This window comes from the organism of the source record quoted next, unplaced genomic scaffold (assembly GCF_019419815.1).
Source record: "Pyrus x bretschneideri cultivar Hongxiangsu unplaced genomic scaffold, Pyrus_bretschneideri_v1 Contig9, whole genome shotgun sequence".
In the NCBI taxonomy this organism is placed as follows: domain Eukaryota; kingdom Viridiplantae; phylum Streptophyta; class Magnoliopsida; order Rosales; family Rosaceae; genus Pyrus; species Pyrus x bretschneideri.
The window spans coordinates 1,896,899-2,039,345 of record NW_025999831.1 but is presented as its reverse complement, the minus strand read 5'-3'; the positions used below and the strand labels follow the sequence as shown (position 1 = coordinate 2,039,345).

At 36.6% G+C, this 142,447-nt stretch overlaps 16 protein-coding genes and 1 pseudogene across 20 annotated transcripts in view; 8 read left to right on the top strand and 9 right to left on the bottom strand.

Moving 5' to 3' along the window:
• LOC103962108 (IAA-amino acid hydrolase ILR1) overlaps nucleotides 1-3,166 on the top strand; it is a 3,175-nt gene extending 9 nt beyond the window's left edge. The window contains exons 1-6 of one of the 2 annotated variants that reach the window (XM_048576599.1): nucleotides 1-130; nucleotides 309-625; nucleotides 1,720-1,845; nucleotides 1,928-2,242; nucleotides 2,369-2,497; nucleotides 2,579-3,166. The exon at nucleotides 1-130 is cut by the window's left edge and continues 9 nt beyond it. In XM_048576599.1, the coding sequence (XP_048432556.1) occupies nucleotides 419-625; nucleotides 1,720-1,845; nucleotides 1,928-2,242; nucleotides 2,369-2,497; nucleotides 2,579-2,956 (1,155 nt within the window). In that variant the 5' untranslated portion in view covers nucleotides 1-130; nucleotides 309-418 and the 3' untranslated portion in view covers nucleotides 2,957-3,166. Of the gene's footprint in view, nucleotides 131-153; nucleotides 626-1,719; nucleotides 1,846-1,927; nucleotides 2,243-2,368; nucleotides 2,498-2,578 lie in introns of those variants that run through there. The other variant, XM_009374777.3, reaches the window with a different exon arrangement.
• A 2,134-nt stretch (nucleotides 3,167-5,300) lies between these two features.
• LOC103941197 lies at nucleotides 5,301-6,424 on the top strand. Its single transcript, XM_009351394.3, has 2 exons — nucleotides 5,301-5,573; nucleotides 5,983-6,424. Exon 1 carries the CDS (start codon nucleotides 5,346-5,348, stop codon nucleotides 5,535-5,537), a length of 192 nt encoding a protein of 63 aa, XP_009349669.2. The 5' UTR covers nucleotides 5,301-5,345; the 3' UTR covers nucleotides 5,538-5,573; nucleotides 5,983-6,424.
• Nucleotides 6,425-7,143: 719 nt separating this feature from the next.
• Nucleotides 7,144-10,153, bottom strand: LOC103962102. Its single transcript, XM_009374772.2, has 3 exons — nucleotides 9,573-10,153; nucleotides 9,082-9,207; nucleotides 7,144-8,896 (listed from the first exon to the last, which is right to left on the bottom strand). Exons 1-3 carry the CDS (start codon nucleotides 10,053-10,055, stop codon nucleotides 7,469-7,471), a joined length of 2,037 nt encoding a protein of 678 aa, XP_009373047.2. The 5' UTR covers nucleotides 10,056-10,153; the 3' UTR covers nucleotides 7,144-7,468.
• An 18,902-nt stretch (nucleotides 10,154-29,055) lies between these two features.
• LOC108865959 lies at nucleotides 29,056-29,388 on the bottom strand. The gene has a single exon (XM_018643771.2). It carries the CDS (start codon nucleotides 29,386-29,388, stop codon nucleotides 29,056-29,058), a length of 333 nt encoding a protein of 110 aa, XP_018499287.2.
• A 5,118-nt stretch (nucleotides 29,389-34,506) lies between these two features.
• On the top strand, nucleotides 34,507-39,002 carry LOC103941179 (B3 domain-containing protein At2g36080-like). The gene is made up of 3 exons (XM_009351377.3): nucleotides 34,507-35,570; nucleotides 35,974-36,203; nucleotides 38,191-39,002. The coding sequence occupies exons 1-3, from the start codon at nucleotides 34,727-34,729 to the stop codon at nucleotides 38,242-38,244; spliced, it is 1,128 nt and encodes a 375-aa protein (XP_009349652.2). The 5' UTR covers nucleotides 34,507-34,726; the 3' UTR covers nucleotides 38,245-39,002.
• Nucleotides 39,003-46,418: 7,416 nt separating this feature from the next.
• LOC103940990 (protein trichome birefringence-like 8) lies at nucleotides 46,419-48,201 on the top strand. Its single transcript, XM_009351174.3, has 3 exons — nucleotides 46,419-46,889; nucleotides 47,253-47,642; nucleotides 47,855-48,201. The coding sequence occupies exons 1-3, from the start codon at nucleotides 46,498-46,500 to the stop codon at nucleotides 48,021-48,023; spliced, it is 951 nt and encodes a 316-aa protein (XP_009349449.2). The 5' UTR covers nucleotides 46,419-46,497; the 3' UTR covers nucleotides 48,024-48,201.
• Nucleotides 48,202-48,282: 81 nt separating this feature from the next.
• LOC103962100 lies at nucleotides 48,283-57,071 on the bottom strand. Its single transcript, XM_009374768.3, is given in 20 exon segments — nucleotides 48,283-48,480; nucleotides 48,561-48,727; nucleotides 48,819-48,878; nucleotides 49,288-49,419; nucleotides 49,421-49,459; nucleotides 49,858-49,983; nucleotides 50,139-50,288; nucleotides 50,974-51,061; nucleotides 51,177-51,256; nucleotides 51,806-51,997; nucleotides 52,486-52,582; nucleotides 52,811-52,855; nucleotides 52,964-53,184; nucleotides 53,267-53,339; nucleotides 53,429-53,547; nucleotides 53,876-54,269; nucleotides 54,363-54,527; nucleotides 55,172-55,263; nucleotides 55,764-56,258; nucleotides 56,880-57,071. Coding segments are annotated over 18 exon segments (2,469 nt in total). The 5' UTR covers nucleotides 56,046-56,258; nucleotides 56,880-57,071; the 3' UTR covers nucleotides 48,283-48,480; nucleotides 48,561-48,613.
• A 19,135-nt stretch (nucleotides 57,072-76,206) lies between these two features.
• On the top strand, nucleotides 76,207-77,535 carry LOC103941151 (probable F-box protein At2g36090). Its single transcript, XM_009351346.3, has one exon. It carries the CDS (start codon nucleotides 76,289-76,291, stop codon nucleotides 77,345-77,347), a length of 1,059 nt encoding a protein of 352 aa, XP_009349621.2. The 5' UTR covers nucleotides 76,207-76,288; the 3' UTR covers nucleotides 77,348-77,535.
• A 2,055-nt stretch (nucleotides 77,536-79,590) lies between these two features.
• LOC103962098 (small RNA-binding protein 11, chloroplastic) lies at nucleotides 79,591-81,651 on the bottom strand. The gene is made up of 4 exons (XM_009374766.3): nucleotides 81,401-81,651; nucleotides 80,317-80,385; nucleotides 80,115-80,221; nucleotides 79,591-80,027 (listed from the first exon to the last, which is right to left on the bottom strand). The coding sequence occupies exons 1-4, from the start codon at nucleotides 81,519-81,521 to the stop codon at nucleotides 79,920-79,922; spliced, it is 405 nt and encodes a 134-aa protein (XP_009373041.2). The 5' UTR covers nucleotides 81,522-81,651; the 3' UTR covers nucleotides 79,591-79,919.
• Nucleotides 81,652-82,497: 846 nt separating this feature from the next.
• Nucleotides 82,498-87,699, bottom strand: LOC103941127 (mRNA-decapping enzyme-like protein). Of its 2 annotated transcripts, none has more exons than XM_048576473.1 (8): nucleotides 87,380-87,699; nucleotides 87,207-87,247; nucleotides 87,021-87,070; nucleotides 85,993-86,137; nucleotides 85,465-85,521; nucleotides 84,964-85,084; nucleotides 83,409-83,891; nucleotides 82,498-82,818 (listed from the first exon to the last, which is right to left on the bottom strand). In XM_048576473.1, exons 1-8 carry the CDS (start codon nucleotides 87,536-87,538, stop codon nucleotides 82,813-82,815), a joined length of 1,062 nt encoding a protein of 353 aa, XP_048432430.1. In that variant the 5' UTR covers nucleotides 87,539-87,699; the 3' UTR covers nucleotides 82,498-82,812. The 2 variants fall into 2 exon arrangements, with proteins under 2 accessions (XP_048432430.1, XP_009349596.2); XM_009351321.3 differs by having other exon boundaries at nucleotides 82,498-82,983; nucleotides 87,380-87,697.
• Nucleotides 87,700-88,484: 785 nt separating this feature from the next.
• On the bottom strand, nucleotides 88,485-89,894 carry LOC103962096 (casparian strip membrane protein 1-like). Its single transcript, XM_009374764.2, has 3 exons — nucleotides 89,623-89,894; nucleotides 89,196-89,319; nucleotides 88,485-89,081 (listed from the first exon to the last, which is right to left on the bottom strand). The coding sequence occupies exons 1-3, from the start codon at nucleotides 89,892-89,894 to the stop codon at nucleotides 88,863-88,865; spliced, it is 615 nt and encodes a 204-aa protein (XP_009373039.2). The 3' UTR covers nucleotides 88,485-88,862.
• A 562-nt stretch (nucleotides 89,895-90,456) lies between these two features.
• On the bottom strand, nucleotides 90,457-94,666 carry LOC103962095 (mitochondrial fission protein ELM1). The gene is given in 10 exon segments (XM_048576380.1): nucleotides 90,457-90,844; nucleotides 90,958-91,066; nucleotides 91,186-91,281; nucleotides 91,359-91,542; nucleotides 91,836-91,962; nucleotides 92,059-92,208; nucleotides 92,828-92,924; nucleotides 93,130-93,199; nucleotides 94,135-94,237; nucleotides 94,407-94,666. Coding segments are annotated over 10 exon segments (1,185 nt in total). The 5' UTR covers nucleotides 94,551-94,666; the 3' UTR covers nucleotides 90,457-90,739.
• A 1,259-nt stretch (nucleotides 94,667-95,925) lies between these two features.
• Nucleotides 95,926-98,802, top strand: LOC103962094 (peptidyl-prolyl cis-trans isomerase CYP18-2). The gene is given in 7 exon segments (XM_009374760.3): nucleotides 95,926-95,959; nucleotides 95,962-96,011; nucleotides 96,141-96,236; nucleotides 96,359-96,420; nucleotides 96,545-96,678; nucleotides 97,222-97,306; nucleotides 98,489-98,802. Coding segments are annotated over 7 exon segments (492 nt in total). The 5' UTR covers nucleotides 95,926-95,940; the 3' UTR covers nucleotides 98,535-98,802.
• A 377-nt stretch (nucleotides 98,803-99,179) lies between these two features.
• Nucleotides 99,180-108,942, bottom strand: LOC103941061 (probable UDP-N-acetylglucosamine--peptide N-acetylglucosaminyltransferase SPINDLY). Its single transcript, XM_009351244.3, is given in 19 exon segments — nucleotides 99,180-100,020; nucleotides 100,023-100,046; nucleotides 100,430-100,557; nucleotides 101,082-101,299; nucleotides 101,460-101,595; nucleotides 101,717-101,811; nucleotides 102,227-102,421; nucleotides 102,875-103,073; nucleotides 103,405-103,469; nucleotides 104,570-104,664; nucleotides 104,822-104,903; nucleotides 104,989-105,057; nucleotides 105,155-105,274; nucleotides 105,377-105,505; nucleotides 106,518-106,593; nucleotides 107,103-107,278; nucleotides 107,373-107,534; nucleotides 107,681-108,135; nucleotides 108,608-108,942. Coding segments are annotated over 18 exon segments (2,751 nt in total). The 5' UTR covers nucleotides 108,092-108,135; nucleotides 108,608-108,942; the 3' UTR covers nucleotides 99,180-99,649.
• A 7,629-nt stretch (nucleotides 108,943-116,571) lies between these two features.
• On the top strand, nucleotides 116,572-121,164 carry LOC103962093 (WD repeat-containing protein LWD2). 3 transcript variants are annotated; one of them, XM_009374758.3, is made up of 3 exons: nucleotides 116,572-116,723; nucleotides 119,272-119,903; nucleotides 120,480-121,164. In XM_009374758.3, the coding sequence occupies exons 2-3, from the start codon at nucleotides 119,308-119,310 to the stop codon at nucleotides 120,892-120,894; spliced, it is 1,011 nt and encodes a 336-aa protein (XP_009373033.2). In that variant the 5' UTR covers nucleotides 116,572-116,723; nucleotides 119,272-119,307; the 3' UTR covers nucleotides 120,895-121,164. The 3 variants fall into 3 exon arrangements, with proteins under 3 accessions (XP_009373033.2, XP_048432651.1, XP_048432650.1); XM_048576694.1 differs by lacking the exon at nucleotides 116,572-116,723 and adding an exon at nucleotides 118,069-118,516; XM_048576693.1 differs by lacking the exon at nucleotides 116,572-116,723 and adding an exon at nucleotides 118,069-118,531.
• A 1,390-nt stretch (nucleotides 121,165-122,554) lies between these two features.
• Nucleotides 122,555-125,678, top strand: LOC103962091 (vacuolar protein sorting-associated protein 55 homolog). Its single transcript, XM_009374755.3, has 5 exons — nucleotides 122,555-122,736; nucleotides 123,486-123,537; nucleotides 124,404-124,443; nucleotides 124,532-124,616; nucleotides 125,264-125,678. Exons 2-5 carry the CDS (start codon nucleotides 123,505-123,507, stop codon nucleotides 125,445-125,447), a joined length of 342 nt encoding a protein of 113 aa, XP_009373030.1. The 5' UTR covers nucleotides 122,555-122,736; nucleotides 123,486-123,504; the 3' UTR covers nucleotides 125,448-125,678.
• Nucleotides 125,679-138,168: 12,490 nt separating this feature from the next.
• LOC103962118 lies at nucleotides 138,169-140,322 on the bottom strand (annotated as a pseudogene).
• Nucleotides 140,323-142,447: the final 2,125 nt, after the last annotated feature.

Genomic DNA, 142,447 nt, shown 5'->3' with positions numbered 1-142,447 from the left:
AATCACATTCGATCACTCGCTCTAAACCATCACTTCTAAATTGACACACCAATCACCACAAAACAAGATGCTCATACATTATTGGCTAAATCCAGCGACCAACTACTTCCTCAATCACGTGTCAATAAATGTAAGAGCTACCGGTTTGAACTTCTGAGAAATTTTTCAGTGTAGACGAAATATTAAGCTGTTTGTCTTTTGTAATAATTTGAAGATAATACATAACGTTCTTGCTCTTGGAATCTTTCAAGATAATTTTCCAATGGGGTTTTTCACTTTCTTCACCTCCTTCTTGCTACTGTCATCAGCTGCCGCAGTGTTTGATCAGCATTCTTGTGCTGCCGGAGGTGGACCGGAGCTCGAGTCACTGACTCAAGAGCTGCTGGCGTCGGCGAGGGAGCCTGAGTTTTTCGAATGGATGAGAGGGTTGAGGTGGAGGATCCACCAGTACCCGGAGCTGGGATTCCAGGAGCATAGGACGAGTGAACTCGTCAGGACCGAGCTCGACTCGCTGGGAGTTGGGTACAAGTGGCCTGTTGCCAAGACTGGGGTGGTGGCTTCTATTGGCTCTGGCTCTAAACCAGTCTTTGCTCTTCGAGCTGACATGGATGCCCTCCCTCTCCAGGTTCTCTCTCTATCTCTCTCTCTCTAGAAATTGGACCAGAACACTTTTTTAGCGTATATCGTTCAATTTTTCTTCAATAGTTCAGACTATTTCCAATTTTTCTTCAAAGTTCCACTTCTCTGCCTGTATTTTCAATTTCATCGAATTTAGTCCATGTATTTCCAGCAAGTGTATTTTCAAGTTCTACTTATGTGTAATTGCTTTTGTTAGAAGTGTTTTTATTATAAACATATTGAAATTCTATTAAAACTTCAAGAGGTACCTGAAAAGCATTTGGAGTGCTTCATGAAGAAAGCACCTAGCAGCCAGTGGCCTATCCAGAATTCTAACATCGGGTTGTCCTAATCAAGATACACTAGCGCTTGGCAGACAGTGGGTTGAGACCTAACGCCTATGCGCATAGACGAGGTCTAGGTAGAGGCTTAAGCGGATTTAAGTAAATTTATTATAAATTATATAGATAAGTGCATATTTGCACTAAAAAATTATACTTATTTAAAATATAACATAGAAAAACATCAGAACTATTGTTTTAGTATTTTAAAGAATTTGACGGTATGAGATGCAAGTTGTGATTACACGAGTTTGTAGTACTTTACAGAATATTTTAGAGATTGTATGAATTTATAGTGAATTTAAAAATAAAAAAAAATTGTGTATACCCCATCCCTTTATTAAATAAATGGCTGGTGAAACAACTTGGTTGGATAATAATGAAAAAATAAGAAAAAGGAAAATGGGTAGTTGTTCACGTGGGGAACGAAGGGAGAGTTTCTTCTTCGTTGGAACGAAGAACAGCTGAGTTATGGTCGTCTTCTCTATGCTCATCTTCGTTTGAAATTAGATATTTCTCATTGATTAAAAGCTTCTGTTGCACATCATTTTCACAACCATGATGATCTTCTCTCTTCCACCACATGTCTAGGCCGTTGGGTGGTCCTCGAAAGTCCTTATAGGTGCTTCTTTGGACTTGTGGGTGGTCCTGGAACCATCTTGGTCCATGCATCAATCCACCCCTACTGGCAGTTGTTTATGTAGAAAACGCTTCTATGACCCAAAATCACCTTTAAGTATTTTCGCCAAATGTTTTGAAGGAATTGGTAGATTGGGAATACAAGAGCAAAGTTGATGGAAAGATGCATGCTTGTGGTCATGATTCGCACGTCGCAATGCTACTTGGAGCAGCCAAGTTGCTTCAAAACAAAAAAGATTTGTTGAAGGTAGATAAATACACTGTGTTTAACAGCAAAAGCTACCAATCTACTACTTTGCAGGTTTTAATATTTCAACATGTTGTCGAAGGGAACCGTGAAACTAGTTTTCCAGCCTGGAGAGGAGGGTTACGCTGGAGCTTACCATATGTTAAAAGACGATGTTTTGAATGACATTGACGCCATCTTGAGCATACATGTTTTTCCATCAGTACCAACTGGTGCCATAGCTTCGAGGCCTGGGGCAGTACTTGCTGGCGTGGGGCTCTTTGAGGCTACAATACAAGGAAAAGGAGGGCATGGATCATCCCCTCATGAGGCCAGGGACCCAATTCCTGCAGCAGCCTCTATAACCATTGCACTCCAACAGATTGTGTCTCGAGAGACAGATCCACTTGAATCCAGAGTAATCTTAATCCCTTTTTCTTCTGTGAAAATCAATCAAAAGTTTCGTAAATGAAGTTGTACATTTCAGAATTATACTAGCAATTTAGAACAACAATTTTGATCCATTCATCTTTGTATCATGTAGGTGGTAACAGTAGGGTACATACAGGGAGGTCAAGCAGGAAATGTGATTCCCGACAGTGTGAAAGTCGGGGGAACTTATCGAAGCTTGACTTCTGAGGGTCTCTCATATCTGCAAGAAAGGATCAAAGAGGTGTACATATCGCCATCTTATCAAATATCATAAATGTCTATTCAATGTAAGTAGACTTGACTAAATATGTTGCACTTATAGATCATAGAGCAGCAAGCAGCCGTGTATCGATGTACGGCTGTGGTGGACTTCATGGAGGACAGACCACTGCCTCATCCGGCGATGAAGAATGACGATGCACTGTACGAACATGTGAAGAATGTCGGTGAGGTCCTTGTTGGGAAACCTAATGTTCATCTTATGCCGCTGACTATGGGTGCAGAGGATTTCAGCTTCTTCGCAGAGAAGACTGCTGCTGCAATCTTTTTTGTTGGGATAAAGAACGAGACTCTGAAATCGGACCAACACTTGCACTCTCCCTACTTTTTTATCGACGAGGAGGCTCTTCCAATAGGAGCAGCACTTCATGCAGCGTCTGCAATCTCATACTTCGATCGCCATGATGTCAACACTCAGTAGGAACATGGTTTACTCCGCAATTCTAGAAACAAGGAACACGAATGTAAAAATGTTTTAGAAAATAAATGCTGCACCTTTCAGCACTCATATCGCTTGGCAATTACCCTAATCAACTAAGCAGAGCATACTTAGAAAGCCATGTTGCTAATGACTGAGTATAAACATTGTACTATCTTCACTTCTTAAAACATACAGCTTTTGCTCTTGAAATTTCTCCAAGCACTCAGAAGTCAAATTTGAGTCTATGCTGGAATAACTGGCACCTGAATTTGGCGAAGAGGGAATCGTATACATGATATGGTTCACTTCCTAACAGCATCCAGACGACAGTACCTGAAAAAGATCACGGTCATAAGCGCGCATTTCAATCCCAAAGTGCTAACTCCATAGCGTCATAAGATCTCCAATGAGCCACATTTGTGTCGCCATTCTCTTACTCGAGGCGATGAGTTAGACTTTCAGCAAACAAAATGCCTACACATATTTGTTGAAAATAACTCAGACATTTCATCAAACACCTTACGCGCGCGCACAATCTCCCTACATTTTCCATACAAATCAGTCAAACTTGTTCCAACAAACGCATCCAATCAGCCCCACGCCTCACCGCCGACCATGTATTTCCCGGCCCCCCGGAACTTGCTGACGAGAGACGGGTACGTATACCCATCCGGAACGCCCTCCTCCCTCTTCTTCCGATCAGAGACAGGGTCGAGAAAAACGACGGTCGCTTATTCTCTAACAACTCTTGTTATTGGCCAAATTTACTTTTGAGATCTTTGATCCCTGTAGTTTGCACCAAATTTACCTTAGTCCATTTGTTTTTAGTTATGCTAATTTTGACCATATAGTTTACCAAACGTTTCAATTCAATGACATGTGTAACTTTCTATTCATTTTCTTGATGGTTATTATACAAAATGGTCATTGAGATTTGGATGATTAATAGAAATGGTGACTGAGATTGAAAATCAATAGAAATGGTCCCTGATATTGTCTACCATCCATGATTTTAGTGATTTCTTTAAAAAAACTTTGGGCAATTTTCAAAGATTCGTAACTCAATCGATCATTAACCAACTTCGACCCATAATATATTAAAATGAAGATAAGAAAGTGTAGAACAAGATTATACCTATTCGGAAGCCCAATGATTGCTGGAGATGGCCGGAAAATAGCCTGAAAGGTGACTGGTCCGTTGGAAAACTGGAAAACTAGCCGGAAACGTTCATAACTTCTTCAATACTCAACAAAATCGAGTGATTCAAAAACGAAAATCATACTTCTCGATGAGACGAAGAGAATGGTATCTTTCTTTACTGCTAGCTTGTCGTGGTTTGGCTGGAAAACTGCTTGAAAATGGTTAGCCACTTTCGAGCCGTTGTCCGACCAAACCACGACGAGTTAGCCTTCGAAAAAGGTACCATTCTCTTCGTCTCGTCAAAAAGTATTATTTTCGTTTTTGAATCACTTGATTTGGTTGAGTATTGAAGAAGTCATGAACGTTTAAAGTTTATCCAGTTTCTAGCGAGTTTTCCAATTTTCCCGCGGACCAGTCACTTTTCAGGCTATTTTCAGGCCATATCCGGCAACCATTGGGCTTCCAAATAGGTATAATCTTATTCCACACTTTCCTATCTTCATTTTAATATATTATGGTTCGAATTTGGTTAAGAAACGATTGAGTTACCAAGCTTTGAAAATTGCCCATAATCGTTTTTAATGGAATGACCAAAATCATTGATAGTGGACAATGTCAGAGACCATTTCTATTGATTTTCAATCTTAAGGATCATTTCTATTGATTATGTAAATCTCATGGACCATTTTGTATAATAACCCTTTTCTTAAAGACTCAATGACATGACATAATAAAAATGGCCTATTAGGAGGAAAAGAGGAGGCTAAGGCGGCGTATTAGGAGTAAAAATGGGATATTATCACTCATGGCCCCAAACGTATGTATAGAAACTCAAGTCTTTTAAAAGACGCAACTCTACGAAGAAAGTCCTCGGCTCGAGCATGTCGGAATGAGTTAGTGAAGAAAGAAATTTGAAATCCGTCGTTGTTCAATCAGGCACAGATAGTGAACAGAGTTATAATTGTGCTTGAGTTATATATGTGAAATTGAATTTATGAGCAATCATATGCAAAGAAAATGAACAGTAAATTACAAAGACTTCTCGTTGAAGTGAAACTAGAGTAAACCACAACGTCAAAATTATGACTCTGACAAAAATAACGGGTCAAAATTGACACAATTAAAATTAACATGGATAAAAGTGAAATTTGGAATGACCCACAAGGATCAACCCTGAAATTTAGCCTAACAGATATAAGTATAACGGCGCCGAAAACTAACAGACAAAGAGAGAGAGAGGGAGAGAGAATGGTGATGTGGTCGTACCCACCGACGCGGAAGCAGCTGGCCGTGACGGCGTTCTGTTTCGTAACGGGGGTGGCGCTCTTCGCCGTCGGAGCTCACCTATCGCTGGCAAACGTGGGCCCACAACAAGACCGGGTCAAGGCTCGAAGGGACTTCGTCAGAGACAGACTCAGAAAGCTTCTCGATGATGATTGAGATCAAACGGCTGCAGCTGCTTCTGTCTTTCTGTTGGTAAAGAATCAGATTAATAGGGTTTACAGTGCCTTTTATTTTTTAATTAACGGATTTTATTTTATGAAAACTAATTTGATTTTTAACCGGTAAAATAAAAGATAAAGTGAATAATATTATGATTGATTTTTTAATGTAAAAATGTGATTTTTTGTTAAAATGAATAGGAAACTTTTCGTTAAATTCCCTTTTATTTTCCCATTTGTAATTTTCATGGAATTGGAACACAAGTTGTTGAGTTTAATTGGTTTGATGCTTTGAAGAGGGCTAACACAAAAGCTGATATTTGCTGGTTTCTGACCATGAGATGACGATTGTATTAAATACACGTATAAGTATTTTGCGGATTTCTGATTATCAAAAGTAGAAAATTGCAGAATGCTGTAGCTATGTAATCTTTTTTGTGCAGATCAAGCCAGCCAACTAGGGGAAGGACTTGCTATCTTCACGCCCCAACCCGCAGTTTTGGTGGTTGCGGTTTTGGATATGGATTCAGATTGGGATTCAGCATTACCGCTACCACCAACATCCGAAGTGAATCTAATCTGATTTTGGAACCAATACTGCAACCATCAAAACCGCGGATTGGGGCGTGACACTTACATACATCTCCGAGATGACATTGTGATGTTGCAGAATAATGATACAGTGTTATGTGTTGTAATTTTTTTACATACCACTATATTATTAGATTGAGACTTCACATTGGCGTCTTGTCTATATTGTATGATTGATCAAACCAACGTTGGATTTGTTTGTGGAATCAGTCCGCCCCATTCAACCAGGGTAAAGCAAAAAGTTGTACTTATCCTATAATTTGGTTATAAATATTTGCTCCCAATTGTTGGCTAGTTTGAAGTGTTATTAAAATAGCTGAAAACTCTTTTAGTGAATATGTTTTTGGACGCAATCTTCAGTAAAAATACAAGTAAATCATGGAAAAATTTAGTGTTTCCTAAAAGCGTTCTCTTGAAGCACTTTCAATCATTTTAATTTTTAAATATACTTCCAAACGAGCCAGCACAATGGTCTTCCACCATTCCCAACTGCACATGCAGATAACCCTTCACCCATCTCCGTAAAATTCCCTCAAATTATTAGGAACCTCCTGCCTCCATATACGTAATTGAAAAGCTGTCCTCTAACCATGTCCATTAAATTTAGAAAACTTTAACGAAAAATCATATTTTTATATTAAAAAATCAATTCTGGTACTATTCATTTTACCTTTTATTTTGCTCTTATCATTAAAACTTAAAGCTTTCAGATCTTTTTCATTAATTTTCTTTTAAATTTAAATAAGCGCATAAAATAATATGTGCCAAAATTCTTTGACAAACTAAAAGTGACCTTGGACCATTAAATTTCTTTAGGGTTTATAATTACAGTCAAAAGTTCACTGAATTTGGAAAGATTATTCGGTGTTACCGGTTTTGTAAATTCAAATCGATACATAATTGTAAACGACAGTTGATTAGCGCAAAATTGTTCGTTCGCTACAACCGGAAGCACAATCTCCTTTCAAAACACAAAATCTTGCAAAATTACTGTCTAAAAAAAACACCGGAAATAAGGTAAATACAGATTACTATTAACATGAAGGAAAGAGAAACAGAAAAGAAAAAGAAGCTAATATATAATGTTTCTATATAACTGAGACATAAATCACATCTTTCTTTGAAAAATCTACAGAACAAGCTTCTTAAGCGAAAATGGCGTTGGTATAGCGCAGAATGAGCAGCGATTACTGCAACTTAGCAGCTCCTGGTGATCACAAGCCAAAAGCATCGATGGGCCAAAACGCTGCTTCTCATCATTCAAATCGCCTTCCTCAAAGCATGGCCTTCTACAGCGCTACCCTGCATTTGAGCATCGACCGTGGCAAACAAAAGGCTTCACCGTTTATACCTTCTGCCATTCTGGCCTTCATCTTTCACTTCCCCCAATCTTGACTTCGAACCACTGCCTTGCGCGCTGGGAGGCCTATCTTGAAATGTACCGGTAGGATCCCTTGAAGGCCATGGCTGCCCCCATTGCTGTGTGGGACTAGCGTGAACTATAGCATGTCCAAGCCTAGAACCAGACAACATTTGGTCCCGAATACCCCTTGATGATTTATGTCCTTGCATTTCGTTTGCACAACCTTTTCCTTGCCGTTGCCTTTGCCTCTCCAGTTCAGGAAACCTCTCCCAATCTATCCCGTCTCCTGAATTTTGGAGCCTTTCAGTTTGCATGCCCCATTCCACTCCATCTGATATACTTCTTTGCAAAGAAGTGCTTCTTCTCGGTGGCTTCCCAGAAGTACACTTGCTCCCTTTGATTTCTTCAACATAAGGTGCTGCCCACCTTGGATCACGAGTGGCTGCTGAAGTGTGATTCAAGTTGTAGCTTTCGCTGTTGTTGCCCATACTTAACTCTATGGAATGAAGATCACTTTCAGCAGAATCCTCTTCGCATTCTACTCCGTCTTCAACTTCTCCTTCATCCTCATCTCTTTCTTCATCCTGACAGGAACCAAGATGAGCTTTACTTAGATACGCAGAAATTTCTTCGTCATTCAGATGAGTAGAACTGCGTCCTTTTTCTTTGGTTGCCTTACTTCCCATGAAGGCTTCAAGTTGACTCCTCAACATATCAACGGCTGCATTCTTCTCTTCAAGAAGATGTTTTGCCTCTGAGAGTTTCACTTGAGCTCTCTCCTCACGCAACAAGTCAGCAAACAGCATCATCTCCCTTTCCTTCTCAACCTCATCACGAACTTTTGCGGATTCCCTCTTCATTTCCTCTGCTTCATCTTTATCTTCAGTCACATCCCGAGCTAATTCATCACATACTTGTTCCATGATCTCTCTTGTTCTCTTTTCACCTTCGAGTTCTTTTGCCGTATTAACAAGAGAGGCTTTTGTCTCCGCCAGTTCTTTCCTGAGTTTCTTGTTCATGCTTTCGAACCTCCCTCTCAGTCTCTTCTCTACCTCAAGTTCTCCTGCAACAGCCTCAATGGCAGCCTCGACAACTTTATGCTCCTTGCTTTTCCAAGCTGCCTTTTCTTCAGCAAAACACTTCATAAGGTAGTTGATCTCATTCTGGTCCGAGCGTTGTTCTTGGATCAGCTGATTGACCTGTAAACGAGCCCTCTCCAGCTCAGCATGTAACGCTGAGATAAGGGCCATGCTTGACGAAGGTCGATCTTCATTACCCCAAACACAGTTGATAATTTTCAGTAGCTCTTTAGATGTGGTCAAAGAATTACTAACATCTTTCAAACGTGTCTTGGCTCCAGCTGTAGAAGTATTAGGCGTCTGGGCGCGTGATCTAGTCTCAACCTGTATAACAAAAAATGAGAAGAAAAAAATACTATCGTCCACATTAATAAATCATACAGTTGAAATTCCAATAAACAATCATCTGACTTGAATTAACAAAAGTTAAAATCCACAGATGTGATTACTTCAAATGAGCAAGAGTGAGGCACACTCCTTCCTGATAATAAGGTGGATCACTGACTCACCTCCATTAAGCTACCATTGCCATGAGAATCCAACATTCCAGCATGATGGTCTGTGAGCCTGAGCCGCCTCTGCGAAATGGGCGACGCCCTTCTATGGAAACTACCGGTTCCAGACCGATCCATCCTCTACAAAACGAAAACACACAGCACGAAAAAATTGCAGTCAATCTCTCAACCGATATGCCTAACAGATGCTGACCAATATCAAAAATATCAGAAGGATCGAATGTACTATAAATTTAACAAAAAGTTTTCGAATGAGACATATAAACTCCAAATTTACCAAAACGTTACAATCAACTGGCTATCAAACAACAAGATCAAATTGCCGCAAGCATGACGAGAAAAAGACATGTATGCTGGGACGAAAAATCTCAAAAAAGCTACTTAAAAACTAAAACCTTAAATTAAAACCCAAGCTACATTTTCCATCAAATTCCCGCAAATTTTCTCAGCAACCAAACAGAACTAGAAGCATAGAGAAAACCCACCTCGGAAACGGGACTATGAGATGGATCGGAGAGATGGGGCGGCAGAGAACCGGAGTGCGCCGATCTCGCAATCCTCTCCCTCTCTCTGGCCTTACGATTACGCGCCTCCATCTTCCTCAGCCGCCTCTCGTCCGACCCCTCTTTCACTCTCGGAGACGGCATGTCGTTCATTTCCCAGAGCGTAGCGGCTAGCTTCCTCGCCGACACGGGCTGCTGCTGCTTAGACCTGGCGCCGCCGTTCTGGGAGTAGTTGGGTGAGTCCATGGCGCGCAATGCGGAAGCGGTGGGTGACCTGGAGCTCATGAGCTTCCAAGTGGGCACGGGCGTACTGGATCCGCCCCTCTTCCCAACCAGAATCGCCCGCTTGAATCTGTAGTTCTGGATGATCGACGATGACGACGACGCCGACGACGAACAACCCCGCTTCCGGATTTTTCCAGGGATCATCAGGTCCATCCCCAAATTGCTGTTCGGCCTCGGCATTCTCAAATTTTCAAAAAAAAATCAGAGCAAAAAGATGGAAACTTGGGAGATTTGGGTTCAGGGGATGGCGAAACCCACCGTTTTGTCCATACCGGAAACCCTAGAGAGAGAGAGGGAAGGAGGAGAGAGAGATTTTGATGGCGCCGACTGAGTGGAGGGTTGTAGATTTGAGGAGTGCAGAGTGTTAATCTTGTGCAGGGACTGTGTGCAAAGGGGAAAGGAGAGGAAGGAGGATGGCGGGAATGATTGCATGAGGTGGGGATTAGGTGAGACTAAAAGCGCGGCGAGCAGTTACTGGCGGCGGTGATTCGGCTGTTCTATGGGATTACTTGTCTTCACCAATCGTGTGGTTGTGATTTCTACTTGGGGATTTAGGGTGCTTCACGTGAAGGATTAAACAACTATTGTTTTCAAAATTTGAAGTTTATTAGCGAAAGAACAATGTGTGGTTATTCAAGAATAGGTATGATCTCTTATTTAAAAAATTTGGTGTTTGAATCACAAAGTTTTATTTTTATGATCAGGACTATTTATATTATGAATCACTTTATTAAGATCATTTCTGCGAAAATGAATTAAAACTAAGTTCGTTTAGTTGATATTGCAGCAAATACATAGACAGTTTGTAATACTTTTACCAATTATGTTCATCTATTTTTATAAAATTCAATGACTAAAATGACCTTAGTTTGACTTTATTTTTTGCAGATGCAATATTTATAGAGAGATTTATAATATGAATGGTTTTAATCATAAACACAAAGTTTTATGAATCGGCAACAAACAGTATTGAATATGAACTCTTACTCATTCTTTGTGTTCTTAGCGAAATTGAGCGTTTTTTTTTTTTTTTTTTTGAAGCTTTGGGTTCATCATGGAGAACACCTGTTTTTTCTTTCTCAAATCTCAATTGTTGAAATATGAAAAAAAAAAATACAACGTAATTTTATAAGGCTAAGTTTGTGAGAATATGAAGATTGTCAAACATTAAAAAGTAAAGAAATTCTATATGAACTTATAAGAGATTGGATTACTTTCTCTATTGGGACTCTAACTTTCATTTTAACGTTGTCTGAATAAAGTAGCCCGCTCATAGTGCATCTTTCTGGTCTAAAGCCACCATGATTGTATAATGAAAAATGATAAACACGCACCTATTAATAAAAAATAAAAAATAAAAAAAAAACTAAAGGAGAATGTGTTGTAGTAGCATGTATAGTTGGGTTATTGGTTGTTTGCAGGTGCTCACCATGTAGATTTGAGGTTCAAAAATAGTGAAGATCCAAAATGGCTTGAAGAAGTGAGGAAACAAGAGATCAAGATCATTGTAAAAATGGATCTCCCAATACTTACCATGACCTTTCTCAACTATCTTAATCATATCAACACACGTTCATACTCAATGAAAGTTCATGGTTTGCCTTAAAAATTGACGGCTGAAATCTAAAGGGGCGTCTCATTTTTCTTTAGACAATGACCCTTTTTTTTCTATGCCAGCGATAATGAAAAGGGAGAATTCGAACACAGAATCTTCAATGCAAGGGTAAACACTCTTAAGTATTTAAGTTATAAGCTCGTTACAAATAATGAATCTTGGGCATGGAAAATTTGAGCATATAAAGCGGTTAGGTTTGTAGAAAAAAGATTGATCCAAACCTAACAGGAACGAATATCAACAATTCCAACCAAATGAAGTTCGTAAGAAAATTCACATTACAAGGACGAACTAAAGCCTATCACTGTCAGCAAGCCCAAAACAATATTCAGATTCACAAATTGTGGAAACCTGTAAGTGGTAATTGTTCTGGATAGGTCTTTCTCTTCAATCCATTATTCAGGCCTTAAAACTCTTCTTCCTCTTCTTATTTTAGGCGTGTTTATCTAACCATAATTTGAATCAAACACACGGAATTGAATTCCGATTACGGAATATATCTTTGTTTACTAAACTTGGAGAGTAAAAGAAAAGGTGGGATCCACACAAAATTTGGGAATTCAATTCCAAAATTTGGACAATTTGGATTCCTTAGATTAACATGGTATTTGGATTCCTGATCGCTTAGGCAATCGGAATGACACTTTTGTTCTCTTTATGCCCTCACTTACTTTTTCTATTTTCAAGACTATCCTTTATAAACCCATTAATCCTAGTTTAATTATGCACAATTCCTTACTTTTTTTTTTATGTCCATGCTCATTCACATTATGCACAACTTCATGCATATGCCGAAGAGAAGAAACTATAACTTGAGCGAGAAAATTTAAATATTAAAGTAAATACTTAAATTTATAAATAAATTAATTAATTAAACAAAAGCATTTTAGTGTGTCTATGAAATTAAAAAACAATTTAATTTTTTTTACCATTATATATTATATCAAATTTTATTGAAAAAAGTATATAAAATATTTGATTTGGGACAAGGGCGTTTTAGTAATAATATTGGTTTATATTCCGATACTACTGAATTAATAAACAGTTTTATGAAATTAGTGTCATTTTTATTCTAATTCCAGAATATTTAAGTAAGCAGCTTCAACAAGAATCCGATTCTAATTTCTCTTCATTCCAACTCCTCTTCAATTTATTTCTTCCTATTTTCATTACGATTGCATAAACACGCTACTAGGTTAGAGTAGTAATATGGCCAGTATTCGAAGGATAAAAAATAAAAAGAAGAATTGTGGAAACCCAAAAGAGACAGAACATGTTGGAGACTTGGACCTAATGCAAAGGACAGGTCCAATAGTTTAATGGCATGTCTTGCTTGGGCCTAGGATCTACTATACTTTCTATGAAGCCTGCAGTCAACAAAGCCAGTGCCACAGCCCAAAAACCCATTCCATTATGTTAAATGACAGGTCCAAGTTCTAAAACTTCGGCAAGTGTACACAAACGCAGATTCAATGGCTTAAAAGCACTTGAAAGTACTTCTTCAAAGTCTTAACAACTCATAAGCGCTTTTAATGTGGTTTCTGGTGAAGCATAATCAGAAACGTTTCAAAAGGTTGTTGTCAAACGTAATCAGAAACATTTTTCAACGTAAAAAAACCCTTTATAGACACAAACGAGCCTCTCAATTATTTTGTTACCTGCCTAACAAAGGAGCTGGACGTTTAGGCCATTTCCAATCGGAAGGGCTAAACATAGTTCCGTCCTGAATTATAGCCCTACAAAAAATTATCTTTTAATGAACAATATCAAGTAATACTAATGTATCATCTCCAAACGAAATGAGCTAAACATAGCCTCTCTCAATAATTTATTACTTTTAAGTTTATACTTTAAATTTATTGGTAATTTAGTTAAACTACCATTGGATTTTTTCAAATATAGCAATTGAATTTGAATCAATTATTACAATTGAGGAGTTGAGCCCCAAAAAAGGGCTATGGGGGGGCTACATTTGGCAAGCCTAATGACCCTTTCACCAAATAATAACCTGGTAGGCTCCACAAAATTATAATCCAGCTATCATTTAGAGATGAGTTTTTTGACAAATCAAATCATTTTTTAGCTTTTAGACCTTTAGCCCTCTCCATTAGAGATGACCTTAGTGCAAGAAAATAGATGTAACATAAGGAGACAAAGGCAATGAGATGCATGTCAGATAAAGAACGTGCTTATACTAACTGTGGATAATGTGCTGATATCGATTGATGGGGTCCCAATTCGGCTCACTTTCTTCAGAAGTTAGGCAGGGAACGGAAGGGATCAAGGGGAAAGGTCGGTTCATTGTTCAAACTTCAAACTTTGGTGTTGTGGGTCTTCCATTTAAGACCATCTTGAAGGTGAAATCTTTCTTCTATGATGTGAAAGTCTTTTGATATAAACATCATTGGCCTACATTATTATATGCTAAGTATGATTAACTCCAAAACTGGTTGTGTTTATTTTTTATACAAACATTCTATGCAGTTTTGATGCATCAACTGTCACAAACAATTTACGAGTGTAACCTTTATTTCATGGTTTTTCTTGATTGTATTTATTAGGTTTTTGTCATCTCCTGGTAGTAGTGACTCACTATACCGCGGTGTATATAGAGGAACCCAGTAAGACCAACGTGATTACATGTCAATTTGTTATTAATTGATAACATTTTGTGACAATGACAAGTGCAACGCCCCTGTTCCATTTAAGACTTTTAGGAAGACAAAATGAAGAGCTGTTTCATGCCAATAAGTGATCGCAGTTCATTGGGCATGCGCGATGACATATTCCATCATTGAATTATTCAGATCAATGAGATGTGAGCTTAGTAGTGAGTCTAGTGACCAATGCAGCCTGTCAATGATTGAGTAACTTGTTATAAACTCTTACAAGCCCTACATGCTTCAATATATACCACAAATTAGTCTAACATCGACCAATCTCCCGCACATGTGAAAGGTTTAATACAAATTGTCTAGATGTTATTTTAAAAATTTCTGCCTAACACCGCCCAGGCCCCTCCTAGGCGCTAGGTAACTGGTCACTGTCCTGATTAGTCCCTAGGTTTTTGAAAATTAAGAACGAACGCTTAGACCTGCTTAGGCGTCCTCCTAGGTCCTATCTAGCCTGGCCAAATCTCACCTCACTTACACAAAAATAGATAACTTTCATTTTTGAATTATGTTATAATACTTTATAATCCATGTCATTTTATTTTATAATTTATGGATCCTAATGCAATTATGTATTTTTTTAAATATAAGTAGCACTTATTTGTACAATATACAATAAAGTTAAATAAATTTGTCTAGGACACTAAGCTCCAACCCACCACCCGACTAGCGTTTAGCGTCTTTATGAACCTTATTCTTACTTGTCATGCCCAGTTTTTGATGTAGAAACGGGAGGCCTACGATCTTGTTAACCCATAAGAGAATGCTACCTCTGAGGGGATCCCAAAACGAATCCACACACACGTAGTTTTTTATTATCTACACTATGAAAAAATGGGTGGACTTAGCCTCACAATGGGCTAGCAATAACGTGGTTCAAACTTGCGGCGAGAATCGAACCTAAGACTTCTCACTTATAAGTAAAGAAAAATATCACTAAACAGTATTACTAAGTGGCCGCACACGCGTAGTTATTGCTTAATTAAAAAGCATGCTAATTTACCGCTCAACATGAAGAGGACAACATTGTCTTCTTATATTCTCAACTTACACATGACGTTATCCTGTTGGCACTTGCCACAAACATGTAATTGAAATGTAAATAAGTTCCAACTTTATAGCATAACAATTATCAAAACAGTAGATACCTAACTCATGCACTGCAGTGTACGTAGTGTAACGCATGCTGCTGCTGCTGCAACATTGCAAAGATTTTGCAAGTGCCATAGTCCCTCTGAAAGGCAAGTTGACAGAGTCCCTTTCACAATCCATGTCCCATCTTCCTCAAATTCCTTGGCAATATTAGGGTCATGGCCTCTAGTTGTAGGGTTCTTTTCTTCCAGCTTCCCTCTGCAAAAACCTACAATATGGTTTACGGTCCCACCCCTATAACTGAAAACCCACTACGCCACCAGGTCGTCCACCACCATGTACTCCCACACTACAGTTAATTTTACGGTGCTGCAGTGTCGCATGCCACGTGTCAGAAACCCAACTGCGTCACCCATGTGCTTCTGATTTTCCATTTTTCATTCCTCTTTTTCCTCTATTTGCTCGAATTCACCACGATAAAGGGGGGAAGGTAAAAATTATTCAGATATGCAGAGACATGCAGTATGCACACCCGATTGGCCTTGTGGGTCCAACTGTTAGGGCCCACTTCGGAAAAGAAAACATTTGATCTCATGGGCCCTGGCCCTCGCATGCCGTTTCTGATAGGGGAAGGGGAAGGTGGAATTGGTTTCATGACCCTCCCGTTTAAGGGCAGACCAGAAAACCAGAGAGTTTGGAGACGTGGACTTATTCCATATAGTTTTGGATCATGCAGTTTTTTAATTTGTTGATTCCCCAAAGTTCGTGGCTGTGATTGAATTGGTGACACATTGATTTTGCTCCTGCTAATGACATATGCCTTGGCAAATTGCTACATTTTATCCATATATATATATATATATAAACAGCTGTTTAGCAGAGTTTTTGCTCGCGACTAAAAATGAGATGAGTACACGACTTAAGAGATTATGAATGTTATGGTACTCGATGCAGATTTTTATCGTCCCGTTTTTGGTACCGTAGATCGGATTACTGCTAAAAAACAAATCATTAATTTAGTTTTGTTGGCTTTGAGTTAGTTGGCTGCTTGGAAGTTGACTAATATATGAATATTTATGGTTGCATTTCTTTGAATGTTTTTTGTAACTCTAAAGTCTAAAGTGCCAGATGTTTGATCATGCATGCTTTGTTTGATTGCTGTATTTTTAGTAAGCTCACTAAAAGGGCACAGATAGACAGGGAGGGAGGGAGATGGGTGTGATGAGAGAAAACTTCGGTGTTTGGTTTCTCAGATTTTAAATGCTCCAAATTGCAGGCCAACTAATAATTTCTTGGGCAAATTTATTTTTTGTCTGATATGTCAGAACTTTTGCTAACTTTTTTCTCGGTAATTTCAATCCTTTAATGTTCTTCGATTCATTCGATCTAATGGCAAAAAATTAAGAAGAATTTACATAAGGTAAAAAGATAGTGGTTTTAGCTACATTTGCATTTGAAATTTTGAAGTGTCCTACAAATAGAAAATTAATTGTCTTGTTTTAAAAGATAGTGAATGAAGCAAATTTGAGTTTAATCAAGTTTATTAAAACAGTGTATTCGCAATTATACAACCACATTCCAAATGTTTGCAAATCTCACCGACTACAATTATTACGTTAAAAATTTCAGGCAAACCTAAAATTTTCGGAGATATATCATATATATGTTGCATTCTACTATCTCCTTATCCATAATATCAAATTAAACTCAAATCTCCTGGAGTTAATTCATCAAAGTTCAATAATATATATATATATATATATGTAACCATTGCTTATTATCAGTCGTCCCATTTAAAAATTGGAGTTTTAACAAAAAACTATATTTTTCCATTAAAAAGTCAAACCTAATACTATTCACGTTACATTTTATTTTATTTTTATAGTTAAAACTCAAAGTTTTCAAATCTTCTTAAAAAATATATGTATTGTACATTAATTGAGGTGGCATCACTAAGAAATTATTAGGTCTGAGAAATCGGCTCCATAAATTTGCAGGTGCGAACAGTTTCCAAAATGTGTGGTCCATTACAAGACATGTATCCTTCATGTGAGGACCAAGGTCCCCACTTTTCATAGACAGCTGAAATTGAAAAGAAAGTTATTTTAATTAATATGAATTCAAAAAGTGTGGGTGTATACAAAATAATGCTCATATAATACATAAATCTTGTAAAAAAATAAATAAATATATATATATTAATTTAATGCTTGTTTGGCATCTTATTTAAAAAATTTCGTCCATTTCGTAAAATATTTCTTAAGAATTTTTTTTAAAATAATTTTATTTAAGATTAAAAAACTTGTTTAGTGTGAGATTTGAAATTATTTTTAAGTCTTAAAATTTAAAATGCGCAAAGAGATCCAAAGAGAGGTTCAGAAGAGAGAAAAAGAAGAGAGAGGATCAGAGGAGAGAGAACGAAGAGAGAGGATCATAGGAGATGTAGAAAATGAGGAGAGAGAAAGAAAAGAGCGGAAGGGAGGAGAGGGAGAAAGAAGAAGAAAAAAAAAGATGGAAGAAAGATAAAAGAAAGGAATGAGTTTTAAGTTTAGAAACTCTAAAATTCATTTTTGTGCTTTTAGAGAATAGGCTATTTTAAATTAGTCTTGAGTTCAGTTTTTTAAAATAGTCCTACCAAACAAATTTTTAATGCCTAGAACTTAAAAAGTGTTTTTGAGTTTAAAAAGTTAGATTCAAGTAGAGTACCAAACAAGTCCTAAGTAATTTTTAGTTTTTTTATATAGATAATATTTTAAGAATAAACGTATTTAAATTACAGAAACAAAGTTTGAACTTGTACAGAAAAAAAAGAACATATTGTTTTAATCAACTTGACGGATAAAACTTCTTGTTCGTTAAATATGGGTTTCTTGGTCAAAATTGTATCTTGAAGTCTACAAAATAATTTGTGATGAAGTTAGGGGAAAAAACAAACATTCGTTTTATACTTTCGATCAATTTATCATATCAATTTACATCATGCATGCATGGTCGTGTATTGGGATTCAAATTATTCTTAAACGCAGCATGCTAATGTTGATAAGGTTGTTAATTAATTTTTTTTTAAATATTGGTTTTGTGACTCAGTCAAATAATTGAAAAGTGAATATTGTAGCTTTGAAAAAGACGGGAAATATCTGGAAGTTTGCCACCAACTTGGTAGATCCTAGAGGATCAGGATCCTCTCTTGATCTAAAGATGAGGATCCTCCTGACCAAGAAATATGGATCGTTAGATGAAAATTCAACGGCTACAAACAGGAAGGTCCTTTTAAAGTTATAATAATTATAACCGTTGAATTTTCATCTAACGGTCCACATTCCTTGATCAGGAGGATCTTCATCCTTAGATCAGGAGAGGATCCTGATCCGATCCCAGATGGTTTTCCGTTCCCATGCATGTTGCTTTATATTGGGTTAAGTATGATCATCATATGCCACATGTTGTAATTCCCAGAAAAGGAGGAGTGAAGAAGAAAAAATTATTGTCTATATTTCAATGTTTTGGCACACTAAAATTTTTTTCTTGTTCGAGGTCCGAGTGAAGCAAAAACCATTAGATTGTATATCATTAGTTCGTCCGAAAGCTCTCTAATCATGACTGAAAAATGTAAATAATTATGTATCTCTAGTGAAGCAAAAATCACATTCACATCTCTGAAAAATGTGAATGTAAACATGATGTTTATGTCTTCCCAATTCCATTGCAAATGTCTTTATTTGTATTTTTTTTGCAGTTTATTTGGATTTTAACTTTTATTTCATGTATTTTTTCCTTGAGTCGTTATAGTTTCGTTTAGTTTTCAGTTAGTTCAAAATTCTGATAATTTTTTTTTTTGTGAACGAACTTGAGCTTTCAAAATTTTCAATTTTAATCTTCATCCCATATTAGAGTTTAGGAAGTGTTTGATTCTAGGTTAAACAAATCAAATTAAAGATCTTCATGCATGTTTTTTGGTGCTTTGTCAACAAAACCCTAGAACATGAGCAAGTTAAACAAATCAAATGAGTTTTGTATATGATCTGAAACCTACTGTTACAAGCTTTGAACTTCCCATGATTATTTATGTCAAAATATAAAATTTATGAGTCAAAACTTAACGTGAAGTTCATATATTTTACATGGAAAACCAAAACTTGTAAGGAATTTTGCCTCGTTTAGCAGACAAAAGTGAAAACTCCGTTATAGGGGCCTTCGGTGCAACTTGGCCTATATAAAAATAACAGAGGACTCATTTCTAGTTTGGTTTAAAATTCATTACAAAGCAATAGCTAGGGAGGAAATTTTCCTTGTCCTGTTTTTTTATACAATGTGATATATACAGTGGTGGATCCAGGATTTCAAGATTGGAGGGTCTCAAGATAAAAGTTCAAAAAAAAAAAAATAGGCTAATTTGGTTCCATATCATTATTTTCTATTGAATTTCGTTCATTGAATAAATCTAGATTAATTTCAAAGGTAATAAAACCAACAAATTCTCCTCACCAACATAACGCAATTAGTGACTCTGCAAAGATAAAATTTGTTAATGTAACATAATATATATATATATATATATTAATTGGGAGTTGGGACTAGAGTCTAGGATTATATGAAATTGGAAGAATTTAAATTAGACAGCTAAATGCAGTGGAACGGCAAATGGTGGTGGGGGATAAGGTAACTTGGGTTTAAAGTTGGAAGATTGCGACGATTGCGACTAGGAGTTCTTAAATATAATTTGGGGATACTGGAAAAGACCGAGGTTCTCGGGCTTTGTAGAGAAAATAGAGATAATTTAATTTTTTTAATTTTTTATAATGACATGACTCAAAAATGCTGTCGTTATGGCTAGGTCTTTTAAAACAAAAATTAAAAACCTCTTCTTCTTCTTCATCATAAGCACTGCTATTTGCACATCCATAGAGGCAATAAGCCTCTCCGCTGCACCTGCCCAAATTGTTGGAGGGTCCCGAAGGTCGATCATAAGTGTTTCTTCAGGTTTCCGAATGGTTCTGGGACCCCTGGGTCCCTATATGGATCTGCCAATGGATATATATATATATATCCTCGATTAATGCTTCGTTTTGGGCTGTGCAAAAGATGAGTGTGGCGGCCGAAGATGCAAATGTTTCGTTGAATGTGTGAGCACACGAGAAAGGATAGGGTTAAGAACGAGGATATTCGAGGTTAAATCGGAGTGGCCACAATTGAACATAAGATGAAAGAAAATCAATTAAAGTGATTTGGACATGTGAACCAAAGACCTATAGATGCTTCAGTTAATTAGAAGATGCAATTATAAAACACACGCTCATGGAAAAAAGGGTAGAGTAACACCTAGAAAGAGTTAGAAAGAGACTCCAAGAAAGACATAAAATACTGGAGTTAACAGAAAACTTGGCCTAAACTTGAGGCATTCTAGGATGTATACAACTGACTCCATTTAGTAAAATAAGACTTTGTTGTTTGTTGTTGTTCATATATATGCTCGATTATAGGACAGATTCTCTTGATTAATTGTCATGCAACTAATCAGTTAAGAATAAAGAGAATGGAAAAGGTGAATAGTGATTTGGTGTCACCATGGTTTAACAAAAATATTTGGACAAAGATGCCCTCAAAACAAAAAACTTCAAAGGCATCTCAAAATAATGCATCAATAAGGTAGGGGCATTTTCGTTATTTTACAGTATTTTTTTTTTAAATAATTTACTTTTTGGTGCTTCTTTTTCTTTTTCTTTTTGTTTTAATTAGTACCTCATAATATGTTAGTAATAATGTGATTCAATTTATCTATTTTTAATCACATTCAAAACATCTTAAGAGGCGTGTAATATCGATTATAAAAAAGATTTTTTGCACGCAGATAACAATGTGATTAAATAAATTGTCAAGCGATTGTTTTTTTATTAAACAAACGATATTATCTACACTAAAGGGGAGAGGGTGGGCTTAACCTTACAATGGACTATCAATAATGTGATTCAATCAGTTATTTATTAAATATTATTTTCTCTATTTTAAACACATTCAAAACATCTTCAGAGACGTGTAATGCCGGTTATAAAAAAGGTTTTTCGCACACGGATAATAATGTGATTAGATTAATTGTCAAATGATAGTTTTTTATTTTTAATAAACGATATTATCTACACTAAAGGGAAAGGAAGTGGGTTTAGCCTTACAATATGCTAACAATAATATGATTCAATCAATTGTTTATTAAATATTATTTTTTCTATTCTTAATGTAAATTCTATAGAGATAGATTTTATTATGTGAATTCAGCTAATTGGTTTATGAGAGGTTTCTTCTAGCATGATCTAAAAGTATTCATTTACTTCAAATATTTAACTTTCTTTTTGTCAATTTACGCATATAAATATATTTAAAATATGTAAGTTGACAAGTAGTACGCCAGTGATTTAAAAAATACCTTCTGCACATGAAGGCTAGTCAGTTAAGAATGTGATATGAGAACAAAATAAGAATCAGATATTTATGAAACAGTATAAATTAGGTGCCATGCATTCGTGTCCATTGAATTAGAAATATAAGTTGAATAGAGGAGATGGATGCGTATCAACCTTGAGATTTTGATGCATTGTTTCTGGCCTTCGAGTCGGTACGTACATGTTTGCCAGTTTGGCCAGTCCTCCCTCCTATATTAATCTACTACTGATGCATCCGAAGAAGCATCAGAATCAGCCACATAAGAGTGATTAAGCATTCCTGATTAAACTATATAATATGCAACTTTAAGATTACTCCAGTCCAGTACATGTACAAGTTTAACATTTTTCCAGAAAACTCAGCTTTTTAACTGACAAATATCTGATCATTATTTCCTTTTCTTTAAAATATTTTTCACAAGAAAACAAAAGAAAACTGAGCGAAAATGTCACGGTGTTCTTAAGTATATTTTAAGAGTTTTAATAAGGAATATGTTATTCACACACCTCATTTTATTTTTTACACATCTTTTTTTAATTTTTATCCGTTGATTTTTTTCAATTCATCTGATCCGACGACCGAAAATTAGAAGAGTGTGTAAAAAGTAAAATGAGGTGTGTGAATACCACACCCCTTTAATAATTAGATCTTGATTATTATATTATTGACAAAAAAACCTAACAGTTAAAAATACAGAGTAAAACATGTCGAAGCATGCTAGAAAATTCCAGAGCTGAAATTGACTAAGATCATCTCCAATGGTGGGCTAAATAATAAATTTCACCCCAAAATTTCCCTCCACACTCACTCCAACCCAAGGGAAAAATATGGGCTAGATACTAAAAGGGGAAGTAAGGCCAGAAACCGCCCAAAATTTAGCCCAAAATCGAAGTGGGCCCCACCAAAGAGAGTGGTTTTCAGCGTTTGAGCTCCAAACCCAGCCTGTGGACTCTCCTAACGCACGTTCCTTCCGACCGGCTAGGACCCACCCATGTGGGCCTGTCGGCCACATTCCCCAAAGCTCCAACAGCTTTTTCGATCTAACGGCTGTAATCATCAGGGCGTTGGTTAATCCAACGGCTTAGATTCAAAAATTTTTTTATTTTATATTTATCTATTATTGAATCCAACGGCTGAGATCGAATATAATCAAATCTAACGGTAAAAAAAAAAAAATCTAACGGCCCAAATTAAATCCAACTGCTAAAATAATTAAAAAAAATTATTTAACTCAAAATTCACCCAAAAACTCTATAAATACCTATGTATTTGTTCAAATATTTAGTGATTTTTCAATATTTATCGGAATTTAAATATTTTTAGATTAAAATGTTCTAAAATTAATTTACAATAGTCTACATATTATTTTAAAAAAAATTAATTTAAGAAAAAAAATAGCCTAAGCTTATTCTTTAATGATTATGGGCTAAAATTTTAGTCTAAAATGGTTGGAGTTGAAAAACTGTTTCTAGGCTAAAAAATTTGGCTTTTAGCCCAACCATTGGAGTTGGTCTAAGAAGTACAATATATGATGAATAATTGATTTTTTTTTTCTTCTTCTTTTTTTTTTTGTTTTTTTTAAATAAAAAGGACAACTGGTAGTAAGCCATACTTATCCATATTTTCCGAACCCGAAGAGGCTATAAGGAATTTCATTCTGCCTCATAGTCAAGCAAAATCACCAACTTAGAGCATCCAAATTTTTTTTTTTTTTTTAGATAAGAGCATTTATACAGGGCCGACCTTAAAAATTTAAGGGCCCTAGGCAAAGCCTTCGAATTGGGATCCTAGAGAGTATTAACGCCCGATGCTTTATACATTAATATGTAGAAAAAAAATTTACTAAATACATTAAAAAATATATTTCTACATCAAATACTATTAAAAACTAATACAAAAAATATATACAAACAGTACTTATATATTACCGTTGAGAGGCCAAAAAAAAAAAAAAAAAATTCCTTTTAGATTAGGTTTTCTATTTGTATTTGGATGTTTGTTGGGAGTCATCGGGGCTGTAGTGTGACCTTTTTAGTTAATACGACCTACTCCAAGTTTCGAACCGAGAACATGAAGCAACCACTACACCAGTTCCACTGCGCCAGCATGTCATCTGTCTTACAATCATAGTATTTATAATACAAATAGATATAGAAAATTTTTATTACCGCTTCAAAATTCTTATTCTACACTTTTCACAAACGTATTTTTCTTTCTAATTATAGAAACTTTAGAGTGCTAATTGAGATTTTTTGAGTGACAACTAGTAATTCCTATAGATATATTAAAAAATTTTGAAGCCCCAAAAAGTCGGAGGCCTTAAGTGGTCGCCTTATCCGACTACTCTCAGGACTGACCCTGCACTTATAGTAGGAAATACAAATTTGAATCGTAGAAATCATATCTAATTTACAATTACTATGGATGTGAATGTAGTTATTGGTCCAATAGGAGAAGATACAATGCTTTATAATTTCACACTTATCGTATATGTACTGTAGATATTATGTAAATTAAGAAGAAATCGATATAATTAGTAGTGATCCAAAAACAGCCTTTTATCTCTGAAACTGGGCAGAAATCAATGCGAAAAAGAGTGGCCTGGACTTTAGTTGGGGTGGCGAACGAGGAAGAAGGCTCAAAGTCTCACGGATTGCTTTTACAAGAACCAGGTGGTGTACGTCTTTTTACTTGGGAATTGAAAAATTCCCAGAAATGAAAAAATATTAAGGGTTTCTCCATATATATCGAAGGCCCCTCTTGTTTGTTACCTGGTCTCTTTGAACAAGATAAACTATTTTTTATTATTAAAATATGGATATTAATAAATGATTTTCCAGAATATTAATTTTCAGAAATATTAAATATGTCTGCAGACGAATTATGCATTACATGGCAGAACCTCGCCCACTGTATAGGTGTCTTTATGGTCAAGGATTCCAGCACCTGGCCAAACATAATCTTTGAGAGATACTTATTAAAAAGATTTCAGGTAAGTTTCTACCTTTACGTAACAGGTGTATACTTGCAAGATAGTCAAAATTTCGACATCTGTATGCTTTAGTTTAAATTTGAAATTTGTGTTTATTTATTATACAGATGTCAAAATTTACATTCAATTTACATCATTTAACGACAATAAGTAAAGTGATAAACATCACCGTCATTTAAGGGTAGTTCCGTTATGTAAGCGCCTTTCTCACTTGACCATTTTTTCTTCTTTGCTTTTTTTTTTTTAATTTAGGGTAAATCTCAATTTACTACTCTCAAGTTTCGTGGCTTTCAACATTTGGTACATAAAGTTTTTTTTTCATTCCAGAGTCATACATAAAGTGTTGATTTTGGGACAATCTCATACATCCATTAGTTTGACTGTTAAGTTTTCCGTTAAATGATGACGTGACGCTCATGTGGACAATGAATGAGCGCCACGTGTCATTAAGGGATCCAAGTGGAAATTAAAAATTCAAAAAAATAATTATTGAAAGAAAAGTTATAAAAATTAAAAAAAAAACAAAAAAACAAATCCCCTTCGTTTTCCTCAGAATCCTTACATGTGCCCACTCTCCTACCCCTTCCCCCATCACCCGCAACCATTTCCTTCCCCACTGCGTCTCCATCTCTGATGAGAACCTCCTCGCCGAGCTTTTCCCCCAGTACACCGGCAAAACTCATTGGCAAAGTAGCTCTGTGTCAGAGCTTCTCGAATCGACATTTGGGGTTCGTCTGGGGTTCATTTTCTTCACGAGTTCTAAATTTCCCTTCATTTTCAACACGATTTTCCTCAAAATTTTCATAGCAATGTTCATTTACTGCTTTCTGCATCTGGGTTTTTACCCAAAAAGATTCATTTACTTCTTTTTGCATATGGGTTTTACTTTTTATTTCCCACAGATAGGCCTGGCAATTCCTGACACGACCCGATAACCCGACACGACACGACACTAAATTAACAGGTGTTCAAGTTGATATGATAACGAATCGGATTGTTATTAGGTAACCCGATAAGCATCTGTTAAGATAACAGGTTGGTTCAGGTATACACGTGGGTAACACAATACACGAGAAGCAAAATATTAATTTTATAATTTTATAACCCTAAAAAAATACTATAATAATTATATATATATTAATTTAACAATTTTATACCCCTAAAAACTATAATAATTATATATACATATTAAATTAAATTTGAAAAATTGGTGACCATTGGATCGACTGAAATTTAATCTCAGCCGTCCATTGTGCATTAGGTTGGAGGCTATCTTTCTTTTAACTCTCATTCACTCTGATCTCCATTCTAGACTTACTCTCGCGCCATCTCTTTAATCCACATCTTTCTCACTTCCTCCTCCGTTCACTTAACTCGACCCCAGCAGCCACAAGAAAACCACACACAGGCAAGCACATGCTAAAGGTATGAATTTTGTATTTTCTTCAAAAACTATTGTTTTATTTATTTTCATAATTATTTTGGTAAACTTCTCATAATTTGAATGATTTTTAATATTTGGTTTTTCTATACTTAGTTTATGTGGAAGAGAGTTCTGACATGGAAAACCTTACTGAAAAAATCATCAACATAACTCTTGAATGCAATAGATCAAGCCAAAGTTCCAATAAAATTTCCTCGTGATGATCGATGAAAATTGAGGATTTTGTAAAAGGAATAACATGCAAGCTTTGAGTTTCATTGGCAAGATTTAAACTTTTGAGAAAGGCTTCACAACCTTGAAAACAAAAACTCTTTCATTTTGCATATCCTTGCACATTTAATATTTTGTAATAGACTAGTGGTGTATGGATGTTTTTTTACTAATCTTATTTTCGAGTGTAGATGTAGTACTTAATCGACAAATGTGTTTTAATGTTTTGAAGTAATATTTATGTGGCAATGTGTGGTATGTGCAAATTTAAGAAAATTTTTTTTTTTTCTTAACAGGTCATAATGGGTCGGGTCACTTTACCTGTTAAGGATCCCTTAAGATAATGAGTGTGACACGACACAACCCGTTAAGATAACACGTGTTACACGAAAACGGCACGAACATGATAGACACGACCCGTTTGCCAGGCCTACCCACAAATGTCAGACTCATTTGTCAAACCCCAGATTTTATTTTTTTCAAAACAAATTCAAATGACCTACTTTAAGGTTCATCCAAAATTTAGATTCAAACAATTTTTTGATTTTTTGCGACGGCGTCGTTTGGTTATAGAGGTGGAGATAGTGAAGTCAGAAAAGCCAGGCGAACAATCTGATGGTGGTTGGGAAAGTGGACCCCACCACCCTCTGGGACAAGCTCGCCGCCAAGACCAAGAAGAAGGTCGACCTCATCTCCCCCCAGCTCAAAAAGGACAATAAAGACGACAGCGACGACGCCAAGAAAAAGTCGTCGGAGAAATCCAACGACAACAAAAAAACCAAAGAGGTCCATACTTTTTACAACACATTGGTGCACTGGTCCCTTTTTCACTAATGTGTGCCTGCCTCAATATTTTCAATTATTTAATTTTTAATTAAATGGGTTTGTATATGGGCGTGTGCAGCCTCCGATGATGACGACGGTTTTGAAGCTGAACCTTCACTACTAGGGATGTATCCAAAATATCCATAGGATTGTCACCAAGACGAAAGGTGAGGGGCTGCCGGTGAAGGTTCTGGTCGAGAGCTTGAAGTAGAGTGTTGGGGGGGTGGGAGAAGGGGTAGGTGATTGGAGGGTGGGAGGGTGGGCATGGGTGGGATTCCTGGGAAGACGAAGGGGATTTGGATTTTTTTTTTTTTAATTTTTTTAATTTTATATTTTTTTGCTTTTCTTTAAATAATTATTTTTTGAAATTTTAATTTCCACGTGGACCCCTTAATGACACGTGGCGTCCAGTTGTTGTCCATATGGATGTCACGTCATCAGTTAACGAGAGACTTAATAGTCAAACTAATGGATGTATGAGACTGTCCCAAAATTAACACTTTAGGTATGACTCTGGGATGAAAAAAACTTCATGTACCAAATGTTAAAAACCACAAAACTTGAGAGTAGTAAACTGAGATTTACCCTTTAATTTATTTACAATAAGATTTGCACCAAAGTCTAAGCATTTGTTAACAGTACATCATCGATTTTAGTGTGTTCTTGTATGCGACTTTCTTTTCTTGTTTTCTAGAACGCAACACTTAGGCCATCTCCAACCGAAGGGTCCAAAGGGTCAGATGGCCGAAATTATCCCGAAATATCCCAAAAATCGTCTTTAACCGAGGGTCAGGCCAAAGGGCTCGTGGGCCCCATGGAAAAAAACGAGCCAAAGGGTCAGCCCAAAGGAGCCAACCAAACGGCCTGGGGTTGGGCCAGAATTTGAAAACCAACAATAACTAGCTGACATCAGCTAGACATTTTTTTAACAAAATTTGTTTTAAAAATTTTAAAAATTCTTTTTTTTTCCCTCCCTATAACTTCCTAAACCATTAAACATTACATAACATTAAGTAACATGAAACAACATTAAACAATATTAAACAACATTAAATAACATTAAACAACATAAAAATAAAACATTTAACAACATGAAACTTAAACAACATTTTTAAAAATATTTAACAACATAAAACTTAAACACCTACTCTATGCTTCTTTTGGTCCAAAGATGTGCAACAAGATCCTGTTGTAGGTACTTGTTTGTGGCATGAGAATGTATCATTCTATAACGCCTCATGTACTCATTTAAAGAGATACTACCAGTTCTTAGATTGAAAGGCAAATTAGCCCATCATATATTTTTGCACGAGCCCTTCTTAAGCTATTTGGATTGTCTTGGTCGTCATCAGACTCTCTATCAATATACCTATCTCTCTCATCATCAACAATCATGTTATGTAATATGATGCAAGACATCATGATGGAGTCCAAATTTTCTCGACCCTACCCTCTTGCCGGTTAGCTGATGATCTTCCATCGTGCTTGTAGAATACTGAAAGCTTTCTCAACATCTTTCCGGTATGCCTCTTGGTGTAAGGTAAACAACTTTTTAGCGTCATTCGCATAGTTTGGAATTGCTTGGACAAGTGTCGCCCACTTTGGGTAGATGTCATCTGCCAAGTAAGACCTCATTTTGTACTGACGACCGTTGATGTAGTAGTCAAGTTGAGGTGCTTTACCTTCCGTCAGGCTATTGAAGAAGGGTGAATGCCCAAGAACTGTAATGTCATTTTGGGATCCAGGGACTCCAAAGAAAGCATGCTAGATCCATGTGTCATACGAGGCAACTGCCTCTAACACAACAATTGGCTTTCTCAACCTTCCGCTAAATCCTTATTGCCATCCGGTGGGACATTTTTTCCAATCCCAATGCATGCAGTCTAACAAACCTATCACCCTATCATGCCCAGAAACCCACAATCTTCAGCTTTGTGAATGAGCCGATCCATATCTTCTTGATTTAGCTCACGGAGGTACTTGTCTTTGTAAAGTTGAACAATTGTGTCACAGAATTCAGCAAGAGTATCAAGGCATGTAGACTCAGACATACCATGAGTTTCATCCATTGAATCAGCTGGGGAGCCATAAGCCATCATTCGGAGTGCAACAGTAACCTTATGATGAGGTGAGAAACCAGGGCGGCCTACTCTATCTCGCTTCTGTCGAAAGTATGAATTAACTTGCTGGATATCACGAAGTAAACGCTTGAAGACAGGAAGCCTCATCCGAAAGTGATGTCTGAAATCCTCTTATGTGTACACCGAGTTGGGGTTTAAGTAGTTGTTCATTAGATTGGCATACGTCATCGCTTTGTTTCGTGGTTTGTAAGAGCGACCAGCAACAAAGTCACCCCATTGAGGTTGTTCCTTAGTTGGCTGAGACACCATGGCCGCAACCATGACTACCACATATTGTGTGTTACGCCATGCTTCATCTTCTTCATCAGACTCCTCATCTTCTCGTCTCATCTACGCCCATTTTTCTTCTAATTTGGAATTGGATGAGGACCCCCAGTTGGAATTCGAAGAGGATCCAAAGTTGGAATTCCTTGCACACTTGAATTGAAATAGATTGAATTCAAAGGTGTGAGAATTATAACCCAATATCCACCCTATTTATAGCCCAAAAAAAAATCAAATCCAACGGCTAACTGACATCATGCTTACGTCACTTAGCCATTGGATTTGAATTTATGTTGTAGTTTTTAAATAATAAATTATGTTTATCCTTTTGGCCTTCAGTTGGAGATGGTTTTTTGTGACATGGCTAAAACGAGTCCTATGACCCTTTGACCCTCGGTTGGAGATAGTAAGAAATATGGCCATGCACTGTTATTTAAAATATTAATTTCTTAAAGCGCCAGAGGGTTAAAACAAGCACTCTGGCCAGCCTTTGGTTGCAGATGACCTTACCTAATTTTGGAAATTCGGAGTCTTGGATCCTCTACCATTGTTGGGGGGGGGGTTTAATTATGTTTATTTTGAATATTCTTTTTTTTTTTCTTCAGATAATACTAAGGAGATCAAAATTTTAAACTAAATTTACAAACCAAATGATGTGTCATCGATAAGAAATAAACACGTTAATTAATGCTTAGGTAATAACCCAGTCATAAACAACCATACCATTTATTTGCAAATTCAAATTAAAAATTTAGACTCTCTAGCATTATCTTTTTTCTTACATTCAAAGTTTTGAGCTTTCCATTGTTAAGCGGTTCTTGGCCTTCCATCGTTTGACCGTTACTGCGTAAGCAATCAATTGTACTGCGCAGACAACTGATTGATCTTATGAGACTCTTCCTTGGATATGAAATATGATCAGCCTTTCTAACTTCAATCTAGGACGCACATTACTCGAACCAGTTCTCAAATCATGCGATGACTTGAACTTGTCATGAAATCCGTAACTCTTTCTTGATCATTTTTGTGCGGACTCCATTTTTGAAGTCCTCATGTTTTTTACTCTTTGCACAAATATGAACTCTCAATCAATGTTATAAAACAACTAATTTTCCAACTTAATTAACTATGCGCAATATCAATAATTAAATTTTCAATTTATCTCATCATTTAGATGCATAATCCTCTAATGACATGAAAAAAAAAATTTGATCACACGAACACTAGTTAATTACAGGTCCGATGTTTTAGTAACATATGATAATTTTTCATTACCTTTAACCATGAATTATTAAAATCCCATGACTAATTTGTTAACTTAAATCACTAGTTGCAATAAAGTCTCGATTTGTATCAAAGTTGATCAAACAAACACTATTAATTATGGGGGCGGATCCATGTCACAACCTTTTCTTACATAATTTTACGATGTTGTGGGGCCCACTCCATAATATACTTTAACAATTCAAATAGTTTATCTTTTAGAACACCGTTTATAGATTATTATTTGCAAAAAATTAGACAAATTCAAAACCACTAAGACATTCATTTGTAGTAAAAACATGGTGCCAATTCTACAAAGAAACCCTATACCCTTAATCCAAGGGTCATATAGTTTCAAATTAGATGACTTTGGCAGACATGATCTTTGAGAGAAGACCTAAAACATAGACAGTTCGGATCGTTGAATGTGTGTCAAAAATTGCGTGAAAAAAGTAATGTCACAGATCCACCACTTTAATTATATCTGATGAGTTTCAGTAATGTACAATAATTTTCATTTAAGTTTTACCATGAATTATTAAAATCCATGACTTGTCCCATCAATATATGATTGAGAGACGCATGGCATGGTACATATCATGATAGAATAGTAGTAAGGTAAAGGACACGAGCACACACAAAGCCAACTACAAAAACCTATGATAATGTGTTTCCCACATGTTCTACTCACTACTTAAAACTATCAAATTAAAACCAAGTGGTAACAATAATCCAATCCAACCAATCCGACCTTTTAGTTGGGGGATATGATATGAAATTGGGTGTTTGTGAATCTACCTGGAAATTGAGGTGGGATTTGTCTGAAACTCATGGGGAGGAAAAAGACATAAAATCCCAACGAGAAATTAAAGATAATATATAAGAAAATAAAATATTAAATAAAATAAAATAATAAGACACCCAGAGAGACAGAAGACTGAGACCCCAGTTAGTGTTTTGTTAGAGAGAGAAAGAGATGGGACTAGCAGTGTGAGGAAACGATTAAAACACGACTATACAATGTCCCAAAAACAAAGCCTATTTGTATTTGTGTTTGTATTTTATTGTATTATTCTCCCAATTGGACAAATCTTATCCCATCCCATCCACCCCTCTCTATCTCTCTCCTGCATGCTTATTGGAAAGGGAAGGGATCTGTGGATTTATGTATTCCACCTCCTCCAATCCCCGTTTAAATCCAGGCCGGAATGGCCTAACACCAATAATGCTGTCCTGCACGTGATATTACTATTCTTCTGTGCAGCTACATTGCCTTTTCCCCATTGAAACATCCTTCTTGCTCAATGCCTACTGATTCTAATCTCGGTTGTCACTTGTTTAATTTACGGATGATTAATTGTCAATAGCTGATAAATGTGAATTACACATACATCAACGGCTAACATCTATTCAGGACTGCTACGGGTTAAATAAACCTTCGAAACCGGAATAGTTCATTATGCACTTGAAAACAAATATATCTCTCATATATGTTGTATCCCGGGATGGAGAGACAAATTTCTTTTAGTGGGGGCATCCCAATCAACCAAGAAAACTTTATCATAGTATGACATATACTCAATATGATAATAGGGATGCTTTCAAATGATGATGTATCACAATTCAATATTACAAAAATTTCAGTGCAGTAGTGGAAAGTGGAAAAGTGATGAGAAAAATATTATTACATGATAGGCGGGAGAGGAGTTTTTCAGTTTGAATGACAGAGTCAGAGCAGTTTTGCTCATAGAATATTTGATATGGAGTATAAGTAGTATAAAAGTATGTTGGATATTAGATACATACATTTTCTTTTAAGATAACATGTGTATATTATATAACTCTAGGTTGCAACTTAACAAACGAATTACTTGAGTGGAGGTATCTACCCCCAATAAGCCTTCATTAGCTCCGTCCATGTTTTATCCAAACATCAATTCACGAGCTAGCACTAGAAAATTTTGCAATACTACCATTATATAGCATTGGTGTTGTCCAATATCCAACCCAATTGTAATGACGATTGTCATTACAAATAATACTCAGTGCGTTATGCATACAGGAACGACTGAGAATTGCAGTAAGTATTGTAAATCAAACTTCTTGTATAAGTAATTTGGAGAGAGAAAAGACAAACTAACTTGTTTTGTTCAATTGGGTTCATAGGTTTACGAGTGAATTCTTTTAGTTATGGCACGTTTATGTAAAGATAATCAGTCGGGAGTTGAAATTTGATTACAGGATACTCCAATGTATATTAAATATTGGGGAATTCAAAAGGTTGGTGTGCCCCATGTAAATTTTGGAGGAATTGAATTCCCTACGTTTAGGTGGGAATTTAATTATGGGTTTTTGGTGAATCAGAATGAATTTTTCCTCCTCGTTATACCCTCACTTATTTCTAAAATTCCAAAATTGCCCTTTGCATTAACCCAATACCACCAACTGGTACCCATTTTAATATGACATTTAACAATATTAATAACAATAATTAAAATCAAATAAAATAATTAAATTCCAGTGTGCTTAACATTATTTTGCTCTATTAAATAGCATATAAAATTTAACCAAAAATTCAGGTGAGCAGCTTATATAGAATCTATACTAATTTTAATCGTTTCCATAAGGTTTTAATAAACAACTTCAACATGAATCAATTCTAACTCATCTTCTTCTAATTCCTCTCCAATTTAATTCTTCTCATTTTAATTACGTATTAATAAACGAGCTTGAAACATATGGAAGGGGGAAAAATATCTCAAACCCAAAAAAAGGAAAAAAACTAATCTCAAGTGCCCCATAGATATGGTCTAGAAAACCAAGTGCTAGGCTAGGCCGGCTTGGCCGTTGCATGGAATTGATGAAGAACCAGGTGGCTAATTATTACGTCGGAGGTGTTACAATTTGATTTGCTTGGCAATGTAGCAATAACATGGGGTGTTTCCAAACAAATAGTTTAACCACAAGACCCTCTCTCTTTCTTGGTCAAGAGATTCATCCACATACATGCTGTGCCCAATTCAGAAAACACCAGTCTCCTTTTATTAATTTATCTTTATACACTATTTAAACACACAAAACTAATTACGTGATTGTTATGCTGTAATAGTTATATGCCTCATTTTATACATGAAACCATCTATATTAACGAGAGTATGGTTAGTTTCATGTGTTTGAATAATATATAGTTAGGCTTCATTATTGTACGTTAAGTGAGTATATCAAATTTCAAAAATGTTATTCTTCCTATTTATTTGGACCATTTTTTTAATAAAAATAAAAATCACATGCGTTGGCAAGTTCTACCTATATTAAATAGATGATACAAGTAAAAATACAATTAAATAATAAGTGTATTACTAATCATCAAATTTTGTCGGTTTGAATAAGGGACTTGCATATCTCTTACATCTTTTTCACAACAAAAGCAATATTCAATTAAAAATTCTTTTCACCCAAAATCCCAACAAAAAACACAAAGAAAGTAGTAGTAGAATATGGGAATTTACACTGAAAATAATGATTGAGTTTTTCCCTCACGCAAAACCTTAAAGTAGTACTCTCGTACTTACATTTTCCCACTCTCTCTCTCTCTCTCTCTCTCTCTCTCTCTCTCTCTAACATTCTTGTCAATATCTTTGGGGTAGCTACCTTCCGTCAAATAGTTCTCATCAGCCCCATAATCTGCACGCCTATTCCCTCCCCCTTCCGTCTCACCACCACCCACCCACACACACACACACACACACACACGTACCCCTTTACCCCTATCGCTCTACATCTCTACTTAGCTAGCTTGCCTTCCCCATCCCATTATTCGTCCCCAAAACCAGAACCCCATTTCTCAATTTTCTCCATCTCTCTCTCTCTCTCTCTCTCTCTCTCTCTCTCTCTGGAAATGTCCATAAACCACTTCTCATCGGACCTCTCAGAAACCCAGTGGTGGAACACCTCCAGTGCTAATTCTAACCCCCACCAACAAGATGACTCCTCAGGACACCCCCACAGCAGAACCCATATCATCCACCAATTTTATCAAGATGGTGGCAGCCACCCCCATCACAGTTTCCAACCCTTGCAGCTCAACTCCCAAGACCCCCCCACTCCCATGTCCCCCACCCATTTCCACACCCCTACCACCACCTTCAATTTCAACCTCAACCACCACGACGCCATCGATCCCAACGAATCAGACCAACTCCAGCCCCCGCCGCCTCATCCCCGCATCGACTCCTACGACGAGAAAGAACCCATGTTCGAGAAGCCCTTGACCCCCAGCGACGTCGGCAAGCTCAACCGCCTCGTGATTCCCAAGCAGCACGCGGAGAGGTACTTCCCGCTCGGCGGCGGAGACTCGGGCCTCCTGCTCAGTTTCGAGGACGAGTCCGGGAAGTCGTGGCGGTTCCGCTACTCCTACTGGAACAGCAGCCAAAGCTACGTCCTCACCAAGGGCTGGAGCCGGTACGTCAAGGAGAAGCGCCTCGACGCAGGCGACGTCGTTTTGTTCGAGAGGCTCCGGGCCCACACGGATCGACTCTTCATCGGCTGGAGACGCCGCAACGCGGTCCCGGCGCACGATAGCGGTGCTCAGGTTAGCAGAGTAGGGGTTGAGAGCAGCAGTGGTGGTGGCGGAGGTTGGACCAGGATGTTGTATTCTGCACCGCATCACGGCTTGTCTTATCCTGCGCACCAGCATCGTCATAGTGTGGCGCCATACCCACCTGACTGTCTACATGCAGCAGGTGATGTATATCCTCTTAATTGTATTTTTTTTTTACCAAAAAAATAAAAAACCCTATCTCTTACTGCTTCCCACTCTTTTAATTTCGTAAAAACATAAATATAAACGTTTTTAATTCTTGTTTACACGCACGTGAAAGTGCGTGAAAATCACCTTCCTATTACTTGGGAAGAATGTGCTCTCGGGTTTAGATTATATTTCCAAGTAAGTTGTATGAATCGATATACTAAATTAGATGTTCAGTTGAGACGGTACAAAATGCTCATGTTTAGCATTGTTCTTTTGTTAAAGACATGTGACCCAAATAAATAACCAAGTACACTGGTCCTTTGTAAAATTACGGTAAGAAATTGGGGGTATGTGTTTAATTTCATGCATGTGTTTAATAACTGTTATTGTTGCAGGGTCTGATGTTCAGAATATGAACCAAACGACATCGGTTGGGAACTCGAAGGTACTGAGGCTATTTGGGGTGAACTTGGAGTGCCAGCAGCAGGCAGTTGAGCACCACGAGTCGGAACCATCGACCCCAGATGGCTCATCATCGAGTTTGTCGATGTCGAGCCAGGGTCCGACTCACGGCCAGCAACAATTGTACGCTCCTGCTGCTTATAATTATGCTGACCAACACAGGGTACGTAAACCCCCTAAACTATCATTGTCCTAATGATCTTTTTATATAATTATACGGGTAGTGTATTGTAAGAGCATATTTTGCGGTGGCATGTTCTTTTTAAAAAGCTCATTTTGTTTCCTCTCATGAGACAGATTATTTTAAGAGCAAATAATAGTATCTGTGTTGAGTCTAGAAAAAAAATTAGTAAAACATGTTATCTCCTTTCTCCCCAATGAAACGATTAATTTAATTGGTATGATTAGTAAGTCATTCACATAACATAATGCATTCACTATCAATCAACGATTCAAAATTATTAACGCATATATGTGACAATTAATATCAATGTGGATGAGAAGTTAAACCATGTTTAGACTATTATTTTTGCCAAAAGTGACAACTTTTAAGCCTACAATTGAACCAAAACAAAGGTTGGACCCGACCCAACTTTTGCCCAATTAAGGTCAGTTTTGACTTTTGAGTTTATTTGCCTTTTTTTTTCTTTATATATATATATATATATATATATATATGAAAAAAGCTTTTTAGCTAAAATAGTACTTAAGGTTAGTATAACTGTTCATTTTGGTTCTTGAGATTGAAAATTGATAGAAGTGGTTCTAGAGACCCTGTCAATTATTTTGGTCTTCAGTGAAAAACCTCTGTTAAATTGATAGTATTCATCCAATCAACACCTCCACTTGCTTTTCCATTTAACGCAGATTTTGACAGAAAGACCAAAATAATTGACAAGTGTGCAAACTCAAGAATCATTTTTATCAATTTTCAATCTCAAAGACTAAAGTACCAATTTGAGACCATCGTAACTTAAAAACTAAAAGAATAAAAATTCGACACGGTTGCAAAGCATGAGGGCAGCTTTTGTGGACTGGACTGGTGTGTTCATAGCATTCATGGTTTTCCATTTTTCCTCTAAGTTAGCCACATACACAAAATAGCTGTTATGCCCTGTGTGGGATATTTTTAGGCACCGACTCTTTGTGAAAGCGGTCTCCTGTGGACCATTTGCTAGCTGATATACGATCTTTAATTTTACAAATTTCCCATGAGAAAAACATTGGTAGGAACACTTGGATCCCGTACGTTACTTTTGCGTTGTCCATACTTCTGCACTTTTGTCACAATTGACTTAATTTCAGGTTGGTCCTATTCGGTGTGATAGCTACCTTAGTAGAATAACCAATACCGAAGCTTCTCTCATACTTCTAGTGGTTTTTTTTTTTTCCTTTTTTTTTTTTTTTTTTGAGGGATATATTTCCCTAGAGAAAAAACCGAAAAATAGCACTCCAACCACGTTATCCATGCCTCTTTCACAGAACATAGCTACTCTTATATTTTGTTATTATTTAACTTCATGTTGGTCTTTACTCTGTAAGTGGTCTAGACTCTGTGTAAATTTACTCTAATAAGACGGTTCTACTAAAGTTTCTCTTATTTCTTTAGGGTTTAGGTTTTTCGTTTTTTTTTCGTATGATCAATTTCCTTAGGGTTGAGCATTCAATTATTTTTGTCAAATACTCCTACTGTTGCCATGTTACATAATTTGTAGTCGAAATTAATAGTGTGAGATATTATAAACTTGTACCAAACATTTCAGATCAGAGAATGCACCGATCTTGACTGGCAATATTTAATTTTAAGCCGCTCAAATATTTGATGGTTTTGACGTTGAAGCTATAGCAGGCAGCAGTAGGCTTCTTGTAGGACCAGAAAAACTAGCGTCAATGCATGGGATATCGGTGGTTTTCAGAACCCAAAAACAAATGAAAAATGAAGTTATAGAAAGTAATGAGTTTATCGTTAGCACTACAGTTCAACGGTATTTATAAATGAATTCGATATTTAACTTTGATAACTAACGAGCTTCTTATTATTGATTTATATTATGTGATTTAACTCAATTTTGCTTTCGCTCCATCATAAAGATGAGGGAGCACCGATTTTCACAAATGCAATTGATTGATATTTGTGTGTTGTGGAACAGGAATTCACTACTTTCTCCCGAGATGTCAAACCAACGAGAAATCGCCGAGGATAGAGATCTTCCGATGTGACGTCCGCTTTTGAATTGATTGACTTCCAAATATATATATAATTTTTATTTTTAACCTCCCACAGCTCACTTGGGAAAAAATCCCCCATTTTAATATCCAGTCCCCACTTGGGAAAAAATCCCCCATTTTTCGAATACAATATTCGAAAAAATCCCAGATTTTCAGGTCATGTCCGGGGCAATGCAGGAAGAAGGGGTGAGGGGGAACCAGAAGGAAGGTGCTGCAGGTAAGGGGGGAGAGAGAGTAGCTGGTGGGGTATATTTAGGAAAAGTAGCAGGGGAGGTGACGTCATCCTTGTTTCTCCTTCCATGGAAAATGGGAAATTTGCTTGGAGGAATCTGATATGTTTGGTATTTGGCATCACTGTTGAGATTCTGCCTGAAGATTTTTGATAAAATAATAATGGAAGGGGAAGGAGGGTACCAGTCTATCAGATATGGTGGTGGTGATGGAAAATGGGTGGGTGCACGGTGGGTGGGGAAGTCAGTTGAGTGGGTGCGACTAGACTTTGAATAGATGGGTGACAGCAAACCCAAGTGCTTTTGTTTTTTGTTTTAGTACTAGAGAGAGAAGAAAGAGAGAGAGAACCCATACTCTCCTAATTTTCTTGTTTAATTTTCTGATTAATCCCATGTAGCTAGCTAATTAAGCTCTTGTTTTGGATGTCTTAAGTCACTCTACTTCTAGAATTTGAATAGTAATGACAAGTTGACAAAGTTTTTGCTGAATGCAATTCACTTAATTGCTTGATTTGATCAGAATGACAAGTGTTTTCAAATAATGTATTGCGAGTTTCATGTCTCGATCCATTTATAGTATTTACACTAGGGATTGCATGATGACTTACTAGAAGTTCTGGCGATCCTGATCTTACTTTACTGGCAAGCAACGTATCATTTGGTTGGTTGATTTGCAATTACGTAGAAATACTCACAATATAGTTTCATCAAGTACTGAAGGTATGAGTGAAAGAAACATAGTATTGTCAAGATTTTAGAAAGACAGACCGACTGGGGGCAATGGCAAGGAAGAAAGGGGTTTTTATTATCGATGTTTTCCCCCAACTTACAAATTTAGGTCTGCACAACATGTCAAGGGTAGGGCAAAACAATAATTCTTTGTCATCAGGTACGTAGGTCATATTTAATTTTATCAATTTTTCGAAACAAAATTCTTGTATTCTTGGACAAGCAACAAATGGCTCATAAATTACTCAGAAGAAAACAGAGTCCTTGTTTACGGCCAATGACCCCAAAAAGCATGTGTCACACTCGAGAAGCATGGCAAGACAATAAATTTCAGTCGTCCATCATCAGATTTGAATTTTTCAGCAACCTCAACCTCAGTTACATGAATTTTACTGATCATCACCATCACCTGGATAATGGGTCAGGAATCCCATGCCACTTACAATACTACATGACATGATTAAAACCACCATTGCAGTTTTGCTCAGATGTCAACCCAGACAACCAATACTTGCCCTAACATCACAAGAGAAATGCTAAGGTGATTTTCTCAAAGTGGTACTTTTCGTAGACTTTCTACCTACCTCGCAGTTTATTGTTAATTCTATGCCAATATTACAAAACATTATGCTAAAAATATGAAGTGACAAAAAGCCTATGAAGAGTCTCACTATTTAGAGTCTCCTTAGCATTTATTTTTCCATTTTAAAAAGAGAAAAATGCCACTATTGTTCTAGTTGAGTATTTCTGCACTGAAATCATAGTTTGTGTTTGTGTAATCAGTGGATCAAAAACAATCTATATTTGATGGGTGGTTACTTTTGCATATTTGGTTTGGTTACTTTTTTTTGCACAAGAAATATAATGTTGACAAAAGAATTAACGTTAAGTTGTGAAATAATATTTGTGTATGATAACTCACACTACATTTGCTAGTCCATACTGGTGGGCGGGCACTAAAAGCTAGAGATGGAATTCGATATTGGAAGAGACATATTCCACATAACATTTTATCTTTTAGCAATTTTTGAATGGTTGTCGAACCAGACCATCTTAGAAACAGAAAACTTAATCCTCTATAAGTAGTGGACGAAGTAGAGGACGAATTCTGAAATTTGGATTGACCCACTTTCCAACAAAATCACATATATCTACAAGTGCTGATAGAAAAAACTTATATTCTCTCCACATGTCATTGAATTAAAACCAAAGCACCAAGAAAGCAAAATTCTGAAACTTTTGTTCTTAGTTTATACTCAAGTGTTCTTGTTATTCTTGGAGTGTTGAAGTTTGTGTTCGGAGTGAAATTTTTTGACAAACGTAGTCTTTCTTGTATCCAAAATTCTAACTCGCAACTCCCTTTTGCACAAAAGTTGTGAGGATGAATTAAACCTAAAAGACATCGTCGTGGCTTTAGTTATCCGATATGGATTCTCAATATTTCCAATGCAATATGCCATCAGAATTCAGAAGTTCGCGTACGATCTGTTCTTTTAGTCGGTAGAGACTCAAAATCTTGTTGAGAATGAGTCTCACATTGATAGGAGGATGGCCTTGTATGAGCTTATAAGAGGTTTGACTACTTCCCATATTGCCAATTGGTTTATGGTGAAACCTCAACTTTCTTCATGGTATCATAGCACGTTGTCCCACGTGTGAAGCCAAATAGCCACATGTACTCCACGTCACTCAATTGTATTGTTCACGTGCTAGACTCAAAAATTCGCCACATGTGAGGGGGCGAGTTGAGAATGAGTTCCATATTGATGGGAGAAGGGACCTTGCATGGGCTTATAAAATGTTGGGCTACTCCCTATATTTCAATTGGTTTATAATGGAAGCTTAATCTTTCTTCAAATCTTACATGCTACTTACTATTCAAGACTGTCGTACCGTTCAAGACACCAGAACGACCCAACTAACTGATCGCATGCCCCATGTTAATCTCTTTCAACAACCTTTATCTGATCACCTGTTGATGTTAATTAGTACGTAATGGCCAACAACCTAAATCTAATAATTACATGTTAATTTGTCTGATACACAAGTTGCAAAACATGTCAGACAAAATAGAGAAACTATTAAGGTTAAGAATTTTCATGTGATAATTATGAGGGCCCATGAAGATGAAGACTGATAGCCCTAAACCATTGACCTTCTCAAACATCTGCAGGAGTTGGAGGAGATGATGGGAAGTCCAATGCATATTGGTGTCTACTCAACTCGTCATCTCTCTCCCTCTCTCTCTCTCTCTCTGTGCAAGTCGTGGGGAAGCTATTGGGTCCCCAGAATCCAGATATATATTGTGTCTAGTTATATTATGATTCAAGTTGAACTCCAAGTAAGTGCATGACCAATGGAAGGAATGAATGGACTCATCCGGTATAATTAGTTTGTCCTGCCAGAGAGCCAGATCGAATATAATCATTCAATCTGCATTTGGTTTGAGATATTTAGATATTACCAAGTACAGTACAGAAACACCGTGCGAGTCTTTTTCTTCATAATATTCCCACTCAGCATTTTCCTTCATCTTAACATGTATGACAACAGTCTTTCAATATCATTGCTTTTGACCCTTGGGACTTTTAGGTTATCTCCAACCGAAGGTCCAGAAAATTTTAAAAAATTATTTAATTAAGGCCCATAAAGGTGATTGGTTCTACGTAGGGATGTTGCTTTTATAAGCATGTTTGATTGCTCAAACCTCTCCCATAGCCGATGCGGGACAAATATAATGGGTGCCACACATGCAAGCTTTTGCTTGCTCAATTCTCTCCCGATGTGGAACAAATTTAATGGGTGCCCCAAATATAAGCTTCCTATTAGAGGTGGTAAATATGCATTTATACATGGTAAATGTGCATTTAATTTAAGTTGTTGTAGTTTTTAAATTTAAATAATATGTTTGGCCTTATGACCCTTTGGTCCTCGGTTGGAGATGGTAAGAAATATGGCCATGCATTGTTCATTAAAATATTAATTTCTTGGAAGGACCGGAGGGTTAAAACGAGCCATCTGACCAGTCTTTGGTTAGAGATGACCTTAGACCTCACCCTTCACCTCTCTGAATTTTTACCAGCCATAAGGAAGAGCTTCATTTTGTGACTTCAACCCTTGTGTGTAATATGAGTGTGTACGGATCCCGTTCTATTGTAGCAAAATACGAGATGATAGGGCCCTTGTAAAACACATGTAATTACCGTATATGACTGTATTCTAAAGCAAAAAATGGAAATAGCTATCATATTTTTGCTACAATCAAACGGAATCTCGGATAAGAAGCTGCTCCTTCTATGAGTCATCTTCAATGAGAGATCCCTCAAATAATCTTACTTGAGGGACAACTTGTGAAACCCACTTTATAAATTTTTTCAATGATGCAAACTGTTCATATTTTAATGCATCATTCATAGATTATCAATGCAATAAATTAAACAAATGCAAAATCATTAAGACATTTAGTTGTAATGAAAAAAATAAACAAATATTGAGCTTCAAAGAAGCACTAAAAAAATGTTAATAGCACCCCCCATCCATTAAAGACATGCCCTAAAATGGAACCACTTCCGGTCAGAGTTTCTGAATCTTGGAACCGTACTGTTTGATGATCTACTCTAGACTCAGTGCTTTATCCATACATAAAATTATCCATATTCAGTGCTTTCTCCATAAATGGATAATTCAGTGCCTTATCCATATTCAGTACTATATTCAGTGCTTTATATCCATAAATGGGATTATTCCATGACTACTGTGCTTAAAGTAGTATAGATGTCCTTCCAAATTATCTCCCAAGCCCAATTAAGTTGTCCGCCATGTACACAAATTTTCAAAGAAAAAAACGAGCAACAAATGTCATGGTGTGTATCTTGGTTCAATCTTATTCATATATATCAGATGGCTTTACTCAAGATTCAATTCAGCAGAGATTATAGCAATGGACAATAATGGTATCATATTTGTAAGCAGAACTGGGGACATATATTTGTTGAGGAATCGTCCCGGCTGGATCAGCCATTCCCTCTTCAAACCAAAATAATCAGATCAGATCCAGATATATGGCAGATAAACCTGCATACAAGTTAATGCTATACAAGTAAAACTGCTGGGAGTACCATATAGCATTACTCATACTAAAATTTCGCACAAGTACATAGATTCTTAGATTAGAGAACATCTCCAAGGACAAAGCAAACGTTTGAGGCAGATGGTGTCATTTGATTTGGAAATCTATTTGTTGTACTTTGCCTTCAACATTGCAGTGATTAAAAACTTGTCACGAACAAGGGATGAGGCAAATAGTTACCCAAATGCCCTGAGAGCGTCACTTTTTTAGTAAAATGTTGTCATGTTGTCGTTTCTTATTGATATTATCGATACTTAATAGCTATATACTCGCAATTGGTGATATGCATATGTCGCCAAAACCCCTAAAAAACATTTAGCGGAAATGTACCATTAAAACCCCAAATTTATGTGTTAAGAGACTATTTAGCTAATGAATAAGAAACTCTAGTTAATAAGAAACCCCAAAATTTATGTTTCATGTTTTTTAATGAATAAGTCCTGTACATTAGGGTAGTTCTACTGCATCCAAAATATTGCTCATGACTTCAATATGCGAATTTTCCTCTAAGAAATCTGATCGTGTCAAACCGGACTTTATTGAAATTGGGTTTGTTACATAAACCAAATTTAAGGACCCATCACAAAATGTAAGTGGGGAGATAAGTGGGATCCGTCACCAAATTATGCCACTGAATAGGGAAATCTGTGGGCAACATCAATATTAACATCACCAACGGTCAATCTGTGGCCAACCTCAATGATCACTGATCGGCCATCCCCATTAACATCAGTAACCACAAAAAAATGCGTGGCTATTGGTCAAATTTCTAGTAGTGAAATCGACCTGACATAATACTTAACATCCTAACCTAGTTGGTTTGGAACTATAATATTGAGACGCATTCAAAATCCTAACGTCCCAAACAATACATGATGACCTAATCCATGCATTATATATATGATCCGAAGGGGAAAACACTATATATACAGTATAATTAAGATCCACGGCCAGCTCTTGTACAATCAAGATTAAAATAGATTGAGTTTGGTCCATGCAAATATTTTCAAGCATACACAAAAAAAACCCATGTCTTTAGTAAAATTTGCGTTGTATGCCCGTTTCTATATACCGTACCGATTATCTCCTTTGTCCTTTTTTTTGTTTTCACCATGAAGGTTTCAGACGTCGCTTCTTTTTTTAAGATGATGCTTTTGTTTCTGATTTTTGTGTGGATTTTGGATGAGCCGTTTTGATAATTTCTTTTATTCGGAGGCGAATGCATGTATGGAACATGGTGGTCCCGGGACCATCCAGAAGTTCAAAGAAGTGCACGTGAGGATCTCCGAGAAAATCCCAATGGTCTAGACAGGTGGTGGAAGGGAGAAGACCACCATGACTGTGCAGATGTTGTGGAACATGAGATCTGAACCAAGAAGAAAGACTACCATGATTCTGCTGTTCTTGTACCTTGGTTTCAATGAAGAATAAAGACTTGCTCTCTCCATTTCCCACCTGGCCAACTCCCCATTTTTTTTTTAATTGTTTTCCAATCAAGTTGTATCACCCAACATTTTAATTAATAGAGGATGAGGTACTACTCAACCAATAGTTTTTATATCATATGTTTGAAACATAATTTCTTTTAAAATTCACTATAAATTCTTGCGATGCAACCTCTAAAAAATATTTCGTAAGGTATTACGAACTCGTAATCACTTGAGATTTCATCTCATATCATCACATTTATTAAAATACTAAAGCGACAATTATGCTATTTTTGTATGTTATATGTTAAATAATAAACCTAATTAAAATAATAAACTCAAATTGTCAATACAAATATAGTTTTTTTAAGTATAAATAGGCACTTGTTTATATGATATATAACAAATTTACTTAAATCCGTCTAGATCCCGCCCCATCTAGGTGCATAGGCGCTAAGTCCTAACCCACCGCCCGATTAGCGTACCTTGATTATGACCGATGTTAAAATTCTAGATCCATCATTGCTTGTATTGATCTTATGATGGTTTATGCTTATTTCGTTTTGAATAAAAAAAAAAATATATTTTTGTTAAACCTACTTTGTGAGTGCACGTATCTAAATTTAATTGCTCGTCCTTAAGAAAAAAAAAAAAAAATTTAGAAGGATATGGTAATGCTTTAAATAGGAACTGGATCATCTCCGGATCCACCAAAATTGAGCCACCTAATCAATTAATCCGGACCGTTGAAATTTGATCTAACGATTACAAATAGGAAGTCTTATAAAGGTTATAATAATTGTAGTCGTTTGATCAAATTTCAACTAATCCGGAGGGGATCCGGTTCCCTGTAAACATGCTGTATTGCTGTGCACGTTCAGGAAAGAAAAGAACGTGTAAAGCATGTTAGGTAATTACGTATACGTAGCATGGAAATTAAACCGACAGTGTGACACCCAACATCAAAAATATATAATAAAATAAAATAAAGTGAACAAAGAAAATGACCCTACACCCTCATGCGAAAAAAATAATAAATAAAAATTGACCAGCACGATTCCGTATTTGTCGCTCAATAAATCTTATAAACTAACCATAAATATCCCTAAAATTAATTAATAACATAAATATAACCTTCAGATCATCTCCAATGGTTGGGCTAAAAGTCAAATATTTTAGCCCGAAAAATTTAGTTTTTAGCCCATAAACAGCTTTTCTGCTCTAACCATTCTAGCCTAAAATTTTAGCCCGGGATTATTAAAGAATGAACTTAGGCTATTTTTTTTTTAAAAATAAAAATGTAGACTATCGTAAATTAATTTTGTGAACATTTTAATCTAAAAAAATTTAAATTCCGATAAATATTGGGTGGAGTCCACTCCGATTTCTGGGCTAAATTTTGGAGGGAATTTGGCCTTGGTTTAGCATTTAGCATTTAGCCCAAATTTTCCCTTTGGGTTGAAGTGAGTTTGGGAGGAAAATTTTGAGGGGTAATTTGGCTTTTAGCCTACCATTGGAGTTGGTCTCAGTAAATCTTATAAACTAGAAAAAAATTAAATAAATCTTATAACTAACCATAAATATCCCCTAAAATTAATTAATACCATAAATATAACCTTCAAAAAAGGCCACAACTCTCTCTCCCTTTCTCTCTCCCCTCTAACCCACAAGACTTGTTCAAAATACGAGTTTTTTCTCTGCCAATCTCTTCCAATGGATCTGCAAGCCTCTAATCAACCTCAGAAGCTCCATAATTTCCCCTTTTCATTTCTAATCAGAAGAGAACTTCGTTACGGACTCTCTTTCTTCCTTCTCCTCGTCTCTTCCTTGTTTATTCTCAGACTCGTAACCCCATTCGACTCTCAGTTTCTATCCGATCATTTGGGTTTCTTATCCCAAATCCTACAGAATAATAATCACAAGTTGTCTCCGGGAACTTGTGATTATTCCTACGGCAGATGGATCCGCGACGAAACTCATCCGCTTCAGTCCTACACCGAGGACTGCCCGTTTCTCGACCCTGGCTTCCGGTGCAGCCAGAGTGGTCGAAAAGACCAAGGTTATCGGAGATGGCGCTGGCAACCGGCTGGCTGTGACGTTTTGAGGTGAGTTTGTCGTGGAGTTTTCAGAAAGCCTAGTTTTGCATGGTACTTCACACTGCCATGCATACATTAAGTCTCTTTGTGGCGTTTAGGGTCTCATACATATAAATTAGCAACAATTTAGGTTAAACTCTTGAAAACCACAAACTTTAGGAGTAGAAAACTCCTTAGAAGTGAACATAAAAAAATAGCTATACTAGGACATTTTTGTGATTTAGATGTTGAGTGTAGATTCATTCGGAGTGCAGGTTTCTAATTCGTCTGGTAGAGCACTTACTCATGCACTCGTAACAAAAGTTTGATTTCTTCTCTCTTCTCTTGTGCTCTAAATTAAAGAGTTTCGCTTCTTTCTCCTCGTGGTCTCAGATTTAACGCAAGCGACTTCTTGGAAAGAAGCAGAAACGGACGGATAGTATTTGCCGGCGACTCAATCGGAAGGAACCAGTGGGAATCTATGCTATGCATGCTTGCAGAAGGGGTGTCCAAGAAGTCCAGAATCTATGAAGTAAATGGGAACCCCATAACAAAACATAGGGGTTTTCTGTCGATGCGGTTCCAGGACTATAACCTCACAGTTGAATATTATAGGGCACCGTTCCTTCTTGTTGTAGGACACCCCCCCAAAAATTCACCAAGTCCGGTCAGGACCACGGTTAAGCTCGACCAAATCCATTGGTACTCCGAAAAATGGGTTGGAGCAGATGTTCTAATTTTCAGTGCAGGGCACTGGTGGAACAAAGACAAAACAGCAAAGATGTACGACACTGGCTAGTTCCCTAAACTCGCCTCCCGTGTTTCCAATCTAAATATCTGACATATTATATTATCAAACTATTAATATGCACCACATTTACAAAAAGTTTCACCTAATCAACGACTTAAATTAAAAGTTTGACAATATAACAAGCCAGGCCATAAAGTTGTCGACTTTTCGTTGTCCAATCACAACTGGCCATCTTGTATTTCAGGGGCTGCTACTTTGAGGAAGACGGGAAAGTGAATCTGACAATGGGTGTTATGGAAGCATTCAGGAGGTCTATACAAACATGGAAGTCTTGGGTGCTCAAGAATTTGGACCCTGAAAGGACTCAGGTTTTCTTCCGAAGCTACTCTCCGGTACATTACAGGCAAGTATAAACTGCTATCCGACTATGACAATTTCAATTTACATTCTTCCACACTACGGAAACCAAAAGAATGAATGGCAATTAGTGTAACTTGGGTGACTTTACAACTTGCTGTTCCTCAATAGTTGCCGCCAAACATGGCGTAAAAGGAAGGAATTGACGATTAATGAATCGATGAAGTTTTAACATGCGAAGTTGCAGGAACGGCACATGGAATGAAGGGGGGCTGTGTGATACCTATTTGGGGCCAGAAACAGACTACAAAAATCTTGAAGCTGACCCAGTGAATAATCTATACATATCTGAATCAATCAAACAGTTGGAATATGAAAACTGGAAGGTCCAGTTCTTAAACATCACGTATCTAACAGAGTTCAGGAAGGATGGTCACCCCTCAAAGTATCGTGAGCCAGGGACTCCGGCTGATGCTCCACAGGACTGCAGCCACTGGTGCTTACCCGGAGTGCCTGACACCTGGAATGAACTTATTTACGCCACTCTACTGGCAAAAGGATTCGGAACCAAGTAAAAGAAAATGTCAGCATACCTCAGATTTGAAAATTTATTTATGAACTGTACATAATCAGCGTTGCCTTCTATTCAGACCAGTTCCTCCACGCTTACGTTGGAACTGTCTTCACTGCTTTCCATTTCCTTCAATTTCTCAACCTGCCTCAAGAGATTCAACCTTTCCGGACCATATGTTGATGGTATCTGTCAAAGAAACATATTATGCACGTTAACACAAATCCGGTTCTCATGAAGAGTGAAGGAAATGAAACTCTTGGAACTAAAAGCCACAAACCAGAGCTGGTACATATCTCTGAATAGCAGCCAACATTGCTGCATGTCCAACCGCAGTGACCTGCGATACAAAAGTTATCTCTATGTTTAAGTTCCAATAGGGTTTAGAAAAAGTGTCAGGTGAAACAGCTGAATCATTCATTTTTTTTAATTTCAAGGTACAAATTCATTTTTATTTCTTTTCTTCGCCTTACGATTGAAGATACATCAAGCCAATTATGAAACCCCTTCCACCATGTCAAAGGTAAGCTTTTATATACGTTATTCATTTGCAATGGCACAACAATGCAACATAAACAGAATATCTGAAGCACGCCTTGTTTTATGACCATAAACCTCCTCAAATGATAAAACACATCAGCCGGATGAAGAACTATCGCGAGAATCCTATCACTTTATAAGTTTTTTTGGCCAGAATCATGCACGTGTCAATATAAGGCTTACAAAAAAATACGAGGAAGAAATCTCACCGGAAGAAGCATTAAAACACCAATAGGAACAACTGATGCTAAGTCGGTCAGAGTTCTCTGTAGAACTTTCTTTTCTTTTTCTGTCAGTTCATCTCCAATCAAGACCCTTCTAAGCAACCCCGTAGCAGCACCAACAGTCAATAGCTAGCAATTGAGTTCCTTGCCACACATCCTGCCCATCAATTTGAGACAACACAAAAAAAAATTATGAAAAGGAAATTACAATCTGTGGAAAACTCCACAGCAAGAGATGAAACTAATAACTCCTATGTTAAGAGTTAGAGTCGACATCCTGCTCATAATTATGGACAAATAATAATGGAGACATCCACATGCCATTTGAAGATATCCTGTATCCTAATTGGTTTGGTGGCAACTAAAATGGATGCGGTTAAAGGAGGCGTAGACCTTATTCTGAATGATTTTCTAGTCTTAAGTATCAAACAATTAGAGCAAAACCAACATTAAAGTTCCATTTCCCACCTAATTTTTAGCCAAAGTGTAGTCAACAATGTCTAACTAGTTGACAAAGGTCATCAATTGCCTACTCAGGCCAGAAAAAATTCATACCGTGCTAGCTTCTTTTAGCTTGTCAATTGATTTTTCAATGATATTCTCTTTCTTCTGAACCTGGACTAGTTGAGCAGCTCCAACATCATCCTCATAGTTAGGACCATCATCAGCAGGCTTAAGATCCTGATTAAAATATCCATAGCAACATAAGAATATCTTAAACCAATAAGAGTTCAAAAGTCAGTCTCACTAGTAGGAATTGTTTCTGGTCAAATTTCCTTCTTTTTATATTCTCCCGAAGAATATGGTACCAAGTTGCATCCTTTTGTGAGATATACCTCCTCATTTTCTGGATGATCAGCACTCCTTTGCACCCGTTTTTCAAGTTCTGTCAGCTCATTCCGTAAAAGCTCAAAACGCTGGATCCTATTTGATTCTGGGTCTTCAAATTCAAGACTTGAAACGGTCTGCTCAATAAGTTCATTATCCTGTGTTAAAGGACACAAACATGAAGCAACTTGGTTTGAGAAATTGCACATTTCCAATTACTAACACCAAAATAGATATATGCTCCTGAATCAAGTAAGGAAATAACAAAAGGGAACAATCTCATAAATGAGAAAGCCAAAGGTTTAGTTACAAAGGGTTATATGCACTGAAAATCGAAGCACATGCCTTTATGATTTTTTTTGCATGCCATGTTGCTTAGCCAAGAACAGTGAGTGAAAGACACAGCTATTCAATCTTCCTATTAAGGGACAAGATAGACTAGGAAACCACTAGTCAATAATTAACACCCTAACTTCTCAACCGCATTTTTATAAGGATAACAAAAACAAGGAACACAAAATAATATAACACAGGGGGCCACTAAAAGAAGCAGCTAGGAACCCAAAGTATATATCATGCTAATGTAAGCAAACACTGCCAGTGGGGCAACTTCAACCTGATTGTTCTATTGACAAATGACCTTGCCCTAACAGGGAAAAAAAAAACATATGGAGTAACAATAAGCGTTGTTAACTCTTGGTCAAAACAGATCTAAATTTGAGCCAGCAGCATGCACAATCTTCTTTTAGATACAAGAGTCCAATTAAAAGTTAATACATTCGGAAATTAGATAGCACAATCTTATGTAAAAATCAATGAAATCCTTGTGAAGAAGGGCCATACAGATTGATCCACAATCAACCCAGGATTGGGCTTTCCAGTTGGAGGGCGCAATAGGGAGCTCCACAAACCGCGAGAGTTACTGGCAGCTCTAGAAATAAATTTTGAAATGGGATGTGCTTATCAGAATCCAACCAAAAAGAAAAAAAGAGCTAGGTCATATGGAATAATAAATGCTTCATAATAAAAAAACCTAAGCTTCATACCTGTTGCCCTCCTTCTTTCTGCTTTTCCCCTTAAAGAACTGTTGCTGCTTGTTAGTAGAAGACTGGGAGAGATTACCTTCCTGGATGACAAGAACAAAAGTACAACTAAGACAAGTGAGAATTCAAAAAATCCAAATAGGGTAAAATGTCACATAATAACTACACAAGTGAACCTAAGAATGGAGCTTCATAAGAGAATCTACAATTACAGGTGCAATATGTTGGTCTGAATATAGCAACTTACAAGATACAGTACGTAAATTTGGGAGGAAGTCAAACAACATAATCTAAAAAACCAGGCAAAGGCACCATCACTTTTGGTGGTCTACATCATCAAGTTTTCTATCTAATACAGACACTTATAACTATTAAGACACTTTGTGGCTAATTATTAGCCTATATCTTTTATGCCAACATCAAAAAGCCAAGACATCTGTATGTAGAAAATCTGAATAAATTGAAAGGGAAAAAAACGAAAAAGCCCTACAAAGTTCACCAACTATTAAGTTATATATTGGTTGAATGGCACACATTCATAAGATGTTCGTAGTATGGTCCAAATATTATAATCATGAGCAAGATACTATACGAAACTGAAAAAAGAAAAAGAAAAAAAAAAAAAAAAAAACCTGCTGAAGAGAAGCTGCTTTTGCTCTGAAAGATGCCTCCAGAAATTCAGCCTCTTTTTTAAGCTTCCTTATCTTCTCAAGGTCAGAACAAGCAGCTTCAATATGCTCTTTTCCTGAGTTAGAATTTGATGCATGTAAATCCTGAAGCAACTTTTCTAGTCTTATGACGGCTTCTTCAACACTCTCCAAGGCCTGACACCAAATGCCAATTCCACAATTTACTCAGGCATTCAACAAGTTCCAAATCAAAAGAATAAGCTTGACTGGAGACCTTCTTTTAGTTTTGACCAGTACCACAAATGGAATGAGGAACCTGTTCATGTAGCTTACCAGTTAAAGCAGAGCACTGCAATGACAGGGCTCAGAACTATTGTGTAGATTAATTTTACCATCATGCAAATTTATTGAAAACCAGATCCACAAAAGCTAATTAATAATATCAATAAATCAATAGAAAAGGTGAACTGCAAAAGCACAATGAGTACATACATATAGATCAAAGACCCTTTCATTGCTTTAAAGTATTCTAAGTATTAAAAGGAAGTATAGAGCCCACTGAAACCAATTATGCATGATTAACCCAAAAGTTTAGATGGAGAAATAGTGAGTAAAAACTAACAACAAAAGGTATAAGTGCACTGCACTCTGCAATGATCATAACATAAAGGGAATAAGCCCACCTTGTCAAAAGTATCCAATTCTTTCTCAGCTGGTGTACGAGTTCCAGACCTAGTCCTCTCAACAATGTTATTGCTACTGCTTTTCATATTTTCATTCCTGCATCACAGTTTAAAAGGTATAACCTCCAACTCTTATGTGATAAAAATTAGTGTTACGGGCAGGAAAAAACACATCACTTGAGCAGGCAGGGATCTTTCTATTATACTAGAAACCATTAAAAAACCAACAACACGAGAGAGAGAGAGAGAGAGAGAGAGAGAGAGAGAGAGAGAGTGAGAGAGAGACAGAGACAGAGAGATGATATTGCTGCATTCATTAACTTACTTTAATATACCGCGTTCTTCCATACACTCCACTAATTTGTTGTGCCTAAGCATTGAAGATAGAAAAAACTGTCATTTACAAATTTAAAAAAAAAAAAAAAAAAAAATGAAGCCACTTATGGTTCAAATCATTATGCACCACATGTTTGCATACCCTCTAGACAAGAATCTCGCTGCCTTAACATTAGAAGGGTCCTCCAGCCATTTACTGTATTTGATAAAACTCTGCATCCATTGGAAACATACTTCTAAAGCTTGGGGGATTGCTTCATAATTGGGAGGTCCTTCCCATTTACTTTTATGCCCATGTGATTGTTTAGGGGTGCCTGAAATGCCTGGATAAAATGGAAGCCAGTCCAGCTCTTCACAGACTACCTGTGGAACTTATGCATCATTAATTAGATATCATATTTAAACCACAAAAGAGTATCCACAAGATATGACAACACATGCTAACCTCTACATACAATTGATAAGAACTTATTGACGAAAGCTGAGGATAGTATAAGATGCTGCCCCCAATCAAGAACCTGCACATATTGAAAATACTAAATCCACAACCAAACCAAAAAGCAATTACAAACTTATGTATAGTCAGTCAAAAAAAGTCCAGGTATACCTCACAAAGCCTCCAATTGGATCAGCTAACACATCAAATCCATTTGCCGATAGAAAGGACTGCGTGCTTCTACCCAAGGCAATAAAGAATCCAAATATAGCCAGATCCCTCTCCAATACCTACACAAATTCAGCATCAACAAAATACAGCTTTGCAACCATATATAAAGAAAGGCTCACAAGCCCCAACATACATAAGTAATAATCTATTATAGATATCATAAAGATAGGGCTTTTTCTTCTCACTTTTCCAAGAAGATTTAAGCAATTTCATTAACTGGTTCCTAAATTAATTTCGTAATTAGATAGTTCCGTCACAGAAAGAGCACATACTGGTGAGTAATATGCTTTTATCATGCTGGCTCCAAAACAGTTTCTAATGTGAACTTACAATCAATGAGCAGCCTATGGGAATGGTCACACGCATAAAAATTGTGCCTGAGGTTACCTCAATACTTTCGGATGTTGTTAGTCTTGACCATATTCGCTCTCTATCTATAGCTCGCTGCAACTGCTTCTGTATAAGATTCACCCAGAAAACAACTTCTTCTGAACCTTGATCAATTTTCACTCTACATGCTGCAGCTCGAGGACCAAAATGGACAAGGAACTCCCTGCGCAGACCTATATTCTTTAGAGAAAGATAGGCCTGGCGAATAGGAATAAAATCCACCAGCATGTCCATGAATCTACCGGTTATATCTGGGATTGTCGAAAAGAATTGAGGGCACGAAACTTTTGCTTGCCCAAGTTTTGTAATTGCGGCATTGCATGTCAGTGCAAGCATGAGGAGAGATACGTCACTTGTGTTGCTAGACCCCAAGTGCGTTCCCTTACTAGACCTGGAAGCAGATTGAATGCAGCATTAAATATACATAATCTTCAAATGCATCTAAAAAATTAAAATACACATTAAACAATAGATGATAACGTACACATTGGTTGCAGCAGTAAAACGTGCGTCGCCTTCAAAATAATTAACAAAGGATGTTACCACCAAGGGCACTTGCTCAGAGAAAAACCACTCATAAGCTTCAGGTTGCTTGGCTGATAGTTGATCCCGGATTAAGCTCTCAAGGGAAGCAGATTCTCTTGATAAGCTGCATCAATGAAATGGTTAATATATTGAAAATCCTAAACCAAATAAAAGGAAATATTAGGGCTAATACGACCAAAAGTTGAAAGAAAGTACACATCAGTTGCATTTGACCTTTGTGAATGAAGACACACTACTGAATTTTCAAAGTCCTCAATACAGTTTTCCAATCCCGCCAAACAGAGCAGAGCACAAATTTTCCACTTCCATGTTAAAAATTTAGTCCCCTTAATTTTTTGTTTAAAAACATAATTTGTTTCATTTACACAAGCAGTAAACTCCATATGAAAATAAGGTTGTTGAAGCTAATATTTAAAACTTATGGTCACCTTATTACAACTGTCCGTAAAAGAGATCAAAGTATGCCATTTTTATTGAAGTGAGAAACTGATCAATCGTCCGTAAACCAATACACAGAGACATTTAGAGATAACAAACTATTTAACAGTAACTGAAATGGGTGACTTGTCATTTTCCCTAATAGAAGAGACTCGTACTTAAAGCCCAAGTTTAAAAAATACATCCTTATGACAGCACTGGCAATAAAGGTAATCACAGTTTGAACAAGAAAACTAATGGGACAAGCTTCTAGTCAGTCAACTTCCACAAAAGAACTCATAAATTTCTGAAATACAAGTGATGTAATACCTCCTTTGGACAAAGACATTTATGTCTCTGTCTCTGCCATCCCCTCGAGATGCAATCTCGCTTGCTGCTTGCAATAAGGAATACACTGAAGCCTGAGAAATCATCAACTCCAGATATTGAGAACTATCTATCCAAACCAATTAACTAAAAAAGTTCGCAAGTAATACCTGTTAGATTTTCCTATGAAAAAGACCTTGAAGAAGCTCAAACCAGTTACATATATAATATAAGGCAAGTAGACTTCTTCATGATATAGAGTAAGATAAGGATAAACTAATAAAACTGGTATTCCTTGTAGAAACATCGAATACCAGTCTAACTTATTTACAAATGATTAAACTTCTTCTACTAAATTACTGATTCAAGAAGATAAGTGCGAAAGTCATACTATGTGAGACACAACCTTGAACTGAAGGAGAAGTTCAGTAGCACTACAAGACTGGCATAACCAAGTAGGAAGGACTACAGAGTTTACTCATGCATAATACAAGTGTTTTCCTTTTCCAAGAACAGTAGTAGCATGCAGTGAATCATAAGATGGTGCATGCATGTTATGGCCTTAACAAAGACATTTGAAAGTTCATGACAGTACCTGATAAGACAGTGTCTTGAGCCATGCGTTTTTGTCTACGCTAAGCCATGCAGTTGAAAACCAAGAAGACTTTGACAATGAACACTGTTCCTTAATGGCTAACTCAAAAACCCTGGCTGCTTCATGTAAAAATTGGACAAGTCCATCACTAGAATCTTCACCTTGAAATGATTGATTAAGTTTGACCTTTATCTCCTCAACATCCCTTCTGGTGCTTGCTTGGGGACTCCCATTGACCGTAACACCATCATCAGCAGATGCCAGTGGAACTAGGCTATCCATTCTCTGGACTTTTGAAAATGTAGATAGCGTTTCCTATTGCCCACTGCTCGGAGATTAAGACTGTAACAATTACTGTGCTCTAACACAGAAAATCTTATGACGCATCTTCTCTTTGAATAAGCCCAGCTACTTAATAGGTGATCCAAATCAACCACTTTATTGCAGGAATAATGTATTGTAGCTGGTTTACGCAAATGCCATGGATTTGAAGAGCTGCAAGTACCAAGCACAACAATAAAAAACAAACACATCGTCACTCCAAAGTGCTACCATTTAATAGCAAAACAATACGCACTTCACAGTTGTCAATCCAGTACATAAACACAAAAAACAATCCGAAAACCACATAATCAACTTCAACTTTCGAAAAGTACCTGGATAACATAAATACAATACAATTACACACGATGCCAAGCGACTCCAAAAACAACTAGAAACTTAAAAACTTTAACTCCATCTGCTAAAAGGAACAATTCTCACTTTTTGCCAAGACCCAACAAAAACAAAATCAAAATCTTTTATTTTTTACATCATCTACTGCTCAGAACAATTGAACCGCTAACCAGGAACAATCAAATATACTCAATTTAGATTAAATACAAAGCAAACCAACGTTCAACGACATGTCAAATTCTTATCTTCTTCTCTACTATCAGCTTATCACTACCCAATCATTGACATACCACAATTCACACAATTAAACATCACAATTCCAGCTTGTAATCGACATCAAAACCTCAAAAACCCTATATTCCTAGAAATCAAATTTGCCAAAATTAAAATCAGAAGAATAAAAAATGCCGCGCAAAGAAAATGTAAAGAGAAATGGAGCACCTTGGAGATAGAAAGCCGTTGTGGTACAATTTAGTGGCCATGTATCAGCTAAGAGATGAAAAACTGGAGGTGTAAACTTGTTTGGCTGCCGAGAAAAACACCGGGAAAATGGCGAGAAAGGCAGAGAAAATTATTGGGGGAAGAACGCTTTAGGATTGTATTATCAGTGTGGGCGGGGGCTGTCTGGGCTGTCTGGGCTGTTTGTGTACACAGAAGAAAAAAGGCGACGTGGCGAACGGGAATTATCCGCATACGTGGAAACAGGTGGGATCACATAACAGATTGTTGGCTCTCAGGACATCTCCAAATCTTTTTTTTTTTTTTTTTTTTTTTGGAAAGCACCCTAGTGCAGCCATCTCTAGGCCAAATGGGCCTTTACTGGCCCCCTTCACTAACTGCGTTCTCACCCTTGAAACTCGGGGTTCTGAGTTCGGTTTTATCTTTCCCAGCCATCACATGTACGAAAAATACAAAATAAAAACAATTAAGTATTTTTTTCACAAAGTAAAATTTGTTGTATGAATCTTAGAGCGTCATTATACTTGAGTTTGAAGCATGCACCCTAAAGTAATTTAAAGCATTGCTTTCGATTGATCAAGGCTCTTCAGACGTGCATTGTTGGCGTCAATCACTGCTTACTGATGCTCGGTTGCCTTGGCATTGGAATTGTTTCTATTGTTTGCTCTAGCTTCTAGGGAACACTACTTCGCTGCTGAAAGAAAAGCAGTAGATGCTGCTGAAACCCCAATCACGTATGGACATGTGTCCAATCATAGTTTCCAATTCCAATTATTTGGACTCGTATCCATCTTTGATTGGAGTTCAGCAGCAACTACTGCTCTGCTTTCAGCAGCGAAGTAGTGTTCACCTCTAGGGGTTTTTTCCTTGATGGGCAAAATACCGATGGGTATGGGTAACTGTCGTTACCCACCCATTTAAAACGCACGGTTACGGTTATGCGTAATCGTTTAAACAAATAAACAGTTATGGGTATAACCGTTTACTCTTGAAATTTAAATGGGTGGCTATGGGTATTATCCGCAGTTAAAAACAGGTACCCTTTTAACCGTTTGTTAGTCCAAATAAATATTTTACCCTTGTGTTCGCTCGCTTATATCTCCTTCGTTATAATTCCAATTCGCGAAAGGTTTTTACCTACGCGTTCGTGGGATCGAGTTCTATCCAAATATACTTAGTGTGATCCCAAAAGACTAGATGATTTGATAAAACTTAGAGGATCAGATGGAAAACGAAACCCGATTCTCTTGTTAATGGATATGTTGTTGAGAGTTACTGGCTTCCAACGGAGCCAAATGACTTGTTCAAAACTTTACTTGAATAAGGGCATGAAACATGGTTATTACAATCTAGGCTACACGCTAGGCCAATGGCATTTGGTTTCTTACTAATTCACTCTTCTTCAGAAACTTGCAGCATATCCCACAAACTCACGGCATTCCCATCTTATTCCAATAAGTTGTGAGGTACAATGTGCAAATTGTAGGGCGCGTACAAAGGCACTAACCTTCACAGGAAAGGGCAAATAAGTTTTGTAAGCTTAAGGGGATTGTTTCAAAGAAAATAAAAAAATAAAAACTTGCTGCAATTAATGGGATGCTTGAATTGCTTGGACCAAGCGTAAAGGTGAATCTAGTTGCAAATATCGTCTCTACACTAATTTTAATTATTGAAATTGTACGAGAACTTAGAAGATCAAAACAAGATAATGCATGTTTCATGTACCTACAAATGGGAAAAAAAAACCTGTAGATAGGTTAAAAAAGGGTAAATGGGTAAAAACAGTAAACAAGTTAAAAATGTGTAAATGGGTAATATGCAGGTGAGGTTAAATGAGTACACGATTATTGGTATGGGTAACCGTTTATAAATAGTTATGAGTATGGGTATAACCATTTATGCAATTATCCAACGGATAATGATTATACAGGTAAAAACTTAAATAGTTATGGATAAGTAACCGTTGTTATCCGTCTGCCATAACCATTATCCATCTCTATGCCTTTCCTTGAATTTTCTACTCTACTACTTGTCAACTCAATGCCAGTACCAAAAGTCAACAAACTAGAAAGTATATGTAGAAAACCCCACACAAATCACAACTTACATCTCAACTAATTATCTCTCAAAATACTTGATTTTTAGGTACAAAAGCATTTCTAAAGGATACGTCAAATTTAAAACATCAAATTTCAATTTGATGGCTAACTTAGCAATTTGACATATTGTCAATATTTTTCTTCCACCCAATATGTCAAAATTTATTGCTTCATTTATGTTTTTTTAAAAACAAAAATAATAAAAATTGGGTTGTTGTTGGTTTAAAAATAATAAAATAATAATTAAATATGCTACCATTTAAGGTAAAGCAAGTGGAATGCCTTTGGAAATAGCAAAAATCAAAATTTTCAAATTTGACATCTCTTTGTCTATGTCACCTTAGCCTTCTTTTTCATATCATATTTGACATCTCGGTGGAGTAAATGATACGTCATTTGTTACTGTTATATGTTTATGTGGCATTTTTTACATCTCCCAATCACAACTTACATTACAACTTATTAATCTCTCAAAATACTTGATTTTAAATATAAAGAGCCATTCATCAAAACAACGACAACAATTAAAAATTATTTTACTAAGTAGAGTCTACTATATGAATCCTATAATATCCTTGCGCTCAATTTGACACTAAATCTTCTGTTAACCCCAAATACTCCATATCTTTTAAAGAGTCATTCTTCACTGCACATAAATTAGTTTGGCATATATATTTTGTTTTCACTTATTGGGTTATGTTTGACTGCATGCCAAATGTAAATGTAAGAGCTATGTAACATCTCACATTGTCCAGGGGTGAGGATCTTGTACCTAGCATGAGGTTTTTTGTATATTCCCATCTCTACCTAGCATGAGGTTTTTTGGGAGCTCACTGGCTTCGGAGTTCATAGGAACTCCGAAGTTACGCGAGTTCGCGTGAAAGCAATCTCATGATGGGTGACCCACTGGGAAGTAGCTCGTGAGTTCCCATAAACAAAACCGTGAGGTCGTGGTCGGGGCCCAAAGCAGACAATATCGTGCTACGGCAGAGTCGAGTCCGGGATGTGGTGGGGCTTGGGGCAGGATGTGACAATCTGGTATCAGAGCCAATCCCTGGTCGGATGTGTGCTGGCGAGGACGTCTGGCCCCTGAGGGGGTGGATTGTAACATTTCACATCGCCCAGGGGTGAGGATCATGTAAGCCTTATATGTATATTCTCATCTCTACCTAGCACAAGTCTTTTTGGGAGCTCACTCGCTTCGAAGTTCATAAGAACTCCGAAGTTAAGCGAGTTTGTGCGAGAGCAATCCCATGATGGGTGACCCACTGAGAAGTTGCTCGTGAGTTCCCAAAAACAAAATTCTCCATTTCTTTCTTCAACAGACGAAAATTCTGTCATGTAATATTCAAATTTCTCAACCAAGCTTTCGGGCACGGACACAAGAACTCTCACAGCATCCAAATCTCCAACAACAGGTAAAAACAAGCAGTAAACATCACTCGTTAGAGGCTCCATATGCAATGCCTTCCCTTCTCCGAAATCCAAATCCTCTAACCCTAACTTCGCTCACTGCGATATAACCAAACTCGTGCACAGATCCGTCTATGAGGGCATGGTCGGGGCTCAAAGCGAACAATATTGTGCTACATCGAAGCAAGGGCCCGGGATGTGGTGGGGGCTCGGGCCGGGATGTGACAAACTAAGCATATAGAAATGAACGAATAAAATAAGTTAATAATTAAGCACAATTGTTCTTAAATTATTGCAGCCGGTGCCAATTGACATCTCTTGTCTCCTTAATCTTATGTCATGCTTTGATTAACAAAATTAATCCTAATTAAAGTTAACAAATTTGCTTTGTTCATGACGAAGAGGAGTCTGTCAAGTGATTCATAATAAGATGGCAAAAAGTGGTGGGAATGAGTAATACTATTCATACCATGTTTTTATACCACATTTCTATACTATCTTAGAGCAGCTCCAGCGTATACTAGAGCCCAATGGACATGCGAGGAAGGAGACCCATACACCCCAGCAACAACTTCCAGCTTATGTGGGTGATTGGGGAGGGAGAGGGCCGAGTGAGAGGCTCGATGTGAATTAATGGCCCGAGAGCCCGATGGGAATGTGAAGCAACGCTAATGTCAGGGTGGCGTCAGCCACTATTATATTATTTTTGCATCAAGCGCGTGCACAACATGCGCGCGTGGGGGCGCACCCCGACAACATTTCAAAAGGCTGGGGCCCGCGATGTAGACAGGAGAAGGTTACTGTTGGAGGCCAAGCAGCAGCTTCGCGTTCGTTGGATTTCAACGGTTACTTTTTGTGAACTGTTGGATTTCCAACGATAAAAAAAAAATTCAAACCTTTATTAATTTCAGCCATTGGATTTGAGATCAATGGTCCACGTTATTTGCCTTTATAAATTAAAAAAATAAAATAAATAACAATAAAAAAATATGAAATTTTACCATTGTGCTATGTGGCACAATCTGAAGGCTTAGATTTCAAAAAAATTTTAATCCAACAGTAGAAATTAATTAAGTTCATAAAAAAGGTTAAAAGATCGAAAAAAAAAAATTGAATTTACTTTTCTATAAATACTTTCTCATTATCTTCTACCTTACATCACAATTTCATATTTTATCAAATACTTCAACCATATTCCAATCTTTCTCTCAAAGTTTCAATCCACTTGGTTTCCAACAAAATGACTAATGATGCAGGTACGAATTAGACGCTTCTTAAAGATGTTACGTTGTGTTCTAGCTAGGTTGAAATTACTCATGATTACGGGTAATGAGATGCAGTTGCGAGAAATGTGGAGTCTTATTCATACCAATTGTCTTGAGAAAATTGGTGGGAAAAGAACCAAAGAATCGATGTCCAGTCGTTGGAGAATACTCAGCCAATCATTTAGTCTTTGGAGAGACACCTTGGCACAAGCTAGTGCTAATCTTCAAAGTAGGGAAAATTTAGCTGATCAGGTAATAATATATTATTTATTTGTTTGTACTATACCCAAATTTACATTATAATTATTTGTTTGCTTGTATTATTTATTTGTTAGCTACTTTGATTATAATTATTTCTTCTCCCGCATTGTGTAGATACTTCAAGCACAAACTTGGTATAATGCCAAAACCAAAAACAAAAACAAATCACCTAGTGGGAATGCTGGAATATTGTCAAAGATTGTCCTAAATTTAGAGTTGTGCCTGCCAGTCCAAAAGTTGTCATGAACAACACCCATTTACACTCTACGCCCGTTCATTACTTGCATGTTGAAGGAGACACAAAAGAAGTGCCGTAAACGCCCCTCGAACAAGCGTCGGGGTCAACCCGTTTTCCAATTAGGCATCAAGGTAAGAAGGCTTCAAAGGGAAAAGGGAGTGCTTCCAGGAATGATTATGCAAAATATATAGAAGAACTTGCTCGCCAAGGTGAATTGACTTTGGCGCAGGAAATGGTTAAATTTGAGGCTTATAAGTCTAAAGAAGAGGCAAAAGCTGCAACTGCTGAGAGATTATTTCAAGCTAATGAGATAGAAAAAGAGCTACTTAGGCAAAAAAGGGAAGAGATTAAAGAAGAAAAAAGGGTTCAACAAGATTGCGACATTATGAAAAAGCCTTTAATAACACACCCCGACCCAGAAAGTCCACTTAGACCCTGAATCGAGCTGTGCTGGCCGACACCTGGAAGGTGACGAAGCCATAAAATGTGATAGTGTATAAAAAAGTGAATGAATTTGAATCCAAAAGTGTCTAAAATACCAGAGTGCGCTACGAGTGGGAGCGAACCCATTTCACGCGCGATGTCAGAGCATAAGTAAGGTACTGTAATGTGGGTAAGAATCATACCCTCAAAATATCCATCAATACTAAGATTCGCCACAGATTCTTGTCGATATAAACTCAACAGCTAAAACTTGGAGGGCACCAAACAGAATGTGTGAGTAAGCAATAAAACCAAGCTTCCCAAAGTTACTACCTCTCTAAAAGTAATGCCCCTAAATGTAAAACCCGTATTGTTTTCCATAAGATAGTACAACATATATACATATATCCAAACCATACTCGAAAATGACCAAAACCACGGTTTGCCATCAAATCCACTATACATTAATAAGTAGGCCAAATGAACTAAATCAATACAAAGTGATATATCAGTCAGAGTCATCTAAAATGACATATACAATTTATCCATATCTCATCAATCATGGCTAGCATATAAGTCGGAGTCACCTATAGTGACCTGTACGACTTATCCATATCTCATCAATCCTGACTAGCATATAAGTCGGAGTCACCTATAGTGACCTGTACGACTTATCCATATCTCATCAATCCTGGCTAGTCCATAGCTCAATAAGTATACCTGCACACAAGTCGGAACCATCTAAAGTGGTCTGTACGACAGGACTGGGTGTAAATAAATACGCTCAAGTGCTACGATCACGTGAAGGCTGGGCGAATAATCGCGGGTCACCTACGAGTCGGAACCACTTAAAGTGGTCTGTACGACAGGACTGTGCACCTACCTTGAATCCAAGGTGAGCATAAGGTGCGGGAGGTGAACATCACGTGAAGGACTGTGCCCTGGCCACGAGCGGGAGCACTAACACCGGGGTGCAGGTTTATGAGCTCTCAATGCATCTCAATATAACATGTGCAACTCATGGCAACCAGTACGACAGTATCAAAGTTGCCTAACTCATAACTTTAGTCATGCTATAACTCAATCGATTCAATTAATACCATAAACTCACCTGAACTTACCTGGGTGTCCTGAGTTCACCTTTGCACTTGAAAGCATTCCCAATAATTATATGCAAGTAATATACATATAGATATATCATGATGCAATCTACTACTCAACCATGTCGTAGCATTTTCAATTATAAACAATATGGTGTGAAGTGTACAATCAATAACGCCCTACTCCCAAACTACTTATTTTCATGGATAATTATCCATAACAATCCAATTAACTCTAATTTAACTAACTAATTCACAAAACTAAAACTTGTCTTTACCAATTTCCTTTGCATTACTCAATTTCCCAAGCAAGGCTTTTGTCTCAAATATTTTATGGCTGCATCTAACGTCTCGTTAGACTGCCTACGTACCCTAAATAGGGATCAAGCCATTCGTAGTTCATATAGGTACTTCAAGCATTCACAATAATTATATGAAGGTAATATACCTAATCAATTTAAAAGTGTCGATAGAACTCTCAATAATATGCACAATAAAAAGGAAAAGATCCACTCACCTGGAGTCCACGCTATACTTCTCTAGCACGCGCATCGAGGCGTCCTGAATGATTGGTCCCTGTGACCAATTATCAAATCACATCTCAGAACTCTTATCCGTAGAATATGTAATTCACATAAAACACAACCTCAACGACATTCTAAAATAGCTTGAGACCCATTGACCATAAGTCAACCGTCGATCAAAGATCGACGGTAGGGTTTACAACCCTGTATAACTTGACCCGGAAGATCCGCATATCAGATTTTCAATCCGTAACTTCCAACGATCCGCAATATGTTTCTAGAATAACATATTAAAATTTCATTACGATCCAACGGTCAGATCTCCGCCAATTGCCTAAAACAAGTGGCCGTGAACATTTATTTTACTAACTTACAAATCCAATTCAGGAAGATCTGTAAGTCGGATTCTCGATCCGTAAATTCCTATGATCTTTAAATATTACGTATTATAATGTATCCAATTTTGGTGACGATCCAACGGTCGGATCATCGATTCACATTTTTATCAAGTAACGTATCATAACGAATTTAGGTTCCAACGATCAACCTACGTCATTCAAATGACAAAACTGAATTCAAAACATTCGACATAGCCTAAAAATAGCATTGGCAGCTCACTGGCCACGCGCCGCCGCACGCGCCGCAGCGGGTGGCGGTCGGCCGCCCCGACTCGCCGGAAAATCCAACTATTTCTAAAAATTCTCAAACTTCACAGAAATGAAGATCTCAGTGAGTGGAACAACTTTCATACCTGCCACGAAGTCCAAAAGTGGACGGAAGATGGTCAATTTTGCCCACGAAGCCGGCGCGTGCCTAAAACTTCCCGACGTCGATTCGTCGTCTACGGTGGTCCAACGGGGTCAAGGTTGGTTGGGTTTTGCTCCTGGGATGATGGGCTACAAAGCCCAAGTGGTGGCATCGGCCATCGCTTTTCCGATTTGCCGGAAAATGGAGAAGGGTGGCCGGAGCACCATTGATTTTCGTCAACTTTCGTGGCCTCAAACCTCCACATCCCGTGGTTAATCAAGGTGGTTCTTGGGTGGGTTTTGTAGAGGGGAATGAGAGCTTCAAGATGGTGGTGGTGGCATCGAAAAACTCCACCGGAGTTGGCCGGAATCGGCCTTGGAAAATGGACCCGCGGTGGGTGCGGGTATGGGTGCACAGGAAGGTTTTCCCCTGTTTTTTTTTTTTCTTTCTTTCTTTATGATTGGGCTTTCCCCCACAAAGTGGGGATTTAATTTAAATAAACACTAACCTTGAATAACCAATTTCGAACGTCCGTAACTATACCGTTATAATCCGGACTCGCAAACGGCTTTCGCCTATACGTTCGTACCAATGAGTACTACGAGGATATGCTAAAAGAATAAGTCCCACATCTTTCAAGTCGATGGTCAACGGAAGTCAAAGTCCTTGCCTCTAGGGCAATTTCGTAAATTCACGCTTTTAAAATAAAATAAAAACGTAAAATTTGGAACGGGTTGTTACATTTAAAAGGGAAGTCACCGAATTCTAAATATTTTTGGAATTCGGGGAAAACGGACGTGGTGCAAAAGAGGCGTGCAAGGGAAGCAAGAACAAGAGGAGATGGCTCTCGCACGACAAAAGGAGATGATCCTAACACCACAAATTGATTAGGTGATGATTTTCCATTCACGAGGGACTAGGGAATTTGTTTTTAATCGAATCCCATAATTTTCCAATCACTTTGGGTTGTAATTTCTTATTTATTGAATAGAGTACTTTATATTGTTTCCAATTTATTGAATTTCGTACTTTATTTAAACTAAGTTTATATTTATTTAATTTGGTAATTTATTTAAACTAAGAGAATCTTTATTCAAAGGACATAAACACACCAAATAAAATTACATAAACATACCAAATAAAATTACAAACACACCAAAAAAAAAAAAAAAAAAACTCACTAACTGAACTTAAAAAACACACCAAATAAAATTAAATAGACACACCAAATAAAAACAAACATACTAAATGAACTTAAGTTTCTTGAGCTTGTTTCAATTCCCACTGCTGCTCTATCAAGTCCATTTGTCTTTCATTGTGCATATATGGGTCCTGAAGTGCAGTATATCGTTGAATGAGTCTTTCATTGTAACGTACATCCCTTTGTAATGGCTCATGTTGCATCGGTTATTAGGTGGCGTCATGAGCACAATATATTTGTGTGTCAGGAATTGTTTATCTTGTCTGGCTCATATTCATCAACGGCATCATAATCGTACTCATCTTCCACAATTATGTTGTGAAGAATGATGCACATCACCTTGATGGGTCAAATCGACTTTAAATCAAACATTCTGGTAGCACCTCTGACAATCACCTAACGAACTTGTAGGATACCAAAACAACGCTTCACATCTTTCCTACACCTCTCTTGACAGCTTGCAAAGTGTTTTTCCTTTGCACTTCGCGGACGTGGAACTGTTTTGACAAACGATGACCACCTTGAGTAAATGTTGTTTGCTAGGTAGTATGGCCTGTGGTATTTACATCTGTTGACCCAGTACGTGACTCTTGGTGCTTTTTCTTGCAGGTCATCGTTGAACATTGGGGATTAGGCAAGGACATTGAGGTCATTTTGAGCCCCCAGAACACCGAAAAAAAGGTGCAAAATCCATGTATCAAATGATGCCACTGCCTCCAAAATGATACTTGTTGCTCATTTTCTGTCTCTATAAGCTCATTGCCATGCACTTCAACAGTTTTTCCAGGTCCAGTGCATACAGTTGATACTTTCAATCATCTTAGGAAAACCTCGCATCTCGGTCTTCTTTAGAAGCCTTTACAAGTCTATCTCAGTAAGTCTCCAAAGGTACTCTATGATGTAGATAAATTCGATTACGGAGCAAAACCTCATCAGGGACTCAAGAATGGTTGATTTTCCCATCCTCGCTATCTCATCCACTTGGTCTGCAGATGCTCTATATGCAAGTATCTGCATGGCAGTAGTAATTTTTTACTCAAGAATAAGACCCATAATACCAAAAGCGTCATTCTTTTACACAAAGTAAGAATCATGATTGCAAACAGCAATCGTAATTTTGTTGAACAAATGTCATTCCATTCTAAAACAACATCTAAAGTACGTATCAGGAAATACACTGTTACAGACAAAATAATCGTCCAAGAGATATGTACCTCGTCGTTGCCTACTTTTATCAAGGTTTGCGAAACAGTTAGGCCTGGAGATTCGAGACACAACTAGGATAACTCGACGAGAATGTGAGGCTCTTTGGCTTTTGCTTCGTCATCTCTCATTCTACGCTCCTCATACTTTTCCTCTTCCATCTCATTTTGGGCCACCTGAAGATTGAACATATTTCCCCCTTGCTTCAACAATGCTTTCTTTTGCTCCTCGATTTCCCACAACATCCTTGAAGAATAAGATATTGTAAGAAGGAAGCAGAAACTATGAATAATGATAGAGATTTTGATTTTGGTGAAGAAGGAATCAGAAACTATAAATAATAATAGAGATTTTGATTTTGGTGTGTGATTTCTTAGGATAGATGGTGGGTTATATAGAGGAAAAAGAAAGGATTAGGTTGTAGATAATGCCATGTGGCATGCTGTTTGTGATATCCCGTCCCCAAAATTAGTATTTTATTTTATTCTTGATTTCGGAGATTTAATTAAAACTAATTCGTTAATTCTCCAAATTTGAGAAAATCAAAGTGAGGAGTACCTTAGTTATTTCCAATTTTCTCGACCTTTTCGATCAACTATTGAGTTGGTTAGGTAGAATTCGATTCCATGAGCGTGTAGGCGTAAACAGATTTTAATTCTGAGTCAGAACGGAGAAGTTTGAGTCGTTTGAAGTTGGTGGCATTTTGGTAATTTTACCAAAATGCTATAATTGAAGTGAAACCTCCAGAAAAGGGGGAGGGTTTTCTGAAAAATGGGGAGGGGCTGCTACTCACCCGTTTTAGGGGCTAATTGGACCCGTTAACCCATAAACTTGACCCGCTTGTATCTCCTTCATCCGAGCTCCATTTTGGATGATCTTGGTGTCTATGGAAAGCTCTTGATGAGCCCTATATCTCTATAACGTTGGACTTCCATTTCCTTTTCCATCTTTGCAGTTCGAAGCCACAAAGCCCACGACTTTTCCGGTGGTTTTTATTATTTTTCTAGCGATTCTAACAACCATTTCCTTCAAATGAGGTACGAAAACTTCATCCACTCTTCATAATCTTCAAGTTGGTATGCTTAGTTTGTGCTTTCCTATTCATTTTAGAGTTGGGTGTTTAGAACCCTAGAAATCCGGTATTCTCCGGTGAATTTGGATGATTTCTGGTTAGAATTTATCGTCGGCCTAGTTGTGAAAAGTGTTTCCCTTGTTGAGTTCTAGCTACCACATAAATTTGAGCTCATCTAGTTAATGTTGAAAATTCAGGGTTTCTAAATCCTCCACCTTGACCACCACTGCGTATGGTGTTGCGTGGGATCATCCACGAGTGTTGTCTAGGTTCCAAATACCTTCTAGTCACCCTGTGAACCTATGTCTAGCTTGGTTTCCCAAAATTCAATTGTTTGGTGTGGTGATCAAATTGGACCGCCAATTGTTTGGGTGATTGACGACAATCCGACCGTTGGATCGTCACCAAACCTCAATGCATTATAGAACTTAATATTTAGTTAAAATTAGTATTAATGGAGGCTCTGTGAGGCTTTGCGGCTTATCTTGGTGAGCGACTTTAATATATGTGATATTGATGATTACCTTGTTTTCGTAATTGTTATCCTGTGTGGATATGACTTGGTGTTATAAATATATTTCCTATTGAATAGCTATTTTTATGCTTAGCCTTTGATTTAAGTTCATGAAATGAGATTTGACGTATATATTGAAATATGGTTTAATTTGTTTCATTGGCATGATGTGATGAAATGATAAGGGCTCATGGTGGGCCGTTAACCCATTGTGATAGGGATTTGTTGCTTCAATGTTGTTTCATTTCCGCTTCGTTGATCCGTTCTAAATTTAGTATTTGTGCCTTATTTTCCTTGGTTGAGCTTTTGTAAATTAAGTAACTTATGTTAGTCTCATTCCTTTGAGCCGTTGTACATTATGGTTGTTGGCTTTCTGCGATTCCGTTGAGTGATGGTCCGGAATCGTATTCACTCGGATTCTGTTGATGATGGTCCGGAATCATATCCACTCGGATTCCGTTAAGTGATGGTCCGTAATCCTTCTTACTTTGCGATTCCGTTGAGTGATGGTTCGAGATCGTATCCACCTTGGGTTTCATTGAGTTTGGATTGAGATAGCTTCAAAGATGTAGGCTTCGACCGAACTGTGTCGCTCTAACCCTACTTTTCATTGTGTGTAGGAGAATATGGTTGTGAGATGTTGTGATTGTTTCAGACGAACCGTTGGATGTCTGGGTGACTCCCTTGGAGTTCCCAAAGGTTTGGTATTGATTTCTTATGAATGCTTTATATTCAAGGTTTATAAATTGTGAGTGATGGCTAGTTTTATTATTGTATCACATGCTTATATTATTGTCACTCACCCGAGCCTCGCAACTTATCTGAGTGCCTGATTTGTCAATTTACCATTCCCATAATGTAGGCATTGATTTTACATGTGACAGGTCTGGGTAGATTACGAGAAACAGCTTGATATTTTGGTTCCGTTGAGTGGTCCGGAACCTGATGTTGTTAGATTCTGTTGAGTGGTCCGGAATCCTTGCTCTTGTTCATTTCCGTAAAGTGATCTTAGAATCCTAAATTCAAATGGATGGGAATTACCCATAATAGATATTGTTAATATAAATTAGAATTACCATGTTTATTACTCATAATCCAAGTGGGGAATTATATAGAGTTCCTTGGTTAAATTCGTGAAATGTGTTGTTATCGCATTGCTTGATTAACATAATTAAATGCTAAGATTGTGCATCTTTGATTCATGAATTGATTAATTGACGGAATTGTGGAATGACATTGGATATGAGTGTTGTTATTATGATTATTTTAGTTGATTAATATTTCTAGAGAATAATATTGTGCTTTGTTAATTCTTTAATATGTTACACACTATGAATTGTGATTTTATGTGGGAAACATGATGATTTATGTGATGGATGAAGTGGAAATGTTATTCTCATGTTGGATTGTTATGTTGGATATCATTGTTATGTTATGATTAGACTTGTTGATAAATATGGCGAGAGAATATGATCATAATTCATCATTTATTCTTTGAAATATTGCATGATATGCATTGTGATATTTTGTTGAGACATAACGACTTATGTGATGAATGTTCGAGTGTTGTGAAGTGATGAACTACAAATGGCTTGATCCCTATTTAGGGTACGTAGGCAGTCTAACGAGGATGTTAGATGCAGCCATAAAGCCTACGAAGAATTATTGCGCAGTTGGATCTTAAGTTATGTTTTGCCTTTTTCCAGAGGCAGGGTATGTTAGAGATAGGTATTTGGTGACGTCACATGTCAATTCTGACGTATGTCGAATCGAGGCGTGACACTATCATTCGTTAAAAATCTAATCTAAATCTATCCTTAAAGATTGTAAACAAATTATGACACGTGACGCGATGTGATTGATTAAAAATCTTCTTGGAAATCTATTCTCAACGATTTTGAAAAGGTAACGACACGTGGCACAACGGACATTGGATAAATATCTTATCGAAATCTATCACCAAAAATTGTCTTCTCGGATAATGACACGTGGTGCAACGAGAACCATTAAAAATCTTATTCAAAATTACAGACAAAATTATTTTGTATTATTTTATAAAATAAGAAATCATAATATTTTATTGCCTATTGCCATGGATATTCAGTGTAGGGATGGAAATGAAAAAGGCAATTACTGTTCATTAAAGGGAGTTGTCACATCCCAGCCCTGGCCCCACCACATCTCAAGCTTGCTCTATCACCGTAACACGATATTGTCCACTTTGGGCCCCGACCACGCCCTCACGGTTTTATTTCTGGGAACTCAAATGAGAACTTCCTAGTGGGTCACCCATCATAGAAGTGTTCTCGCGCGCTACTCGCTTAACTTTGGAGTTCCCATGGAACTCAAAGCTAGTGAGCTCCCAAAAGGCCTCGTGCTAGGTAGGGATGAGAATATACATATAAGGCTTACAGGATCCACTCCCTTAGAGGTGTGGGATGTTACAATCCACCTCCCTTAGGGGCTCGACATCCTCGTCAGGATACCACAGCCAGGGTTAGGCTATAATACCAAATTGTCATATCCCGGCCCGGGCCCTACCACATCCCGGGCCCTGCTCCACCACCATAGCACGATATTGTCCACTTTGGGCCACAACCACACCTTCACGGTTTTGTTTCTGGGAACTCACACGAGAATTTCCCAGTAGGTCACCCATCATGAGAGTGGTCTCTTGCGCTTCTCGCTTAACTTCGGAGTTCCCATGGAACCCGAAGCCAATGAGCTCCCAAAAGGCATCGTGCTAGGTAGGAATGAGAATATACATATAAGACTTACAGGATCCACTCCCCTGAGCGATGTGGGATGCTACAGTAGTTACTGTTCATTGGAGGCTATTCAATAGTGACTTGCCCTATGAGGCCTTTGCAACAATGGAGTTGCTCTTAAGTGGCATCTAATGTGGACAAGTAATATTATTCATACCATGTTTTTATACCATATTTCTATACTACCTCAGGTGACATCTAATATGGACAGCCACATCATTTGAAAAATTTGCAAAACCTAAAGAAAGGAAGGAGAAAAACTCCTCGTATACCACAATTATCATTTAATTAACTATTTTTTCTTAATTATTAGTTTATTAAATAATGAACTAAATTTAAAAATCTGATTAATTCAAATGATGTGGTTGTCCACATCAAATGCCACATAAGGTGGTATGTACAAAAATATAGTATGAATAGCATTACTCGGTGAGAATAGATATGGTACCACCGGACCAGCCAACCACGGCTGCGCTCATTATTATTAGACACTTAACTGCCCACTTAATTAATTAATCATAATAGTTCATGTCAATTCGTACGAGGCAGCCTAATCCCAAGTAGCGTGGTGTTACATACAAAATCTTTTTTTATTTTCACATATTCAGTTAATTTTTGATTTTTGATTATTTTTAATTCATTCGATCTGGAGGCTAGAAATTGAGAGAGGGTGTGTGAAAAGTAAAAAGGAGCACGTGGATAACACCATAAAAAAATTAAAAAAAATTAAAAAAATCATACCACTTGATTTAGAGAAGCAATTTTACTTTTTAACAAATGACAATGAGGCGTCATTTTCAGAAAATTAAGTTTCACATTCATTCCTTAAACGAAATATCCTAAGTAAAGTCAAGAAGTTCTTGAAAACAAAATAACGGTGTGAGAAACAAAGAATGTCCTTAACAATATAGGTGAAAATATCGATATACAAATTTATAGAAATATACGGAATATGGAAATTTGCAATGGGGTGAATATGTCAACTCATTTAGATTTAGTCAATATTATGTAAAAATTTCACATGAAATTTTTAAAAGTTTGAAATCCGCAAAGGGTTTCGGCAAAATTTTTGTAGTGAATCGATAAATATCGTCGATATTCATTGAATTTTCTATATTTCACCGATACAGAGTCATCTCGCTGGTCAACAGAGACTTGCGCTAAAAGATAGGAGGTCGCATATGAACAACTTAGCACTTTTGAGTCTGGTCTTGTCACTCACTTTATACTCATTAGGCCTCTTTATTTATATCTAAAGGCGGTGTTTGACAGCTTCTGACTTAGCGAAGCCTAAATGAACGCCCACATCTTTCTCTCTGGCTTTGTAGCTGGAACTGCATATCAAACAAAGGGAATAGTATCACGAACGACCATTGCCTAGCTGACACCCTTCTTGCTCTGCTTCCACTACGCGACACCAACCTGACACCTTCTTGCTCTGCTTCCACTACGCGACCCCAACCTGACACCTTCATGTGCACCTTCTTTCTCGGCAAACCTCCGTCAGGCTTTGTCCATTATGGAAAATTCACACTACTGCCTCCCATAGGAGTTTGGCCCGTGTCTCAATTCCAATGTGGTTGGTCACCCTCTCGGACCAGCTACTGACTATTGCCTTGGTAAGCTATCAAGTTTATATTTCACTCTCCTTTCCATTTTCACTCTTAATTTTGCGAATATTGCCATATCGATATCAGTATTATGTCCACAGCCAGTATGTCTTTTCATTTATATTAAGAGTTGTTGACTACTGAATAGTGTGGATTTGATTTAGTAGGCACTCGATGCACTTGCCAACTAATGCATGACGACTGATAATATTTGAAAACAACGAAACCACCTAATTAAACTTAAGAATTTGGTCTAACAGTCCACTTAATCAAACAATCTCTAATCCTAAACAGCTGCGGAAAATGACTTGTTCATATATTTTAATGCAGGATGAACAATCATGTTTGAACTGAGCACCTGCCACTATTCGACAACTTTCCGAAAGCGTGTTTCTTACCTATTGTCAATTAACTATAAAAATTAAGAAATTACTCTAAAAAAGAAGGTTTACGTATAAAAATAAAAAGCTGTTACTGACACACTAAAAAATTATTATTCACTCTTCAATGGTAAAAATACAAGGAAGAAAATATAAATGAAAAAGTGTAAAATTATCATTTTGAAGTGTCGGTAGCATCTTATTTTTTATTACAGACAAATAAACTAGGTACATATTCTTGTTCACCCCATGGGACCCTATGGGTGCATCTCTTTGTTCCCCCAAGTGTGGTTCCCACATTTTAAACGTGCAAATGTCATAAACCGATCAAATTAATCAAATTATCGTTTAGTAATCTACATATGTAAACAAATGGAGAGTACTTTGTGAAAATGTCAATCGTTATTTGTTATAAAACAATAGTTAATTAATTCTATTTTATTTTAGATAATTTTAAAATGATGAAGAAAATGATAGAGTGATGTCCATAAACTTTTCCTAGCTAAAAGCAAAAATGTCTATTTGAATTAGATAAACTTGATAGGATGATAGGGTGATTTAACCTGCCTACAACCATCAAATTATTATAGGTCAAATCTGATTAATGGTACTCGTAATTATATATGGCATTCGAAAGAGATTATCCTCGTGGTAAAAAATTAAGAACTAAATCATTGTGGTGATATTCTTTAGGTTTAAATTGAAAATTAAAAGTTCTATCAATTCTTTTGTTAATAGAGTGCACTTGAACTGCACATGTGATCTAAAACTATTACTCTTTAGTCAGAATCTTCAAATGCAACCTATTGACAAAAGAATTAACAAAACTTTTAATTTTCAACTTGAATCCTTATGAAACTCACTATAAAGTTTAATTTCTAATTTTTTTTTAACAGAAATAATCTTTCAAATACCTTAGAAGCACGGAAATTGTTAATTCAATTTAGCCTTTGTTACATTGTATTATTCAATATAATTGAATATGCAAATCAATCAGCGTCAGGACTTAAAAAATCAATCTTACATAGTGAACCTATCGACTAATAAGACGGATTAAAATAACACGAAAGAAACTTCTTAGAAAGAAACGATTATGACATTGACCAAAAATTAGTATTATAATTAAAAAGATCAGTGGGGTTGCGTATGGGATGATTTATTTGATTAAAATATGCGAAGTACATGTCATCATAAATTATGTTGTTGTAGTTTTTAAATTTAAATAATAAATTATGTTTGGCCCTATGACCTTCAGTTGGAGACGGTTTTTTTTGACAGTGCTAAAACGAGCCCTATGGCCCTTTGACCCTCGGTTGGAGACAGAGACAAATATGGTCATGTATTGTTCATTAAAATATTAATATCTTAGAGGCCAAAGGGCTAAAACGAGTCATCTGGCCAGCCCTCGGTTGTAGATGGCCTCATTACTTCTTAAGAGAGATTTTTCAGTGTGTTTTGAGCACGAGACGACATGCCACATGTTATACAAGTTGTGAAAAGTTTTTTTTTTTCAAGTGTTTCTTCAATTGTATAATTAATATAGGGGTGTGCTATCCACACATCCCATTTTACTTCTCACATAACCCTTGTTAATTTCTGTCCGTTGATATTCTTTAATTCGTCCGATCCGACGATCGAAAATTAGAAAAATGTGTGAGAAGTATGAGGTGTGTGGATATCACACCCCTTAATATAACGTATCGTTCCGTATTTTGAGTACACTGAAAAATCTATTCCTTATGAGGATGTGGGAGGTTTGCTGACTTACAAGGATAATCCAAGATATCAACATGTGATTTGTGAGGGTAAAGCTCAATTCATAATCTTTTGTATTCATTAATGTTCCAACCATGACATATTCACCCTAAAATTAGATGCTCCATTGGATTTCATGTATTTGTAGTATTTTATTGTTAGTTGGAAGGAATCTAATTGGGGAGGATCACCATTTGATTTCCCATTGAAATTGTTTATTAAACATTGTCGAAATCAGAGTCTAAGTGTTATTGATTTCATATAAATAATTTATAATTCACTTGAACCGGAACAAAAATCCTTCCTTTTTTTTCTTTTAGATATGTGAGGCAATAATAAATAAATGTAACATGCATTCCTATTTTTCACTTTTTACAACGAATTTCTTAATCTATGTGCGTCTCGTATCTATTTTGATTTGTTCATGATTAGTAAACTCGTTAATACTCCACAATTGAAATTCAACTTCTTATTTTAAGTCCAATTACTGATTAGCATAAGGACTCGAACCTAGACCTTATAACGCTATTAATTTGGAAGGACTACAGCTTATCATTTTACACGTCAAAGGAAAGTGTTGTACAATGACCCGATGATGAGTACCGGCTGAGCAGTCAAACATCAAGCAAACCAGAGGAGTAAATGAAAATGGCAATCTCGTAATTCAATTCCAAATCCAAGGTCAATAATTAAGGAGCTCATGACTTCAGCATTATCCCCTGATTACGTTGCTATATAAACCCCAAAATACAAACCTCTCTCTTCAGTCTTCTTCGGTGTACCCCAAACTAATTGGAAAAAGCAATCTGTACTCCCAAATGGCTTGCTACTCCCACCCACCGCCGTCCACCGGCGCCAACGAAGCCAGCTCCGCCTCAATATCCGCCGTCCATCCGGACATAATCCAAACCCACATCCTCACCCGCCTCGACGGCCCCACTCTCGCCTCCGCCGCCTGCACCTCCTCTGAACTCCACGCGCTAGCCTCCCACCAGCCCCTGTGGGCCAACATCTGCCACTCCACGTGGCCTTCCAGCTCCACGCCACGTGTCCGCCAAGTCATCTCCACGTTCCCCGCCGGCCCGTTCTCCTTCTTCTCCGACTCCTTCCCTCTCCTCACCAATCTGGAACCCAACACCGCAACCGCAACCTCCGGTATCGCGCCAAAACATGATCAGGACCGTCCGTGCGAGTTAATCTCCGCCGTCGATATCTACCACCGCGGCAAGCTCATCCTGAGCAAGGTCATCGAGACGGAGACCGTGACCGGGTGGTTCCGGTGCTCGCCGTTCCGGATTGACCTGCTGGACCCCAAGGACGTGGTCCCCACCCAAATCAAGTACCCGGAGGGGCAGGAGGCCGACACCTGTCGCGACCTCGGGGACGATCTGACGCTGAGCTGGATCATGATCGACCCGACCGGACGGCGGGCGATGAACCTCTCAAGCCACTCGCCGGTGTCGGTACAGCGGCACTGGCTAAGCGGCGAGGTGCACGCGCGGTTCGCGTCGATTCTGCCGGGGAAGAAAGGGACGGCGTCGGAGCACGTGCAGTGCGGGATATTGGTCACGTGCGGAGGGTCGGGGGGAGGGGAGATGCAGATAAGGGAGGTGAGCTTGCAGGTGGAGGACATAGACGGAATGCACTTGAACGGCAGGGAGGGTTTGGTAATTTTGGAGAGAGCGTTGGGGGGCAGAAAGGGAAGAAAGGGGAGGAGGAGGGTGGCGGAAGGAAGGAAGAGGTACGAAGAGTACTTGGAGAGGAAGAAGGAAAGGAAGGAGAGGAAGCTGAGGACTGAAGGGACATTAGATACTTTGTGTGTGGCTTTTGGGGTATTGGGCTTTTTCGTCTTTTGGCTATTTATTTTGTGCAGATGATTTTTATTTATTTTCTCAGCTATTTTCTTCCAATGGGTTAGGGAAAAAATATGTAGACAAATGTAGACAAGTATAGGGAAACCGAAAAAACGATATAGGCTCAATATCAACATATTCTTATAAATAAGAAATTAAGAAAATGATGTGAGTGGCACAAAATGTTTTATTTATAATAAATTTGTCATGGATATGCTACTCTACCAAACATGTATGGTTAATTGATGAATGCTTAATCAACTTACTGGTTTGGTACTGAGGTACTTTTATAAAAAGTGGGTATAAAAAAACTGAGCTAAAAAAGATGTTTGGTAAACACTTATAAACAGTTTATTTTCATAGTTTTGGGTGAAAAAAAGCTGAAAATATAAAGCAGCAAAAATGAGCTTATTCTCACAGCACAACAAAAACATTTTTTTTCTTCAAAGCACAGCAATACCAAACTAGCTCTTAGTATTTCTTAAATGTATTTCAACCATTTTAACCGTCAAAATTTATATCGATATTGATGCTTCCACAAAATATGAGTGTTAAGTAACATTTCCAAAAAACCTGATTTTTTTGTTAATAAATGTAGAGTGTAGGGCGTGGAGATATTTTTCAAACACGGACAAATAAGCCATCATCTTATTACACAAATAGAGGGACACTTGATGAAAAAAAAAAATCTCTCCACTTGAATAATAACATAAGGAAATTTCTATCGACATTAATGTTCCATAAAATATGAATGTCAATTAATATTTCAAAAAACCCGATTTTTTGATACTAAATGTAGAGCGTAGGGCATGGAGAGATTTTTCAGTATGTCTGACCATATTTTATCACACAAATGGAGGGACACTTAAAAAAAATAAATAAATAATTTCCCTCCTCTTGTATAATAACATAAGATGTACTGCTCCGTGTTCTGAGTACATTAAAAAAATATCATTAGGGCATGAATGGAAGTATGTGAGTTATGAAGGAAAGCGTCTAAAGAAAGGGCGTAAAAGGGGTCCTTACTTCACCTAATTCAGCCGGCAATTAAAAATTGAGGAAATGTTCGGATTGTAAAGGACCATGATGGCATGATTTGCCCTTTTTTTGAGTCGACAATGGCCAAGAAAGCCGGTGGGAAGTGGGTTATTAACTCACGAGGAAAGCCATTTACAAAAATGGAGCAGGAGGAAAAGGAAGGCGTTAAGTCTCTCTCAAGTCTCCTGTGTTTTGTTTTCTTGAGAGGGTATGGAGCCACTTTGCAATTGCTCTTTTAACAGAGTAACCTATTAACTCGACACGAAAATAACAGGTTTCGAATTAATTCATTAACAAATTAGACCGTTATTGGGTTACCAGTAAAAATCTGTTAACGAGTCGGATCATTTTTGGATTACCTATTAATAACCTAATAAGATATCATTTACCATATCTAGACGTTAGGCTTGACAATTTTTGGCATGGCTCGTTAACCTGACACTAAACGACACGAGTTGTTAACAATTTGGATCGTTATTGGGTCACCTATTAAGATAAGGAATTTAATACGATACAACCCGTTAAGATAATAGGTACAACACCAAGACGAAAAACACATCTCGTTTGCTAAGCCTCTAAAATTAGTGAGATGTGCCACTGATCTCTTAGGTGACTAGAATCTGATGGGATGTCCACATCTCTTTCGACAACGTTTGCCATTTAGCAGCAACATGCCAACAGCAGGTTGGTTCTGGATTTTTGCAACTTACAAGAAACCGCAAAATATGAAAGAGTACAGATTCATATGTTTTTGTGGGTCTATAATTTGGCTTATTGTTTACATTTCTCCCAAAATGTAGTACCAAAGTTTTAGGCTTCCTGCTGCAATTTGATTGGTTATGTCACAAGCTTCATATGGACTTAACGCTTCTACAAATTCACATCCCAAAAGGCAAAAGGATCGCATGAATCAGAAAATTATCTTTTTAAATCTCAACGAATGCAACACGAGTGTGTGTGAGCTGATTGTCAAATGCACTTCCAATGATTGTTTGCCACCCCCTCTTCCTATCTCTATCACGCCCCCTCCTACCTCGCCCATCATGTGACGAGAGAGATAAAAGGTGACATACATCAATGAGACATAAGTTTCTTTCTCTTGCTCAGTCTACCTTAAATAAAATCCTAAGCAAAAGCCAAGCATAAGGTCGGATTCGACATAATGAGTTACAAGCATTGAGAAAGGAAGGAAAACAAAAGCGATACATGAAATGGGAAGGGTAAACAAATACTTGAAAAGCATGCTTATATAAACAAAAGCAATACATCTTCATTATTTGCTAGTCCAACCTTCCAGGAATTCTTTATCCTTACCAAACTATATAGCGTTTGAAAGAATTTGGTATGTTTATCAAATTTCCATCCACTGAATTTGGAGGTTGTAAGAAATCGGATGAAATATTCTATATGATCTTACTTGCTTTGTCGTGCTTTGGCTGTGCTTCTGAGTTGTTTTTGAGGATAAGATAATACAGCAAACTCACATGAATTTGATTTCCACGCATTTAATCCTTCCTGCAAGTGCCTCCCAGCGAATAGAAGACCTTGCATAAGTAGATCAACCGTCTTTTATTGAATCAGGAGGTCCTCTTGCAATCGGCATTCCACTGCCATAATTGATTCTCGGCTTTGCATAGTCCACAAAAATAACGCGTCCATTCAGTGGCTGCGAGTGTTTTGAATATGTCATTTTGGAGTTATTTATTATGGCAAGATTCAAATGGATTAAGGAAAACAGAAAACAAGGAATTACCTTGCCATTCATCTCCTCCAGGGCTTTGTGGGCTTCGTCTTCTGAAGCAAAGGTCACGAATCCAAATCCTTTCGATCTTTCTGAGACTCTGTCCGATACAATTTGGGCTGCCAAAAATAAATAAGGTTTAAGTACAAGATGACAGAATATAATCAGTTTAGAGATAGTTGCCTCAGTATTCTTGCATTTGAATGCAAATCACCTTCTATCACTTGTCCATACTGAGAGAATGCTTCAGATAACCCCTTCTCATTGGTGTAAAACGATAGTCCTACAACGCGGGGAGACAAAGAATTCTTTAAATCAAGAGGATAAACATCAACAAACAAAGAGATTTGCATGAGAAATAAACAAGAGAAAACAAATCAAACCAATGGCAGTTAAACGACTTCAGGCAATGCAAAAACTACGAACTTATATGCCATAATGTAAAAAATTTGGGTGACCAATGTTCATTTTGCTAGCTAGAGCAGAACTATAGAAACCCACACCTTGCTTTTACCACTTAAATAATTAAACCCCAATACATATTACATAATCTCTTCTCAAAGAAGCTATTCCACAGGTGAAATCATACAAGAATACCATAAATTTTCTTATGCAGATGGCAGAGATACAGAGTCAGAGAAGCAATGGAATTGTTCCCATAACTTCTCATCCCACCAAGAACCGGATTTTAGCAAGTGTAAAGTGAGCAAGGGTACACTAAACAGAGTTCATGATTGCTCTTAAATACATCATTCTGATGAGAAATTTCTGAAAAATACAACAGCAACAAAAAACAACAAAACCTTATCCCACTAAGGAGGGTCGGCTGGATGAATCTTGGAAAGTCATTACGACCGGTTTTGTCCCAAGTCTTCCGTTAGCAAATGGTAAATCATAACCGTCGAATTGGGTTGGAACATGGTATTTGTAAATTTCAATGTGTCCTGTTCCAATATGTATAATCTCTTTTGAGGGGGGCATACTGGATAAGCACAAGGTTCCAATATGTATAATCTCTTTTGAGGGGGGCATACTGGATAAGCACAAGTCTAACAAACACTTTGTAAACTTAGTCCAATCCACTTCTTCTCAAACAAATTAATTCCACCAAAGATTATATCTTTCTCCTTAATTTTGGTAAATTGGATGAAAAAAACATGATATCCGATTATGTTCGAGTTCGACACAGCTTGTAATATGATTTGAACTTCCTATTCAGAGAACACAACTTCATTTCGTCTTAAAGCAGAATACTTTACAAAAATGGGGAAAAAACACAGAGAGAGAGAGTAATATACCGCCAACGAAGAGCTTAGTAGCGATTCCCCTGCAGGCAATCAGAAGAGCGGGAGGAAGAAGAAGGGTGGAGGAATTCGATAATTTAGGGTTTGAGTGCACCAATCTTCTAAGCATCGCCATTGCTTACGATCAGACTCTGTTACTTGTTCCACTGGAGAGAGGAAGAAGAGGAGGGCGGGGGGCGGCAGGGGTTTCTGAAACTTGTGACTAATCAATGGGCCGCTTTTACAGGGTTTAACAGGGTTGGGGGCCTATCTAATTATTAATTATCTGCTTTTCACGTCCTAACAGAGATATTTTTGTACAGCACCTCAAAGTAGCGTGATTCTTTCGTCCTCATGATTGTCGTTACATAAGTTTAAATTATGAGATTGTGTATAATAAATAGATCAAATCCAATTCATCCAACAGTAATTACTGAGGTAGTGAGTATCACTACCATTTCAGATGATGAGCAAAAAATGCAGTCCATTTAGAGGGCATGTTTAGTATAGGAATGAATTTGCAAGAAACGAAGAATTATTCTCATTCATCTCATATGACTACGAGCTGGTTTGACATTGCTAAAACTACTTTAAAAGCAGCTTTTTAAAAAAGTTGGAGCTAAAATTATGTTTGGTAAATGAAAAAAAGTGTTTTTCCCCAAAATCATGGGTCCAAAACAGCAAAAACCAGAAGCATCTTCCCCTGCATCTGAAAACATCGTTTTTTTTTTTTTTTTCACAACACAGCAACTCCAAACTGGCCGTACATCATATCTTACTCTTCAACTCAGTGCATCTCATGATTCAAACCCCTTCCCCTTCTTCCCTTGGTGTAAATTAGTATAAATATCCCTTGTAAATAAAGTAGTACAGAATATTGCTTGTAAATAAAAAGTACGAGGATTTGAACACGAAACTCAGCAAGTTAAAGAGAAAGACGCTAACCACCAATTTGAAAAAAGCAATTAAGATCCACATGTTGCCCCACCGTGAAACCGTGCCAAACTACAACACTACAACAAACTTCGTGTATATGCAAGTTTTTCTCCCGGCTTCCGGTGAAAGAAGACGAAAAACACAAAGTTGTTCAGGGTATGCTCTACCAGCTAAGCTTCAATAATAGACTAATAAAATAGATCCATAATTAGAGGTCGTTAACACAAGTTTGAATACTACTAATGCAACCAAACCACCTAACAACTCATCCAAATTAAACATTGGAAATATAATTAATTAAAAAAAAAAAACTCAACTAAGTATTACAAACATCAAAGAGTCCAGGGGGCGATACATATGGATTAACAAACAGGCCGAGTGAGTGCCACCCTTGCAACCCTCCCAAGTCAGTAAATTCCTCAGGAACATTGACCAGCTCAGCGCGGGTAGAAGTTTTCGCAGTTGTTACGCCTTATGCTGTTGCGCTGCCATTATTCCTGAGGACCGGAAGTAGAATAACTATATAACTATATACACAACTTATTCTACATGATTTTGTACTCGATCGAATATGCAGAGGAAGACACCATCGGTTCCCTAAGTTATCATGTATGGTGCACTTTCTGCAATGCTTGGTATAACATGTCGATGAATTGATCGTCCTAAAAGAATAACAATACAGAGTCAGTCATGAGAAAACTTTAGGTCGAGGATGCTTAAAACATTGGAGGCCAAATGTTTGATTGTCAACAACCAAGAGACAGGTACAATTCATGCAATACATAGTAAGATGAATCTACAGTTGATACACCGACTTCTTTTCTTTCTACATATTGATATATAAATCAGCAGACTAATGCCCCCAACGTATATACACAAATTCATATAAAATATAATTTCATAAAAGGCTTTCTATGAAGTAACCGTGTTTTGGACAAAAAGAAAAGGTTTACTGTGCTCACTATATGAAGTAACCGTGTTTTGGACAAAAAGAAAAGGTTTACTGTGCTCACTATATGTTGGGCAATTATTTAATGAATACAGGAGGTAATTCTGAGTACAAAAAAGAGACAAAACACGAAAATACCTGAACAAGCATTACAAGTGCCTCTCGAACTTTTTCTCTGCTAATAAGAGGCCCATCACTGGGAGCAGGAGGAGCAGAATTGGGAGTTAAAGATGGTGGGGGTGTTGGTGGTGGAAAGGGTTGAAGCATTGGGGTGCCATAAGGGCGTTGCAGATTCAGGGGTGGATGAAGTACAGCAGCAGATGGCACAGATGACGAGGTAGGTGGTATGACCAAAGGAGGTGAGGAAACAGGGACAGGGAAGAAAGAAGAGGGCTTTATAAGATTAGCGACCCGATTGTTGCTGGTGGTTTGATCAGAGGAGCCATGTAGTGGGGTTGGTGTAGATGGGACTGAATGGGAATGGGTGGGTATTTGTGGAGTTGGTGCAGGGGGTGAAACGGCACTGGGTGCATAAGAAGGCGTGGGAACAGTTCCAGTAGACTGATAGGGCAGTCTTGAATTTGTTGCATTTGAAGCCTTATTTCCAATATTCATAGCTGCCTGCAGTAAATATGAGGGGACGATATGATTAGCCATCAGTGAAAACAAGCTATAATGAGTAAGGACAAAGGAGATACGGAGCAAAGACAACATACCGGAAGAGAATGACATGCTAATATCCAGAGACATCATTCTCTTTAAGTCTAAGCAAATACATCATTCGGGTTTTTCAGAATGCTCATATCACAAAAAAAATAAAATAGTTTCTTTAGACCAATTTAGCCGAAACAATATCATTTGTAATAATTAGAGCATCAATATAAGCTTTTTTTTTCATCTTCTGGATGAACTGCAAACTCTACTTCAGTTAAGATAGTTCTCTCAATTTTAGAAGAAATATGCTTTTATTCATTTCACATGGGCATTCACTAAGAAACATCCCTTGCGATTTCAATGTCCTTCAAGTACTTACTCTCACACCCATACTCTTCCTATAATTGGTATTGCTTCTGAATTATATTTTTGTTATTCAGAGGAATCAGAAAGACAGAAACAACTGCCTTTGTTATCCCAAAATTTCCTCAACTAACATCTCTGAGGAAAACGATTGAAATAAAGTCCACTCAATTTTAGCACCTCCAAATGCTTTACTGAGAGGTAAACGCTTAGGACTCGGCTACAACTTCACTCAAACAGCCCAAACAGTGAGTTCTTCAGGTATGCCTATGACTTAAAAGAATTTTAGGTACTCTAGGAATGCATTCAAAAGCATCTCAACCATGGAATTAAATAACATACTTATAGATGATACATAATGAACCACCAGGGATTAGGCTAAATTAGTTAGCAATGCACCAACAAAGATTCGAGGAAGGGATTTAAAATGACTGGATGCAATGCATTGAGGGGGATTTGCAAATGACTACTTGAAAGGAGTCATTTCTAGATCCTTTGTTTGTCTTTGTAATGATCATGTAGTGCATTTCAAACCCCTTTATCTAATGTTATGTAGTTCATACCTAACTAATTTATCCTAGATCACTTGGTACTTGCAAATCCCCATCCATAGGGGAAAAGTTCTAGACAACATAAAAGTAAGCAGATCGAAAGGCCACCATGCATGAAATCATACCAGGTAGCTTATAAAGGAAGAATCTTCAGGCGCCTCAGCGGCAGTAGGGGGATTCAATGATGGCTCCAACGGCCCTTCCATGACCAACATGGATGGGACTGCTTCAAGTTCCTCAAACTCACTACAATTAATAAGCAGAAAGAAGATTAGATGCAACATTGAAGACACAATTTACTCAATAAACAAACCCAAGTTAATGATGCAACTCATGATATGCAGAAAAAATTATACTGACAAAAGAGAAGATGGAAATATAGAAATATTAGAAACAACAGGAACTCATACCAAGGATAGTACCAAACTTAAGGGGCCCTTTCCACCACTTATTTCTTTTTTTCAGAAATATATTATATAAGTTATCTAACATTACAACAATTCAGGTTGAAGTTAATTTTATATGGCTAAGATTGAAGAACAAATGTCAATTCTGAACCTGAATACAGGAAGTACAATTAAAATATACAACACAATTGGAGCAACAATGGAGAAAGGGGGTAAAACCTTTTGCTTGAAGCCACTTTGGACTTTGGTGGAACCTTTGAGTATGCATTCAGGATCCTGTAAAAAGGAAAGGCATTAGAATCCAAATGCGTAAATGTGGCACATCTACATCCACATAGCTTAATGCAGACACGAAACTAAGGTATCCAGTATTTCCAAGTCACCATTTTACTTCTGTAGATCCCATGCTATGCTCTCTGTTTGTATGCATATCCATATGTATCTTATGCATGCACCCGGGTCACACTGCTTTTGATAACTTCAACTTTTAACATCATATATTGTCCTTTTGTGTTGTGTTACACATATATGTAAGCATTTGTATAACTTGTAAACTTTACTAATGTCAAACTCTTGTAAGAGAAAATATATTGTGCAACTATATACCCCTAAAAAAATCTGTAATGTTATATTACCATCCTGCAAATCTGCGATATGCAATTAAATGTCTATAACTCTTTCTTAGAAACTAAAAAACAATTTGTGCTCAAAAGGGAAGCAATAAGAATTATGAGAAAGACATTGTACCTAGTAAAGAGATTTGCAACTTCCTCACATTCACGTGCGTTATAAAACCAAATGCCGTTAACTTCTTGGGATGCATTTCTATACAATAAATATGGAACTTGAACTTCATACTCAAAATCTCCCAAGACATTCTCCACTAGGTTATCTGTATAAAATAAAAACATAAAATTAATAAAATAAAATAAATATCTAAAGGGATATATGCATAGATGTATGTAACAACATATTTTACCAACATAATTAGAGTCATTCAGTTTTATAGATGATCAAATCAGATATTCTAGGAAGACAGTGTGTACGACTTCCTAAAAGTTGTCACAAATAAAACCTACTTCAACAGAAAGGTAATAAGAATTCTATCCAAAAGAGAATGACCTTATTCAAAAGTATAATATAAATTCTAATACACACTTTTACAAAATCAAATTTTACATTGTGTTGATAGATTCAAAACAACGCTATAACTAGATTTCTTGTAACAGGTAAACAATTCCGTCTGAACTTTGGCTCTCAAATCATGTTGGTTGTACTCATTTTATGTGTCATTGAGAAAACAAGTTCCACTTTTTGATCAACTTTATGAAACTTTATACTTTACATTGATCTATTTCTCAACCTTGCATGAACATGAATATCGTGTCACTTTACAAAGATCAAATCGTCCAAGCTTCTTAACAATCCAAACAAACCAATCTTGAGAATTATTTATAGATTAGTGACACGTTCGAACGATAAGTTTAGATATTTCATTTATTTTTGTGGAAGCACACCAAAAGGATGTATGTTTATCTTTGCTTAGAGACTGTCCAGACATGCATTTAAAGTTTAAACACTGCACATAGATGGTAATGTAGATTGAGACAAACAGTAGCAAAAACAGCAAGTAAAAATAAAATAAAAAATTATTTTAGTGGTAAAATGCGCTACAATCTATACCGTGACTATCAAATGGAAACCAACTGTCCTTATCGACATTCAAAGAGCATATCTTTCAACATAAAACAACATTGACAATAAAGAATTTATACCAGTATTGCGCCGATTCATAACGATGAACTGGAAACGCGGTTGAGTATTCCTTAACAATACAACAGGCAATCCAACTATCAGTATAACTAAGCGAAACCATATCAGCATTCACTCGAAATTTCGAAAACAAAAACCAACAGACACAAAACAATAGCCAAAAAAATGCAAAAAGTAAAAAGATTTACCTTTTAACAACAAAGAGAGACCCTTCAACATCCTTGCGACTCTGCAAAAACCCAAAACGTAATTAATTAAAAAAGTCAACACTTAATTTGGATTAATTCTAAAACCCTTGAATTTCTTATAATTTTCTGGGCAACCAAATGGACAAGTGGAAATTACGATTCGGAAAACGAACCCATTGATTGCTCTCGATGTTAAATTCATAGAAGGTGACGTGGGCGGCCGTAATCAGAATCTCTTCGATGAAGGGATCGATTCTCTGCAGCACCGTGAGATTGAGCACTTTGGTGCTCTGCTGATCGAGATTCGGCATCAATTTCCCCGTCTGAGACATTTCTAATCGGCTCCGGAGAAACTTAAACCCTAGCGCCGGCGATTTTCCTTTGAATTTTCCGTTTTATTTGCCCGGGAATTCTACAGAAGCCAGGGGAGCGCAGAGAGAGGGGTGAGCGTGTGATGGAAGAACACTGCAACGGAGTTGCACAGATTTTGCTGTGCTTGCTTAATCCTGTGAATTTACAATTATGGCCTCACCTTCTCGGGTTGCAGTATGGGCTTTTAGGCCCATTTTTGTCACATAAATGCGGATCATAGTCCCAAAATTTAATGATGTTGTTTTTTTTTTTCAAAAAATTTAATGATGTTTTTTGGTGACCATGGATTTGTCGTCTTTGTGTTGTGTCATTTCTTGTTCGTTATCATGTCAATCAATTTTCGCATGGCAAGGTTATTATCTATTATTATTATTATATATTTTTTTTTGGGGGAAACACATGGTACAGTTATTTCACATAATATGAAGAGAGAAAATTCTAAAATAAAATTTCAGATATAAAGATAAACACTCTTAATCACTTAAGTTATAAATCTAATACTTCACACCATATATATGTTTTAGTTAGGAACTTATGACTAGAGGTGTCAAATTGACTCATTGGTTGTTAATGGGTACCCATTGAGACCTATTTAGTTTGATCTCACCTTACACCAATGTCATTACTATCAATCTCACATCTGTATTGTGGTAATATCAAATTAAACAGGTTTTAATAGTACCCATTAACAACCTAATCTGTTGATTTGTCACCACTTATGACCATGTTCTCATTATTTCAAGCCAAAACTATTGATCGTAACAAAAGAAATTGTAAACCTTTTTTTTCCCAAGAATATTGGTTAAACGAGTCTACCGTTAAGTAGTAGTTCATGCTTACTTATGGGTACGTATGGGTCAAGTATATATAGTCATCAACTTACCTAATCTATTAAATCAAGTTATGTTTGAGTTTTATTTTTGTGTTGTTTTAGATACTGAAGAATCTCAGAAAATTGTTATTGACAGTTCAAAAATATCACCGTACACGTCTGTTACGAAGGACAAAAAAAATAAAGAGAGGAGAATACGTAAAAAAGACGACTATTTCATAATCTAGTCATTCCAAAAGTAGAGTAAGGAGATGACTGAATAATGCACATTGAGAAGAACAATAACTTCCATTACGATATCCTCCATTGGACAAAGTAAACTACAACCAAATTCACACAACGATTACTAAGTAGTTTTGCAGAAAAAAAAAACCACACCCAAATAGAATCACAAACAAGCGTTTACAATTAATTGTTGAAGAGCTTAATTAATCTCTTCCATCTTCTTCTTGTCAGTGATGCTTTCGTAGAGCCAACGCAGACAGCAGAATCAAGAACATGAAGGTGACAACAGTAACGAAGGAAGCCACCACAGCCCCACTCACGTTCTTGCAGAAATCACCAAATTGGTTGCAGATGGCCAGCCAGTTGGAGCTTGCGTTGCCGTTGTGGGCTAAGTAGACTATGGATGTTGCAGCCCCAGCAGCAGAAGTGGCTAGAGTCAGTGCCACCTGCCATGATATCACAAGTTTAATTAAGTTATTAATTATAAACAGATTAATCATATATGATTTTGTATTATGAGCTAATCATGTGAATAATAGAGAGTGTAGGAATGTAATTACAAGGTCAAGGATGAGGAGCAAGAGCCTTGGTCCACTTGCATGGGGGCGAACGATGCAGACGACGGAGAAGGGAAGTGAGAGCACCAAGTAGCCAGCTACAAGTGACATTGCTATTAGGAAAAACCTGCATGCATGCATGGATATTAGATCAATGTACCGTACAATACACTACAAGGGTGATATTGTCTTTTTCAAACATTCAGAATTAATGTTACGTTGTTAAATTGTCACGTTGCTACCATTTTAGATTGACAGTCTGACAACGTAACATATCAGATTATCAACTAAGCACAACAAAAAGTAGTTCATCTATTTGATAATCTAGATTGACAACCTTACAACATAACATATCAGAATATCGTAAAACATTTTCTTTGGTGAAAAATATCACTAAAAGGAAAAATGAGGAAGAAGAACGAGAACATACTGAAAGCTAGGCATGTCATCATAGCTAGCTTCAAACTGGAAGAACTGGGTGAAGAAAGGAAGGTTTTGATCACTGGTTCCCATGGTGGCAGCAGCAGCAAGAGCAGCCATTATTGCACCAATCCTCAAAACCAAGTCAATTATGGCCATCCCTTTCTGCATTCCGCCCTTTTCTTCCTTCACATGATGAACTACCATAACAGGCCCTTTTCCTTTGGATGCACTTCTTGCCTCAATATCAATGGTGGTCGACTCGCCGCCGCCGCTCTTCATTTTCGTCGGGGAGAGAGAGAGATAGAGAGGGGGATAAAACAGAAAACTAAAGCTTTGGAAATGGGAATTGCTGAGGAGAAGAGACTAAAAAGCTTGTGATGAAAATGGTTAAACATGAGAAGCTTTATATAGTGCACCAAATAAGAAAAGTTTAATTAGTTTATTAATTAAAATTAGTCTGAGAGTTGCTGCAAATTATAATATATTTTTTTTGTTGACAGAAGAGCAAGTGAAGAGGTTTTATCTGGAAAATGGATCAAGTAGCAACCACTTCGATATTACATGCAGACGTACTTGTACATTCTAAATAATATTTTGGTAAGGAGGAGCGGATGGGAAACTTTATGCCGAAATTGGATTTAATTTAAGATTAATATAAATTAAAGTCAAAAGGGCAAGCATCACTTTAAGGTTGTACACTTTAATGGCCAGACTAATCGAGAGAAACTTCGGCGGAAGAGATACGTGGTTAGGCATGTAAAGTAAGTTACTATGAAGTTATCATGTCGACATAAATACTGTCAAAATAACCATAGAAAATTTAATGCATGTGCACACGAAGTTTCTTTCAATTTTTTTCATTTTACATTTAAGGAGATGAAGCAATACAAAAGGAAGTGCCTTCCCTTAACAATTTGGGTGTCTCCATGGAGGAACGATACAGCCAAATATAATAACAATGTGCACAATGAATTGGGCAAAACTGGTTCAATTACTAAAGAAAAACTTCTATGGACACGGGATTCTACAATGACATAAGCCCGAGTAAATCACACGCTGCTATGCGTTGTAACTGAAAACTAAACTACTCCACTTCAATCGGTTTGAGATCTGGCAAAGCTCATTTAGGTAAGTTGTATACTCCATCCACGCTCAGCGAGTGCCTTGTTCACCCGCCTAGCAGCCTCGGCAGTGTCATCCAGTGGTGTATAGCTCCAACGCTGGGACATCTACCCAAATAGAAAAAGGAAGTTCAAAAACCTCATATTAGAGAGCTCCTTCGATCCCTTCTTTTCTCATTTATTAGCTGAAAAAGTAAGGAAATTGATGTTTGGTGACTTACGTCTTCTTTACCGGTTAATGGGCGAACCGCCCCTCGTTCCCGCAGAGATTTCTGGAAGTCTGCAAACTTCCATGTACAGTGTTCCGCACCAATCACATAAACAGGTTTGCTGAAGGTGAACATGATGAACTTTTAGGACGCATGAATTGACTAGAGGAGTTATTTAACACAACTGATATGAAAAAGTTGGCCCTCATCATTCATCATACTTAGGAGTCAAGAACATACCCCGTACTACAAGCCTCACTCAACATACTAACTGAATCAGCGGTAATGACAAAAGCATCGGCGCAGGCTAGATGGCCCATATGTGGATTGTGCAACCTAGCAGTATCACGTTATAACATAAAATTTCACTTTCGAGCATATATAGGTGCATAATATCCCAAGAATATAATAACTAAGTACCTTCACCATCCCAAATGTAGACTTTGGGATTAGTATTGAATTCCTTCCTCAAAACTCTGGACACCTGTTCGGGAGTTCTCCTAGAGAAAGATATCCTCACACTTCCACAGCTCCAAAGAACATTCTGCAGCATAGCTACTAAATGTTTCGCAAGATCCTCATCATATGAACAGTTTCCTATGAAAAGAATATGGATGCAGGACTATTTGATTATCTCCTCAATACAAAGGCAGGAAGGGAGAAACAACTTTAAACAATGCAAACAAAGATGGGAACCAACTTGTAATTTCAACAAACAACTCTGCCATGTAAAAGATAATATCATAGCAAAACCAGCACCTTAGATGTCTACAATGTCGGGATTTATTCATGTATCAACAACTATGAAAATGACAGGAATCCATCAAAATCATTTCTTCATAAAGACAACAATATTAAAGCATAACAGTTTTTTAGATGCAAAAACTTACTTGAAGGGCCTCCGATATTAACCACAAGCAAAGGTTTTGGAAGTGGTGTCAATTCGGCATGCCAGGCAGAAGCAGCACTCTTAAGTGCAGCAAAATCAGCCTGATGAAGAGCTCCCACAGTGAGAAACTGAAACACATAATAGAGAACCTGTCAACTAAATATACCAGAAGGACATTTGTACAATAGTACAAGTATTAATCTACCCAGATGACAGATACTCACAACATTTTTGCCTGGTGGTTCACGTGGAGTGATCCACCTCCGAAGAAGCCAAGGAATTTGCTTCTGTGCATGGGGAGTCAATGGGTAATAATCATGGCGAGGAGCTATCACCAAATCAAACCTATCCACATGCGACCTTGGATGTTGAATCTGGAACATGTCATCAAAGAGAAACTAATAGAATCAGATGCAACCTTGAAATTGTATTATCACGTTCGTCATTTCATTACAACCATGTTACAAAGTGAGCCAAACAAAAATTTAAACAGAAGAAAAACAATCATTAACCTTAAAGATGAACATTTGAAGAAACTATCACATACCCCAAAAAAATAGAATAAAAACGAAAAAAAAATATGTTATCCCTGTGGCTAGTAAAATTTATGCCACACCCTAATGTACCATTCTATCTAAAGCAAACAGTTCATCACATTTCTCCAAACCACATGTATCTCCAGAATAATTTAAATCCAAATAAATAAGAGACTGATCTTGAAATTCTCATAAGAAGTATAACATGTTACAAACATAAACAACATCTAAAACAAAAGACTATTTTCCTTTTGGAAGGAACAAAGGGAAGGGTGATTAGACAATATGGATACCAGAACATCACAAAGGTTCACTGGTTCACTGGTTCACTAGTCCGTGAAAGAAAATAAAAGCAAATGGTTGAACTGATGTAGTGCCTCACTTTTTTTTATCAGCATTAAGTAATTACCAGTCATATTATCGTATGCATCTCTTTCTAGGGGGATTGAACCTTAACCTGGACAAGAAAAACATTTTCGGGAGCCAACTGTTTTATGGCGCTTGAAACAGGAATGGTGTCCCGACCAGATGCAACCACCAGCAACGGGCCATCTCTGGACAGAAAATAAGGAATGCATATAGATGTTTTACTAATAACGAAATTACTGAAAATTACCCTAAATTCAAAATAATATCATACATGTTATATAAGCTTGTGAGGCAAGTAATATGCTACCTATCCAACTAATAGAACTCGACAAAATGTTCACATTTCTTGATTCAATTACGAAAACCCGGAAAAGAAGTAGCCACACATACTTGTCGAATGTTCGACGGGCCATTTCTGCAATCTGCTTTGCATCAGCTTCCGGAATATCAGATGAGAGGCCTGAGCTAGCACAATTTTCAGCACAAAAGCAGTCATCACCCAGTTCAACCCTTCTCTTCAATGGATTCAAGTATGTGGGGTCCGCATGAAATCCACGCAGACCCCACGTAACAGAAAGTTCAGTAGAAAGAAGGGGTTTTTGGATTTAGGTCCAAAAACATAGGTTGTTTTTGGGACTGAGTCCAGTTATCCAATTATATATTTTGATATCAATTTTGCCCCTTCAGATAAAAATATTTAAATTCTTTAATTTTTTATCATTTATTCAGTTTTTAAATTTTGAATATTTAAATACTCAAACTAAAATATTATCTAGTAACTACCTACTATTTATGAAGAAAACAAAACCGATATAATTTAGTAACTACCTACCTATTGTATAGGACGAAAAATGCTTTATACCTACAAAGTAGATATAATCTACCTGCAAAACAAAAATAAACTACCTATTGTATTGGAATAAAAATGCTGGGAACCTATAGAAATATAAATATATATAATATACCTCCATTAAATGAACGAATTTGGAGGGAAGAACACAAAAATATCACCCATGAAAAGAAGAGACAAAAAAGAGGAGGATTGATAGAGGGAATTGTTTGGAAGAAGGAAAAAAAGGAGAGATGAAACGGATTGGGGGTTTAGGTGATTATATGGCTATAACTAATCCTACAATTAAGGGATTAGTTAAACGACAAATAATCCTATAATTAAGAAATTTTGTGTATTTACAACAATTCGTAAGGCTAAGGGGTAAATATGGAACAAACCACAAATAAACATACGTAGAATCTCAATTATTGGACCTATTTCAATGAAGTGGACTAATTCTACTAATGACTCACAAAATTGGATCTATATTAAGTTATCCCTAGAAAGAATTACTGAAAAAATTTCACATTGCAAGTGCAGCATAAAGGAGAATAGTCAAGTACCTAATTTTTCAGAAGAAAGATGCAAAGGCACCACTTTTTTATGGAGAGGGAGTGGAAGCCAGTGAAGCCAGTCGTTAATCCCTCCTCTTGGCCGCCTAACACGCTGCTTAATCATCATTAATAAACCAATCAAACCAACCATAACAATGCCTAATAAACATGCTCAAAACCAGATTAGCAAATGATTAAATTTAAACAAGAACAGAAACCCAATACCAATACCAACAGTTTTCTCAAATTTTCACAAAAAGATTGAAACTTTGATTACTTACGTAAAGGGACTGACGACCCCAGAGGCCGAGCGCACGAACCAACCCAATGCTCTGATTCTCCGCGCCGGCGAACCCGTTTCCGATCACGACGGCTCTTCTGATTCCGGTTGCTCGATGGACCCCACCTTGGAACATCTCCGCCATTCCCGAAAACCCGAAGCCCGCAGGCCTCCCCTTCGATTCCCTCTTCACTCACTTTCTTTCCCCTTCTGAAGAGTGGTGATTCTTTTCGTCTCTGAGCTGCTCTGCTCATTCTTTCCTCTTCCTCTTTTGCTTGCTCGTTCGAAACGGCAAAATCCCAAGCCAAATTCGAAACGAACGACAGGTCGTACAACGAAAACGACATGTCGGAGTTGTGATTCCTTGTTCTCGATTTCAAATTTTGTAATTTAGTCTTCCTAGCATAAATCATTTAGTAAACCGATCCATTTGGTCTATAATTTTACTGAACCTACGTTGAAGAGCAATGGACGTTCGGTGTAAAATAATAATATGCTGATGGACCTCTGGTGTAGGTTTATAATGTGAATCAACCTGTACATGCGGTTTCTAATCAAAATTAACATGTTATGTTATGCATTTCGTTTGATTATTAGATCCGGTAAATAAGTTAAGGATGGTAATGAATATAGAGGCTTCATGTTTAAATGGCTAAAAATGTCTCGAATTAAACATAGTAATTGACTTCGTTTTTTTACTTATATCTAATTATGTATCACTGTATAAAAAAAAAATTGAAAAATCATGACATGTGTTCGTTGTGTTGGTTTTTCTATTTTATAAAGAGAAATGCTAGCAATATTCTCACAAACTCACTTATCTTCTCATTTCAACATTCTCACTTTTCATCATGTCACGTGTACTCCACTAACAGTCAAAACTAAAATTTTAACCATATAAAAATCCCTCTATTTTTTTTCCTTTCTTTTTCATTTTTTATTTTTATAACTATTTTTCTTCCTTTGTTAATATAATTAAAACTAACATATGGGCACACACAAAGTGTGTGAGAAAATTTTTTATTTTTTGTTTTTGAAATAGAAGGAGAGAGGAAGAGAGTGATAGAGAATGTGGAAGTGGGAAATTTATTTATTTATTAATTAGAGATATGTTATGATTATATGCAGGTGCGGTTTTGAAAAAAAAAAAAAAATTTGGTTGTGTGAAATTACATTTCTACCCCATATTTTCGTATTCATATTCTGTTTTAATTAGAGGGTTAAACTAGGTAATTTCATCGAATTTTGATTGACAATAAATGTTTTATTAATTAGTAGAGATAGTAAAGACTTTAGTTTGTCAACCAAAAATAATTAAACTTTTAATTTTGCGTGTCAGTGAAATAGACGTAGCATAATTAAAAGTGAAAAATTTTAAATGAAAATGTAAGGTAGACTAGAAATGTAGGAAGTTGCTAGCGCTTGTCATTCATAAAAGGTGTAATTGTCATTGCACATTTTCGCGTTATGCCCCTCTTTTGTTCAAAGTCGAAACCTTGTGCTCTCTCAGTCTGAAAATCTTCAGGTACGGAAAGATGTGGGCAAGCAAAGAAGGAGGCCGCCGGAGGTCACTCTAGAAACCACCACTGGCATCTTCACCGTCGAGGTAAATTTTCTTTCGTCCCAAACTTTCTCTTCAATTTTCTTTCACTTTCTCAGTAACCAAACTGACAATTCAATCCATAAAGTTTGCATCTTTAACTTTATTTGTATTTTCAAATCGTTATAATCGTAGCTTTACTACAAGCACGCGCCGAGGACTTGCAGGAACTTCATCGAGCTCGCTCGCAGAGGATACTATGACAATGTCAAATTCCACAGAATCATCAAGGTTTCATAATTTCTGCTTGTTTAGTAGTGTGTGTGTATATATATTAGATATATATATATATGTATGTATGTATGTATGTATGTCTGTATACTTTACTGACAGTTAAATTGGAATTGGGGTAGGATTTCATAGTGCAAGGTGGTGATCCCACTGGGACAGGAAGGGGTGGAGAATCCATTTATGGGTAAACAAAATTCCCTTGAATTTACCCATTATGTATTGAATTTTGAATTTTTTTTTTTTGACCCCTTATTTTAATTAGATTTGAGAACTATAGTGAAGAACTTGTTTTGTATAATGGGTTTCAGGGGAAAGTTTGAGGATGAGATAAAACAAGAGTTGAAGCATACTGGAGCTGGCATCTTATCGATGGCGAATGCTGGTCCGAATACAAATGGAAGCCAGTTCTTTATCACGCTGGCACCGTGCCCATCATTGGATGGTATGATAATTTTTACGCAGTAATGTTATGACTGTTTTTTACTACTATATGTGCAGTATTTAACTTTTCTTGTTACTTAATCTGCATAAAAGTGATCCTTAGCAGTAAACTTTTTTGCCTTACGATGGTCTGCCTATCTTGCATAGAATGTGGTTTGGTGGACTTGTGATATGTTGACTTTAGAAGTTATTTGCACGAGACATCAGTTCACCGCTCTGTGACCTATTGAAATGTCTAGAGACTGAAAAACAGTTCTTTCCATAACACTATTTCTTTGTGATTTTGCTATGAGCATTTTACGATTTGACATGCACACGCAATCTGGAGATAGTTATGGGTATTGGGCTGTTTTTGTGCACGGGAACCTATAGGCTTTAGGTGACTCTAATAATCAAAACCATCACTGTTAGGATTCTGTTTGAGCTACAAAGTGACCTCTTTATGATAGTATACCATCCTTTCAGCAGAAAATACTCTTTACTTGGATTCATTTGTTTGTTTCAATCAGTATTTTTACTTGCACGGCGTTTCTACTTCATTCAGGAAAGCACACAATATTTGGAAGGATCTGCAAAGGAATGGAGGTCATCAAAAAACTTGGCAGTGTCCAGACTGATAATACTGATAGGTATGCCTTCTGTTAGTTGTATTTCTGGATATTTGATACAGATAAATGGCCTTCTACTGTTTGTGGATTTTCTGCAAATGATTGGTCACACTGCTGGATCCTCTTAGTTTCTCAGTCTGTTGTGGTTCACTGCACCAAACCAATAACTTAAGATTCCAGAGTTTGAAACTTTAGAATGCAACTTGGTAACTATTTTGGTCTTGGATAAGCAAATTGTCATGATGACGTTCTAAGATTACCTTCTGATGTGAATTTCTGTATGTTTTGTTTGTAAATGTTTCCGCCTCATGTGATAGCATTGAAAAGTCTTCGGTTGAATTTTCTTGTCATAAAGTTATCTTGACTTTAGAACACTAAGTAGAAATGAAATGCATTAGGAGACATAGATGGATCCTGTCCTAATTAATGGTACCCAATTTCCAGTGAATGTGTTTCCAACCTAAGTAGTAGGAGTACCTCCTTTGAAGGATTCAAAGTATCAGTCTATCTTGGAGTGAAAGGAGGTGACATAGTAAGCTAAGCTACAATGTCTCATGAAATCTGCGAGAGGAATCTCATTTGGTATGAGTTAAACTTTTTTTAAGAGCTGAAGGGAGAAAAAGGAGATGTCAAGCTATGAAGTTATATGTCTAAGCAAGTTAAGCCGTTAACTATTTTCTTTTTTGCATAAATAATTGTGGACTCAAATTCGTTATACTAAGTTTTCAGTCATAGAAGCAGGTGTAAATCTGGTTTTGATTTTGGATATAGACAATAGTAGGTAGATATGCCGAACAGTTTTAATCGATTGACACTGATTCTTCAAATAATTTGGAAATGATGCTGGGTAGTTATTGAATATTTTCATATTTTAACAGTACCAATTATAAAGAGTCTGCTTTTGTTCACTTGGAAGAGATGCTGCGGAGAAGTGATAAATATGTGACTAGTTAAAATATCTTGCCGAATGTGATGACCTGTAGATCTGCATTGATACGAAATATTAAGAGGTTTTATGTTAAAGTTTTGTAAGCGATGATAGCGCCTTGTCCTACTTAGATCTGTAAGTTTTGCAATTAATTGCATATATGATCGTCAGCGATGTAATTGTTGCGCCATTTTAATACACTTCTTTAGGAGGCAGACGTAGTTTGCATGATTTGATCTAAACTCTTATCTGAAATGCTTTTGTTCTTAATACAGACCGGTGCATGATGTGAAGATACTACGAACATCTGTCAAAGATTAGACATCTTTGTTCGAGAGCTTGATGAAGCCGTGCCTTGGATCTACCAGAGTTAGTGAATTGCAGAGCTGTTGTTAAAGATAAAGCCATAGAGCTGGAACAAGTTAATTGGATAGTTTGTATCAACGGATAACTATGACGGTCGGACGGCGTACTTCAGTCTTTCATGGATACTAACGGTGAAAAGGGGGAGTGGTTGTTTTCTACAGTGAACCCTTGTATTTGGCACCTTACACAATTTGCTGATAATTCTAGTACTCATTACCAACTAGTTTTTTGTCTAATGGTATTTCTCTTCTCAGCTTCGGAACTTGTCCCAATTTCGTATCTTTGATTCCCCCATTGATGAAAATGAGTCACCTCTTCCCAATCCCACGCTCGAAATATTAATAGCATTGGCCTTATGGTAACGGCATTGATTTGGAGAAGTAATTTCTCGCTTCCTTTTCACCCTTGCAGTCATTTTTTCTAGCCTTCGGACGGAATAAGAACACGAGAATCAAGGAACATAAACAGAAGGATGAATGGGAAAGAAGAAAGCCCAAGATTGTCATAGTATCGGATAGAGCGGGTAAATTTTATTCATGAAGAGCAAACTTTGCGCGAATCATAGCGTCGAGACACGCTAAACTTTGCACTCAAAATCCATCTGTAAACAGGTTGATTAAATCATAGAACTTTGAGAAAATTGCAGGATTCAACTGTAACCAAACCAGAAAATTACTAGGTAATCTGACCAACTATGCTGTTTAAAAATCATACAAGCAAGCCTAGACAAGAAGGAACAACGATTCAGTTACAATTTACAAACCACAATTCTCTAGTCGGGAAAATTGCAGACAGCTACCTAAGATATATCAGCTCATAGTTTCACGGACCACGCATAGAAAGCCGCAATTCTAGCGCAGAAAATAATAGACTCCGAATGCTGCCAGCAGTTGTTCCCAAAAATGTCATCCTAGGCGGGTAAACACAGTGCTTCCACGTTATTTACCACCGGACTCAATTCCACTATAAGCCGCCACGACTAAATATACCAACGGAGATCAAATCACCCAGAAAAGCAATATGGTTTCCTATCAACGAACCTCCGTACAAATGCCTCAGATCTGCGCCCATCAGACTCCTCCATTTTCTTCACAAGCGGGGGGGTTAAGAGTAGGCGGTGGAACAGGACTAAATCCATTAGTCTTAATAGATCCTGGAGGCCCTTCTCTTGGTGTTTTAATACTTGTGGGATCAGAGAATCCAGCAGCAGGGTCTCCAGCAATTACTTCCTCTTGTAGCATTTCCATTTGCCGTTGTGATGGCACATCACCTTTGCAGTACCTGTGCCACATGCTCCTGTATGCTGACTCCAGCCCAGAGGTAAACTTTGGTCCGTCACAGACAGGCGACCTGGCCATAAGGTCCCGGAGACCCATTCTCAAATTCGAAAGCGCTGTTACGTCAGAGGCCAGCTGCACTGCCAACTGGACATATTCATCTCATTTTTTGCAATCAGATTTCCCAACCCTGTATTTAGTCCACTTTAATCAGTTAGGTTCAATCAGCAGTAAAACAATGATCAATTCATTGGCAAGGACACATGCAGACATAACAGTAAGACGTGCACATCCATCAAAAGTTTGATATTGAAGGAATTGATTTCTAAACTGATACATCTATTTACCTAGTCAAGTTTGGAGAATGTTTACAAACTTTGTGCCTTTAACAGTGAGATTTGATCTCAGGTGTCCTAGAGCTTGTGACACATACTCTCTTCTTAGCCATATATGAGATATAAACCAACAGATGCAACCAACAATAAGGGAAATAAAGCAAAAGGTATCTTAGGAGCAACCACGCAAGGTACACCAGATAGACATTGAAAAAAAAGGAGGAAAAAAATCACTTACCTACTTTGCTGAGAATACTAACACCAACGTTGTGCGCATGTACTGAACCAGCCATAGTAACACACGGGACTCCCATATATAAGGATTCACATGTTGTGGTTGTTCCAGCATATGGAAAAGTATCCAAACTACATATAGAGAAGATAACTTTGGTTAGAACCTCCAAACAAGATCCAACAGTAACAAGTGAAACCTCTTCCTAAAATGTGCCGCCAGAGGTCCAACATCAGTGAATCCGGTGAGACTTTATTGCATGCACATCAGATATTCTGAAATGGTTTCTAATTTCTACAAAGCATCGCAAGTTTCTCTATTCACATTATGGTTCTCGAATTATTTTCAGGTCAACTTAACTGTTTTTGTGTTCTTTCCTTTAGCTTATTTAGAGTGACTACAAAAAATAGATCAACTGATCTTTACTAGTCAAAGATCAAGTCTCTTGTTTTCCTGAGTGAAAATTACTTCATATGTTCATTTTCGCTTTGCTACACAATCTTTCTAATTCAAGAATCCAGAGGAGATGAGCCCACACATCGGATAATTGCTCCCCTTGATCATCCAAGAGAGATAAATAGACAAGAAACATAAACAAACTTTGACACTAGTCACACTACTGTCCTTCCAAATGTAAGACAAAATATCTCAAATTTACCTAATGTCCATGAGAGAATAGGCTTGCATATGATCGTAGTTGAGTAAAATTAGAGGCAGAAGATCAACACGTAGTGGTTCCAACCCCAGCTGCTCCAATGTTGAAAGAAATCTCTCTCTCACACTATCACAACTAAAAGGCTTACACTTCACCACAAGGCGAGAATTTGGAATTGCAGAAAGAATTCTTGCCCAAACTTGTAGCACTTTTGGAGTGATCTAATAAGGGCGAAGAAAAGAGGAGTGAGACAAAACATTATACAAATGTAATACTATTTTTTTGGTAAGAAACGAGTTTTATAATATGATTAAGTGATCAGATTGCTTATGATTATAGCTATATGCTTGATGACAAGAACAAAAGAAACCTAACTAATACCTTTGCCAGATTATTAAAGCTTCCAAAAGTAACAAAGCCATTGGAAAGAGCAGGAGTGGGCATAACAGGCCCAGCCTCAGGGGAAGGTGTATAACACAGGAAGCAATTGGGTAATCGAACTAAGTCCTCAACATGCCTGACCAAAAAAATAGACAAAGTTACTAGAAAGTACGGTACTACCTACTCTATCAGATACTCATCCTTGAAACCAGAAGAAAAAGAGTAATTATCATTGAACTAAATAGGACTAGACTTACGTCTGCTTTGAATCAGGTGGATCCGCCAGAGAATCTGTGATTCTATAATCAATCGCCGGCAAACCAGTTGTGTTTGGGTAGCCAATCCAGGTCACCTGTAAATCCAGAAATAGAAGGTTAGCTACTTAAAGAACACAATCCCGTAAACAGTGAGTGTGGCACATGAAAATGAAAGGACAAATTTAATGGGAGGCCCACATTTTGCGGACTGAAAAGAAATATATTAGGCTTCAATATATAAAGCAACTCACGATGCTTTGAAAGTTGCCCAATAAACAGGAAAATTGCAACTGCCTATTCCAGGACATTCTCTTTTAAATTCCTCAACTTTCAGATTTGATGAGGACAAAAGGAAAAAAAAAGTAAAGATTTGCAACATATTATAAAATATGTTGTATATTATACTATAAGTCTATAAGACAAACGTCGACAAAGAAAAATACTCAGAAAACGAAAACAAGAATGTTTAAAGCCAACTGCCTGAGAAAATTAGAACACCTTTCAACATACCTGAACAGGTGAGGGCCTGCATGCCATTGTTCCCAATTTATTGTTTGCAGTATGGCCAGTAAGTTCCACCAAGATATCAACCTTATCTTCTCTAATTATGCTTGCAACCTTCTTTTCATCAATCCCATATATATCTCTCCAAATCCCACCCTTTTTCAAGACTTTCTCCCGAAACCTAATAGTCTTGGCATCTGCCTGTGACATTATATAAAAGTCAATTCCAAATTGTATGTAGGATAGAAATACTTTAATATCTGATCTTATAGAAAATGACAAGTTATTAACTTTATAACTGCATTGAAATTAAATATATAAAAAAAGATGATTTCGAGAGAACATGTGAACTTATGACCAACTGAGAATTAACTAAGCAATTTTATAGTGGGTCTAATTGGTTAGGGGACAGAGAAGAAATGAAGACAGGAGACGAGGAAAACTAAACTAAGAGCATAGGTACAATGACAAGTTCTCATTAAACATATGGTTTTCAAAAATGTGTTATAATCAGAACTGAAAGCAAAGAGAGTATAATTCTGGCAAAAGCTGCAGATGAAAAAGTAAGACATGGTTTACAGGAAGCATAAACTTTAAACATAAAATGGATAACTAACATGGATGAATGTAAAAATAAAATAAGAAAATCAATACCTTCACTACTGCAGAATACACAACCACCTTGTACTTTGTGTATTCATGATGGGCAAGCGGAGCTTCTATAAAATATGAAACAGAATGAGTAAAATAATCAGGAGACACATATCCAATGACGAGGGGTCGTTCTGGATCTTTAGGATTGTCCCATGAAGTGTACTGTGGATATAACCTCATAAAGCGCCTACCCCAGTCCCTGCATGCAAATAAATTCAACTAAGCATCAACAAATCTACAACTCCCAATTTTGAGGTTAAACACTGCTCTGAAATTGGTAAGCAGAACATAAAAAAGAATATATAAACACCAATAAGAAAACTGCAATTGTCGATAAAATACTAGGCAAAACATTTATAATGTATCTTTATCATAAGGGTAATGTTAAATTACAAAATGGCTATATAACTAGCTTTAAATGTACCAATATTTTTATCAATTTTTTTTCTCTTTATATTAAGTTTATTACATTCACTGAATAAAGAGAAAGAAAAGTAATCATGCAAAGTTAAAGAGGAATTAGTTGAGACCTGTGAGCGACAAAAAGTTTATCATCAAGTCCTTCATTTATGTAGTTCATCGCAAGCAATCGATTCTGCAAGAAAATGGTCAGGCAAATAGAGATTAAAACTTAAAACCAATACTTGCAAAGAGTTTCTTCTGTAGGATAGATCAAGAAGCAGCAACAATAAATAAACAAATACTCATTTAGCGGCTTCCAAAAACTACAACCAAGTTATCTTTATATGTTACAGAATTTCATAGATGAGAGAGGTAAGTTCTTGTTAGAAACCAAGGAAGAAGCTATGAAGGTGCATGAGCTCAGCAGAAATCCAGTATACCATAACATTCAAGGAATTGGCAAGAAAATATAACATGTTAGATGAAATTTTAAGATAAGTACAACTTGCTCCATGCAGTACTCATCTAAGTTGTAATAAATTAATTATATGTCAAATATCAAGTGATGAACAAGAGTTATGGTTTAAAAATCGCCAACTAGCAGCTCCAACAAATACAAACCCTACTTAGCTACAGGAAATATCTTAGCCAAGCTATCAAGTTTAGGCACCACCAGTTGTTAGAAAGATTAAAAACTCAACATGAAAATGATACAGTAATCTAGTAAAGCCCATACCAAACTTTGTTTCCCTGGTGTCTGCCCGAGAGAGAGAGAGAGAGAGAGCGACAGAGACATGGTTAAGCTAAAGCATGGATATATGTTTGCTTCCTAAACACCTTGAATAGCATTTTGAGACTATCAGTCAAGCCATTCTGTGTGACAATGCCAAATAACTTTTGTACATATTGGGAAAGATTTGTAATCCACGAAGTTTTTGAAAAACTGATTTGCCTTACACCTGTGATAATAATTGCGCACACAGTAGACAATTACTTACTGCTAATAAACCAAGGGCATTGAAGACGTTTCCAAGGGAGAACAACCGTCATGTTATATTTAGACATTTGCATTCAGTAAACAATGGAAACATATCGTAAATTAATGGCTGTTACCCCGCCCCCCCGGGCGGGCGGCCGCGGGGGGGAAGGGTTTGCTGGGTGTGGGATGATGCCACTATAGTTTTGACAATTTTCAGTGACAGTAATGTTACAGGTATAACCCAAAAGACAAAAAAAAAGAAATACTTTGCACTCTTGTGAGTAAATCCCATGAGAGTCTAAGAGTATTAATACCTGGCCTGCATTTCGGGAATCGGGATCTATTTTGAGGCATTCCTCATATGCACCAATGGCGAGAGTAATATTTCCAGCATCGCGGTAGAGAACCCCTGTACATAAACAACCAAGATAAATGAATACAGAACAAAATTCAAACAAAATTAATTATAGCAAAATGAAACATAACCCACCACAACAGAACAAGTATATGTGAAGTTGTGAACTGCAGAAATTTTGTTACGAAAAAATTTTAAGAGAAAGAGCAACCTAAGTTATTGTATGCTTCTGCATATGTGGGATTTGCAACTATAGCTTTGTCAATCATGTTTGCAGCAGCATCCATTTTACCCTGCTAATAGCAAAAAGGGCAGTCAGTGACTATTTGCTGTGTAGCCATTCTAGAGTCTGGCATATTAAAGGGTTTGAAATTAAACCTGGACAGTGTAGACAACACCAAGATTGTTCAACGATTGTGAGAAGTTTGGTTTGATTGACAAAGCCATCTGCAGTTTGAGAATAAACGGGATGATGGTAATGTCATTCAATCAGTATTTTAGAAGGAAAAAAAAGGAATGTTTTTGTACAAGTATCAAAAATTGCCTGATAACACTCTACTGCTTTATCAAGGTTGTCTCGATCTTTGTATATTACTCCCAAATTATTGCATGCTTCTGCACAGTGGGGATTGAAGTGGAAAGCAAGTTCATAGAACACAATTGCCTGCATAAACAGAAATTCAATACGCTACACAATGTAGAACTGACTAAACCATAAAGAAAATACATCCAAATGAGAGTTCTCCTTTACAAAAAAATCACTTACCATGTCAAACTTAAGCATTTCACCATAAGCAACCCCAAGATTGTACATAGCATCAGCATAATGCCAGTTATAATACAAAGCCTTCTTGTAATAGGATATGCCTTGATCAATGTCTCCTTCCAATTTAACCTAAACAGACATGTTGCTGAATCCAAAATCAGATGTAGAAAATTGGAAATACATAATGAGAAAACAGAACTATAAGAATTGCAAGAAAATGAGCTAGAAGTGTTTTCGTCTACCTAAAACGAAAATGGATAGACCAAATGGATGATGAAAGATTCTAGAGAAGAAAAACATGTGGGCTCATTGAAGTTAATACTTACCATATCATATTTATCTCACACAAAATAAATACAATACTCAGGTTTCACCACAAAGATTTCAGTCATGGATGCTACTCATTAAGTAATTTAGTAAAAAAGAGTCAGTTAAAAATGTTGAAGCAAATATATGATGAGATTGCCAGAGTATAGACACCCTTTCAGTTGTGGAAATTTAGCAACCACAAACATGGGTACATGAAATTTATGAGCAACAAATAAAGCATGTCTGCATTTTCAACAGCATTTTCTTTAAATAGAAACACCAAAATGTTAGGACTTCTATACACCTGTACAAAATGCTTAAATGATTTTCAACATCTAATATCTCTTATATCTTTGTCAAATACACATAATTAGTACTCATTGAAAAAACAATACGCATGGTTAAAAGTTTACAACCTATGTGTGAGTATATCTTGGGATTGGCAAACTTATTTGTCTTACAGAACAGTTTTATCATTGAGGATTGAGGATTGATTAAATTCATGTCGGTGAACATTTCTTTTGGTGTATCTTAGCACAAAAATGTCGGGAGCACCTACGCTAGTGACAAGGTAAGTGTAATAAATTCGACACCACCCTCTAGGACACAAATTCTCTTCGGACCTTGGCACAATAAAAATCGTCCACTTCTTAACCAAACCAATCATTAGCAAATAAACCCAACAAAACAATGATGAACAGAGAGAAAAAATTAGGTAGCAAAACCAAAACGGAAGTTCTAGAATAAAACACGTAAGAGTAATATAGTCGATTACAACAAGACAAAATATCAAAAAGGGAAGAATCCAAAATGAAAACAGAATGAACATCACCTTTGTTCCTAAATCTGTTAATGCTATTGCCATATTATTCTTTGCAATCTCAAAGTTTGGCGAAACAGCAAGACACCTGGTATAGCATAGCAACCAACCAAGAATAGCATCAGCATAGATCATCAAATGAATTTACAGTATATATATATGAGTTAAGATCCGGGGAGACAAGCTTTTGACACACATTTTTGTTCATGTTTTAGTGGAGCCCACTCCATAATGTTTAACGGTCTGAACCGTCTATCTTTTAGGTCTTCCTGAAAGATCATGTCTACCAAAAATTACCCCGATCCGAAACCATATGACCCTTGGATAAAATGTAGTGCTTCTTGTATAACCGTATTCGTCCAATTTCTTCACTACAAATGAATGTCTTAATGGTTTTGGATTTGTCTAATTTTTTGCAAGGATGATCTATGAATGATGTATTTAAATATAGACGGTTCGAATTGTTTAAATACATTATGGAGTGGGCCCCACAAAAACATGTGTCAAAAGGCGTGTCCAAAATGTGCATCCCAGATCCTAAACCATATACATAAGCCCCAGTTTAGACTGATAAGTAGAATACAAACAGTAGCCTACCTCTCGTAGCAAGCAATAGCAGATTCCAAGTCACCACGATTTTTGTAAATGACACCCATGTTGCAATATGCTTCAGCATACATCGGCCTCTCCAATGCAGCCTTCTCATAGCAAGTAAGGGCCATGTCAAATTGCATCATTTCAGAGTAGACAACGCCAAGGTTATAATAAGCAGGCTGCATTTCCAGAGTGAGGTAAGTATACAAATTTGTAAGAACAGTAAACAAGAATAATAAAGGTTACAAAAGGGAAAGGAGAATATTAAATTACAGCATAGTGCGGATCTGTCTTCAAAGCTTCATAATACTTCTGCAGTCCCTCTTGAGTATTTCCGGCGAGCTTTAAGCTTGTTCCAAGATCGGTTAACACAATGGCTAAGCATTCTGCAGCGGGTTTGTAGAACTGGTCTGCTTTCAGAGCTTTTTGATAAGACTGTTCCACGAAAAAGGTGAATAGTAACTGGTAAAATGTCAAAATTTTAATCATGATTAATCAATCATCAAAGCACAAAAAGTAATAGAAAACATATTGTATCTTTCCTTTCCATAGAAATAGAAAGTGAAGTAACAGGATCAGACCTCAGCAGCCTCCCTTAGACGGCCCTCTTCTTTGTACAAAATTCCACAATGCGTGTGAGCACATGCATTCTGTGGGTCCAACCTGATGGCTTCTGCGAAATTGTCAAAAGCGAGCCTTCCCATATTCTTCATCTGCAAGCATATTCCTTTTCCAATATGAGCTTCCACATTTCCGGGATCTTTCTCCAACACAGTCTCGTAAAGACTCAGAGCATCAGCAAACTTGTTCCTCGAACGAAGAATGTTGGCATAAGAAAGAGCACCTTTCACTTCAAACATTTTCCCTGCCGGAGTTCCGGCAACCATAGAACCACTGGTACTGGGCAAAGGCTGCGAACCATTCAAGAATCCATTCTCTCCAGCCGGCTCTCCATTTCTCACATTACCAACATCCTTCTCCGTCCATGCCATTTGGGTATCGATAAAGGCTCCCTCTTTTATGGAGCAAAACCAACCTACAAACAAATTCAACATAAACTTTGGTTCTAACAACAAACTTGAAATTCAGCACACATAAAAATTTAACATAAGCCAATCCAAAATCCAAGACATTGAAAAATCAGGACAATGCTGACTTGGACAGAGGCTCGAGAATCGAGTCTCGTAACTAAGTTAGATAGCCATGTAGCAGCATTACTATCAAAACAAATCCCTGCAAAACCTAATTAACTATCCTAAACACATCCATTACTCACAATTCCAAACCCTAATTACATTAGGGCGATCACAGTAAAGCCACTCTACTGAAACCAACCGATCATTAAGCAATCAACCAAACCCTAATACAGCGGGATCACATACCGATAACAAGACGCGGTTTTCGATAACAAAAACACGATAACAAACTGAAAACAGGGGATTAAAGAAGAAATAAAAAGAGTGGGAAAAAAAATAAAAGGACGGGAAATTGGGAATTTTGAAGCGTACAGTTGGAGGCGGAGGAGCTCCCGCTGTGCCGAACGGCGAGAGATCAACGGTTGAGATTAGGCCACGGCTACGGCGTCCGGCCAAAGCACTCAGAGCTCCATGGTAAATTACCACTTTTAGCTAGACAGAGAGGGGGGAGGAGGGAGAGGGGTTTTACCGTTTTATGGTGTTACAAGAGTAAAAAGTAGAGAAACCCTGCGTCGGCCTCTCGGGCTCTCTTCAGACACACAGCTCGAATTGAATGTGTCCCAGAAAACCCAGAAGAAGGAGACGAGGGGGGGAGAGAGGAGTGTGTGTCCCGTTAACGTTTGTGTATCTTTATCTTTAACCCTGTTTTTGATCGGTATTTGCATTTATACCAGTGCGCTACAAGTGAGTCTTGGGGCTGCGCAAAACACAAATGACTCGGCGACTCGGTGTGAATTACGGGCAGTGTCATTGTCGGCAAGCCCCAAAAAGCCCTGGACGGAGTGCGAGCTTTTGGTTGTCTTCCATAGTGGCTACTGTGAACAAGCTCTATGGGCATAATTGGTATTTTGCACATTAATTCCGACGAATATTTATCCATAAAGAAACAGAAAAAGAAGACTTAGGCGGATAAAAAATGCAAAAAAGAGTTACCTTACGTCATAGAAATCGTAAATCACGTATTTATCTTTAAAAAATAAATCACCAAAATGACCTTGATAAGTATCGTATTTGTGTGTCAAACAAGTCGAGACTCAGTTGTATTAATAACGTGATTGAGATTGGTAATGTAATGCACAAACTAGGATTTGAATAGTTTTGTTTGAAACATAAAGAAAAAGAAAAAAGAGAAGTCTTCACAATCTTGTTAGATTGAGATGCGCTTGGCTACTCTTCTCCATTGTGGTAAGGGTAGTGTTTTTATACACATATTTTTACTTCTCATACATTCTCTTAATTTCTGACTGTCGGATCTAATGAATTGACAAAAATCAATGGTCAAAAGTTAACAAGGGTGTGAGAGAGGTAAAAATTGGTATGTGAATAGAACTATTCTTGTAGCCAATGTACTCTAGGTGTATGGTATAATTGGTATTTTCTCCATTTACTCCAAATATTATTGTAAAGAGAAAAAGAAAAGGAATTCTAAGCAAACAAAGAAAACAAATGTTATGTGTGCGTGAAAGAAACTTTATGTGATGCAGAGTGTCGCTCACATATTTATCTTAAAAAGAAGCGAAATCTACTAAAAAAATGAAACACTAATGTATGCATATTACATTTGTCTACGAGACACTAAATACAATTGTAACAAGGGCGTAATATGCGTGTATAAGTGAGTCACACTTGTATTAGTAACGTGATTGATAATGTGATACACGAATAAAGGTTTGAATGTTTTATTGGAAGAAAGAAAGAAACAAATCTTCTAAAATTTTCACATGCAATTATATTGGTTCAGTCGCTATATTTGCCCTAATCAATTGCCCTTGGAATGATAGAATTGATAACGGAGGAGGTGCAAGTAAAAACACTACTTTTGGTAATGGGGAATGGAAATCATGTGATGATGCTACCTACAATCAACATCTGGTCGAAGTCAGTTGATTAGAAAACTTTTCGTTGCCTTGCTAATCAGGCTTAATGCATTAATATTGTCACCTTGACAAGTCGTGATTGTTAAGCGTTAAGAAACGCTAAGCGTGTGCAGGCAGTTGTCGCTAAGACAACTCTCTCAGACGTTCGCCATTTTACATAAGCATGTGCCTAATTCGTCATATATGTGTTTGATCTCACTTTTAAAAATTCATCAAGAACATTGAATTGTCAATTTTTTTTTTGTTATATAAATGATAATGATAAAGAATTAGGCAAGTCAAACTAATCTCAGACCTAGTTATCGAACCACAAAAGTAGCCTTACTCTCTAACACGCACAAATCGGTCACAAAGAACGAAGACCCGGGATTTAGCCATTAACTACAAAAGTAGGTTACTTTCTTTCGTTTAGAATGAACAAAAAGGGCTAACTTCCCGATAAAAAAGACTAATTATTGGATACTTTTTTAGGCGTTTCGGATCAAGGGGGATGGTTGCCCATATGTTGCAGGGTCATACAACCTCAATATGTGTGTCAATATCAAACAGTGGTCAGCAAGCAAATTCATCAATATTAATGTTAAATGTTGGGTGCTGAGGAAAAGAAAACATGCATGATTGTGCTTCTGGAGACCCACCAGGTACTCTTCACCCCTATGATTTCACATTATTGGGCATGTTGTATAGAACCATTTGATTTGGGGAGTAGGAAAATGAAATAATAGAGACACGCCGCAAAAATGACGAGAGAAGACAAGGGAAGCCATTTAATTGGAAGTTAGAGAGATTAAATAATAAAAATTTTGTTTGTGTCAGTCGTCCACAAGAGATTACTTTTATCATTCCTTACTAGTTAAGTTATAAAAAGTATGAAAGAGTCACTTAGAATAAAATGACTGAAAACACTTTTGATAAAAGCATTTTTAGAACCAATTCTAAGTAAAAATGCAAATGAACTTCAAGTATTTTTAAAATGACTGTAAAAAACACATAACTGGTGCTTCTTCCAAAATATGCTTCAAGTGATTTTTGAACTAAAAGATATTTTCGCTAAAAACAGTTTTAGTTATTTTAAAAGTACTTATAAACAAGGATGATTCTCCATACTGTTCCAAGCTTGAGCTAAATGGGATTGAGAATTTGAAATCTGTGATTCATGGAAGAACCAATAGGCTCACATTATTCATGGAACAAGACACTAAAAATTGGGTGAAGCGGGGGTCAAGCCCAAACAAACGAGACACAAAAAATGGGTTCGAGAGGCATATCTTACCTCCTAATTTTCTTGGCTACTTTGGATGAGCAAAATGGACTTGAATATATTGCCTGGAGAATATACAATTTTATTTGTAATGATTTTACAAAGACGGGTCAGTGGTGCACCGTTAATTACAGTGTTACTGTTCTCAAATAAAATGTTTCGATGTAATTAGAAGTGAACTATTTAATATAAGATAATTTGTGAATACTTAATACCACTTAGTACGACTCAATAATTAGAGTTTACGTAAACAACTTGGTTTGATATTATGTTAACGTTTTGAAGTGAAGAGTCTGCGGTTTCCTATTAATCACACTGATATAGTTTTGCAACTCAATCACTTTTACAATTCAGTAAGTGTTGGATTTAAAAGAATAAATTCAGTGAATCTAATCATTGTTCAATAATGAATGAGTTACGTGAGTTTACTATTTATATTACATGAATATTTTGTGTAAGAGAGATAAATATCTCACTGACCAACCAGCAGTAGTATTACAATAAGCCTAATTAACTAACTTCATCTGTTGACTTATGAGTAGGAAAATCAACGGCTTAGATTCCTTAATAGTATACACTTTCGTGAAATAATTTCGAATAATACTTGCGTTGCCTTGTGGGGGAGTGCATTATGCACTTACCGACCTTTTACAAATAACGTATTTTAGTCGTATAAACTTCATAATCAAACTCAATCATCTTCTTAATCTTCATTTGAAGATCATTTCTATAAAAAAATATTCAAATCAAATATCGTTTAATCTTTAAAAATATATCAACTAAATTGACAATTCATCCTAAGTATGTTACTTGATACTCACATCGTCAAATTTTTCCATATATTTGGATGATTAAACGATTTTCGATTTGAATGAGTTTTTATAGAGATGATTTCAAATGAAGATTAAGAAGTTGAACAGTTTTGACTTTCGATTAAGAAATTTAAATAATAATATACGATATTCAAACTAAGTGGGAATGTCTATGGAGGAACGCAAGTATTATCAAAAAATTTATCATGGAGGCTTCAATACTTAGAAGTGCAAAACAATAATATATGTTGTAATTTGTTGGTAAGATTATAGATGACACACTCCGACCTGAAATGTCTACCTGGATTCTGAATCGAGTTGTGTTGGTCGACATCCGGAGGGTGACGAAGCCATAAAATGTAGTGAAAATGTGAACAAATTTAAACCTAAAAGTACCTAAATATAAGAATGTGCTATGAGTGGGAATGAACTCATTTCACACTTGATTTCAGAGCATAAATACAGTACATTAAGATAGAGTGAGAACTATACCATCGAAGGTAATCGTCTACACCAAGCTTGCCAAGAATCCTCGTTGACATGTGAGCCCAACAATAAAACCTGGAGGGGCGAAAACCAAGAGTGAGTGGGCCTAGAAACAAATCTTTGTAAAAACCTTTTCAAAAACATAATAACTCCTCGCTATAAAACAAGTATGGTTTTCAAAATATACATACTACGTATAGTAAGAAAATACTTACTATAGCCTGCAAAATCTCAAGAATTCATTATGGCACAATATCTCGTAAATAAGGGCATGACATCCATAATCAAAAAATCTTGCATAAACAACATATCATATCGGGTGCTCATCAACACATGCTGACACACGAGTTCATGCAGAGGTATTCTGACATGAATAGAACTAGGTGTAATAATGATATACGCTCTAGTACTACAATCATGTGAAGACTGGCGCTATGCGCAACACATACGAGTTGGAGTTGCCTATGGAAACCTGTTCAACAGGACTGGCACCTACAATGGATCCAAAGTGAGCGTACAGTGCGATGTGCACATATACGTGAAAGCGTGGTCTTGACCTGGGCGAGTACAAACACCGGTGCAACAAATGATGAGCAAATAACATAAATGTAGTCATGCCATAATGATTTGATAATTCTAGTTATCATAATATTATTCATAGTCATAATTTTAGCTAAGGCATCCCGTAAGATTCATAATGATTCCTAATTCTATTTGTTACGTCATTTCCGATCAATATTAATTTAACTATGGCATTCATATATAAAATTCATTATTAGATGTATGTATGGAAACTAAACATGTATATATGTATATATCAAAGAAAGACCCACTCATAGATCATGTCATTGAGTCGAACCTATTCGAACTAGAATAGCCGAAGTCATCGATAATAATCGCATCTAAGCATAATATTAGAACCCATTAGTAAAACTCCACTAAAACAATTAAATTTGGGAAAATGGAGTGCGAATTTGGAATCAAAGCTTCGAAATACGCTAAGTAAGGTCCTACAACCCTATACAAGTCAATATGGAACATTCGCCCATGGATTTCCAATGCGTAACTTCCCAAAGTCTACACTACGCTTCTAAAACAACATACTAAAACTTCTTTACGATCCAACGGTCAGATCTCCGTCAATTGCTAGAATTAGTTGCTATCAACATCTGTTTTACAAACTTAGAAATTCAATTTGGAAAGATCCGTATGTCGGATTCCCAATCTGTCAGTTCCTATGATCCTCAAATATTACGTACTATAATGTATTAAGGTTTGGTGACGATCCAATGGTCAGATTGTCGGATCATAAAATAGGTCAAATGGCGTAGTAATCCATATTAGGTTCAAACTATCAAACTATAACAAACGGTTATCAATTTGAAATTCGAGCATTGAATTTAACTTAAAAAGGCAACGTCGGCCCACTAACCACGCGCCGCCGCACGTGGTCGTCAGCCGACCCAGCTCGTTGGAAAATTGAACAACTTCAAAAATTCCCAAATTTTACAAGAATGAAGATCTCAATGAGAGGAACAACTTTCATATATAGGCCGAAATCCAATTCGGCCAGGAAGTGGCCTGAAAATGCCTTGATCCGTCGAAAACCCTTGAAATGGGTGTTCTTGATTCGGTGCCTAAACGAACTCCGACGCCTCATCCCATGCTTGGGCCTTGTTCCTGGCATTGTGCGAAGTCTATTAGGGGTAGTGGTTGACGGAGTTTGCTTTAAGAATGGCAGATTCTGCCACAGTGAAGCTCGCAGCTCCCGCTCAATTTTTCTCGAAACTGAGGTGAAACTCCATCGTGTTTGGATCGAACATGGAATGAGAAGTGATGCGATGATGATGGCAGGTGATAGAGGCCTTGGATTGCTTGAAAATTTGACCGAATTTCGTTGGAAAAATGCCATAAAATCTAGGTAAAAAATGGGTCGAAGGGATTCAGTTGGGGCTGGGTCTCTCATTTCCCTCTTGTTCTCTCTTTTCTGATTGGTTCCCTGACTTCCCTCTCTCATCCTCATTGGCCGCCCTTTTCCCTTCATTTCTTTCTGATTGGGCAAACCGTTCCCCACCATCTCTAATTTCTTCCTCCTCTCATCCATCCCTCTCTCTCATTTCTCTGCTCCACTCTTCATCACAACTGTCCACGTGGCTCCATCAAATTGCTCAAGAAAATTTGGAATCTTCCCAAGTGAAGGTTAAATTTATTAAAATGCCCCGACTTTAAACGTTAATAACTCATTCGTTATAGCTTCAAATTACGTTCTGTTTGTGTCCCACATGTTCGTAGCGACAAATACTACGAGGATACACCAAGAAAACGGATCTTACGTGACACGACAAAGCGGTCAACAAAAATCAACGCCTTTACCTCAAGGGCATTTTCGTAATTTCACTCATTTAAAATCAATAAAATCGTAAAGTTAGGGATAAGGTTGTCACAATAGACACCGTTATTATGAAAAAAAAAATTATTATTTCATTTAGCAAAGATGCCTTATTTAAGTTTTTTTTTTTTTTTTTTTTGGGTTTTACCAACAACTGTCATTCACGATATTACTTTAAACTTACAATTTCTTTAGGGGTGTGATATTCACACACCCCATTTTACTTTTCACACACTCTTCTAATTTTTGACTATCAGATCAGATGAATTGAAAAAAATCAACGGATAAAAATTAACAAGGGATGTGTAAAAAGTAAAATGGGATGTGTAAGAAGTAAAATGGGATGTATGGATAGCACACCCTTTTCTTTATTAAAAAAAACAGAAACAGGTGCTAGCTTCACTAGAACCATTCTATAATCTAGAGCCCAATGATCATGGAGCATTTGCAAATTGCAATAAACATTGGTGTATCCGCCTTTCTGCCACCTTAAAAATATCTAACCATTAGTCCTTTGTCCTTTTTATGTGCCTGGTACTAAGGAACCCATGCCAAAGGAAAGACCCTAGAGAAACACAAAACACTAGCTTCCAACAACGTAGCTCTCGAAACATTTAAATCATACAAGTACAATTGGGGCAACCTAAAAAGTATCTTCAATATTTTTTTATCGAAGAATTTTGACTGTATAGCATATGACTATAGTTGTTCCATATACCTAACAAAAGTGAAATTTATTTGTTCTATATACCTAACTAAAGTGAAATTATTGAATTAATAGTCAGTGGGGCTAAGCAACACTAGTATTTTTTTTAATACAAGTTAATGGAGGAGGATGAATTAATCGAATACAGATTTGGAGTGCATGACTAAGGAATTATTGTTTCTTACATGGTGAGCTGAGACCATCATTTTTACTGTACAAAATAATGTAAATTATTCATTCTCTTTCTCATTATCTAATGATGATCTTAAGAAAAATTTATTTAATTTGAAGATTGCTTAGTTATTCATATGTACCAAACAAATCTATGATTATGATAACAAGTAGTATCTTTATGATTAACAGCCAACTTGTTTGATTCATATGAGTGACTAAACGGTCTTCAAATTAAATGAAGTAGTCTAGTGTTGATCTTTAGTTGATGATGAAGAAAATAAACATGTTGAATTATGACGTTTAATACAATTAACTGAAGTCACGTGGTCATGTAAGGAGCCAAACAATGACACATGCTTGAAAGTGTCGCAATTAAGTAGTTGGGGGTAGTATTTGAAAATATATATGTTACATTAAAAGGTTAGGAAGAGTTAATGAAAACCAACCTTCTACGCTTGTGGCCGTGCCGATTGACCGTTAGCTTCACGCCCTCACCTTCCATTCTCTTGTTTTGTTTACTGCAGGCTATCTTTCTATCTCCCACGACTTAAAAGAAAAGAAACTATTTGCCATATATAAATATATCTCAACTTCCATACGGCAACACCAATACAGCTCAATCCCCGTCTCCCTAGCTAGTTAACTTTCCTCTTATATGTGCATGTCTTGCTCTGGACCACAAGCAGTTTCCCAAAACTGCTACTGAAACTTCTATCGAGCAATGTAAGTCAGTCTCTCTCTCTCTCTCTCTCTCTCTCTCTCTCTCTACCATCTTATGAAGAGGAAGAATTCTCATCATATTCATCAAGTGAGATGCATGGTAGGTAGGGGATTTCAGTTTGGAGTCAAAGAGTACTTGTACGATTCCGTTTTTGTGCAATATAGTGGTTAACCGTTGTGTTAGGAGTTCATTAGTTAATGCAGTGAGTACATGAAGCTACCCAGAAACGAAGGTTTCGATGAGGCCAGCAAATTAACTTAATATAATTTAGAGATTTTTATAATCAACTATCTATATGATTAGGTAGAGAAGATATGTTGATTCGGTAGAGAAAGATCACCTTCTTTTTCTTTTTCTTTTTTTTCAAATTTTAATAACCCTTAGCTGATTATACTAGCTTAAGAATTAGCAACATTTTTTCATTTTTTCAACATATGCATTTTTATTTATATATTTCATGAATAATTCATATATATATATATATATTCATATCCATTCACGAGCGAGCATATATAATATATATATAGTTAGATGCAATCTGTAGAGTAGTTAGTGCGTTACGGTAATTAACAAAAATATCGTTGCGAAGAAATACTCTTTAGTTAAGGATGTACCTCCGCATCATTTCATACTTTAATAAGTAGTAGAAACTCATGGTTACAGAAAAAATAGAATTTTATTGGGAAGATTTAATTAAATCCTAAGTTTGACAAATTTTTTTGACTAAATAGTGGTTGACTTACTTTTGGATTAGTTACCAAGCACACGTAAATTTGTTTAGAATATAATGGTGTGCTATTTACATCTTTTTAATGAGAAAGTTTTTTTTCTCAATAGATATAGATGATGTATTACGTGTTTTTATATAAGTGGTGAAAATTGTATTTTTTAAGTTATTAATTTTTTAACACATATCTCATTATTTGTATAATAATATGTGATATACCATCTCGTGTTTTAGTCATTTTAAAAAATCTATTATTTTTAATGCACACTTCTCTCTCAGAAATTTGCCACGTGTTTCATGTTAATTATGGTTAACTTTTTGTTTTGCTTTTGCACTTTTTAAATTTCTTTATTTCTTCTATTCTTTACGCAAAACGAGGTCTTGCTTGTCTTTTTACTCTTTTTTGTTCATAACTACGGACCTTAGTCAGATTCTCTTTAAGAGAATTTTAAGAATTTTATTATAATATATATTCATTGCACTTTAAAAATTATTTTAAATATTTTTATTTAAATAATAGTTCGATATACAATCATCGGATACTATTTAAAAATCCTCGTAATCCTAACCGAAGAATCCAGAAAGAATACTGTTGGCTTATTCGTTCCTTTCCTCTTCACGCCTTCGCTCCCGAAGCAACAATTACAAAAAAAAAAAAAAAAAAAAAATCCGGTGGGAAGGTATTAAAAGAATTAGATAGATGTTGAGAGCCTTGTCCCACTCTCCCTCTCTCTTGCCCAATCTATTTCTCTGTCTGCAAAGCTCCGAAACGCAACAATGGCCCCGGGGTTGATACAGACGGCATTAGCTACGGCGGCATCTCGTTACGTCTGCGCACGGGTCATGGCTTCATCAAGGTTCTGGACGAAGAGAACGAAGAAGGGTGCGAAGTAACAGAGGTTGTGGCGGCGGTGGCGCTGGTGAGTGTGTGTTTGTCGCCGTTGTCGGAGATTGGGTGATGGTGTGGTGGTGTCTGTTGGGTCGAAGAGAAAGGAAGGGGAGGGAGGGTATTTCTTGGGGTTGGGTTGGGGATAAGCTTGGAACACGCGGCAGACTATCAGAATGGAGGTGAATATTCACCAGGTTAGTGGTGGTGAGGAAAGGAATTAGATACTCTCCGGATCACCTCTATTTGGGATATCAATTAACAACAACTATTCATTAAAGATTGTGTGATCATAATTTTTTTTTATATATTTTTACGTAAATTGAAATTATTTTATTTTGAAAAATATAAAATGTTTTTAATTGTGATCGTAGGATTTTTAATAAATAGTTAGTATTAATTGATCTCCAAGATCCTCAATGAGGAGATCGGGAAACAATCTAATTCCATGAGGAAAAATGATTACAATGGGAATATACTAAAATATTATTTTGACTTTTTAGTCAAAATGATTAGTGAGATTAACATAACCTCTCATTATGGTCTCTGAAGTTTAAAATTAATGAAATTGATCATTAAAATTGTCCACCATCAATTATTTTGATCATTCTGTAAATATCTTGTTAAATTGAAGAAATTTTTAAATCTCAATGCTACATAAAATAGATGTAAGTGTTGAAGTTAAATCTTTAAATCTCAGGCTACATTAAATTAATTAAATCTACTTGTAGTATACTAGGTTAAAGCTAGATGATTTAGGAGTAATATATACTGGACACAGGCAATATTATTGGCATCTTTCTTGGCTTTTTTAGGCAAAAAGCGTGACAATAATTCAAAGCTTTAACATGCATTCAGGGCTTCAAATAATTAGATTAATACTTGTTCAATGTCGTACTTCAATCAACTCTAAAATTTGGATTTACCTCTCATGCAGCTATAGAGAATTAAAAATCAAATTCCAACTCCAAGCATGCAAAGTCCAGCAGAGAAAAAAGCAGGCGTCCACACCTACGTAAGTCAATGGCCAATCTCCTCCTTAGCATGGTCAGTCCGCCATGACAAACCTTCACGCCTAGCCATTGGCAGCTTCATTGAGGACTACAGCAACAAGGTTGAACTAGTCCAGTTCAACCGTGACACATCCGACTTCGCCACCGATAGCCGCCTCATTTTCGACCACCCGTACGCACCAACCAACCTCATGTTCTTCCCCTCTGAGGACACCGCGAATCCTGATCTAATCGCCACGTCCGGTGACTACTTAAGGCTATGGGAGATCCATGATGATAGGATTGAGCTCAAGTCTCTTCTGAATAGCAACATGAGTAGTGAGTTTAATTCGGCTATAACGTCTTTTGATTGGGCTGAGTTTGACGCTAGGCGTGTGGCTACGTCGAGTGTGGACACTACATGCACGATTTGGGACATTGAGAGGGAAGTTGTGGATACTCAGTTGGTGGCTCATGACAAAGAAGTGTATGACATTTCTTGGGGTGGCTTCAATGTGTTTGCTTCAGCTTCTGGTGATGGCACTGTCAGGGTGTTTGATTTGAGAAACAAAGAGAGGTAAGGGTTAATTTTCACCTTTTAATTTTTTATGGGAGTAACTATTAGCACTTAAAAAAAAAAAAACAATCATCATGCGCACTTGTCCATGGTAAAATAATAAGCAATGGATGAGCGTAGATGAACTTTTTTTTAGTGCTAATAACAATTCTATTCTTTATAGTCTTGAGTTCTTTAGAGAGATCATTTTCTTCTGTTTGTTTGAGCAAGTTCAACATATTTTCCTTTCGACTGCATACGGAGTAAACCAACGTTTAAGAAACTAATATTTGGAAAAGTTTTAAAATAAAACTATATCACTATAGCAATCTTCTCAGATTGCATTATTATTATAGTAAATCAACAATATCGACATTGGTACTTTATTTATGTGATATCAAGACAATCTAATTATTTGTTAATATTGAAAATTTCGAGAGATATGGTTATTTGATAATATTGTTACAGTAATAGACTAATTTATAGTGTCATTTGAGATCATTTCCCTATAGCATTTGGTAGCTCAAGATACTCATATATGCTTCGTGTATCTTGTGACCCAACCCAAGGCATATTTTCTTAACTCATCGTCAACAGGTCTACCATAGTTTATGAAAACCCTACTCAAGAAAGATCTTTGTTGAGGCTAGAATGGAACAAACATGACCCAAGATTCATTGCCACAGTTGGAATGGACAGCAACAAAGTGGTGATATTGGACATCAGATTTCCCACATCACCTCTGATGGAGCTCAAAAGACATGGTGCCAGTGTGAATGCCATTTCATGGTCTCCAGGGAAAGGACACCAATTATGTTCGGTGAGTGATGATTCAAGGGCTCTGATTTGGGATGTGGTGAGACATGGATTTCAGTCCAATGGCGGCGGCGATGCGGAGCCGGAGATGTGGTATGGAACGACAGCTCAGATTAATCAAGTGCGTTGGTCTGCTTTAGAGTTGAACTGGATTGGTATTGGCTTTTTGAACAAATTGCAGCTCTTGAAGGTTTAATTAGAATATTTATGGAAATATATTTAGGGTATCACTTGCAATTCCATATGCTAAATGTAGAGTTTTGTAATTAAGAGAAAAGGGAATGGGGAGTTGTGTGTGAGATGAATCCCAATGCCAGTGTCATGACTAAGAGTAAATTTGTTGTGTGATCCATATATATATATATATGTTAGGATTCGAGGACACGCTTTTGACACATATTTTTGTGTAATTCACTTTGTAATATATTTCAATGATTCAACCATCTATTTTATGTTTTTCCCTAAAGATCATGTCTACAAAATTATCTTTGTTCGTCAAATTTATTTACTACAAATGAATGTCTTAATGGTATTGGATTTGTCTAATGTTTAGCAATGATGATTTATGAATGACGTACTTAAATATAGAAGGTTCGCATTGTTGAAACACATATGAAGTTGACTCTACAAAATAAATGTCAAAAGCGTGTGTCCCCGAATTGTAATTAATATATATAGAGTCTGCAACACACATCATGCAACCATGTAATTAAGAGATGAGTATTGTAGAAGAAAAGAATATTCTCTTATTGTAGGCCATATGCTCTCTATGACTACATATGCTAACTTGGAAAATTTAGAAGAGGAAGGAAATATTTGGATTCGTTGCTTTTTGTTTCTTCATTTGATGTGTTAGTTCTCTAGTGGAGGTTGGTGCTCACACGTGATTAAGTTACAAAATTTGCAAATTAAATCAGAAACCTTGAAAGATTTACATCAACCTTTTTTCTGATTTTCGACTGACCAATGCATATCATTATGATTTGAGGTGAACTTGATGCATATCTAGTACGATGGAGAAAGAGGAGTCGCACTACGACTCCTAGTCTCGCAACGGGGAGTAAAAGGGTTGCCTAATCACACAAGGAGCATCAAGAACCTAGAAAGAAGAGGCAAACACCACCAAAATACTCCATATGCATACCAAAAAAGAGAGGGGAGAAAAGGAAAAACCCCCTTTAAAAATTACAAAACTAAAGGACATGGTAGTCCGTCACAAAAGAGGACCATCGCCCTTGAGGTTGAGGGAGGAGGCCCAACTCATAAAGCGCACCCTTGAATTGGTTAAAGTTGCATCAACATAGACTACTCAATTGAAAGATCTCGAAGACCACTTTCAATCACTTTGAACAAAACATACTAGCTTTCCAACGAATAGCAATAATAATGGAATAAATTCTCCAGGTCGCTATTTAGATGTTGCCAAACAACACACTGCTTTTTTATAAAAATGCAAAACAAGTACTATTGACAAAAACAATATTGAGTAAAAACGCCTTATAGAGGTATATTTTGAATTCAAACAAGCGGACGTTATAGTAGGATTTGGATTCTCTCTTGAGCCCAAGGAGAATCCTCCTGACAAAAAATTGTGAGCTCTTGAATTTTCATCTAACGATTATAATTATTATAACTTTAAAGAACTCTCCTATTTGTAGCTATTGGATGAAAATTCAATAGTCCACAGTCTTTGATCAGGAGGATCCATCTAACGGCCTACAGTCCTTAATCAAGAGGATCCTTCCTTGGGCTTAGGAGAGGATCCAAATCCTAGTATAACGTCCGCCCGTTACAGTATTTACTGCAGCTAAACTTTTACCCGGCAAAAAGAAGGAGACTCACTTTCTTTATTATTTATTTTATTTTATTTTATAATTTTGGGCCTCGACTCCTGAAACCGAAGACCAATCGAAGACCGATACCTTTCACCTCTGCAAATTTTGGAGCTCATCGTTTTGCTTCTTTGGTCGCGATTCGCGAACACGAAGCTTCCTCCGTCACTAGCCTCTCTTCTCTTCCATGGCGATGACCATTGAAGGTACAATTCTTAACCCACTCTGTTCATTTTTTTCCTTCGATTATTTACAATAATTTTGCTTTTGGCTGGATGAAGATAAATACGCACAATTTCGTTGAATAATATTAAAATTCTACTATTTTATTTATTTATTATATTTGTCCAATTCCTCTGAAAACGTTGGAGAAGTGGAATCGAGTGGGCTTGAGAGCTGAACATTTTGGAATTGTGCTAAAATTAATTAGGGTTTCGTATAGTTGATCATATTTTATGATTTGAAAACACCCAATTTGGAGTGCTTCTCAGTTTAATTAAAATTTTGTGATTACTAAAATTCTGCAATTCTCTGAATTTTGCTCATTTGTATTTTTGATGTCTTATCGGAAGTAGTTAATGTTATCAATTAGATTTTAGTTTTAACTTACTAATGTGGAAGCGTAATGGGAAGCTTGGATTTCCATCATGATCACTATATGAAAATTAGGGGCTTTAGTTCACAAAATTTGAAGGGTTGCGTTGCTCGCTCCTACTTGTCATACGCTGCGAGCATGACGTCCTTCAAATATATATAAGTCATGCAATTGTGTTTTTTGTTCTGTCTTCGTTCATGCTTTGATGAGATTGAGTACTAATACCTTTTTGTTTTGGTGCATTGTTCCTCCCCGTATTGCTGATGGTTCGTGTTCTTTGCAGTGTAAGTAGGAATTTGGTTATGTAAATTTATCCATGTTATGAAGCTACATTTCTGAAGTGAACTTCTTGGTGTACAGGCTTGCAGGACTTGCTTTTATGTTTTCAGCAAGCATCTTGTTACAAATCCTGGTATTTGTCTTTTATTTATATTATTATTTATTTTTTAATCGCTCGACTGGTTGTGAGCTTGTGGTTATTACATGCTCTAAAGTGTTTTAAAAGGTGTTTGCCTTGTACTCCAGCCTACAGATATATGCGTCTGTTCAATTGCAGTTATAACCTAGTATTCTGTTATGTCATCCATACTCTTCCTTAAAAATATGCTGGATGCATGAAGAATAAGGGGCGCACACACACACACACTTGCGTTTATCTTTGTGAATCATCTTACTTTATGAATTCAGAAGCAGTGTGCTTGTTTTTAACTTAACTTCTCTTATAATGCGGTTCATTATGCAGTTGGCACATTGCTGTTCACATTTTTTAGTAACCCACTTTAGAAGAAAAGTTAAGCTAGAATCTTGGACACTTCCCTAAAAGAAATTTAGGGATAGGATGCATTTTAAGGAGTATTCTCCTTGTTACCTTTTCACTTTAGAGTTGGGAGGATTTTTGTAGATTTATTCCCTGGTTTGTTTAATGATGTCGAAGTAGTAAGAGGCCATTTGTGCATTGATATTTTATTACAGCAATCAATAATTCTTGTGTGGGTTAGATTTTCTTTCTCTTCTTTTTCTTTTGTTGATATAGATGGCCTTTGTAGCTGGTTACCATGGCAAAGTTATAGAACCCTAGCGCCTGGGTGTTGTTGAAGCTGCCTTTCCTTCTGAAAAGGCTATTATATCGCTTGCTGTATTAATAATAATGCTTGGTGATATATCACCAGATTAAGGGAGGAAATGGTTTTGAACTTAACTGCCAATTGGATCTGAAATGTCTTATATGCTTACCATTTACTGTTTGTTATTATGATTATGTCTTCTAATGTGTGGCAGGCTTGTGCATTATACAACAATTGGTGGCCGATGTTATCCGGTGAGAGTAGTTAATATAATTTGTTTATTCTACTTGGTATTTAGGTTCTTTGAGTATCAAGGGATGTGAATTTTGATTATTCTTGTAGCTCTGATGTACGTGCTGGTACCCATGCCTTGCTTATTCTTTGGTGGCGGTTCTACTCAGGTTTTATTTGCAAGGGAAAGCGATGGGTGAGTCTTTTTGAGCTCTTATGTAACAAAATTTTCTTCCTTAATGTAACCCTCATATGTAATATGCCCTGTACTAATAACATTCTTTACCTTATAGATAGCTCATAGTTATAATGCCATGATACTTGTGTGTCATGGACCAATTTATTTGTCCGCCCGTTTGGTGGAACTCACAACTAGATCTAACCAGGTTTTTTTTGCCCATTGCCATGCGTGGATGATTCATGAAGATAACACAAGTATAGCTCATTCTAAAAATCTGAGGGAAATATAGCTCATTCTAGAAGTTTGATTTATAGACAAGTAGAACAAAGCATAAAAGTACATATTGAAATATTGTTGAAAGGAGGGCCAATTCATAAAGATCAAAGGAAAACTAATGAAAAGGGCTTGAAAACTTTGAGTTTTAATGAAAAGGACAAAATAAAGGGTGAAGTGAATAGTACCAGGTTTGACTTTTTAGTGTAAATATGTGGTTTTTCGTTAAAGTGAACAGTACCTGGAGCTTTTCGTTGTGATGTTTACCCTCCGAATAAGCTGTAACCAATAGCCCATGGAACTTGTGCCACTGGTAAACTGCCCTTACAAAGAATCTCTATTAGCCAAAGTCACATTAACGCCTTCTCGTTTTTCTCTTTGTATTGCAGGTGGATAAATGCTGCTAAATTTTTGACTGGTGCATCAACTGTTGGGAGCATAGCCATTCCCATCATTCTTAGGCACGCTCATATGATTGAGACACCTGCTATGTGGATTGAATTCTTTTCATTCTTCATATTTGTCTGTACTGTCATGTGTTTCCACCGGGCTAGTCTCGAAGACGAGTGGTGATTAGCACTAAAAAAACCTAGGTTCTTATCTAATGACTCGTAATTGTTGGGGCCACCAATGATGTAATATAATTTAACTACAAGAAGTGTGATAACGCATGCAACGGGAAATGAACGGAGCCTTTCCCACTTTGTAGATGTGATCTCTTTGTGTATGTTCGAAGACCTTTTTTGTCAGTCAATTTGTATACGTTGTTCAAAGGTATCTTGATCTGTTTTGCCTTTTACTTGATTTGGCAAGGGCTTTAGTTTCTTGTTTTGTGTATTTGATCGTCTAATCTTGGAAGTTAGGTTTGCTATTCAATATAATTTACTTGTGATGTTGATCTTGAGTACGTGATTTCACACTTGTTTCTCTTTCCGCCATCCACGTCTTGTTTATCATTTGATTCTTCTTTGATTTATACAATTCTGAAGTCGGGAAACAAAGGGGCCACTGGTACTATAATTTGGTGGTATTCCTCTTCTTTTGTAAGTAACAGGTCTGACATTTGAATTTTATGAAAGACGAGTTTGTATCAAATTATTACTAGCACTATTATTTCTTATTTTGAAAGTGAGTTCTTAGGTTCGATTCTTGCCAAAGAAGAATTTGAACTACATTATTGCTAACTCATTGTGAGGTTAAGCCCACCTTCTCCCTCTTAGTGTAGATAATACCACTTGTTAAAAAGTGTAGCTTAGCTCCACTCATACCATTTCATTCACAAAGCATCCGCTTGAGTATTTTAACTTTACGAAGAAGTTTTTGGGGCTGACCTAGATTGGGCCGTAGGTTGGTTGACATCATGGGCCTATTTGTAGGTCTTCCCGCATGCAAAGGACCAAGAATACCAAGGTCCTTGTCTCTCTGCTACCAACGTGATTTATTACATAAAAAGAGTAAAGATTGATTCATGGCTAGAAAAATAAAAAACTTCACTCTTCTCGTTTTCTTTTACTTATTTGTCATTTAATTTCTTCTCAATTGGTACTTATAGAGTCTAAATTGAGAGAGAGAGAGAGAGAGAGAGAGAGTTGTCTTAGTGGCGCTAATACAGTTTCCGAAAAAGTTAAAGGTTTATTTTATTTTATTTTAGCTAAAATGATTTATTTATGAGATTGACATACTTCCTTATTTTGGTCTTTGATATTTAAAATCAATAGAAGTGGTCTCTGAGATTGTCTACCGTCAATCATTTTGGTCACTTTTGTGAAAAATCTCCGTTAGATTGAGAATATTTTTGTCAATTCAACCTTTCCACATGAGTTGGTGGTTTCTTCAATTTAATTGAGATTTTTCATAGAATGACCAAAATAATTGAAGGTGAACAATCTCAGGTATAACTGCTATTGATTTAAATCTTAAGAACCAAAGTGAATAGTGACATCAATCTTAAGGATCATTTTGGCTAAAAAGTCAAAATTAAAATACATACACGGAATGCCAATAAGAAATATATACAAGTCCATCACCTAAAATGAAGTACTAAAAGTAGTTATAATTGCAAGGGTTGCACTTTCATTTTATTTTTATTTTTTAACAAATGATAGTATCTACACAAAACAGAAGGAGATGGACTTAACCTCACAATGAGCTAGTAATAATGTGGTTCAAATTTGCATTTGGGGAAAATTGAACCTAAGACCTCTCACTAACAAGTGAAGAGGAATAATGTGGTTCAAATTCGCCGTTGCACTTTCAGTTGAAATAAGAACATTCGTCTATGTCTCATTCAACATTCTTTCAATATCGCTTGTATTTTTTAATATTAAAAAAATGTAGGAATATAACATTGGAATGCCTCAATTATCTCTTAAACTGTTCATTCCTTCATCATTATTGCGTTCTTCTTTCGATTCTTGCGAATCGACAAAACCCTATTAGATGACAAATGAAAGAATCATGGTACAAAGTTTAAACAAAGGTCTTGGAAACTTTTCTGCTGTTATATTTTGTACGAGAAATGCTAAAAAGATTCTATTAAAATGAGACTTTCTATAAATTATCCGTTATTTTATGTTTTTAACACAATATTTTATATTGTTGGTATAAAAATTATGTTAAAAATATGAAATGACAGTGAATATATAAAAAGTCTTACTTTTGAAAGAGTCTCCTTAACATTTTCTGTTTATATTTGCACATAATTGACAACTAAAACGTGTTGTCAAATTATAACCGACAAGGAAGAAGATAATAAAAGTAGGTGAGAAAAACGTTAAAACTAGGAATTGGATCCTCTCCGAGGCAAAGCCTCAGGATCCTCCTGTCCAATAATAAGGGTCGTTAAATTTTGATCCAATGACTATAAACAGAGAAGCCCCTCTAAAGTTATAATAATTGTAAGCGTTAGATCAAAATCTAACGGCCCGTGTTAGTGGGTCAGCAGGATCCCAAGGCTTTGCCTCGGAGAGGATCCAATTCCTAAAAACTAAAGCATGCGTGCTTCTTATATTCTATAAAATTAAAACCATAGGTCTTGTTTACTTTTCTACTGTTTGAGTATTACCGACCGATTGAACAAGTCATGCGGCGGTGCATGTTGGAATTTAGATAGATTTTCTTTTGGTCTATGCATGCGTGCTTCTGACCTAACGTGCCTGATGTTTCCATTTGCATGCCCGTGAAATCATCTACTACCTCATGTTAGGAAATGCTTTCCTTTAGAAAGCGTTTTTGTTCAAAAGCATTTTTAATAAAAACGTTTTTTATTTGGAGTACAGTGAAATTGGTAAGAAAAAAAGTACTTAAATTAAGCACGCAACACCTTTAACTTACTGGCAAGCACTGACCATAACGTTTTTGACGATTTAAAAATCATTTAATTAAGAATAATGTTAGGAAAATTAAAATATTTAAACTAAATTTGCAAACTAAATAACATGGTTGTAGATTATTAAATTACTAATTAATTATGGATTAACGTGCTTGTTTCTTATTGGTAAATGATAACACATCATTTGATTTGTAAATTTTGTTTAAAAATTTGATCTCCTTAACATTACTTTTTAATTGTTTTAAATGCGTTTCCAAATTTGCATGAATTTTCACACTATTTCCTTGACCTTTTCTTGGAGCACAAAACTCATTTAATTAGGACTACTTGTAGCGGTGAAACCAAGCCCTAAGATTAGATTTCTGTTGACACGTCTTTTGGGGCAAACAAACGAAGGAATAGAAAATATTGTTTCATGGTTTATCCATTATTTATATTTATATTGTTCATATTAGCATAGACATTCCACAAAGCGGCGCTCCCTCTCCCCTCAAGTCAAAATCCCCAAAGTTGATCTCATTTTAGCCGCTGCCGTCCCCCTTGGGTGGGGTTAGTGGCAACTCTGTCTCCTTTCCTAATCCCTTTTTTCTTCTTCTTTCCTAACCTCGTTCTTTCTTTCTTTTTTTTTTTTTATTTTTTTTTTCCCATTGATTTTTGGTAGTTTCCTCTTAGCGTGTCCCGTTTTCTTTGAACTTTGTCTCAATTGTTGTCAAATCTTGTTGCAGATTGGAGTTTCATGCCTTTTTTTTCTTTCTAAATTCTTATTCCTTGCTGCAAGCTACTTCCCACCTGATTCGGCTATTCGACTCCTCGAGTTCTTCTTCCATGTACTCAGGGCTGGCCCAGGCCTAGTGCGGGCAGGGCAACCGTTTGGAGCCCAAAAAAAATTAGGGCACCAAAATTATTAGTGTGACATATTTATATACGTTTTCATAAGAGTGTAAATTTATGAAATTTGGCTTAATGACGAAGAAATTTAACTAAATTTTTAGACTAAATTCAATTCTAATCTTCAACAAAGGGTGATGCATAGACTAAATTTTTAGACCAAATTTGCAAATCATATGACGTGTCATCAAAAAGTTTAATTTGGTGCCCATTCATTACTTATACATATCATTAAAGACTCGAAAATATCATTATTTTTTTAGTCTTATATTGATGAGGTTAGTAAATAGGAAAAAAAACCTCACGATTTATACAAAAACACTTAAAAAGTTCAAATGGAAAACAAAACTCATAATCTATCTATTTGTAAGCCTGAAGTTTTTTGGTTTCTAACACATCCCGACCGCAGTCGAGGTATGCTGGCCGTCACCCAAAGGTGACGTAACCAAAAGTGTAAGTGATGTAAATATGTGAATAAATTAAAACCGAAACTAGAACTTATTTAGACTAATAAAGTGAGTGCGCAGCAGTGGGTAGAGCCCATAGAATACAAATGTTCAGGGCATAGATGACAAATAGTGCAGTCAAAACTAGTTAAGTACTTAGTACACAACGGGATAAGTTCCTACACTTAAACAGGGATATGTCAAAATCGCCGGCTAATCCTTGTACGCCATAGAGTAATTCAGCTATTTAGGACCTGGAGGGGTGAAAAACAGAAGGGTGAGTGGGCAAAAACAAAAGTTTATAAAATCCATTTATTTTCTGAACATACTAACCTCTTGCTGTAAAACCTATATAGTTTACAGAAACACATACTACGTATAGGTACGAAATCAAATACAAATCAATAATAAATCCAGAAGTATGCTACATCACAATATCTCAACAATAATACAAGTAAAATCAGGTGTTCAATCAATCTATACTAGCACACAAGTTGGAGTCGCCTAATACGACCTGTACAACTAAACTAATGCTCATCAATCTATGCCAGCACACGAGTCAGAGTTGCCTAATGCGACTTGTATGACAAGACTGGGTGTAATCATAATATACGCTCTAGTGCTACAATCACATGAAGACTGGCGTTAATTGCGGGCACTTACGAGTCGAAGTTGCCTAATGCAACCTGTACGACATGATTGGCACCTACTCGGATCCAAGTCGAGCGTGCAGTGCAGAAGTGAATATACACGTGAAAGACTGGCCCTAACCTAGGGTGAGCACTAACACCGGGGGTGCAGCAATGATGAGTGGACCACATAAATATAAGCATGCCATAACAATTCAATAATTCTAATCAACATAATAAACTTACCTGACAATAAACTTACTTGCGCATCCCGTAAGATTATTTTAGCATTTTACAACAGTACAACATTTCTAATAACGTTATTTAATCATAGCATAGTATGCATAAATCAATTCAAAAACATTTGTGGAAACTATAAAGTTTATACACACACACACACACACACACGAAAACAAATGCCCACTCACTGATACTTCGATGGATCGTAGCCATCTAGCCTCGCTTGTCCTCGTACGCCCTCAGGGTAAGTCTCGCCTATATGCGAAAACTCTAATAATAATTAATAATTAGTTAATTAACACATACACTAAAAGCTAGGAAAATCCACCCCCCATAGTTTGCTCAAACGGAAGGTTTGAATATACGAAAACACTTCACTCGACGTCTGAGACTCGTACATGTCAAGCACTTGTCGGCCGGTGGCCGGAAGCGCCCTCACACTTCGGCTAGCCCACGGTCACATGCGCCTCCAGGTGCAGGCTAGTGACTGACGGATGCTAGGAATATTCCGTTAAACAGTACTTAACGGCGTTACTTGATGCCGTTAAAATATTCTGTCAACTTTGACGGAATATTCTTCATCTTCTCCGGTGGAACGCCACCGTCTGCCGTTGCCCAGTTTCGTCGGAAACTGGAAAACTTTGTCGGTTTCTAGGGAAAAATTCAAATCTTCATAACTTGCTTATTTCTCAACCATTTTTGATGAAATTTATATGGAAATAAAGCTCTTGAGGAGTAGAACAAGTCTATACCTTTTGGAAGTCCAAAAATGGATGGGAAAAGGTGTGAAAATGCCTCGAAAGTCTCATCCTAAAACTTAACTCCTTGAAACCATGCTTCAACATGTTGGTTCTTCTTCAAACTTGTATTAGGAGCCTCAGGAAGTTGTGTAGAGGCTTCCTAACGTCCTAAAAACTTGTAACTTGGCCAGGATCACGTCGGAACAAACTCATCCGAGTCAGAACTTCCGAGTTGATGAGTCAAGACTCGTCCATTTCGTGATCGGCGGGTATGGTTGGGTTCGTGAGGATGAGTGTAGTATGATGGTAGTGTTTTTAGGTTCGATATGTGAGTTTTTGTTGAGGATCCTTGTTGTTGCAAAGAAAAGAGAGCTTCGGCGAGAGAGAGAAGGAGAAGAGAGAGAGAAAAAGTGATTTGATTGGATGAGAAAAGTGAGTGTGATGTCTAATTGGGTGAGGACTGAAATGAGGGATAATGTTTGATTGGTTGTGAGTGAAATGGGGGACACGGTCCAATTTAAAAAAAAAAGAGAGGATAGGGTTTTTCAGATTTGCACCGCAAAAAGTACTCAGAAAATCTATCCCCTTATCATAAACAATGTTTCCAACACTGTATAATTAATACACGCATGCACAATTCTACCTGCTGTTAACGTATTTTAACTAAACGTAACTTATTCGTTACCAGTTCGATTCGAGTTAACTCGCACTCATGCATTCGTAACGACGAGTACTAATTAATTACGCTACTAGGAAAATAAAATAAAAACAGAATGACTACATCCACGACGGGTACTAATTAATTACGCTACTAGGAAAATAAAATAAAAACAGAATGACTACATCCACATCAGGTTCCACTTTTGCCAAAAAGGACATAACCATCAATTTACATGCTCGGGGAGAAAATCACATAGAAAATTAGGGATGGGTCGTTACAGTTTCCTTCTCTCGACACAAAATAATTTAGTTTTTCCCATGTTTCTATATTATTGAGTTTGAAGTGTTTTTCTAAATATAATTTTATCGATGTCTTACGTGTAAAAACAAATAATTTTTTTATATAAAGTGAGGACACATTTTTTGGCATCGCCCCGGACCTCCAAAAATCTCTGGACCAGCTCTGCATGGACTTTGGTTGGAGGCGTGCTTTGGGTTTCGATGGTTGCTAAAGTGCAATTTGCACTATTTGGTAGGATTATGGAAGCACTTTTAGCTCAGGTGGCTTGCCCAACCCAATTTTCCATTCAGCTTAGGTGCTCACTTTTGGGGCTTTTTTCTTATTTTACTTTTTTAATGGACTGCACTTCTATTCGACAGTTGTGGATTGTCTTGGACTTACCTCATTTTGCATTAGTGTTTTTTATTTTTAATGAAATTAGTTGCTTGACAAAAAAATGTATTAGACATCCCATAAGTGATTAGAAAAGGCTAATGTTAAGTAGACCAATATTTTAGACGAAATTTATACACAATATGATGTGTTACCAATAGGAAATAAACATGTTAATCGATATTTAAGTAATAATCCAATTATCAACAAACACATCATATGATTTACAAAAGTTTTAAAAATTTGATCTCTCTAGCATTACCCCTAGAAATATACTCATGTCAATTCATGTCAATTCATGTCAACATTCTTAACAAGCATACATCATTTTACGTTGCAATTAACTGTAATTTAGACAAAATATCAACAACAAGGGCAGTTAAACTCAATTTAGAAAAAACTTAATCATGCATAATCACTTTTATATAGGGACCATGTAAAACACAACTTTTAAGGCAATATGCTAAAAAGGTCATACTAAACTTATTATAAATTGTAATTATTTTGGAGTCAAATTAATATATAACTCGTTCTGATCTTTTAAAAGGAAGGAAAACAATTACAGTTTGCATGCAAACTACTCATATACATTTTACGCTCATACTTCTATTTCAATAATTTTCATCGAGACTTGATTTCAGTAATATTTAGAATAAACGTCGAAGGAATATGTAAATTTATTTTTACACCTAATTAAAAAATAAAAAACCAAAAATAAACGTCGAAGTAGAGCATAGGAAAATTTCTAAAGAGACGCTAGAGAGACAACGTGGAATGGCGTACAAAAATTTCATTGCTCTTTTTCTCTACCGAATACCCAAGCGGCATTCAAAATATCTTTGTAGTTTGCAAACGTTTAGCGATTTCCAATCGTACAAAGCGAATGAAGTGATTTATGGGTTGAATTAATAGAGTGAGAAAACCAGATTGGGTTATCATATCATTTCATTTGCACCTGGTGCTCCAAGCAGGTTTATTATTTCGATGGGATTTACCAACCAGTTAAGCTATTTGATTTTAATTATATTCTTGATTTCAATTTTCTCCTTGAGTGATGGCTGTTTCCTCTTAACAAGAAAGATTTGATTCTATATTTATCGGGACACTACCACTAAAACTTGTCTCCAAGTGATCTTTGGTAAAGATGATTAGCCATTTATATGCATCTTTGAAGAAACTAGTATATGTGGTGGTGAAGGAACGAAGTCACACATCATCCACCTTTGTTATCCTTTGATTTCAAGCCTATTTACAGGCAGTATACAACTGCTCCTAAAGCCTAAACAAAAATAATTATAATCAAATAAAATAAATGTCATAAATTGATTTATACCTTATTTGAAGATTCAAAACTTCAAAATCACCATCCATTAGTAAAAAAAACTTGTCTTTTCTCTATGACAACGTCTTAGAGTTTTAGCCAAAATAGAATGTAGAAGAAAGATTGCGTGATGGTAAGAGTTTGATTATAGGATGTGAGTTTATTGATAAACTTTGATTTTTGTATTAATTTCATCTTGTACTTGATGATCATTATACAATAAGGTTAAAAAACAATTTATATTTAAAATTTAAGTTGGGTGTAAGGTGATGTTATATGGGTTCAAATAAAATTTCCCTTATAATTTATTAGATTTTATTATTATTTTTTAATGTAAAACTGATTTCATTCAATGAATAACGTCAATACATCAATAGGAAAAACGTGTGAGATCAAAGGCCTCTGAAAAAAACCTTAACCAAGTAAACCCGGTTGGAAAAACCTCGGCTATAGAAAAAGAGGCCACACATGCGAAAGACACTTAATCAACAACCATAGATTCCGCTGAATATATTGCATCAATCACGTCGGACCCGTCTCAACCCAGAATGAAAGAGTCAGACAATGAAGACTATACCGAGCCAAACGACGACCCACAGTATTCGCATCCCTCGATATATAATTCACTGCCATTTGATTAGAGTTTTATGGACTTTTGTTGAGTTTTTTAAGTGATATACTTTCACAGATTTAAGTATACTTCTACGAATTATTATAAATTCCATAACATTACATAGATAATATACTTTTTAGAAAAGAAATAAGTTAAATGATAGACTTTTGTAAAATTTTAGAGAGTTCAATGGTAGAAATTTTTAGAATTTGATGGATTGTCATGGACTTTTGAATGACCAATTTATTAACCAGCATTAGAATTTTTAAGTTTTTACTATTGAAATTGTGATGATGATCATAGCAAAGTGGTTTTATGTCACGTGGTTTTTAGCAAAATAATGATATAGTAAAGTTGGTGTCTTTAGTGGGGGCGATAATAGTAGGGTGCTGATTATGAAGAAATTATAGAGTGGTACTGTAGTACTACATGACAATGCCACATAGTGGTACTCATTAATCAGATCATGACACGTGGAATTGTGAGATAATAAAAAATATCAATATTTTCTATTAATTGTTTAATTAATTATCGATAATTACTAAATTGTCCATTTTTTTACTTGAGTTCAATTTTGCTGAGGGGGATAAAATGGTAATTTCATGGAGTTTTGATTGACAATCAGGGTTTTATTAAGGGTAATGTTAAGGAGACTAAATTTCTAGAGTAAATTTTGGAAATTAAAGGATATGAAAATTGATGATTGGTTTATTATTTAAGCGTTGATTAACGTGATCAATCCTATTAGTGACACTGACACATTATTTAGTTTGCAAATTTGGTCTCCCTAGAATTTAGGGATGACAACAATTCGGTATAACCGCCAATTAACCATCAGGTATTATCCATAACCATACCTACCGAGTAACAGATTGCCTATTGGTTAACAGTTATACCCATCTTCATCAATACAAAAAATATATTCGTTCAATTAAGTCATGATCATTTAGTAAATATTAATTTCGTCATTAAATATTTGATGTATAAAATGATTTAATGAATGAATCTTGTGGAGCATAAAAATTAAAGCTAAACATTGATAATGTTTGCTGATCTTTGATATCTCCCATAAGTACCATTGAATTCTCATAGATTTTGATTCATATCAAAACCTTTGAACTTTCCACAAAATGTAACTCACACAATGCAACTTTATATTCTCAAGGTAATGAATTCAGTGAATAATGAATACACACCACACACACACACACATATATATTGATGTGTTAATAATACTATTATATTATGTATATAATTCGGTTCGGATTTGGGGATGGATACAGATTGGGGACTCTTATAAGAGTTTAGGAGTCCCCAAATAATATGCACGGATACGGATTGGGACTCCGATAACCATATCAAAAATCATAACCAAATAATATGCACGGGTTTTCCCCATATCCAAAAAGGTTTTCCCCTAAACTCCTGCTTTTAATCCAAAATATACCTGAATTTTCATACCCAAATCCAATCCATTCGGGAAGTTATCTACGGTTATCGATTTTAACGGTTAGAATTACCATCCCTACTAGCATTACCCTCTTATTAATAGGTAGTGTAGATAAATACGAAGCTTCTCTCTCATCTTAATTCGTTTGCTGGAAAATCATTAACTACATCTCCTTCTATCTCCCCCATTCTCGGCAAGCAGATTTCGTATACCACAAAAAGTAGCAGTAAACAATCTATGGCGAACTCGACCAAGTATCGAGCCCTGGGTGACACGGATGAACCTTTTCTCCATTCCATTCATCTTTCATGAGACGATATTGTTCACGCTTGTCTAGCGCACTCCCTAGCTTCAACATTACTTCTGCATCTTTGCTATGCCAAAAAGAGGCAGAACGTCCTCACCAGTTTCAACAAATTATTGTCCAAATATGAGGTCAAAAACAGAATCGAAACGACAACTAGTCGAGAAAAGGAAAGGAGGAAACTGAGAGACCTAAACACACAAGCACAGGGACCATTCAAAGGTCCCATTTAAATTTTGATCAGCAGTCATTCACAGATGTGGTGCCCCAGAGGAGCAGACAGTTCTGCAACTTAAAGAAGACAAGAAGGAGATGGAGGAAGAACGAGGCGATGAAATTAATGATTTTCCGGTAAACGACGAGGAGAGAGAACCTTCGTATTTATTGATAGTTACTGAAATATTAATAGAAGATATTGATAGTTTTTATTATCTCACAATACCATGTGTCGTGATTTGATTAATGAGTACCACCATTTGGCATTGTCATGTGGTACTACGGTACCACTCTAGATTTTCTCGTGATTGTGGTGGCGGGGTGTTGCTGGGGTGGTGGAGTAGGGATGAGGGTGGTGATGATGGGGGTGGAGATGATGGTGGTAGAGGTGGCGGTCATGGTGATGGTGGTGTCTTGATGTTGGTCATAGTAGGGTTGGTAATGAGGCTTATGACAATGACGGTGGTGGTGGTAATGGTGACAATCGTGGCTATTGGGGTGGAAGAGTGGTCATGGGAATATGGTGATAATAATAGTCATTGTATTATGGTGGGTGATGAGTTTATTATTAGAGAATTGAGAAATAATGAAATCTATCAAAATCTTGGGGGAAGAGGTTGGATTTGATATGACAAAAAATTAACCATAAAAGCACTAAAAATCCATCAAAATCCATTACTTTTTAAAATTCTTTAAAATTAATGAAATTTTGAACACACCTGAATTTTTGCAGACTTATCTTAAAAAGTCTTTATTCAATAGAGGGTGACTTTTATTAAGTCCTTAAAAGTCTATATTGAATACACTTTGATTTCAGAGTTAAGCAAAGTTCATCGAACTCCATATACAACGCACCCTCCAAATTCCACGTTGATGAAGGGGTTTATAGGTTCAAATATCTCTTGTACATTTCCAAACTTCTTTTTACCCAAATGTATATATAGGCCGTCAATATTATTGATATCGTTTCTAGTAATAGCGTTATTATTAGCGATTAGAAAGTTAGCTCTTAGGGGATAAGTGTGGATCGAACGAACATCATAATGTATAGACAAGATCATTTTCTACCACTGTGGTAAGACACCATTTCTGAATATTGTTGATACTTTGAACTTATCATTATCAATAGGAATAACTCATGCAAGAGAGTTTGAGGTGTTGCTGAATAAAGTTATTTTCTATTTCTTTGACTCATTCTCTTGTTTTGGTTTCATGATTTTCTTTTCATTTAATCAATTTAAAAGATAAAAAACACCCAAGAGTGTACACGACGAAAACAGAAAAGAAAATCACTTCCAAAAGAGAATTTGATCAAAACTTTTGCTTATACAAAATATCAGTTTTGTGCACTTGATATAAAAGTTAATACAGTGAATACTTGTATCAGTTGGACTCCAAATCATAACAATTCCGATCATTCTAATATTACCAACACATAAATGTAAAAAAAAGCGATAAATTCTGTTAGGTACTTCTGCAAACTTTCAAGGTTATACGGAATAGTCCGATTAGAAACATACATAATACAATGAAAATACATTTGACAAAGAACCTATGTATATTTGTTTCAAACGAAGCAAAAGGGATCAAGAGAGCTTAGACTTGTGAGGGCGTCTAGTACAATATGAATCTGGCTTTCTTTTCCAAATTGTAGTATACAGACTTTACCTTAGAACGGATAAACCCTACAAATGATTCCACCTGCATTAATCCATTTTCCTAGTAGCTAAACATTCCAGTAGTGGAAACGTAACCTTTTATTCAATTTCGTCTTGTCCACCACTTAAAGCCAGTTGTCCATTAATTCGTCCCAATCCCAAATAGCTTCATCATCAACGGCCATTGGCAAAATCCCACTTTGTTCTTGTTGAGAGGATTGAGAGGCATGGCCTCCTGAGGATGAACTCTCTAGTGAGCTTAAGTTTGTTCTCTCTCCCATATTCTAAGGGTTCCTATTTGACGTTGTCGAACGTTGATCTAGATGATTTGCACCTTGAGCAGGAGTTGCTTGAATGTTTAAGCTAGGGTTTCTTGTGATCTCAATCCCTGGATGTAATCTGTCAAATGCCCTAAGGGATTTTGATTTCCTGTGCACTGGGCATAAGCTAAATTCTTGCCTTAACTGCATGCATGCGTGCCAACATGTATCAACATTAAAATTTATAATATGAATTATTATGAAGTTTAGTTAGTTAAATTGGCTTAGATGCATATAATTAACTGCACTGAAACTCAATGCCATACGCCATCAATTAGGTCCCTTGCCTTAAAAACAGTGTGGTCCTGTCATATGGTTTCATCGGCTGTTAACTTGTTATAGCTATTGGCACCACTAACATGTTCAGTTTTGTTGGTGTCCCTTCTATGAAGTAATTAAATGTTCTTTTGTGCGCCCAATTCAGAATATATATGGTGTAACATGTAGCTGATGAGCAAGAATATTCACTTGTAATTTCTCAAAACCATATGTTATACACACACAAAGCAACTTGATTAATTATGTCATTAGACTATAAATTCCAGTTGAATTTATGAAGTTCTAGAAAACTAGAATTTTATTTGGACATGATTGCTGGCAGCCTCTCTAATAGACGTGTGGTTTGTGAAGTTTTAAAACATTGCTAATTTTGAGGTAAGAAATTAATTAGTACGTATACTCACCGTGGGAGCAGAAGGAGTACTTGTTCTAGCGATTGATGAAGAAGCTGCCATTGATAATTGATTATTATGATCAGCATGCTCTTCGATGGCTTTGTATTCATTCATCATCCACTCGGTTTTCTTTCCACGGGGAGCGCTGCCAATGTAGAAACCCATGGTTCTTTTGTGGCCGATGGGACGATTGTAATTGGAATTGGAAGAGTACACAGTGCTCGGAGATCCTGTTGCTTTCCAATACCCAATTGTTGTGAGTCGTCTCGGTCTCCATCCCCGAGCTTCACTCTTTTGTCTTGGTATGAAAAAGAACCACTGCTCTCAATCTCCATGGCTCACCTCGCCCGCAACCTTTGTTAATTTTTAATTCATTATAAACCTAATTAATTAATTAAAGTGTAAATTATGAAATTGCATGCTAAGCTAGCAAACTACCTTCATATATCATATTTTAATTTTTATATATACCAAAAAGAAAAGGAAATTGAAATCAGTATTCATTGAATATCAACAATGTACACGATGCTGTAAATTAGTGCTCTATACAAACATATATAAGATTCATTATCCTGGAACTGGCGCGGTCGTAGGGAAAGTGATGAAAAGCAAACACTAGCTATAATATGGTGTAACCTCCATGGCTGGGCAAGCTAGAAGCTAGCATAAATCCAACAAGTAATCATTAAAAGAAGAAAGAGAGAGAGAGAGAGAGAGAGAGAGAGAGAGAGAGAGAGAGAGAGAGAGAGAGAGATGTTGCAGTACGTGGGAGTTTCCATGGATTAAACTCATAAATGTAAATGACGGGTATGATTCTGTCCAGAACTCGGTTCAACTCCTTACTCCTCCCATCAAGTTTGTTCTGCAAGTAAAACGAAATCAGCTCTTCCTCTGTTGGGTAGAATCTATATCCAGGTGGTAAATCCTCCATTGCATCAGTTTCTCGAGCTCCCTCTACCCTACCACCAGCTATCGAAATTTCAGGTTTCTATATATGTTGTTTGATCATTTTTAGTTACGTAGGTTTCAAACAATGTACATAAAAAAAAAAAAAAAATACACATGTGAATCTATATTTTGTCGCGCAAGGTGTTTGACTTTTTGTTTTATTATTTCTCTTATATTATTTTAATTATATTAATTGTTTACGCAATGAAATATTTGGCAGCACAAGATTTTTCGAATTTTTACTTTTTTAATTTAATTTAATTGTATGATTTTATTTTTTTAAATACTTTAATTTAAATTGACATATTCAAAATAAAATTACATATGAAAAATAGTGATCAAATTATCCAATATATATAATATATTCAAAATGTACACATAAATTAACAAAGCACAATAATAAAATCCTAATACAAGTCTATTATGGTGGTAGTGGTGGGGGATATGTTTCGATAGCATCCTAATCCTCAACTTTAGCCGTCAAAGTCTCGAGGATTCCCTACAAAAAAAAAATATAAATGGTCAAATAACAAAAAATTGGCATAATCTCCCCTAAAATTGGTATACCCCAAATCCGACCCCAAACTCCACTCCTCATCCTATACTCGACCCCAAACCCTGCACCAAACTCAAAACTAACTCCAAAAACACATTAATGAAAAAAATTAAAATATGGGGAGAATATACCTTTTGGCAAGATTGAGAGTGAGTGAGAATGAGAGGGAGGAGTAAGTGTGAGAGAATTAGAGGAGATAGTCAGAGAGATAAGAGAGTGAGTGAGAGTGAGAGCTAGTGAAGAGAGAAGAGAGATTAAGTGAAAGAAGTGAGTGTGAGAGAGAGGGTCGGATTTGTGGGGAGGGAAAGAGAGAGGAGAGGTAAGAGTAGAGAAAGACATTGAGAAAATTATGAAGGAGTTATTTTGGTTTTAAAAATCGTATCACTTTGTGTGACGAAGGATACGAGTTTGCACAATGAAATATTGGTTGCGCAAAGTCTTAAAAAAAATTCCATTTTTTTGCCCACCCAAATTTTAGAGTTTTTCATTGCACAAAGTTTTGTGTGATGAAGTATTGATCGCGCAAAGTTTTGAGCGAAGAAAAATTGGTCGCGCAAAGTTTTGCCCGACCACTAAAAAAGAATTTTTTTTTTTAAAAATTCCCACGGCCCATTTTTGGTGCCCGCCCAAATTTTTAGAGTTTTGCGCGATGAAATGTTGGTCGCACAAAGTTTTGCACGACCACTTGAAAAAAAAATTTTAAAAAAAAAATCTCCGTGTCCCATTTTTCTTGGCTACCCAAATTTTTAGAGTTTGGTTGTGCAAAGTTTTGCGTGACCAAAAATTGGTCACGCAAAGTCTTAAAAAAAATTTTTAAAAAAAAATCCCGCGTCCCATTTTTGGCTCTCATCCAAATTTAAGGATTTTGCGCAACGAATTATTGGTTCGTCGTGCAAAATTTTTAAAAATAATTTATATAAATAATAAAAAAGAAAATAATAAAATTTAATGAAAATGTGACTTTACTCCCTTCAAATTCAATTTTTTTTTTACATAAAACCCACAATAATATATTTTTCGAACAAAAACCTGATCCGTACTACAATAATAAATTTAAAGCTACATAGTAAATATATATACCATTCAATTTCATAAGTGTTATATGTGCAAAATAAATAAATTTAAAGCTAGTTAATATATATATATGCACACTCACACAAACCATTCAACGATCCAACCGTCAAACTTGTTTGTATATACTTCGAAATCATATGCGCCAAAAATCACATAAAACAAATATTCAAAGATCAAGTTACAGGACAAAGTGTTCGATAGTTATAAACGAAAAAATCACGATTTAACGGTTATTTTAACTCTGATTTTGATGATTTTTTACAGCTACGCTTCTTGATCCTATATGAATACAATGACTGAATTCAATCTTCAATTTAAAATATTTACAATAGTGGATACCACAAAATCTTATGTTATACTTAATGAAAATATAAATAAACTCTTTAAGTGTTAGTGAATCTATTGTTTTGATGGGCTATGCATTCTATGAAACTAGTTTCAACGATCCAACCGTTAAACTTATTTGTATATACTTCAAGATCATATACCCCAAAAATCACAAAAAACAAACATTCAAAGATCAAGTAACGGGACAAAACTTTTTGACGGTTATAAACGAAAAATCACGATTTAATGGTTATTTTAATTTCGATTTTGATGAATTTTTACAACTACACTCCTTAACCGTATATGAATACAATGACTAAATTCAATCTTCAATTTAAAATATTTACACTAGTGGATTATGTTATACTTAATGAAAATACAAATAAACTCTTAAGTGTTACACATCGACCCGGGCTCAACTCTGCTGTAGCATGATATTGTCCGCTTGTGGCCTCGACCACACCCTCACGGTTTTGTTTCTGGGAATTTACATGAGAACTTCTCA

Excerpts from the sequence above, each read along its gene's own strand:
- LOC103940990 (XM_009351174.3), top strand. The coding sequence starts at position 46,498 with ATGGATCTGCAAGCCTCTAATCAACCTCAGAAGCTCCATAATTTCCCC. Across the intron at positions 46,890-47,252 it reads GCTGGCTGTGACGTTTTGAG|ATTTAACGCAAGCGACTTCT; the intron begins GTGAGTTTGTCG and ends TCGTGGTCTCAG. Across the intron at positions 47,643-47,854 it reads AAAGACAAAACAGCAAAGAT|GGGCTGCTACTTTGAGGAAG; the intron begins GTACGACACTGG and ends CTTGTATTTCAG.
- LOC103941179 (XM_009351377.3), top strand. The coding sequence starts at position 34,727 with ATGTCCATAAACCACTTCTCATCGGACCTCTCAGAAACCCAGTGGTGG. Across the intron at positions 35,571-35,973 it reads TGACTGTCTACATGCAGCAG|GGTCTGATGTTCAGAATATG; the intron begins GTGATGTATATC and ends TTATTGTTGCAG. Across the intron at positions 36,204-38,190 it reads ATTATGCTGACCAACACAGG|GAATTCACTACTTTCTCCCG; the intron begins GTACGTAAACCC and ends GTTGTGGAACAG.
- LOC108865959 (XM_018643771.2), bottom strand. The coding sequence starts at position 29,388 with ATGAGGCTTCCTGTCTTCAAGCGTTTACTTCGTGATATCCAGCAAGTT.
- LOC103962102 (XM_009374772.2), bottom strand. The coding sequence starts at position 10,055 with ATGCCGAGGCCGAACAGCAATTTGGGGATGGACCTGATGATCCCTGGA. Across the intron at positions 9,208-9,572 it reads CTCATAGTCCCGTTTCCGAG|AGGATGGATCGGTCTGGAAC; the intron begins GTGGGTTTTCTC and ends TTCGTTTTGTAG. Across the intron at positions 8,897-9,081 it reads GCAATGGTAGCTTAATGGAG|GTTGAGACTAGATCACGCGC; the intron begins GTGAGTCAGTGA and ends TTTGTTATACAG.
- LOC103962096 (XM_009374764.2), bottom strand. The coding sequence starts at position 89,894 with ATGAAGAGCGGCGGCGGCGAGTCGACCACCATTGATATTGAGGCAAGA. Across the intron at positions 89,320-89,622 it reads GATGACATGCCTAGCTTTCA|GTTTTTCCTAATAGCAATGT; the intron begins GTATGTTCTCGT and ends GCATGCATGCAG. Across the intron at positions 89,082-89,195 it reads TGCTCCTCATCCTTGACCTT|GTGGCACTGACTCTAGCCAC; the intron begins GTAATTACATTC and ends ATATCATGGCAG.
- LOC103941197 (XM_009351394.3), top strand. The coding sequence starts at position 5,346 with ATGGTGATGTGGTCGTACCCACCGACGCGGAAGCAGCTGGCCGTGACG.
- LOC103962091 (XM_009374755.3), top strand. The coding sequence starts at position 123,505 with ATGTTTTCAGCAAGCATCTTGTTACAAATCCTG. Across the intron at positions 123,538-124,403 it reads GCATCTTGTTACAAATCCTG|GCTTGTGCATTATACAACAA; the intron begins GTATTTGTCTTT and ends AATGTGTGGCAG. Across the intron at positions 124,444-124,531 it reads TTGGTGGCCGATGTTATCCG|CTCTGATGTACGTGCTGGTA; the intron begins GTGAGAGTAGTT and ends TTATTCTTGTAG.
- LOC103962098 (XM_009374766.3), bottom strand. The coding sequence starts at position 81,521 with ATGGCGATGCTTAGAAGATTGGTGCACTCAAACCCTAAATTATCGAAT. Across the intron at positions 80,386-81,400 it reads TACTAAGCTCTTCGTTGGCG|GACTATCGTTTTACACCAAT; the intron begins GTATATTACTCT and ends CCCGCGTTGTAG. Across the intron at positions 80,222-80,316 it reads GTATGGACAAGTGATAGAAG|CCCAAATTGTATCGGACAGA; the intron begins GTGATTTGCATT and ends TATTTTTGGCAG.
- LOC103941151 (XM_009351346.3), top strand. The coding sequence starts at position 76,289 with ATGGCTTGCTACTCCCACCCACCGCCGTCCACCGGCGCCAACGAAGCC.
- LOC103962093 (XM_009374758.3), top strand. The coding sequence starts at position 119,308 with ATGCAAAGTCCAGCAGAGAAAAAAGCAGGCGTCCACACCTACGTAAGT. Across the intron at positions 119,904-120,479 it reads GATTTGAGAAACAAAGAGAG|GTCTACCATAGTTTATGAAA; the intron begins GTAAGGGTTAAT and ends CATCGTCAACAG.
- LOC103941127 (XM_009351321.3), bottom strand. The coding sequence starts at position 87,538 with ATGTCTCAGACGGGGAAATTGATGCCGAATCTCGATCAGCAGAGCACC. Across the intron at positions 87,071-87,206 it reads TCTCTCTTTGTTGTTAAAAG|GAATACTCAACCGCGTTTCC; the intron begins GTAAATCTTTTT and ends TGTATTGTTAAG. Across the intron at positions 85,085-85,464 it reads AAAGTGGCTTCAAGCAAAAG|TGAGTTTGAGGAACTTGAAG; the intron begins GTTTTACCCCCT and ends TATTAATTGTAG.